A 144,179-nucleotide genomic window follows, 5' to 3' on the forward strand; every position below is an offset into this window, starting at 1 on the left:
CACTAATACAAGGAAAGAAGTAAAGATTTGTGGAAGTGTAAAACTTGGATCTTCACCATTTCAATTCTGATGCATGTGATAGTTGCGCTTTCGTGTGCCTGTGTGCACGCACGTGGAAGCATGCCCTTAATAGCTTTTTGTAATTGCTTTTTCATTCTGTTGCTTTTGTTTTTGTTTCAGTTTACTTCCCTCCTCTTTTTGTTGGGATTTTTTGGGTTTTGTTGTTTTGGCTTAGGTTGCTGTAGTGGCTTGCTGGTTGCTGGCTTGTTTATCCTTCTCTCTCCTGGCTCTACCAAGATTCTTCGGACGGTTTTGACCTCGAAGCTGTTTTCAAAGCCTCCTACATTGTCTTCCTGGAGTTCCCTCTTTAACCATCGTTTTCAGGAGCCACCTTTAGCAAGTGGACTGCGCTCTATTTTGGATGATATCTCCTCGCCAATTCAAGTGGAGTTCTTTGTTACCCACCTCGTGCTACGCTCTTGGAGTTTCTTGGTGATGTAGATTTTACCAATTGGTAGGCATTTGCCAGACACAGAGCTCTTGCAATTGGTCATTGTCATTTTCACTGCTGGTGGCTTTTGGTGGCTCAGGTTCTTGATTCGCAGTTGTTGATTGGACTTTCGGTGGAAGGGCCGGTTTTTTAGAGGTTGTTGTCATTCTCTCTCCGATTAACTTGTCAGGGCGTTTTTACTCTCTTTAGGAGAGGTTTTTTACCATGGCATCCTGTCTTTTCCGCTTGGCCATGTGCCTAATCGTATCTAGTTTTTCAGTCTTCTGTTTGATGCCTTCAGGTGTGCTATGTAAACACTCCCTCAGAATAGGCACCGTTCGGGCGATGGGAGGACTTTTAAGTAATAGAATTGGCCTCTTTTTTGCGTGTGTGTGTGTGTGTGTGTGTGAGAGAGAGAGAGAGAGAGAGAGAGAGAGAGAGAGAGAGAGAGAGAGAGAGAGAGAGAGAGAGATATGAAATGAAATGTTGTATTAACGTCTTCAAAAGGCCAAAATGACCTATGAGACCAATCTGTTACAAAATGGTGAATCTAATACCATTTCTAGGTACAAAAGAACTAGATACTACTACTAGAATCCATTCTCATCTGCACTCTGGATATCAAGAGAGTATGGCTCGAATCCTCTGTTGTAGTCTCCGTTGATGTTGTGTAGCCCCTCTTCTCAATCGTGGCCATCTGGATCTCCGTAGCTCGATGAGAGTGCCGGTAGTGGCCGAATGAGTGTGGGCCGAGCTCTGCAATGATGACTGCTCCTCTGGCTGTCCCATATCTAGTGAAAAGAAACCTGTAATCTGTCTCTGGGACTCTTCTCTCTATCTCTCCCCAGTAAAGTGTCTCTATATCTGTGTAACTCAAGTAGATATAGCCCAAGACATCTCTGATCCTCATAACTCGTGACCCTAGAGAAAGGACCGAAACCCTCTCTGAATAAGCAATGGAAACGGCCCCGTATCTCATAGTACACTGTGCAATGACATATGTAATGTAGCTCTGTCTCTGGCTCTAACTGGCATAAGCGGCATATCTTGCTGTCTGCTGGTATCCCTCTAAATCTACCAGTCTCAATCGCCAGCTGATGTGAGGATGTGCGTATCTGACCAATGGCACACTGCAAACCATGAGACATATGTGTGTCCATGTAGCTGGGTCGAATCACAAACCCATCTCCTTTGAGGTGGAGAAGATGCTCTCTATAGAAAGCCATCTTCGTGCCCAACTCCTGTGGCGGCTCTATCCATGTCTTCCTGGTATCCAGCTGGATCAGGTCCTGACGAATGAGTCTAGTAATTTCCACCCGTGTAAGAGACATCGAGGGTGTCTGAAGAGAGTACTGGAAAGGGGGCAACCTGTCCATGGTGAAACCATGCGTCTGAAACCATGATGTCATCTGTGCATACCAGCATGAAGTGTCCCCCTGAAGAGCTAACCGTCTGGAAGACTCAAGGGCCAGTCTAGCTATCTGTCTCTAGTAGTATCCCACACGCTGTGCACAAAGGAGACTGATCTGGTAAGCGCCTCAATCTCCATAGGAGGGGCAGCTAGCTCTGCTTGAATGATAGCGTGGGGTACGGAGGCCTTGGCTTTGATCAATCGAGAGATCATAGATACCAAGGGCCTCTCCATACGTCTCCAACCATCCTGGCCTACAGAAGGTCCCCATGTCTGCACCCCATACTAAGGTATCAAAGAGCCATAAGGTTCTTGGAATTGAACCTGCGAACACATCCTCTCCAAGCCTCCCAAGGCCGCAAAAGCTCTAGTCAGTCTAGTCTTTGCTGCTCTCCCCTCGGCCCAGTGAAGACAATCCCAAGGTAAGTGTATGCATCTGTATACTGTACAATCTCTTGACCATATGTGAAAGTCGGTGCTGATCTCCCGATCCACTATGGTGTGGTGTTAAACACCATAACCTTGGTTTTACCAAGGTTTATAGACAATCCACTATCCTTTGCAAATTTGTGTAATGCATCCAAGTGTCGCTGCATACCCTCTGGTGAGTCAGAGATCAACACAATATCATCAGCATATAACAACAATGGGATCCACGTCCCTGCCAGCTGGGCACCTCTATCACCCTCTCTGTCAATGTAATTAGACACCTCATCAACATACATACCAAATAGAGTAGGAGACAATGGGCAACCCTGTTTCACCCCAATGGTGGAGTGAACTAAAATCAGATATCCCCTCCGGAGCGTGTACATGTCCCATCACTGATCTGTATAGAGCCATAATCCCCCAAATCAACACTATGGGCACCTCCATCTCCTACAGTCTGCACATCAATCGAGCTCTCGGTACCATGTCAAATGCTTTGCGGAAATCCACAAAGCTACAATAAATCCGTCTTCCATGTGACCTGCCCTGGCTCTGAGCGTCAGAATATGATCAAGAGTGGAGAAACCCCTCCTGAAATTGGCCTGGCCCTTTGCTCGTATACCATCACCCTCCGGCCAATTACTCAACTGCTGCTCAAGAATGGATGCATACAACCGTGCCAATGTGTGCCCAACCATAATAGTGCGGTAATTCCCAGGCTCTGTAGGATCACCTGCTTTGAAGATGGGCACAATAGTAGACAATCTCCAAGTCTCAGGTAACCCCTCACACATGGCACGATTGAACAACATTGCAAGAATCTCTACCAACATATCTCTAGCATGTGTAAAGTGCTTTGCTACTAGACCATCAGTACATATGCCCTGCTGGTCCTCATCCTGTCAATGGCTCTCTTTACCATCTCAATGGTAAAGAAGGTGCTGGTGGGTGGGCGAAACCCTAAAAAACAGCAAAAAACATTGACGAAACCCTAAAAAATAGCAAAAAAACAGTTTCTAAACCCTAAAAACAACAAAAAATAGTGACGAAACCCTAAAAACAGCAAGAGACCCATGTGTGTGTGTGTGAGAGAGAGAGAGAGAGAGAGAGAGAGAGAGAGAGAGAGAGAGTTTTTTCAATTATTTTTGTAGGGAATTGAACATCGAGTATCCTTCTGAGTACATGGCAAATGTCGTTAAAACAGCCCTTGCAGTTGATGGAGAGGTATTCTTTATTTTCCATTTCAATACCTAAATCTACAGTTGTGTCGGTTTTGTAGGAATTTGGGGAAAAAACTTTAGAAGGTGTTTGTTTTTGCAATCTTGTACAAAGATGTACAATATTTGAAATTTAATAATGCTTATCACTCAGATGTTTCATAATATCAAGAGTCTCAATAGCTAGAATAATTCAAATTATCGTAGGTGTTCGAATGATGCAATGTTGCCATCGCTTATGGTGGTGGCAAAGCAACATTTTGTAACAAGAAGTTTGGTGTTCGAATTGCTGCATGGGCCCCTAGTTCTGCTACCTCGTTTTTTGGGCTTTGTATAATGATCCTAAACACTAGGTTGCTTACTGTTTTTTTTGCTTGTCGTAGTTAAGGCTCACATCCCTAGATCTGAGGGACTTTTGCATAGTATATGCAGCAGAGGTAGAGAGTGAGCCTCGAGGGATGTACAGTTTATGATTGCATACGGTGGCAATACATTGATTCGTTCACAGGCGAGCCTGCACAGAGGGCTGCTACTTGAGATGCAAAGACAGTCACTTCTCAAGTCACCCACCACTGTGAGTGGAAGATGACAGTCCCAGCTTACAGACTTCTTTCAAAGAGCTACTTTTGTAATCCGTGCCACCTATCAGAGAGGAGTCACTCTGCAGCAGGCAGAGACTATCCAGTCTCGCAGATGTTCCTGGCACCCAGGTTACCGAGCCACAAGGGTATACAAGAGGGAAGATCAGAGAGATCCAGAAGCGACATCAGCAGGCAGACATGAGAGGGTGGAGCATGTTTTTTCAGATCCTGCCGCTATTTTTCACCTCATACCCTCTTATGCATGATATCCTTCAGACTTCTCTTAGAGAGCCACTCTTGCAGCCCCTCCCACCCCAGACAGGGGTCAGCAGCAGGTGGGGACTTTTCAGTCTTGCAGACGACTCTGAGCACCTGCATAACCAGCCATTAGAATACACTGGAGGAAGATTAGAGAGATCTGGATGCGACATTGGCAGGCCAGACATGAGAGGGTGGAGCACCCTTTCTTTTTGTAGAAATTTATTTTTACTTGTCCTTTTTTCTTGATAGCTAGAAGTCACGCATGTACAGTCATTACTTTGTCTCTTGTAAGGGGTGTTTCCTCTTGTCCTATTTTCTCCCCCGTCAAACGCCAATGCCATCTGCAATGAGCATACTCCCAAAGGGGCAACTTTAACAAGTTTGGATTATTTCTATAACCTTAATTAATATTACAGTTGATGTAACTAAGAGGTCTGGAATTTTGAAGGCACAAGTTATCATGAGCATAGTGCCTATCATGAGCATAGTGCCCATTCTTGAATGGAATGCTGTATGAGTCAATCTAATATATCCTTACAATGTAGTAAGGCGGCAGCATCTTTATCTCTTTCCCATTCTTGTCTGATTATTTTTTGCGAGGCCATTTTCTTCTGAAAGAGTTCCCACATCGTCTATGTGTGTTAACTTTTTTTTGTGTTGTCTGCTATCGCAGCTTCAGCCTGACAAAGTGAAGAGGGAGATGTGTGTAGAAGGCAACTTCCTGAACATGTAAGTTGCTTGGTCCTGTGGTGCAGCTCCCCCTCACCCCCCCACCCCAAACCCAAAATAAATAAATAGACAAGTTTCTTTACTAAATGTCTGGTTGTATTTTGTCTTGGCAGTAAATTTGTGGCAAATGAAGCAAGGTATCTGCGAGCTTCATTTAGTGCTTTCATGGATGTGCTTGTTTTGGCAACTCGCACAATTGAGGAGTTTGGTCGTTAAAGCGTGGTATTCTGCCTCACAGAGGCATCAACCTGGAGTGCTTGACAAGATATCTGTCTCCCTCTTAGTGGCTGCATCAAGGTTTAAACACGTGGCTGGATAAACTCTGCGCTCGAAAGTGTAACAGTATCATATGCTGCTCTTTCTACTCAAGAAAGATGAGAAAGAAAAAGATTGTGCTGATGGGGAGGCTGAGTTGCTGCTTTATATTGGAACAAATCCTGCTCTCTTCTGAAAGTAAAGAAGATAATAGTTCTGAGAGGCTGATATGTTGTTCATTTATGGTTCACAAGTGATCAAGTTTTGGTAGTGGTGTTTGAGAACCCCTTTTCAATGAATTTGCGATCATTTTGGCTTCTCTCTTTCAACCCAATCTTCTTTCTCTCTTCTCTCTCACTCCGTTTTTTGTTGGATGCGGTTGAAGTTTGTGTGGAATCATAAACTGTGGTTGTGTTCAGTTATCTAGTATTGAAAGGCTCTGATTGCAAAGCAAGCTTTTGATGGTCCTAGGTAACACTTCGTGCTTTCGTCCAACTAAGCATTTTGTTAAAATATGCCCTTAAAAAGTTTCGACATTACCTGTTGAGTGTGCATTTCACAATGATCACCGATCATCATGCTCTTTGTTACTAAATTTATAGAGCTCACCATTGGCTGTCCGTGGCAAGGGCCCCCATTCCTATTTTTCAAAAGAGTTTGTTGCAATGATATGTTGCCCATGCATCAGTCAGCTCTTCAAAATTTCCTGGCAATTATTACGGTCACTACACCAATGTTGAGCATCAATATGCAAACTTCGCTTTACATAATTGGTTAACAATACTGTTCTTTCTGTCAATTCATGTACAAAATGACATCGATAAGTTTCTTCATGCATACCTCAAGCTGAATGTTATTTTGGTGGAGCGAGCACCCTTTGTACACTTGCTCTTTTGTTTACGGTAGATACAGAATAAGAATGTACTTGCCCGTTTGATTCGTTCTTGTTGCAATGATCAAATCAAAGACCACTTTGCCTTCGAAAATGTCCTATCTTACAAGGTGATATAGATGTGTATTTTCTTTTCATGGAATGTGATAAAGTTGTACTTTGAAAAGGTTTCCATTGGCTTTCCGTTGGATTTGATCTTTCATTTTTGCAGGCCAAATGCCTAAAATTTGCTTGACAATAAGGAGAGAAACCTCTTGTTAAATACCTTCAACCCACGAAGATGTCAGTGATACACTGCTTTCCTGTTTTTAATTTTATAATGCCTTCATCTTTCTAAACCAAGGCTGCAACCAAGGACGATAAGACCGATTTCTGCAAAAACATCACAAAAAGTTCAAATGATTCCACTCTAGTAATTCGTTTTCACCCAAGCATCTTGGCTTGCTTTTATTGACCTTCTTTGCTCGAACGTTAGGTGGTTAATGCACCCTCACATCAAGGTTTTCCGTTATTCCTCCTTTCATAATGCAAATTTAGGAATCTCAACCTACTAATTCCTTCTTTACTGATCTTCCTTTGATGTAGTAATCTAGCACTAGCAAAACATCATACTCCATGTCTGGCTGCTAAATATGTACTATTTGTTCTACTTTTGTAATATTCCTTCTAGTGCTAATTGTGCATACCAACTTCCTTTGCATTTGTAGAAAATGCTACAAACAGAAGTAATATCCTGAACCCTTCCTTACCACATTATGAGGAGCCACATATTATATGTCCGAATGGGAAGTCTTGCAAGTTGATGTGCTTTTGATTGATTCCTAGCTTTGCTTGTTCTTTCTCATCCATGCCCCTCCTTGTGTCTTCTTACGTCCTTTGTCTCATCCTCTTTTTATCTTGCTGGCCTTTAAGTCTTCTTGGTATACCTGAAATAGACTTACGGAGCATTTAGCAAAGAGAGGACCTCATTGGATGGTGGTGTATGTATGCATATTGTGATCACAGGTTGTGACGGATGCATGCAAGACCTTTTTTATATTTCCATATACCACATCCATGGAATCAAGTACTAGCATTCTTTCTAAGAACCACTTCAAACATTCTTTGCATATATGGATAATTGATTAACGTGCAAGGTCATGCTAGAATTGGAAAGAAACAACTTGACAACCCTCTCTAGGCTTACCATAAACAAGGGGTAGTCTACCATCTTCCTTTCATTATACATGATGATTTACAAGAGTTTGGCTCAAAAGATACAAGATGGGTATGTCATAACAACTTAGTAATCAAAGGTGGATGTGAGATCATTTCAACCTAATTTTTTGTCCCCTATTGACCAAGACTATCACGTTTCTATTAGAGGTGAAAATAAAAAGAGAGATGGTTGATGAGTGTTGGACATGATCGCAATTTCTTCAAAGTCAAAATGGAAGATGCTAACTTTCAACTCTTTAATAGTTTTGTTGTGCTCCACAATGATATCCATGGTAATGAATCTGAACCTTTTTCTAATTTTTAGTGCACACATTATTTGGATAAAAGAAATATCTTCAAGATCTCTGAACACTAGCAAGTAGCAATTATATGTGAACAAACGATGTTCCATCTTTAATCCACCTCAAGATGGAGAGATTGGTGCAACTAGAGCCAATGCTATTGCATTCAGTGAACACGCATTATGAATTTTCCTCACCTCTTTGGACAAAAATTGTATCCAACTCTACAAGCATGACACACATTGGAGAAGCTCAAGGCCAATAATTCCATGTAGCTTGGTGGACTCAGTATGAAAGACAAAGAGACTTTAGGAGGCTTCATCAATAGGCTCAAGATCCTATCCATACATATAGTGTACATTGAAGCCTTATTAAATGAAGATGACAAGGTGGCTAGACTTCTAAGAGCTTTGACATAGTTGTGCAAGGTATTGTCCTAAAAAGGGATTTCATACCAAGGCTTGAAGATGTTACAAACTCCTCAAAAGAGGAGGAGAAGACGATTTAAGGATCAAGGAGAAAGGACCATAGAGGTGGATTGGCAAGCCAAAAGTAGCAACAATAAGATGGGAGATCAAATCACCAAAGAAAAGTGTGTTTCAAGGTACCTTAAGGTCTATCCATGTCAAAATTGAATATTCTCAATTAGAGCTACCTCCATCACCCCACTTTTAACAAAAAGAACCTCACATTTAAGGTCATCATGATTCCTTAGGTGTCTTTCCTACATCTCATACCCACATTAATCAACTGGTTGTAATAAAAGAAACCAACACCAAGAGAGATCTAGAAACCTTTTTTTTGGGGTAAAGGTCTGTGGGTTTGCCCGCACCCACGACTAACACAATACAACTAAAGTAACTCACTAACCCTTCTTGGATATCCTCAATAAAGGAACTATACACATTCTCTTTCTCTTGACTATGGTTCCCCCCAAACTTATGCTTCTTCCCCTTTTTGTACGGCAAAATGCACGAGCACGCTACTTGTCCCTTCAAATGGAATCAAAGTATGGCGGTGGCATGGTTGTGGCTTCCTGACACCCTCCTCTCTCCTTGAGTGTGCAATGACTGTAGCTTTGGAGGAAATGAAGAAGCTCACAAAAACTAGATCTAGGCAAGGAACAAAAAATGGTAACTTGAAGCTTTGGGAAATCTTGAACCTTAGAGAAGCTAAGATGCATTGCTTTGGAAATAAGTACAGAGAAGCTTGGAAAGAATGTGAAGAAAATCAAATCTGCAAAAATTGAAATGCCTTCTTCAAGCTTTTGGAGCATAGGGAGATAAACTTTAGCAAAGTCTTGGAGGCGTTGGGCTTGCAAAAGTTGCAAAAAGCTTCAAACTCAGGAAAAATTTGCTGCAAGAAATCAAGGGTGAAGGGAACTCTAAAAGCCAACATGGAACTTTAGCACTAGTTCTGCAATTGGAAACTCAAGTGTGTTGAGACACTAAAGTACCTTGTGTTTTTGAGCAACTTGTCATAATTATATGGTGAAGCTAAAACAAGATTTATAGGTGATATTCATGCCTTAGGCCAGTCATGAGGTGAAAAACATAGCCAAATTTTTTATTTTTCCAAAATTAATACCATATTAAGATTATGGTGATAAGTTTTAAGATGAAAAAATCCATAAAAAGCTAGTATGGTTTTAACAAAATTTCCATAAGTTGAATATAACTTCTCATCAAAATAGAAATTTTCATAGATTTCAAGGTTTATGGATTGGAAAATATTTATTATAATAAGAAGTCGAGCTTTATAACTTAGTTCTTAGACCAAATTTGTATTATCTTAAAAAAATCCCAAATCTTGAAAACACTGACAAAGAGGAAAATTTTGATCAAAGCCTCTTTCATTAACGTGATGATGTTATGGGAAAACCTTAAGGTCTATAATGTATCTATAAGCCAACACCCATCAACTAAGCATTTTTCTAGGTTTCAAACTCACAGCTATCTTGTAATTTAAGCTCATTTAAGAAAGCTTATAGAGTATAATTTCTTGCAAAACAAACATTGCTATGAAAGCCCAATGAAATGTGCATGTAAATTCACCATTGTGTCCTTATGAGGTATTTGTATACAAATACATGAGATGAACGAACAAATCCAAACTTGGACTTTATTTTAAGGATAATCTTTGAGAAATTAAAAATAAGAATTTCAACATGCGCAATTTTTGGGATATGACATGAATCACCAAACAAGGCTTCCGTAACCATCAAATAGTAGCACCTCAAGTAATGGAGTGGTAGATCTAGTACCTATGGAGCACAAGACAATGAAAATTTAGACGAACTCAATGTTTTATGTGGTCATTAATTGAATTCACAAATGTTGCCTATTTGATGCACATGACTTTCTATATTTAATTTTAGTCACAAAGATTTTTTTTTTCACATGAGAGTTGAAAAAATGTCAAGCACATGAATAAGTAATTACCATGGATTATTGCATGCTGTTTAGTGAAACATCGATTGCTATTTTGTATAGGGGATCTTCACGAGTGAAGTTACTATTGAGGTTGTGTAAAAAAGTGAGGATTGTAATTTTTATGAGTATTTTGGATAACATTTTATATGTTTGAAAAATCATCTCCGGAGATGTTTTAAAGATTTCATGTATCATTTCATTTAAACTCATATAAAGGGACACTAAAGTGTCCTTTTTGGTACCAAACTAGGTCTAATCAGCAAAATCAAAAGGAAAGGGATCAAAAGACCTTGGAAAATTGCAAGGGAAGTTGGAGGGCAACTCATGGATCTTGAAGATCTCAAAGGGATAAGTTTTATTTCTTTATTACTATCCCTATCTATTTCTTAAAATTACATGCATATGATAACTAGTACCCACACAGAACGTACTCAACTAAGTATCCTCATAATCAATTCAGGAAAATCTAGCCAAACTGAATGCTCGGATTAGCACAATCCAGCAGTCAGCAAAGATACAAGATATCAACAACAAACTCGAAGATGGGCCACTTTAAGTACCTACTCAGGGAAACCCTACCCTTCAACTATACGCAACTTTTCGAAAGGATTTCAACCAACATATTTATATAAGCCTACCAATTTTTTTGCTAATAGAGTGTTACCCCATTGAAATGCAAAAAACCGTATAAGGAGAGTGAGGGGGTCTAGGGGCTATACCATTGCAATAACAAGCTAAATAGGCTGTTTGGATACGTGTTTTCCCATCAAAGGTAGTCCAAGTTCTAACTTGATATCTATGTTGGATGGTGGTAGGTATAGGTCTATTCTCTCATGGTCTAGGAGCTCCTACAGTTTCCTACAAGAACAATCATACCAAAAATTTAAATGAGAAATCTAATTCACGTGTCGTCCTTGGCAATAGAAATGTCCTTTTGTCTTACTGTCATGAGCAATAATCAATATGGTTCGTTATTGAAAGGATATTAAGCGCACGCGCGCGCGCACACACACACACACACACACACACACACACACACACACACACACACACACACACACACACACACACACACACACACACACACACATCGGGACTAGAGCGAGAGAGAGTGAGAGGGAGACTCTCTCGATGCACACGGTGAATGGGGTATTTTTGAATGTTGAGATACCTTCGATGATACAAAGTGCTGGAGTTCCCATTATGGTGTCCTCGCCATAGGTCATGTATCTTATGGGATACTTTGTTTGATGCTATGTATGGAAATTGTTTGCTAGTGACAGGTGACAATTTATGCTCAGTTTTACTCTCTTGAGTTAATTTTATGGTTTTTATGCATCATTTGGGTTGAGTACTTGCTCTCCGTACAAAGGAGACTCTGCTAGATTTTTTCCATGAGTCTACCTATGCAACTTTTTGACACTTTGAGCACCATTTCGGCTTGAGATATTTCTTGTGTTACAAAGGAGGTTCTACTTTGATGGCTTTTCCCATGTGGAAAGAGAAAATCCTGTATGTGTTAATCCAAAAGGGCCAATTGGAGCCAATGACTGAGTGTCAAGAAGGTGATGGCTATATAGATGCACAATGAAAGATGCTTGATGCCAAGGCCAAGTCCACTATATGCCTACATCTCACATGTCTGTGTATTTCAGTATAGTGGGTGAAGCTACTGTTGAAGTATATGGGACAAGCTGTGCAATACATATGAGAGAAAAAACACAAGTAACAAGGTGTACCTGATGAAAAATCTCTTCAAGCTTTGCATGAAAGAAGGTGACTCTATGCCTGAGGGAAAACTGGCCTATGATGTCATACTCAATGAAGAGATACACAAGAAGTCTATGGAGCCTACAAAGCAATGTGATGCATATATTTCTAGTGACAAGGTTCACAGAGGTCACACTCATAACCATGCCAAAAGCAAAGATTGCAAGAATTCTTGTAGAAAATCTAGAGGTTCCTTGTACAATGTCAAGTGCTATGAAAATAAATTTAAAGAAAGGCTATCGTGCATGGCAAAGAGACAAGAAAAATTCTCAATATAGCAAGAAGTATGACAATGACGACAAGGGAAAAGCTAAGATTGAGGAGCTCAATGAAGAGTCTCCTATGATTGCACATGTGCCTGAGGTCCAAACTTCTTCAGACGTTCTAGTTTTTAAATGGTCTTATTGCACAAGATGCTAGCTTTGATCAAAATTGGGTCATAGATTCTAGAGCCATTTTCCATGTGACACATCATAGAGAATGGTTCTCCATATGCACATACTTGTGGTAAAGTGATGCTCAGTGATGCCTATGAGCTTGAGATACATGGTGTTGAAGATTTCAAGCTAGTTATGCGTAATGGCATGGAATTCATAGTAAAGGATGTCAGACACATCTCCAAGTTAGCAAAGAGCTTGATATCTATTGATTTGGGTTATACGTTGGGAATGGTTCATGGTCAGTCAGGGAGGGAAAGCTTGTGATTCTTAGAGGTTAGAAGCATGGAACACTTTACTCCGGTTTGCTTATGCGTAAAAGAGGATTGCATATCCATAACTGAGCTACCATCTACTGAGTTGTGGCATAGTTGGCTAGGCCATATGAGCCAAAAGGAACGAAAAAATTTGCACATTATGGTTACGTGCTTGTGTGAAGTCATTTTTGATTTTTCTATGTGTGAGCCTTGCATCTACGATAAACAAACTAGGAAAACCTTATCACAGTTAAATAGGAAGCGTTTGCAACCACTATAACTTGTTTACAAGCAACGCTTGAAGTTCTATGCCGACCAAGTCTCTAGAGGGATCTAGCTGTTTTGTGACTTTCATAGATGATTCCTCTAGAAAAGTGTGGGTTTATCCTTTGCATCATCACGATCAAGTCTCCTCTACTTTTCAAAAATTCTTAGCATTGGTAGAAACTGGTATGGCAAGAAGATCAAAAGCTTGAGGATTGATAATGGCGGAGACTACATCTCCCAAGAGTTTGAGAATTTTTGTAGCAAGAGAGGCATTAAGAAGTAGCTTACTTTTTCTAGCACACCCAATCAAAATGGACTGTCAAAAAGGATGAATTGAATGATTCAAGAGCGATAGCCATGCGTTTTATGGCAAATCTCTCAAATTTTTTGGGCAAAGATAGTACTGCCAACAATACACATCATTTACAAGTCACTTAGTATGCCATTGAATTACCAAATTCTAGAGGGGTTGTGGTTTGGAAAGCCTGAAGCCACAGTACGATCATTTGCATGTCTTTGGATGCAACACAAACATGTTTATCCATCAATATAAGCTCACAAACGAGAACCTTGCACGAGTGATCAATGTTCATTGCATTTTTAAAAATTTTCCAAAATAATATCATTTCTTTGGATGGTAATGAATTAGATGGGAAAATCAGGCATTTTACATTGGTGATAATAGTTGTGGTTTTGGTAAAGTTATTGAAAGCAGTCAGTTATTTATAATAGTTGTTTGTGGTGTTGGTAAAGTTATTGAAAGTAATCAGTTATTTATAATAGTTGTGGTGTTGGTAAAATTATTGAAAGCAATTAGTTCTTTGCCATGTAGTCACATTACTGACATGATGATTATAGCAATGTCAAAAAAGTGTCGTTCCTTCTTACATTTGGATTATATGATGGAGTATAGTGCTATTGGACATATTCTTGTGCTTGGAAATGTTTTTGATAGTGGTCTATTCCCTACAATGCAATCATGTTCCTAATTTCTTACTTATATCAATGACAATATAATGTTCTACCTTGCAACCTTTAGAATATTTGATGGATTACAGATCTACAATAGCTGCTATGGTGATGGTAAATTTACTAAAATTTACCATTTAGTCATCTTGCTACTCTCTCGCTTATAAAAAATGTCAAGAAAATGGTATACCTTAAAACCTTTTAGAATATTTGAAGGGAAATATAGCTATGTGAAATGTCAATTCCTTACCATGTAGTCATTTCCTACTCTCATGTCAAGAAAAATCTATTCTCATGCTTATAGTAATGTCAAAACCAAAGGAGGAAGACTTTCAATATCATTAAGAAATTAGCAACACTTTCAGTCCAAAGGAATTGACATAGTAGGAAAAAGGGGAAAATGAAAAGGCTAAAGGGCAATGTCAGTAGCCAATATCTTGATCAAGGGCAACAAGGGAAGAAGGTATCCCAAACCTAGGTGAACCATCACTATCTACATCTCTATAATATGTAGCTATTATATGTTCACATTTTCCACAATGGATATAGGTAACATCAGGTCAATTTTTTGGGTAGTGGTGTCTTGTTGTCCTTGCTGAGTAGCTCCACCACCATGCAAAATTGCCAAATTGGTGTCCCTCGGAACAACCTCGGTTGAATCTCCATCTTGACGTTGCTAAGAAATCTAATGCAAAGTAGGTAGAAGATTCTCCCAAGTGGTAGCATGAGTAGAGGAAACAAGGGAATCTCAAAGAGAGTCATACTAACAGGGACGCTTGGTCAAATATCATACAGAAGGATCATCTCAAAGCTACCGCATGCAAGAAATAGGCACCTGAATGGAAGAAATTTGGAGGTTCAATAGAGATTTCTTGAAAGCACAGATTCAACCAAGATAACCACCTCAATCATATTGCAAAGGTAATCCCAAGCATGATGTGCCTATTGAAATGATGTAATAAGTGAAATGATAGAATTTTCACAATTGATGCAAAGGTAAGAAAACACCTTGCAATTGGTCTCATTCTAGATATCAACACCTTATAATCTGTCAGTAGAAGAGTTAAAAGTCACCGATCCAAAAGAAGCAGTTAAGGAAGCCAAAAGAGAAGGATAAATGGCATTGGATTTGTCCATAAGACAACCCCACAAGTTGCTCCCCATCTACCATGATATTTGTCTTCCCAACCATAAAGCTGGAATCGTCTAGCTTATCCAAGTGATGAATATCAACATCCCATTGTGAGAAGTTGACATATTTGCAAGCAAAATGTAAGTGCACCAAAAAGTCTCAAATTCTTGTGGTAGAAGCACAATAGCAAAGAATATCTAAAAGCTAGGCTTGATGAAGCAACAAATCTGATGCGAGGATGTAGAAAGTGATGAGAAGAAGTCAAGGAAATCAATAAAAAATTGATATAACAAAATGAAAAATCTGGGGGCTTGTAGCACGAGTATAATAAATGGTGTTAGAGCAATCAAACTAGGTTGGTGATGGGGCAAAGAAGAACATGGGTGAATTCTACAAACTTGGAGATATTTGATAATAAGGGGGCCACACGAGAGAGGAAACAACTTTGAGGGGAGAAAACACTGAAGCCTATACAAGAGAAGAGTTGACAAGGGGAGAAATACCCAACTCCAAAGTGGCAAAGATAGTAGGATAAAGGGAGTGATGCCATCAGCAAAGCAGATTGCTACCAACAAAGTATCGTAAAGATTTTTTTCTTTGCAATAAACGCTACCAATAGTTGAATGCTACTAGCACTTTTACACTTTTAACTAAACATTGATTGCATAATTTTTTTTAAAATGATGCTAGAAAATTGAAGAGTTGATGTAGAGAGAGCAAGTGCTAGCAAGAAGGAGGGATGGGTCGGTAAGGCAGATCACCCATGAACACCTAGCGATCTGATACCATGCTAGTGTGCAATGGAAGAGAACATGAACATGAGAGAGAGAGAGAGAGAGAGAGAGAGAGAGAGAGAGAGAGAGAGAGAGAGAGAGAGAGAGAGAGAGAGAGAGAGAGAGAGAGAGAAGTCAAGATAGTGGACATTGGCCACACTAACATAGTGTGCCAAGTCTTGATCGAGAATAACCTCTAAAATTATCCAACATAGAAAATCAATAAAGAATGGAAAAAAGCAACTAAGCTCAGGAGGACACAACTTGCTTTGGTACCAATTGTTGGAAATAGGGTTGCAGGGAAACACCCACAACTTCGAGAGATGAAGTAAGATCAAGGCACACAACAAAGAGTGTATTACTTAGTGTGCAACGGAAAGATAAGGTAGCCCTAGAGTGATGGGCGTATATACAATGCAGAAGAAAAAACTCATAGTGAGGAAAAGAATGCCCCAACGATCCTAAGTGTGTTCACACTTAGGACCGCATGTGGTAGTGATGTATCACTACCACATGTATATGGTAACAATTGGTATCAAAGTAGGTTCCACCCTCTCGAGCATAGTCACCCAGGATCTCTAGCACACACCTCCTCACTTTGCTAGATTTGGGTGAGGTTTGGTGAGCGCCAGTAGGTTGAAAAATACTTTGGGAGAACTCCAAGAGACCGGTCATCTCAAATTTTCCTTTCAGGATCATTTTGGCCTCCGTTTCCACTACAGGTAGTGCTGCATAGGTAATTTCATCCTTTTGTGCAAACTTCCTATCATGTCGTTTTTTGCATTACAGATCCCTTACAGTCTTCTTCACGTTGTGCTATATAGCACACATTAGTCTCGCTTCGTTTCTCCGGTTTTTGGGTAGTTTTCACATCAGGTGCAGGCATTCGCCATGGCTGACAACAACACATATGTGTTCAAGATGTTTGTTGGTCTAAGGATAAATTAGATAGGGATAATTGCCTAGTGTGGGCTTACATGATGCAAGGTGTTCTTGTGTCAAAGGGAATTTGGAATGTTGTGGAGGGCATTGATGTACGTCCTAGTTTTGTGGATACAGGTGATCTTGAGGATGTCCTAGGTTTTCGTGGCAGGATTGCTACTGCTAGATCTGTTTTGCCTATGGATGAGAAGGGTTTTTGGGATGTTAGAGATGCATAATCTCATGAATTGATTGCATTATATGAAAAGCGTACTATTACTCACATTCGCTCACTAAATCAGCTAAACACTCTTGGGACACTCTGGCTGGTCTTTATGCAAGGTGCAATGAGGCCAAAATTGCATTGCTTCGTAAAGAGCTGGAGTCAAAGATTATGCATGAGGAAGATGACATGGACACTTTCCTTGTGGCATCAAGGATATTAATGAGCAACTTATCTATGCAGGCAAAGTCATTATTGACAATTTCCTTGTGCAGACTATTCTTGATGCTTTGCCAGATTCTTACCAGAATTTTTCTAGTACTTACAGACTTATGATCCAAGGAAATCATGTTGTCGTCAAGTTTGATGCATTATGCACATTGTTGTTGCAAGAGTCACTTTAAAGAAAGAGTAGGGCTAAACAGCGTTCAGTTGAACAAGCTTTTGTTGCTATTCAAAGAAAAAGTGGTAACAACAATGTGGCCACTTCTCATGGTACTTCGGCGAGTGGAAAATCACATATTCTTAATGCTTCTACTGGCAGCACTTCGTCTGGGAATTTTGGTGAAAAGGAGAAAAAGAAGATGCTTTGCCATTATTGTAAAGCTAATGATCACTTGATCAAGAAGTGTCCAAAATTGAAGGCAAAAGAGGCTGGTTCCACAACAATTACAGCAATTGTAGAATCTTCTATGAAAGGAGATTGTGATGTTGATGTAGATACAAAATGGATTTAGTGCAGAGTGCACTTATGATCCTTCTGTCCATGACGCATGTATGTCAGTTTGCAACAAATTATCATGTGTGGTACTTTGGTAGTGGTGCTACAAAAGCACATTACCTCCCATCATGACTTGTTTAGCTGTCTTGAGGCTATACCTCATGGGAATAGAGTCACTTGTTCCAACAATGCCTCTTATCCGGTCAAGGGAGTTAAAAATCTTGCGCTGATTACTACAAATGGAAGTTCTTTCACACTTGTTGATGCACTTTATGTACCTGAGATAAAAAAGAATCTTTTGTATATATCTGCACTTGTTAGACTTGATCTTGTTATCAAATTCGTGGATGATAGATGTACAATTCAAGATCTCAATTTTGGTGATAAAATTTTTGCATCTTGCATTTTATGCCGTGCGTTGTATAAGCTCACTTTGTATGACAAGTGTGGGTAGAATTTTGCAAATACAGTTGTGGATTCAAAGGCTGTTTCAAATGCAAAACTCTGGCATGCATGTTTTGAGCATCTGAATTTTTCCAGTTTGTCGTTCAGTTAAGGCTACATGTAGATTGCAACTTGTGCACATTGATGTTTGTGGGCCCATGCAAACTTTGTCCTTGGGTAATTACCTTTACTTCATAAATTTCATTGATGATTACTCCAAGCATGCATGGTGTATCCACTTAAAGCTAAGTCCAAAGTGTTTATGTATTTTTGGCTATGGCTAAAAATGTCTCTAGATGTACTATGGGCACCCTCCGTTCAAATGAAGGGGAGGAGTATATGTTTCATGAGTTTAATGCAATTTTTGGCTAGTCGTGGGATCAAACACCAATGTATAGTGCCGTATACACCTCAACAAAATGGTATTGCCGAGAGGAAAAACATGTCACTTATGAAAATGGTATGATGTATGGTCAAAAGTCAAGCTTTGCCACATTTGTTTTGGCTTGAGGCTATCATGTGTGCCACTTATGTACTTAACAGATCTCCTACAAAGCTTTGCATTCTATGACTCCTTATGAAGCATGGCATGATAAAAAGCCATCTATTAATCACATGCGTATTTTTGGCTATTTGGCTTATGCTTTGGTGCCACAAACGTAGTGTAAAAAGTTGGATGGTAAGGCTATTAAATGCATTTTTGTTGGTTATAGTACTAAAATCAAAGGTTATAGGTTGTACCGCCTGCAAACAAATTGTATCTTGGTTTCACGAGATGTTGTGTTTGTGGAAGATTCTGTTCAACCCTTGTTGTCATGTACTAATGAGACAATTTAATGTAAGCTCACAAGACATTTATGAAAGTTTCTTGCCTCTTTTTAGTGGTGGAAATTTGAATGCAAATTTGAATGAGGCAAATGTACAGCCTATGGGGGTTCTAAACATGTTATAGATCAGCTTATTATTGATGTAGATGTACATGATATACTTGATGCTGAAAGGGATGAGAATGAATAGGCTAGAGGTATGACAAAATAAGTGGTGCATACTTTGCGTGAAAATAAATTGGATGCACCTTTGTCTAGTCGTACTTGGTCAGGTTCTCACCATGCATCTTATGCATTAGATTGTTATGATTTGGTTGTTTCTAGCTTATGTGACGTTGAGGAGCCTTTGTCTTTTGATGAAGCAAAAAATTTAGAAAATTGGATGGCTGCCATGCAATCAGAATATGATGCACTTATAGAAAATGACACGTGGAATTTATGTGATTTGCCTCCTGGCAAAAAGGCCATTGGTAGGAAGTGGGTTTACAAGTTGAAACACAAGCCGGATGGTGAGATTGATTGCTATAAGGCTCCACTTTTGCAAAAGGTTATGCACAACAAAAAGGCATATATTATGTAGAGACTTTTGCTCCCACTTGTTGTATGACTATTGTGTGTTTTCTATACGCATTGGTAGTTCATTTTGGATGGGATGTACACCAATCATACATTCTTACTGCTTTCTCGAATGGTGACATATCTAAGGAAGTTTATTTAACGCAGCCTCGCGGTTTTGGCATTAAAGGGATTTTGTAACAGTCCAACAGAAAGCACTTTGTATGTAAAGCATGAGGCTACATTCAAGATGAAAGATTTGGGATGTTGTATCATTACTTGGGCATACAGTTTAACCATTGAATGGTGGTTCAAACAAGTTACATAAAATCATTACTATGTAAGTTTGGACTTGAGGATTGCAAACCTATTGCCACTCCCATGGAAATAGGTTTGAAATTGAGTCTTCATGATGCTGGTGATCCTACTGATGTTACTCTTGACCAAACCGTTGTTGGATGCCTTATTTATGTATACAATATGAGGCCGAATATTCAGTTCGCAGTCTCGTACGTTAGCAGATTTATGCATAGCCCAGGGTTTAAGCATTGGCAAGTTGTCAAGAGGAATTTTCACTAATTGAGTGACACTTACATCTTGGCTTGTTTTATCCCAAGGGGCGATCATTGCCACCAGATTTACATGCTTTTTGGGACTCATATTGGGTTGGTTGTTTTGACACACGAGTGTCCACAAGTGGTTTCTGTTTCATGCTCGACAGTTCATGCATATCACGGTTGAGCAAGAAGCAACCTAGTTGGGCCACTTCCAGTTGTGAGGCTAAGTACATGGCAATCTTCACAACTATGATTGAGTGTGTATGGCTCAGACGCCTTATGGATGATTTGGGTGTTGGACATGACACTGCCAACATCATCTACACTGACAGTCAGAGCACATTGACAGTTGCAAGGAACCTAGTTTTTCATGCTCGCAAAAAGCATATTGAGGTGCATTATGACTGTTAGGGAGAGACTCTTAGCAAGAGGGATCATCTTGACTTATGTGCCAACACAAGACAACCTTGCATAGATTTTCACAAAGGCATTGTCTCGTGAGAAGTTTGAAGCTTTCCAGGAAGACTTGGACTGACTCCCCTTTGTGGATTGAACAGATCCTCGGAATGCCTAGTCAACGTGACGTGATAGACCAGGTGATCTAGCCTATGTGGAATCCTAGTGTGTAGCCTACTTGGCAATCCCAGTGACATCATCACTTATGTGTACATATATGCCTAGCTCTAGGCTATAAATTGAGCTTGTATGTAATTTTCTATCAATCCAATAATCATTGTGCTCCTATGCTATACCCTTGTGTGTATTGTTTGTCTAAGTGTGATTACAAACTTCTTAATGTCTTGATTATGTTATTGGCATGAACGCCACATTGGATTATTCATTGTAATTCGACATCACTCTCCCCCCGCAAATGTATACTCGTCTCTCTTCATTTCTTCATGGTATCAAAGCTAGAAGCTCAGAACTGATTGAAATATTGAAAACATGCTTCATGTGGCTTCTACAAGAGACGTCTTTCTAGTAACTTGTACTACTTTGCTGCATTTTTTCTTCAACCCTCATGTTTAATCATTAAAAAAATCCATTTTTCTTGCATCCGCCTACACTGGATTTGGACTCTTGCTTACACCCCTTTTCATTGAATTGTATTTTGTGGACTTGTATCACAAAAAATTGCATCAAATCAGAGCATTTTTTGCTATTGCACCATGCAACTATGTATGTGCGCGTGCGCGTGCACCCGTGTGTGTTTATTGCACATGTGATTGTGACCTTGCATTCATTTGGAGACAATTTATTGCAAAAATGTATGGGATAGTGACTATATTTAACCCTCCTCTGTGAAACTGACCCCCTGCAAGTGGTACAAATCCAGTCCAAATCTAGTATTGCTTTAGCATTCTTTCAGAATCTCCTTGCACTTTTATAAAACAACATTGAATTACGCATAAGGACTTCAAAAGCCACTCCCTAGCACGTATTTTCATCAATGATTTACTTTTGTGCAGTGGTCCCTACCCCAAACCAATAACTAATGCCTATAGTTAAAAGTCGCTCCTATCCTTCTTTTGTTATGCATTGGGTACACTTCCTTCTTCATACCTACACCTTTCACTTGGCAATGGATCTCATTGGATCTATCTATGATGACTCATTCTACTTTAGATCGCTACAGGAAAATGTGGTGATGCTTCTTTGCTTCATTGGAAGAGCAGACACATGTGTTCCATTGATTGCATTATGTGTGAACTATCTATGTCCATATATTTTGTAATGTATTTACTGAAGTGGAAGTATCACAAATGGGTGACTTGGTGAAACTGGAAAGTCTCTTGACAAGCCAACACCACCACAAATTGATCCCTCTTTCCATTGTGAGTTTGCAAAATTGGCTCTCTAGACTAACTTTGGTTTTTTTTGGCTCTATCTCTAAAGTTATTCTCTAAGACTACCCACGCATCATGAGAACTAATGCACTTAGTCAATTTGACCCAAAGTTATATCAAGCTCAGTATTGTCAAGAATAGTAGCTTTTGTTCTTGAACAACCTAAAAGGAGATATAAATTTCCTAGATGTTACGCTAGTAGATAGCTAAAATAATGACACACGTGGGATTTGTCACATTACGTAGGCAAGACGTGATGCCAAATGTGGCTATAAGATTTGATCACGCATGAGGTGGTGATTTGGGGAGTGGCATGACAAGTGGGTCAAAGTGTATCACGGAGGGAGAGAGAGAGAGAGAGAGAGATTTTGTGCTTGCAAGATTGCTACACGGAGCAGAATGCTCCATAATTGATGAGACTACAAGCTTATTGATAGCAACAAGACTATTAATTGCAAGCATACAAGCTTTATGATTATTGAGCAGATTTTGGGTTGTCTTGTGGATCTGAAGAAAACAAAGAGAATTAGAGAAAACAAATAATAGAAACAAGGGCTAGAGAAAGACCTAGCATCACTAGTGGCATATTTAAAAAAAAAGAAGGATTCTATGCAATTGAAACTCTTACCTTTCCTCTTTGTCTTTTTAGGCCTCAAATTAGAATCAATCAATGCCAAAAAACCTCTAATGGCAAGTACACTACTCTAATGACGAACAATTTCTATGCGGCTTCTTATTTTAGAAATGTGGTTACAAGAAGTTCCACTGTGAATGTTACTACGTGTAACCACACCATTTTTGCCCACAGCAAATTACTCTATTGTTCCTAAAAACCTCAAAAATTTCAAGAAAAGGGTCTCTTTGTAGGATGCCCTTAATGATCAAAATTCAAGTTCATGAATATTGACTGGATGGTCAAAATGAATGACATGCAAAAGTGGAAGAGACAAGCATGTCCGTAGTGAACGACTTCAAGTAGTCTTAGTACACATGACTTTGGTTGTAGTTGGGTAGGCCTTGAGTCTACACTCACATAAGTACTTAAACTTTAGGCTGAAACCTCCTTCCCGTACACGAATTTTAATATAAATGACTAAATATACATGTATATAGCTACTAAATACACATTGTTGGTGTTGCATATGTATCATGGTTATTGACGGGCTAGAGGATATTCGATTTATAAACATCTATGACATGAAATAATGCTCTTTTTATCTTCATAATTTGGTTAAGGTTTTAGTGATCAATAGCTTCAACATTGTAGCTCAGATACTTCGATGCAATCTTGTTGAATAGATTGATTCACCACCAATCTTGCAAGTCTACATCATATCTCATTAGCTTACCCCGACTACCTTTAGAGGACATCTATAACACTATATCCATTGCAACTATGCTCCCACAAGCTTTCAAAGTATAAACATAATTGAAAGTGTCGGTGACAAGATTCGTGCAGGCAATATTTCCTTGATAAGGGTATGTTAAGGTACAACCATGCAAATCTAGAAATATCATGAGGAACCAACCACAAATCTGGCTGGAGTCACTCCAAACTTACCATGACAAGACCTGATGAAAACGAGATACAAGGGCACCGAACGTAGCATATGTTGACATATGTTACAAGAGCCACCTTTAACTTGTGTGATAATTTAGCATTTTGGTTAAATGGCATCTCTTCTATGGTTGTGACACAGGTTCAATTCTTACATTTTACACTCTGGAATTCCTGAGTGATTTGCCTAATTTGGCAACTTTGCAAGAATTTTCTGCCTCTTTTTATGCTCAATTGAGAAAATCAATTTTTTTTTTTTGGTTTTCTGAGCCCGAAGTACGATTAACAAGGTCTCTATAAGAGGTAGGGTATAAAGATCATATCATTTGGCTTCAGAAGTCCAAAGGAGAACAATATCTTGATGGGTTTTAAAATATGTTGTCTGCTGAACTCTAGGTCTATTAGTGTGAGAATGTCTCAGCCAATGTAAACCACTATAAGCATGTGTCTTTTGCTGTCATCTAGAAAACTCTCTTTCTTAACAGGTATCAATGAGGTAGCCTTCTTGGTGAAATTACATCAAATCAGGAGACCATGTTGAGTTACAAAACCATTGTACCAGTCTTGACGTTTGCATGGCGATGGCATCACATAATTGATTCAAAACTCATCCTGGGAGAAAATCAACTCATTTATGCACTTCTTCAGCACTTCAAAGAGCCCCATACAGATCTTCCCCCTTTATTTTGTTTGTGCGTCGTCCAAAGTACCATATGCCCTCACAACGGTGAATGCCCACACACGACTTGACTATCTCTGATTTTCCAATGTATGAAGGTTGGTTTGATGATTCTTGATTTTTTTTCTTCAAAAGAAACCAATACTCCTTGAGTAGCTCCTAAATTTCATCTTCCTCATCGAATGGGTCAAGCTCGGGATAGTCTCCAACCTGAGAGTAAAAAAACACTAGAGATTACTGCAATGCAAACCTCCAAAAGCATGTGAAGCTGCTACTCTGCACTTCATCTATAGCAGTTGTGTGTGCAGATGAAGAAAATTAGAGAACACAGTGTGCATAACAGTCTACAGTTCAAAGTAAGAAATTGAAGCAACAAGCCCCCACAAAAAGTGGAGACCCATAAAAAAAGCAAAACATATACACTGTAGAACAAAGACCAAATTCTCATCACAATATATAATTATGCTCTTTATTATTAAAAATTAAACCTTGTTGATGCAAGGGGAGAGAAAGAAGAAGAAGGAGAAGAAGAAGCAGAAGAGTATTTTAACGTCGTAGGAAACTATCCAAGAGACCATAAAGATCTATCCGACGAGAGAGAGAAATGAAATGAAGAGAGAGAGAGAGAGAGAGAGAGAGAGAGAGATGAAATGTAATATTAACGTCTTCAAAAGGCCAAAATGACCTATGAGACCAAAAGGTTACATCTAATACCAGGTCTGGGTACAAAAAGTGCAAAGAACTGAAAAGAAAATAGTGGGTAGGGGTGGGGTGAAAGCTGATACAAAGGGAATACAAAGGGTGAGCTGATACAATGGAGCTCTCTGACAGTCGAGGCATCATATACATATACATATACATCAGTATCTGGGACGGCTACTATGTCGCGCCAGTATGGTATGGATTCTCTTTCGCAATCTGCGTCAATATCGAGAGAGCCCTCTCATCCGTGGGCGACCGGACCGCCCAACTCTATCGCCCGATCAAGCAATATGCCTCTGGTGCCTCTGGTGTTGTTATGCTATGGGGGCTGCTCAAACTCCTCTGTCCGGGACGGCTCCTATGTCGTGCCAGTATGGTATGGATTCTCTGTCGCAATCTGCGTCGATATCGAGAGAGCCCTCTCGTCCGTGGGTGACGGGCGCCCAACTCTATCTCCCGATCAAGCAGTGCCTCTGGTGTTGTTATGCTGTGGGGGCTGCTCGAACTCCTCTGTCCATGACTGAAAGAAATCTGTAATCTTCTGCTGTCATTGGATCTCTCTCACTGTGCCCCTCTTCAAGATGTCCTCTCTTTGTTTGCGAATCTCCAGTAAGTATAATCCGAGGCATCTCTGATCCTGGTATCTCATGACTCTAGAAAGTGGCCCAAAACCCTCTCTGAATAGACAGTGAAAGCAGCCTTGTATCTCATAGTATACTGGTCAGTGACATATGTAGTGTAGCTCCGTCTCTGGCTCTATTTGGCACACCTGACAAATCCTGGACTCAGCAGGTACTCCTCTAAATCTGCCTGTCTCGATCTCTAGCTGATGTGAGGATGTGCATATTTGACCAATAGCACATCGTATCCCGTGGGATAGATGAGTATTTCTGTATCCTGGTCTGATCACAAAACCATCCTCCGTGAGTTGAAGAAGATAATCTCTATAGAAAGTTATCTGCGTACCTAGCTCATGTGTAGGTTATATCCATGTCCACTTTGTATCCAACTGAATCAAGTCCTGCCTGATGAGCCTGTAATCTCTGCCCTTGTGAGGGGGATGGAGGGTGCATCCAGAGAGTACTGAAATGGGGGTAGCCGGTCCATACTAAAGCCATGTAATTGAAACCAAGATGCCATCTCTGTATACCAACATGATCTATCTCCCTGCAATGCCAGCTGTCGCGAAGACTTGAAGATAGGCACAATAGTGGACATACTCCAAGTCTCAGGGAAACCCTCATACATGGCTCTATTAAACATTATAGCAAGAGGCTCTGCAAGCATATCTCTGGCATGGATAAAGTGCTCGGCTACCAGACCATCATGATCCTGTGCTCTTTCTGTCTTCATCTTGCCAATGGCTTTCCTTACCCTCTCAACAGTAAAGAAAGTACATGTTTCTGGGCATGCCTCTGGAGGGTCAGGCAAAGGTGGCTGCCCCGATGCTGTATAGAGAGATGTAGCATACTCCCCCAACGTCTTTGTGGAAGTGATGGCTGGCAGTGGAGAGTGCTCATTGAAAAGCCTCCATGCCTCACTAGATCCCGACTCATAAACAACTGATACAGATCACGCTCTAGTTGAGATAGGTAAGCCCTCTTCTTTCGTCGCACTAGGCGGCGGAAGATAATACGTGACTGTCTATGTGTAGTGGTACCCATGACTACCTCTCTCTGTAATCCGATCCTCGTCTCTCTACATTCCTCATCATACCAACTGTTCTGAGGCATGCTCCCAGATCGTCTGTGGGGATATGCCTCTGATGCTGCATCATGTAGCGTCTTTGTCAGAATCTGGGTGAGCTCATCTAGTGGTCGTCCTAGCTCCTGAGTGCATAGCTGCCTGTATATCTCATCAATGTACACGTGATCCGTCTCCCTCGTGAAGGTATACCGAGTATGTGTGGAGGCCTCTCCTAATGGAACTGTGTTAAACTGGAACGATAGAGTGAAAGACAAGACTGCTACCCCAACCTGCCTAGTTCCCACCACAAAATCCTGAAAGGAAGGAATGAGTCCTGGCGGAGCCTTAACATAATCCACTATACTAGCGCCATGCCGATGTGGAAAGCATGTAAAACCACCAGCTGCTGCAGGGAATCTCTGTAGGCCATTCAAAATGGCCAATCCATGTGCAGTCCCCATATCAGTCAAGTATCTGCCATACTCAGTGTGCTTCTCATCCTGTGATAATCTAGATAGGCCCATTTCCGTAATATCAAGCTCCCGCATCAACTTCTCTAAGGTATCATAGAATACTGTCTGGTGATGGGCAGTCCTAGCATTGAAATCCCCCGAGATAATAATGCCGTCGTCTCTGGAAAACTCCCAGATATCATCATCTAAAATAGAGAAGGGGAACTGTCCTGTAGGTGATGCATATACTGACGTACTAGGAGGAAAATAGTAAATAGCGATGTAGAGATATCTGTCTGTCTCTGCCTTCAGTCTCACCCACATGTACCTAGCATGCTCATCCCTCCGAGCTATATGTATCAGAGACTGTAGCTCCTCCCTGAATAAGGCTGCCACTCCTCTTGAACCTCGTCCTTTGCGCTCTGATCGAGTCTCCTGTCTGCAAGTTGTCTCCCAACTGTATCCGCTTACATGGGGCATGGACTGCCCCGGGGCTTAATGCGTCTTAGAGTAGAAAATGATCTCTCCCCCTGTGAAACTATCCTCAAAGGCCCCTACATCAAGGCGCAAAGATCCATTACAAATCCATGTAGCCACTCTGAGTGTGGTCCCACAGGTCTCGCGTCGTCATGCGGGGCGCTTCTCCATAATAACCACTCGTCCATCCCGTAGACGACCACTTTCCCCTTCTCTCGAGCTGTCATTATCTCTGAGTGTGAGGTCATCTCCAAGAAATATGCCCGTTTTCTTTAGTGTAGGATGCTTCTTCAAGAAGTCCTCCTTTGCCTCCATGGATAGGAAGCGCATGATTAGAGCTCTTTCGTTTGAAGTCTCCCCATTTCTTTGTGTCTTCTTTCCTATCTTCCATGCCTTTGTGGGATGCGAGGTTTTGTTGCATCTTTTGTGTGAACAAACTCTTCCACCTCATGTGTCAAGCCATGTGAAGAACTTCTTACAACCTTTGTGTAAAGAACAACCACTTGTATTTGTGCATAGGCAGCCACATCTTGTGCTCATGTGTCAAACGGCTATTTGTATAAGCCTATATAGAGACACATTCTGCTGATTAATTGTAAGCTTTATCATTTGCAATTATACTCTATATTGTATTGTGCAATAGTTTCTCTCAAACTCTAAACTAGCCTCTCTAAGCATGCTTATGCCATAAATGGAAAACTAACACATCCACCTTAACCTTAAAAAAATTGTGTGAGTGATATGCAACCAAAACCCACATGAGGGAGGATTGTTGAGATGCGAGGTTTTGTTGCATCTCTTGTGTGAACAAACTCTTCCACTTCATGTGTCAAGCCTTGTGAAAAACCTCTTACAACCTTCGTGTAAAGAACAACCACTTGTATTTGTGCATAGGCAACCACATCTTGTGCTCATGTGTCAAAAGGCTGTCTATTTGTATAAGCCTATATAGAGAAACATTCTGCTAAATAATTGAACCTTTATCATTTGCAATATACCCTATTGTATTGTGCAATAGTCTCTCTCTCTCTCTCTCTCTCTCTCTCTCCAAAGCATGCCATTAGCATGAATGGCACACTAAGCTATCTACCTTAACCTAACAATTGGTATCAGAGCATGGCTTAGATTAGCATTTTCTAATCTAATTAGATCCTAGGCATTACCTTCTATGCTAGATTTTGTGGGTCTCCTTCTTGCTCACAAAATTGAATCAATTGTTTTGCATTTGCATGTCGATCAGCTCTAATCTATTCGCTAATTGCTTTTGTCTTGGGCAAGTTCATGGCTAAATGCCTAGATCTACTACCCTTACATGAGTTATTGCAATAGGGTTTGGAGCCTGGGCTCAATAAGTACGCATTATAACCTAGCCTTGCTTTATGCACTAATTGATTGCCGTAATTGAGCTCCTACCGGTTCATTTCTTGGTTAATACTGAATAATTAGTGTAAATTAAGCTTTACTTTGCACTAGTTTTATATGGTTTTGCTTGATTTTATTGTATAAACCGAGAGCCGTATTTCGATTTTCAATTGTATGCTTTGATTGTGCTTTGCGAGAGCTTTCAACAGACTGCTCAACTTCTGAATTTGGCTGAGATTTGAAGTACTAACCATATTTGTCAATCATGTGTGTGTGTGTGGCCATGAATACAAAATTTGTGGGATCCACCGCTAATCGACACATTCATAAAAGGAGCCATTTTTGGATGCTTTGTAGTGGGTCCAGCTTGCATCGTGCCAAGCCCTCCTAGCTCGCATTGAGCCAAGTCTACGGCCTGCTGACAAGACTCACCATAGCTCTGTGACTCCCATCTCCAAGCCTGCCCAAACAACGGCACACCCGGTGCCTCTTGCTGCATTCAACACGCGCTGCTCATAGAAAACTTCCCACGCTACACCTCTTTGAAGTGCTTCACCCTCAACAACCTGCACTCAGAAACAAATCAATCCCAACAGAGGCCCCTAAGATTCTTCACCCACTCGTCGCCATTGCCCTATTCAATCGGCCACTTTTGCTTCTACATTTTGCAGCAACTTCATTAACTACCCTCGCTAGGCCCTCACGTTACTCACCAGCTCGAGCACCTGTGCTGACAAGCTAGTCTCGACACCTGAATCTGCTGCACGCGTAAGCCTATCGTGACCACTACCAACGAACGTCACTACGCACGTTGATTACTTTGCCAATTCATCATCTTGCACCATCGATAAACCTACAAGGCAAACTGTGGCGACCTTTGGTCTGCTTTGCTTCCCCGTCAGCTTTCCACGTCAGCATTGCAACCTTATAAAGTTTCAATCAAACTTGCAATCTCTTTAGCTTGAGAGCCATTTCCCGCGGACGGCAGAACTCAAAAGTTAAGCTTTAGCGCGTCATCTTGCAACCCTTTCACCCGAAGGCTTTTAGGACTAGGCCCTCCAACTCCATCTCGGCCTTGTCCCACGAGCTTCATGCTCCTCCAAAGCTACAAGCCGATGGCACACTAGAGACACTACACGCTATGTATGAAATATTTGTACACAAGCACCAAGCACACGGATTCTAGAAACTGCATATACATCACGTGTACAGTAAGACCACCCGTCACCTGCACATGCACACGCACAAGCATCATACAAATGATGAGCACCACTATTGTAATGTCTGTGTATTTTACTCCATTCACCACAAAGATTTCATCTTTGTCAGTACGGACCAACAACAAGAATGAAGAAAATCAACATCAACAAGCAGATAATGAAGAAAGAACCACACAGACGAAGCTCGAAACATCAAGACGAACGCACATATATTGGGGGACACTCTTCAACATATTCCAAATAATTTAAAAATCTAAGTGCACATCATAAACAATTTGAGGGTTTTTTCTCACGTGGTTCTTCCCTGTATTGTACATATATGTGCATTGTGTCTTCCTTTGCAGTCTGCATTGGATCAAAATATCGACAACAATAACATCACGATGTGGCAGAACAACGACGACATTACAACAAGGTCTACAGTATGTGGGGGCAAAAATCCTCCAACAAACAAACAACGATATGTGCCGAGCATTCTCTCAATTGTACCTTACCCTCTATTTGTGCCAGGGGAGGCTTGTGTATGCTTACACCCTCAAGTTTTGTATGCCTACACCCTTTGTGTCTAAGGGTGGCAACTTTGTGTTCAAGGGGAGGCCTCACCCTAGTTTGTTTTAAGGGAAGGATTGTGTGAGTGATATGTAACCAAAACCCACATGGGAGACAATTGTTGGGATGCATGGTTTTGTTGCATCTCTTGTGTGAACAAACTCTTCCATCTCATGTGTCAAGCCATGTGAAGAACCTCTTACCACGGGAAGGCTCTCTTGGTAGTGCCACGTTATGGATACACCTCAAACCCTTGGTTGTGAGAAAACCTAAAACTCAAGGTTTACGCCTAAAACTATGTGTGTCACGAGAGTGAGAATCTAGTTTGAAGGAGGCGTTGTGATGACAATTATGCCAAGTTTGGCTGAAGGAGGCGTTGTGATGACAATTATGCCAAGTTTGGCTGAAGGCGGCGATTGTCGGGGTCATGCCAACTTGGGCGGCCTTCTATGTATGAAGCTCTTTGTAAAGCGGCATCAAAGTCTAATTGAAAACTCTCTTTACATTGTACAGTTTTTGTGTGTTTTCTTCTCCATCTCTCCTCTCTTATCTGCTCTCTTCTCTCGCTAGCTATGTCCATCCGGGACTCCGTTCGCTTGCGCACCAAACTCTACAAGTGGTATCAGAGCACATGCTTCATTGTTGTTAGGTCAAGGTGGATAGATTAGTGTGCCGCTCATGCTCATAGCATGCTTTGGAAAGGTTAGTGTAGAGCTTGAGAGAGAGAGATTATTGCACAATACAATAGGGTGACAATCCTCCCCTCAAAACACACTAGGGTGAGGCACACAATTCACAAGCCTCCCCTTGAACACAAAGTTGCCTCCCCTAGACACAAAGGGTGTAAGCATACAAAACATCAAGGTGTAGGCATACACAAGCCTCCCTGGCACAAATAGAGGGCAAGGTACAATTGAGAGAATGCTAGGCACATATCGTTGGTTGTTTGTTGGAGGATTTTTTCCCCCACATACTGTAGACCTTGTTGTAATGTTGTCGTTGTTCTGCCACATTGTGATGCTATTGTTGTCGATATTTTGATCCAATGCAGAATGCAAAGGAAGACACAATGCACATATATGTACAATAGAGGGAAAAACCACATGGGGAAAAACTCTCAAATTATTTACGATGTGCACATGGATTTTTAATTTATTTGGAATATGTTGGAGAATGTCCCCCAATATATGTCCATTCGTCTTGATGTTTCGAGCTTCGTCGGTGTCGTTCTTTCTTCATCATCTACTTGTTGATGTTGATTTTCTTCATTCTTGTTGTTGGTCCGTTCTGACAAGGATGAAATCTCCGTGGTGAATATAGTAAACAAACGGACATTGCGATAGTGGTTCTCATCATTTGTATGATGCTTGTGCGTATGCATGTGCAGGTGACGGGAGATCTTACCGTATACGTGATGTATACGCAATGTCTAGAACCCGTGTGCTTGGTGCTTGTGTACACAAATATTTTATACATAGCGTGTAGTGCCTCTAGTGTGCCATCTGCTTGTAGCTTTGAAGGAGCATGAAGCTCGTGGGACAAGGCTGAGATGGAGTTGGAGGGCCTAGTCCTAAAAGCCTTCCGGTGAAAGCGTTGCAAGATGACGCGCTAAAGCTTAACTTTTGAGTTCTGCCGTCTGCGGGAAATGGCTCTCACGCTAAAGAGCTTGCAAGTTTGATTGAAACTTTATAAGGCTGCAATGCTGACGTGGAAAGCTGACGGGGAAGCAAAGCAGACCAAAGGTCGCCACAGTTTGCCTTGCAGGTTTATCGATGGTGCAAGATGATGAACTCGCAGAGTAATCACCGTGCGTAGTGACGTTCGTCGATAGTGGTCACGATACGCTTGCGCGTGCAGCAGATTCAGGTCTCGAGACTAGCTTGTCAGCACGGGTGCTCGAGCTGGTGAGTGACGTGAGGGCCTGGCGAGGGTACTTAATGAAGTTGCTGCAAAATGTGGAAGCGAAAGTGGTTGATTGAATATGGCAATGGTGACAAGCAGGTGAAGAAGCTTAGGGGCCTCAAAAGAGGTGCAGCGTGGGAAGTTTTTGATGAGCAGCATGTATTGAATACAGCAAGAGGCACCAGGTGTGCCGTTGTTTGGGCAGGCTTGGAGACGGGAGTCAAAGAGCTATGGCGAAGCTTGTCAGCAAGCCGTAGACTTGGCTCAATGCGAGCTAGGATGGCTTGGCACGATGTGAGCTGGACCCACTACAAAGCAACCAAAAATGGCTCCTTTTATGAATGTGTCGATTAGGGGTGGATCCCACAAATTTTATATACATAGCCACACACACACGTACATGATTGACAAATATGGTTAGCACACACGATTGACAAATATGGTTAGTACTTCAAATCTCAGCCAAATTCAGAAGTTGAGCAGTCGGGTTAGTGTGCCATTCACGCTAATGGCATGTTTTGGAGAGGTTAGCGTAGAGCTTGAGAGAGAGAGAGAGAGAGAGTATTGCACAATACACTAGGGTATATTGCAAATGATAAAGGCTACAATTATTCAGTAAAATGTGCCTCTATATAGGCTTATACAAATAGATAGCCTTTTGACACATGAGCACAAGATGTGGCTGCCTATGCACAAATACAAGTGGTTGTTCTTTACACAGGTTGTAAGAGGTTCTTCACATGACTTGACACATGAGGTGGAAGAGTTTGTTCACACAAGAGATGCAACAAAACCTAGCATCCAAACATAGGTGGGCCCCAGTTTCAGCGCCAGAGGGGCTGATTACATCAAGAGCTTCAACGATGCCTTGTGGGAGGAGAGATTGATCTTCTTATGCTATAAGAGCATCATTTGTGTGAGATCTGCATTAGACGATGTGGTCACCTTTCGCGTGAGCGATATGAGACATTTTGGTCAGCTGCATTTGGACCTGGTGGTATCCAAGGAGAGGTATGTATGACTATTGCGGACTTCTGGCAGCATGCCATTGTGAACAGTGGTATTATTGTGCCTGGCAGGGCTTAGTAAATTACTATGCACGTTCAGGGTTGCCTCTTGGGCTTTCTGAACATCTATGCGCCCAATGTGGCGAGTGCACGTGCATGTGCAAAGTTTTGGCCTCACTTTGTAGAGTCTCTGCCGGAGGTAGAGCAATGGTGCATTGGGGGTGACTTCAACATGCTGGAGGACCCCTCTGATAGGATTGGAGGTAGCCATGCTACTGTGCATGGAGCTGAGTTGACAGCTTGGGAGAGGCTATGTATGACTTTGAGGGTTTCAGACGTTTGGCAACACTCTGGACTTGCTTAGCTTAGTCGGTTCTTTCTTCAGGAGTCTACGGCCCGCCTGGCTGCAACGAGAGAGGAGCAGCAGCGTCTTCTCACTTACCCTTATGCAGCCATTCGTCTTAAGGGAGAGAGTAGAAGATAATACTCGTCCGTATGTACACATGAAGAGACACTAATAATTTTGTTAACAAAGAATGAATAATAAAGTCGTTTCAAGTCTTCATGAACGTGCCTCTGTGTGCTGCCCACCAATTATGGTCGCTTTCCACGTGCTGACGTGGCAATACGGACACGTGCATGCTTTTTTGCCACACTTATCGAAGGTGTTAACCTTTGGGTGTTAGAGCTTTTAAGATCAGCTTTTCCTTATCAATTGCTTTTGGACCTGCGTGCATTTATAAGGAGGCCTCTTGCAGATAATTGCATAGTTACAAGTTTGCAGAGCGACTCCCCTGCAATTCTATCTGTGATAATCAGTAAACAAAGAACTAAGAAGTACCATGTGGGGCGCGGCGCCTCAATGCGTCTCGGCGGGGGTGAAGAACACTGCTCCACCATACCTTGTTTTCAGTGCTCTTTCAAAGTGTTTGTTGTTCTCAAGTTCAGTCGTGGGTCTACTGCTGATTCACTGCCTTGCCAGTGGCTTGCCGGTTACAACTGAACCCTAAGTATGCACAACGGCAGTGAACCAGGAGTAAGAGAAGCTGCAAAAGGAAGGAATCACAAACCACAATTGAGCACTCTGAGTAGCTATTCAAGGTCACAAGATGTTGCAGACCATGCATGCTCTCCATACTTTCATAGATGGGTTTGGTGGCTACAACCAAGTGGCTATCCTAAGATGATCTTTGGCCTAAAAAAGTTCCACTATCATAGAGCTGTCCACATCATCGTCATCCCATTGCTCACTCAGTTTCAAGAAATTTTATGCACCACCTTCAATTGTTCACGTCTCTACCCTCGTCAAAAGTTGTGAGAAGCATCTGCCACAGCTATCAGCTATTTTTGAGTTTTGAGAAGTGTAGGGAAGCACGTCTAAAGCTCAATCCCAACAAGTGTTTTTGGGGACTCAAGGTATGCTTAGAGGATTTATTATATCTGCTAAAATTTTTTAACTTTTGAAATGACTCCTTAGTAATATTTTGTGGAAACAAGTATGAATTTTTATAAAGTTGTGTTTCAACTAAAATATAGAATACCTGTACTTTGTCAGGTCGTACCATCACTCCATGGCCAGGAAGGCAACAAAAGTACCTTGTCCCCTTCACCCTTCACACACAATTGTCTTGAGCTTCTTCAACTGAAACAAATTATTGCATGCTTTGGAAAAATAAGGCTAGAGCTCTTACATGCCATCATGCTTGCCTACTGGCTCATCATACTGCACTCCAATCCAGTGACCCGATCCTAAGTTTTCAGCCAATCCAACAAACATTACTATGCCTCTCTTTCCTCCTGGGTTGACCTCGCAGCGATCTCCGACCTATTGTTGGATCAGTGTAACAATTGACAAGCCGTAAAGAAAAGCATCAAAAAATATAAAAGCTGAGCCCCACCTATATGAGGCACGGTTACAGTTACTGTTATAATTTCTTTTTTCTACTGAAAAATTCACAACTGCAGAGTCAAAGCTGAGCAGGACCTACATGGACGTGGTCGTAGTCTCTGTGATAATTTCCTTTTCTCTATCTAGAACCATCTATATGCGTAAGTGTGCATGTGCTGCCTATTTTTTTTAAGGATGTTCAACTGCTAACAGTTATGTCTGGATAACAGTAATAGAAGCAAGGTATAGATGTTATACTGGGCACAATTGCACGTCCTATGCCTCCGGGCACTTGCAGTTGCTTAGATCTAAATGTTTTTCCAAACAGCCCTCAAAAGGAAAGCTGAGATCTTGAGAACTCACATGAATTGACCGTGCCATCTCTTCAAAAGCACCTTCCTCTGTCTGTAAAAAAAGCATTAATCAGTACTTCATGTACTTCTATTCGGTCCACATTGCAGAAACTAAGAAGGTATAGAAATAAGAACTTCAAACTGAAATGTGTCTGTCAGACTTTGTGAATTTCAGAATTATCCTGAAGAGGCAAATTTAGATTGAAGTCGAAACTCAAACAAATGCAACATGAACTACGTTCAATCTTCCTAAATAAGATCAACCAAGTCAGGGTAGCAAGATTGTTCAATACCTTCATAAGTTTGACGAACTGAACTACCTGCTGTTGACATTGAGCGAGCCCCCCCAAAGATTTACTATGGAGGACATTGAGGCCATACTACGGAGACCCATGAGAGAGTTCATGGGATGTCCATTGTACACCTATTGGCTCTCATGTGATTCTACCCCTCCCCATATGTTTTGAAATGATGTATTATGTGATGCTGATGATGATGATGTTGATGAGAATGAGGATGTTAGGTTAACATACCTACTTACTCTAGGTACCCTCGTTTATGTTTATTTTTATGCTCCCCGGACATGGTACTAGAGTCACACATGGATGTAAACCTTTTGGTCTCCCAGAGGTGATTTTGCCTTTTGAAGACGTTAATATAACATTTCATCTCTCTCTCTCTCTCTCTCTCTCTCTCTCTCTCTCTCTCTCTCTCTCTCTCTCTCTCTCTCTCTCTCTTCAGGCGCATGGGTTCAGCATAGACAGATTGCCTCCCTTCCAGTACTCACTGGATGCACCCTCTCTGACTCTTACACAGTCCAAGATCACCAGGCTCATCCGTCAGGACTTGACTCAGCTAGACACCAAGAGGACATGGATACAGCCAGCACAGGAGCTGGGCACGAAGATGGCTTTCTACAGAGAGCATCTCCTCCAGCTTACGGTTGATGGTTTTGTGACAAGGCCCAGATACATGGTCACCCACTTGTCTCATGGGATACGATGTGCTATCAGCCAGATACACACATCTTCACACCAGCAACGGATCGAGATTGGGAGATACAGTGGAGTACCAGCAGAGGCCAGGACATGCCCCCTGTGTGACATCGAGCCTGAGACAGAGTTGCACTACACATGCCACTGCCCCGTCTACTAGGAGATACGAGGCCACTTCCATTGCTTGTTCAGAGAGGGCTTTAGACCATTCTCCAGAGTCATGCAATACGAGGATCAGAGATGCTTGGGTTTGTATTTGCTCGAGCTACGCAGACACAGAGAGAGCCTGATGAGAGGAGAGGCTAGCCAGTCTCAGAGACAGATCACAGATTTCTTTAGAACTGCCACTGGACACCCGGAGGAGTTACTACCACAGCAGAGCTCGTCGTCTCACACCAGAGGCACACTGATCGACCGAGCGACTGAGCTTGGGAGATCCAGACGCCCACGACTGCGGAGGACTACACAGCATCGGCGGAGGCTGCATCAGAGGATTCGGATCACTTTGGCTCGACATGCACAACGCCCGGTCAGACTACTGACCATGGAGGAGATTGATGAGATCCGCCAGCGACCGATGCTGGATCTCTTGTGATCTAGCTATCCCAGCTAGCTGCTTAGTTCGCACCTAGTAGTTTAGGATTCCATAGTATTTTATTGTGACATTTGTCATTTCATTTTTGTCATCTTGTTACTCTGACTCTGACTTTGTATCAGATCCACCACATTGTAACTTTCTGGTCTCATAGGTCACTTTGGCCTTTTGAAGACGTTAATATAACATTTCATTTTTTTTCCTCTCTCTCTCTCTCTCTCAAACAGTCACGGATTGACTTCCGATGCCTAGTGCGGCGGAAGAAGAGGGATTTTTGGCTCGACTAGAGCAGGATCTATACCAGCTAATCTTGAGTCAGGACTCGTGTGAGGCATGGCGGCTCTTTCATGAGCAGCGCCCCCCCCCCCCCCTCTGCCTTTACCTCTACAGAGACCTGGGGTCAGTATGTGCCATCTTTGCACACAGTTCCTGGACAGCCGCCCCTTCCCGACCCCCCCGAAACATGCCACACATGTGCTTTTTTTTACTGTTGAGATGGTGAAGAAGGCCATTGACAGGATGAGGACTGGGAGAGCATATGATCATGATGGCTTAGTGGCTGAGCATTTCATGCATGCCAAAGATCTACTAGCAGAGCTTCTAGCAGTTATGTTTAACCGTGCCATGGTTTGGGCTTGCCTGATACTTGGAGCCTATCTACGATTGTACCGATCTTCAAGTAAGGATACCCTATGGAGCCTGGGAATTATTGCACTATCATGATTGGACACACATTGGCACGGTTGTACGCATCCATTCTTAAGCAGCAGCTAAGTAGATGGGCAGATAGGGAGGAAATGCGTGCAGCTCGGCAGACAGGGTTCATGAGAGGTTTTTCTACTCTTAGCCATACCTTGACACTCAGGGCCATCATTGAGGAGGGCAGATCCCATGGGAGATGGATCTATTGTAGCTTTGTGGACTTTCGCAAAGCCTTTGACACAGTTCCCAGAGCTAGATTGATGCGCAGATTACAGGTGATGGGAGTACCCACAGAGTTCATTTGGGGGATCATGGCATTGTACATATCAGTAGTAGTGCATGTACGCACCTCTGAGGGTCTATCTACAGCGGTTCACTCTATTATTGGGGTGAAGCAAGGTTGCCCGCTCACTCCTACTCTGTTTGGTATGTATGTGGATGAGGTTTCTGACTACATTGAGAGAGACGGTGATAGAGGTACACCGTTGCAGGGACATGGATTCCGCTATTGTTATATGTTGATGATATTGTGTTGATCTCCGACTCTCCGGAGGGGATGCAACTGTGAGGGCCATGCCAAGGATCATCGGCTGCACCATCTCCAAATGGATACACCACGATTCATGACATCCCTCCCGCTTAAGGCCGACACCAAGACAGGACTCCTCCCGCTCTTCGATGCCAACTCAAGGAGGTAATAACACATTCACTTTTTCTCTTACAAAACCCTTAACCTCAAAATATATTTCCTTATTGCTTTGAAATTTCCAATCGAAGTCATCATACTAAATGTGAACTCAACGAGAGTCCTCTAATTCATCCTTGGTTCAAGGTTACTGACGCTTTTTTTCCGGCTATGATCGAGCATAGTCGTCAATACGTTTCCCTAAGATGAGTATATTACTAAGTACACGAATCCCTCGTTCCTAAGTTTGATCCCCACTCCGTAGATCGGAATCCTTTTCCCCGTTCTTGTCTTAATAGACAACATAAAAATGGTTCAACTTTTCGACCAACAATTAATCCTCCGGAATCCACCCACCCACCGAACCGTTTGATAAATGCACCTTCCCAAGGTAGTACTATGATACTAGAAAACAATATTCCAATCATGTCAAACCAAGAATACATGTAACAGACTTGGACACTCCAAGTCGAGAATCTACCACGACACCACAAATAATCTCTTCAAACAATTCACAGTTCACAATTGATTCGACACTGGCCCGGCGGAGTTCCGTGCCTAGAGATATTGGCTCCAAAGACTGGCGTCCCTGTCACCAGCGTGTGACTACTATCTATCCTTTTTGTTGATTTCTTTCTTATTATCTATTTACTTTCACTTTTTGGAAACACCCCTCGGGAAATCTAACTGCCCTGCATTGCATAGCTAGTGTGGAACTGTCCAGAGGGAGTCCAGGCCTAAGGGCAAGAGAGCACTAAGGTTGGACAAAGACTATGGTTAGCCAAAGTGGGGTCATTGACTAGCCAAAGTGGAATCCTTTGCTACAGAGGCTACATTTCAGTTCTGGATGTGGCCGCAGTGTACAAAGAGGGTCAGATGACCTAGAAAGATACAATGGCAGCATCTCCTAAAATTTAGGGAACTGCTATTTTGGGACCTGACAATGTGTTGTCGTCATTACCTCCGGAATGACAAAGGGAACATTTTCTTACTCTGCCGTGAAGTCAACTGGGCAACCGGTTGGGAGATTTTTAGGCGGCAACCCCGAAACGGGAAAATGCTTGTAAATGTGCCAAGTGGCACCTTTTGGTGCACTTTCCTCATGCAACAAGAAGTGGCGCTGAATTTTAAGTTGGGAGAGGCTCATTTTCAGATTTTGTCACAGGTTAAGAGCTATGGAGTGCTTGCTTTCCCTCTTATGCACAGTGCGGTGCCAGGAGTGATGCCCTGCACGCTACGCACTGCCCTCTCTCTCCCCTTTGGCAGTATGTTATGCCCCACTAGTGGGCTCTTCATTTGACCAATGTACAGTTGTGTGGGTTCATGCGCGATTGCCGAGGCAAGAGTCTCTTGCACAGGTACTGGATTAGCTAGCGGCTAATCCCCCGCAGGTACACGTGAATTCGGAGAGGTTTCACGCCAGAAATCTCGTCCGATTCAAAGGGCAAGTAGCCCTACAGGTGCGGGAGCTCGAGGACTTGCTAAGGATGCGACCGGCACGCGAAACAGAGCCCGAAACAGTAAATTACAGCCTGCTGTGTATTTTTGCAGGTTTAGGGTTTTGGCCCTAAACGGACCCTAATACCCCCAGGAGGTTCGGGGACACAAGGGGACCGCTGTACAGCTGATCTGGCGCATTTTCGGGGCTGAAAACAGAGAATTCAGCGTGCTGCAGATTCTCGCCAGGTTTTGCAAAGTGCCCGTATGCGACGGGAAAGTCAGTCAATGCGTGGGAATACTGACTGTGAGGGGTCCTAGTACAGTTATGCTGCCGAAATCGGGCCGAAACAGTTGAAATTCAGCCAAGTTTGTGCGGGGCACTTGTAGGGATCCACAACGTTTATTCCCTCTTTTGAACAATAAAGAAATACCGAAAGGGGCGCCTAAGTTAGGGGCCAATCTGGTGTCCGTCTACTCATACAGGTGCAATCTAGCAGCCTGTATCCCTCTCCCCTTTGTTGTGTCTTGAAAGTACAGGTAAAATAGACGACTAATAATGGGTGAAAGCTAAATCAAGGTTTAAAGTAAAGTCTACCGCCCTTTTTGGATTGAACAGGCCGGTTTCATGGTTCCATTGCCAGGATTAAATCACTTTTTCCCATAGAAGTGAGCCTTTGTCAGATTGGGCTTGAAGACACAAGGGATCATAGACCAGACACAGGGAATTGTAATTATGGCTGACAAACCAGATGATGTGACTGAAGAGGTTTCCTCTTCACAGGGTCAACAAACACATGAAGTGGGTGAGTCCTCAAGACCACCACAGACGGATGATGAGATATTCACGACCCACTTGGCTACTGCTGTGGCTATGTTCACACAAGTAATGCAGAATCCGAGGTTTTTAGCCTTTCTGCAACCTCCTGTTCCGTCTCAGCAAGTTGGGTCACTGGATCATATTCAAAAGCCTGTTAAGGCTCGAGCACAAGTGATTCATACTGCACAGTCAATGGAAACACCTGTACACTTGACGGAGAACATGCACTCTCCACAACCTGTGCCTAAGGTGCAAGAACAAGTGGCTGAGATGCCAGTCTTTCAAGCTGTACCAGTTCAGCCCGCCACCTTTCAGCAGCCTATAGCTGGTTCTAACGAGCAGGGAAGCAACCTACAGGCTATGCAACAGGTCTTCCCACCACCTTCAGTACACCCTAGCTATTTTGGAGGTGGATCGGTATTCCAGAGCATGGCTGATCATGCACCTGGAAATCAGTTTTACACGCCAGGAACAGTGTTCGGGGGTGCTCAAACGATGATGCCCAACCCCATGTATGGTGTCACGAGCATGCTACCAGGGTTTCAGAGCACTCAAGGCCAATTTGGGATGCCACAGGCAAATTTTGGTATGGCTGGAATTACAAATCAGCAGCCAAATATGGCATTTCCAGGTCAAGTTAATAGCGGCCAAGGAACACAGATGAACCCTAACAGTGTTCCCATGTTTCAGTCACTTCCATATGACAATTTAACACCACTGGAGAGGCCAACTCCATACAAAGAAGGTGGCAAAGGTGTGACTTTCACGACCTTTACAGGGTTTGATGACAGGAAGAAGGCTCTCTCATTCCTCCAGCAGTTTGACAAGGCCTATGCAGGGGGAAACTTTACAGAGGCTTCAAAGGTCTGCAAGGCAGCCACTTTCTTGACAGGGAATGCGGGACAATGGTGGACAACTTTATTGCTGCAAGGGCAAGCTCCGTCCACATGGATTTACTTCAAGCAGATTTTTGCAGCAGCATGGTTATCTGATGATTTCGAAGCAGATGTCATGACAGAATGGCACCAGCTTAATGCTGCCACTTGCAAGAATCTGGATGATTACAATCGGAAGTTTTGGAAAGCTCTACTTCCAGTAACTTCCTACAGGTTTGTGCCATTGACAGAACAGATTGAAAAATACTGTTGTGGCCTATCCAAAGGATTGAGGAAATACTGCACGAAGAACAAAGTCACTACTTTGACGCAGCTCATCGAGGTAGCAAACACTGGCAATGGTTTGCTCAAGGGAGAAGATTGTGAATTCAATACTCGCGTCAAGGAAGGATCAGCCAAGAAAAATTCAGCGAAGAAGTATGTTTCCAAGGAGGTTCCTAAAGTGACTTAGGAGCCCGCCAACGCAGGGAAAGGCAAAGCTTCGGCTGAATCAGAAAAGGGACCAGCGAAGAAATGGAAAAGACGTTTTCCTCGCAAGTCGGAAGAGCAAAAGAAGGTCCTGAGGTCAGAGAACAAATGCTTCATTTGTGAGCAGCCTGGCCACATTGCTTACAATTGTCCTACAAAGAAAAGGCCAGCTGATTCTGATGACAAGGAAGACAAGAAAGGAAAGAAGCCCATGGCTGGTCTAGTGCCAGATATGGTGGGCGACAAGCCAAATTCAGATGCAAGTGAGCTTTGCAGAGCATGGGGAAAGGTCAGGGATCAAACAGTGCTTATCTTCTTTGATCCAGGTGCCAAAGCCAACTTCATTTCCCCAGAATTGGCTTCAAAGTTGGGAATCAGACCTGAAGAGATGGGGTATACAGCAGAGGCAGGTTTGGCATGTCCTAGCCATACAGAGGCTGTGACACCCATCATTGGAAAATTGCGCCTACATATTCAGTCCTATGTAGATGCTGAAGAATTTTACATCATGCCACTGGACGGATGTGATGTGTTGTTAGGTATTCCTTGGTTGTTTCGTGTACAGGGAATCATGGATGCCTACAACAAAAAGATCACTGTACAGAGCAGGGGAAAGACTCACATTCTGGATGTAAAGCTTATAGGGGAGTCTATTCCCACTGTATCAGCTTCTGCTATTATTTCTGTAATGAAAAAGCATCTTTCTGCGTACTTGGTTTTTGCACGTGAAGTGTCAGATTGTGATGAATCAAATTTATCTGTGCTAGATAAAGAAAGGTCAATGTTTTTACAACAGTATAGTGACTGTTTTTCCGATTCATTACTGTCTCAATTACCGCCAGAGAGACCCGAGGACCATGCGATAGATTTGGCGCCAGGTAGTAGCCCACCAAATAAGCCTCCGTACAGGGTTAGTGCGGCTCAACAAAAAGAGATATGGGCCAAGTACAGGAGCTGTTAGAAAAGGGGCTGATTCAGCCCAGTTCATCTCCATTCTGTTCTCCAGTGTTGTTGGTGCAAAAAAAGGATGGCTCGTGGCGTATGTGCATCAACTACCGGGCACTGAACAAGAATACCATTAAGAATAGGTTCCCTATACCTAGAATTGATGATATTATGGACAAATTAGAAGGAGCAGCTATGTTTAGCAAGATAGATCTAAAGAGTGGGTACCATCAGATTCGCATTAGATCAGAGGATGTGCCCAAGACTGCTTTTAGAACAACGTTTGGCCTTTACGAATTTTTAGTGATGCCCTTCGGTCTCACAAATGCTCCTGCTACGTTCAATAGGATGATGGACAAAATTTTCCGTCCACACCACCAGTTTGTTGGTACATTCTTTGATGACATGATAGTCTACTCAAAGAATGAAGAGGAGCATAGGTATCACTTGGCCATTGTGTTCAAAGAGCTACGCAGTCATAGGTTGCTCATCAATGCAAAGAAAAGTGAGTTTTTTCTGGAAGAGATTCACTTTCTGGGACACATTGTCTCAAAGGATGGTGTCAGAATGGATCCTGCAAAAGTTGAAGCGATCAAGTCATGGCCAGATTTGAAGACGGTGCATGATGTCCGAAGCTTCTTGGGACTATGCTCCTATTACAGAAGGTTTATCGGAAATTTCGCTGAGATTGCTTCACCTTTACATGCTCTTCAAAAGAAGGCAGTCACCTTTAGATGGACACAGAAAGAGATTTCAGCTTTTAATCTCTTAAAGGAAAAGATGACTTCGGATCCAGTCATTGTGTTGCCAGATCTTAGGAAGTCATTTGTGGTCCAGTGTGATGCCTGCGGTAGTAGCATTGGTGCAGAGCTAATGCAAGATGGCAGGGTAGTAGCCTATGAGAGCAGAATTTTGCAAGGGCCAGAGATGACCATGCAGGTCTATGAGAAAGAGTTACTGGCTGTGATTCATGCGCTCTTAAGTTGGAAACACTACCTGCTAGGTGCAGACTTTGTTGTCCAAACGGACCATCAGACCTTGCGGTACTTCTTGACACAGACAAAGTTATCTGAGAAGCATATGCGATGGGCAAATATCTTGTCCATGTTCCATTTTCAGATTGTGCATGTGGAAGGCAAGAAGAACGTTGTGGCTGATGCCTTGTCAAGGAAGCCACAAATTTCAGCTGTGTCAATTCCTTATCATCATGAACTTGATGACATGAGAGAAGAGTATGCAAATGATGAAGATTTTGCAAGGGTCTTCGAGCAGCTAATGGATGGACAACGTCATGAACACTATCTTCTCAAAGATGGGTTCATGATGATGCATGGAAGATTGTGTGTCACAAAGCCATTGCGACGCAAAGTTATGGAAGAGAGTCATGTCCCACCGTATGCAGGGCATCGTGGTATTGATGCTACAGTTAAAGCGATTGAGACATTCTTCTATTGGCCTACATTGAAAAGAGATGTGGATGCCTTTGTGCGAGAATGCCTAATTTGCCAGAAGGTCAAGTTTGACAGGCAAAAGGCACCAGGGTTATTGCAACCACTACCTATTCCAGATAAACCATGGGAAAGTATTGCTATGGATTTTATCTTTGATCTTCCGAGAACGCAGACAGGAAACGATGGTATTTGGACCATTATTTGCAGATTCAGCAAGCAGGCTCATTTTATTCCTGTCAGGAAGAAGATAAAGCCAGATCAGATGGCACGATTGTTTATGAGCAATATTTTCAAGTATCATGGCATGCCACAGTCGATTGTTAGCGACCGTGATCCACGCATGACAAGTTTGTTCTGGAGAGGCTTGTTTGAGAATATGGGCACAACACTCAAATTCTCTTCGTCATTTCATCCTCAAACAGATGGGCAGTCAGAAGAGGCAAATTCTACTGTCCTAGATCTGTTGAAGTGTTATGTGTCAGAGCATAAAGGAAAGTGGGAGCAGTATTTGCCATTGGTGGAGTATGTATACAATAATACAGTGCATTCATCAACTGGCAAGGCACCTTTTGAGATAGTTGAAGGTGACAAGAAAGTTCCTCCCATACTGCATACGAAGGACAAGATATTTGAAGCAGATAAGTATGTTCAGGACATGGATGAAATGTACCAGAGGGTCAAAGTGGCCTTAGAAAAGACTCAGGCAAAGCAAAAGAAAGCAGCTGATCGTCACCGTCGTGAAGTGGTATATTCACTTGGTGATTGGGTGCTTTTACGCTTTGAAAAGGCAAGGTTAAAGAAGATGAAGGGCAAGGAAAGACTGTTTCCAAAGCTCAGCATGCGTTACTATGGGCCTTTTCAAGTATGCGACATAATCAGTGATGTTGCATATAGGCTGAAATTGCCTGACAGTTGGAAGATTCACAATGCGTTTCATGTGAGTCTTCTCAGACCCTATGTGGGTGATGTGCCAGAAGATATGCCAGCTGAAGATCAGCCGGAAGTCGAGGAACTTGACGAGATCTTGGTCCCTGAACAGATTTTGGCAAGGTTGCTAGGCGTTACTTGGTAAAGTTCAGAAACTATCCACCAATGGATGCTAAGTGGATGGAAGAAGGTGAACTTGCAGAGCCACCAACTGTGTTATCACTTTACCTTGAAGCCCTCGGTTTGCAACCTACCTTGACCCCTTGAGTTTCAAAGCTACATGGATTGTCAGTGTGACAATGGCTTCTGAAACAAATGATGTATATGGTATTTAAAGTGAGCTCAAATGAAATACCTGTTACATGAATGTTAGAGCTGTACAGATTGTCAGTTTGGCAATTGCTCTTATGGAATGTCCAAAAGTGTGCTTAGTGCTATAGAAGTGAGTATTTCTTGTCAGTTTGTCAAGGATACAGTAATTGCTTCTATTAAAGAGTACATGTGTAACTGCATTCTTAAACTGTCGGTTTGGGTATGCTCGAAAGTGTTACGGGATCCAACGTGTACTATAAGACAGTGGCAAAATGTACAGCTACCATTTTGTCATTGGAAAGTTAGTGACTCAAAGCAATGGCAGAGTGAGAAGCTACCACTATGTCATTGGGACAGGGTTCACACGCAGGCAATACATGAGTCGACGAGGTGTTGAATACACCAGGGTTCACAATGAGCATGTATGTGTCGTACATGTGTCGACAGGTGTTGAATACATCAGTGTTGACAAGGAGCCTGTACGACATAGATGCAAACGAGGACGTTTGAGATTTCAAGAGGGGGGTATATCACCACCGTGTGACTACTATCTATCCTTTTTGTTGATTTCTTTCTTATTATCTATTTACTTTCACTTTTTGGAAACACCCCTCGGGAAATCTAACTGCCCTGCATTGCATAGCTAGTGTGGAGCTGTCCAGAGGGAGTCCAGGCCTGCCTGAGGGCAAGAGAGCACTAAGGTTGGACAAAGACTATGGTTAGCCAAAGTGGGGTCATTGACTAGCCAAAGTGGAATCCTTTGCTACAGAGGCTACATTTCAGTTCTGGATGTGGCCGCAGTGTACAAAGAGGGTCAGATGACCTAGAAAGATACAATGGCAGCATCTCCTAAAATTTAGGGAACTGCTATTTTGGGACCTGACAATGTGTTGTCGTCATTACCTCCGGAATGACAAAGGGAACATTTTCTTACTCTGCCGTGAAGTCAACTGGGCAACCGGTTGGGAGATTTTTAGGCGGCAACCCCGAAACGGGAAAATGCTTGTAAATGTGCCAAGTGGCACCTTTTGGTGCACTTTCCTCATGCAACAAGAAGTGGCGCTGAATTTTAAGTTGGGAGAGGCTCATTTTCAGATTTTGTCACAGGTTAAGAGCTATGGAGTGCTTGCTTTCCCTCTTATGCACAGTGCGGTGCCAGGAGTGATGCCCTGCACGCTACGCACTGCCCTCTCTCTCCCCTTTGGCAGTATGTTATGCCCCACTAGTGGGCTCTTCATTTGACCAATGTACAGTTGTGTGGGTTCATGCGCGATTGCCGAGGCAAGAGTCTCTTGCACAGGTACTGGATTAGCTAGCGGCTAATCCCCCGCAGGTACACGTGAATTCGGAGAGGTTTCACGCCAGAAATCTCGTCCGATTCAAAGGGCAAGTAGCCCTACAGGTGCGGGAGCTCGAGGACTTGCTAAGGATGCGACCGGCACGCGAAACAGAGCCCGAAACAGTAAATTACAGCCTGCTGTGTATTTTTGCAGGTTTAGGGTTTTGGCCCTAAACGGACCCTAATACCCCCAGGAGGTTCGGGGACACAAGGGGACCGCTGTACAGGTGATCTGGCGCATTTTCGGGGCTGAAAACAGAGAATTCAACGTGCTGCAGATTCTCGCCAGGTTTTGCAAAGTGCCCGTATGCGACGGGAAAGTCAGTCAATGCGTGGGAATACTGACTGTGAGGGGTCCTAGTACAGTTATGCTGCCGAAATCGGGCCGAAACAATTGAAATTCAGCCAAGTTTGTGCGGGGCAGCTTGTAGGGATCCACAACATTTATTCCCTCTTTTGAACAATAAAGAAATACGGAAAGGGGCGCCTAAGTTAGGGGCCAATCTGGTGTCCGTCTACTCATACAGGTGCAATCTAGCAGCCTGTATCCCTCTCCCCTTTGTTGTGTCTTGAAAGTATAGGTGAAATAGACGACTAATAATGGGTGAAAGCTAAATCAAGGTTTAAAGTAAAGTCTACCGCCCTTCTTGGATTGAACAGGCCAGTTTCAGTCCGTTTCGGTATTTCTTTTTGTATCAATCTGTGTTCAAAGTACAAGAGTGCGGACAGATGCTCACACTCAGACTCTGCGTCCAGATCCTCCGAGTTGTGAGGCCCTGCCCACGTATTTAAAGAGTACAAGGGATGCCAAAAGAAGAGTCCCAAAAGCTGGTAAACTCAAAAGCTTTTAAAAATAAAGCAAAAAGAGTTTCTCTCTCTCAATCTCTCTTGAGCCCCTAAATAAAGCAAAAGAAAGAGTTTCTCTCTCTCTCTCTCTCTCTCTCTCTCTCTCTCTCTCATCTTTGAGATTGCATAGAGCAGAAAAACTGACGTAAAACACTGTCACGTTAGCAGTACGGACCTCCGCAATCTGCGTCACAATTTGCGGCCTGACCGTACAGTGCAGCCATGTCATCGCTTCAGCTTGCTTTTCGGGTTTTCTGTAACTAGTCAGCCACGCCACCATTTCTGTCCGGAAAGTGTATGTGTGTGTTTTGTGGCACGCCATGTCACCAGTTTGTGACAATACATTTCAAGCATTTGAAAACAGCATGTTGCATATCCTTGCAAGTGTGCATTTATCAGGTCGTTCTTACCTTTTTCTTTTGTAGAATATTTTACTTCCTTTTTTTTTTAGTATCAGTAAAATTATCTAGTTATCTTTCAAGAAATCACATATATTCCTCCAGGCATATCTCTATCATCGTCCCAGGACTTGGGTATCCTGTCTCCTTCGCCACGTGTGGAGACGACGCCTATACACAATTTTCCAATTCGTACTTTTCTTTATATCTTGTGTGGGAAAGGCTTACAAAAATAATTTACTGTAGATTCATTTTAAATCAATAATCTGAGAACCAGAGCAAAGGTCCGACTGATTAGGACAATTGCGGAATAGCCCATTTAGGTTTCTAGCCTTTCCAAGATTCCTTTTTACCAAACAATTAGAAGAGTTCCTTAATTAAACCACATCCTCCTCCCTTATCCTAATCCCTTCATGGATCCCTTTTCCTTCCTTCTTTTCCCGTCGGCATTAGGCCTACCCGGACTAGGCCAATTTCTAGATGCATCCATGGATCCCTATCACTCGACGGAGACACACTTCCATTCATCCCATTTCTAGGACAGTGAATAAACTTGAGCTCAAAACTTTGACCAACGGTTATCAGTCCTAGCCGAAAAGAACCATCCCCCGTTGTATCTCTCAGGTGAACACTGAATCGGTCTTTTCCAAGCATGTAAGACAAAGTTCCCACTTAAATCTTCTATGTTATGCCAGAGCTATCCACATCAAATCTTCTCGGTAAAGTTTTAATTCTAATTTAAATTTAGATTAATACAGTTATAATCTCTTAGTTCGATTACCTTAAGAAATACAACGAGTCTATTGGGAGTTTAAGGTTTTGTCTCGACGTAAGTTTCAAGTTAACCATGACTTTGACGAATCCCATTTTAGTCTTTTTGCATCATTTGTCATCCATGGACATCTCCATAGAAGCGATGAGAATTTTATGTTCAAGCAACACGATCACGACATCTGTGAAGCTATCTGTCACCAGCGTGTGACTACTATCTATCCTTTTTGTTGATTTCTTTCTTATTATCTATTTACTTTCACTTTTTGGAAACACCCCTCGGGAAATCTAACTGCCCTGCATTGCATAGCTAGTGTGGAACTGTCCAGAGGGAGTCCAGGCCTGAGGGCAAGAGAGCACTAAGGTTGGACAAGGACTATGGTTAGCCAAGTGGGGTCATTGACTAGCCAAAGTGGAATCCTTTGCTACAGAGGCTACATTTCAGTTTTGGATGTGGCCGCAGTGTACAAAGAGGGTCGGATGACCTAGAAAGATACAATGGCAGCATCTCCTAAAATTTAGGGAACTGCTATTTTGGGACCTGAAAATGTGTTGGCGTCATTACCTCTGGAATGACAAAGGGAACGTTTTCTTACTCTGCCGTGAAGTCAACTGGGCAACCGGTTGGGATATTTTTAGGCGGCAACCCCGAAACGGAAAAATGCTTGTAAATGTGCCAAGTGGCACATTCTGGTGCAGTTTCCAATGCAAGAAGGAGTTGGCGCTGAATTTGAAGGGAAGAAGGCCTCATTTTCAGATTGGTCACAGGTTAAGAGCTATGGAGTGCTTGCTTTCCCTCTTATGCACAGTGCGGTGTCAGGAGTGATGCCCTGCACACTACGCACTGCCCTCTCTCTCCCCTTTGGCAGTATGTTATGCCCCTCTAGTGGGCTTTTCATTTGACCAATGTACAGTTGTGTGGGTTCATGCGCGATTGCCGAGGCAAGAGCCTCTTGCACAGGTACTGGATTAGCTAGCGGCTAATCCCCCCGCAGGTACAGGTGAATTCGGAGAGGTTTCACGCCAGAAATCTCGTCCGATTCAAAGGGCAAGTAGCCCTACAGGTGCGGGAGCTCGAGGACTTGCTAGGGATGCGACCGGCACGCGGAACGGAGCCCGAAACAGTGAATTACAGCCTGCTGTGTATTTTTGCAGGTCTAGGGTTTTGACCCTAAACGGACCCTAATACCCCCAGGAGGTTCGGGGACGCAAGGGGACCGCTGTACAGGCGATCTGGCGTATTTTCAGGGCTGAAAACAGAGAATTCAGCGTGCTGCAGATTCTCGCCAGGTTTTGCAAAGTGCCCGTATGCGTCGGGAAAGTCAGTCAATGCGTGGGAATACTGACCGTGAAGGGTTCTAGTACAGTTATGCTGCCGAAATCGGGCTGGAACAGTGGAAATTCAGCCGAGTTTGTGCGGGGCAGCTTGTAGGAACCACAGCGTTTATTCCCTCTTTTGAACAATAAAGAAATACCGAAAGGGGCGCCTAAGTTAGGGGCCAATCTGGTGTCCGTCTACTCATACAGGTGCAATCTAGCAGCCTGTATCCCTCTCCCCTTTGATGTGTCTTGAAAGTACAGGTAAAATAGACGATTAATAATGGGTGAAAGCTAAATCAAGGTTTAAAGTAAAGTCTACCGCCCTTTTTGGATTGAACAGGCCGGTTTCATGGTTCCATCGACGGGATTAAATCACTTTTTTCCATAGAAGTGAGCCTTGGTCAGTTTTGGGCTTGAAGACACAGGGGATCATAGACCAGACACAGGGAATTGCAATTATGGCTGACAGACCAGATGATGTGACTGAAGAGGTTTCCTCTTCACAGGGTCAACAGACACATGAAGTGGGTGAGTCCTCAAGACCACCACAGACTGATGATGATATATTCAGGACCCAGTTGGCTACTGCTGTGGCTATGTTTACACAAGTAATGCAGAATCCGAGGTTTTTAGCCTTTCTGCAACCTCCGGTTCCGTCTCAGCAAGTTGGGTCACTGGATCATATTCAAAAGCCTGTTAAGGCTCGAACACAGGTGATTCATACTGCAGAGTCAATGGAAACACCTGTACACTTGACGGAGAACATGCAGTCTCCACAACCTATGCCTAAGGTGCAAGAACAGGTGGCTCAAATGCCAGTCTTTCAAGCTGTACCAGTTCAGCCCGCCACCTTTCAGCAGCCTATAGCTGGTTCTAATGGGCAGGGAAGCAACTTACAAGCTATGCAACAGGTCTTCCCACCACCTTCAGTACACCCTGGCTATTTTGGAGGTGGATCCGTATTCCAGAGCATGGCTGGTCATGCACCTGGAAATCAGTTTTATACGCCAGGAACAGTGTTTGCGGGTGCTCAAACGATGATGCCTAACCCCATGTACAGTGTCATGGGTATGCAACCAGGGTTTCAAAGCACTCAGGGACAATTTGGCATGCCACAAGCAAATTTTGGTATGGCTGGAATTACAAATCAGCAGCCAAATATGGCATTTCCAGGTCAAGTTAATAGCGGCCAAGGAACACAGATGAACCCTATTAGTGTTCCCATGTTTCAGTCACTTCCATATGACAATTTAACGCCGCTGGAGAGGCCAACTCCGTACAAAGAAGGTGGCAAAGGTGTGTCATTCACGACCTTTACAGGGTTTGATGACAGGAAGAAGGCTCTTTCATTCCTCCAGCAGTTTGACAAGGCCTATGCAGGGGGAAACTTTACAGAGGCTTCAAAGGTCCGCAAGGCAGCCACTTTCTTGACAGGGAATGCGGGACAATGGTGGACAACTTTATTGCTTCAAGGGCAAGCTCCGTCCACATGGATTTACTTCAAGCAGATTTTTGCAGCAGCATGGTTATCTGATGATTTCGAAGCAGATGTCATGACAGAATGGCACCAGCTTAATGCTGCCACTTGCAGAAATCTGGATGATTACAATCGGAAGTTTTGGAAAGCTCTACTTCCAGTAACTTCCTATAGGTTTGTGCCATTGACAGAACAGATAGAAAAATACTGTTGTGGCCTACCCAAAGGATTGAGAAAATACTGCACAAAGACCAAAGTCACTACTTTGACGCAGCTCATCGAGGTAGCAAACACTGGCAATGGTTTGCTCAAGGGAGAAGATTGTGAATTTAACACTGGCGTCAAGGCAGGATCAGGCAAGAAAAATTCAGCCAAGAAGCACGTTCCCAATGAGGCTCCTAAAGGGACTCAGGAGTCGGCCAACACAGGGAAAGACAAAGCTACGGCTGAATCAGAAAAAGGACCAGCAAAGAAATGGAAAAGACGTTTTCCTCGCAAGTCAGAAGAGCAAAAGAAGGTCCTGAGGACAGAGAACAAATGCTTTATATGTGAGCAGCCTGGCCACATTGCTTACAACTGTCCTACAAAGAAAAGGCCAGCTGATTCTGAAGACAAGGAAGACAAGAAAGGAAAGAAGCCCATGGCTGGTCTAGTGCCAGATATGGTGGGCGACAAGCCAAATTCAGATGCAAGTGAGCTTTGCAGAGCATGGGGAAAGGTTAGGGATCAAACAGTGCTTATCTTCTTTGATCCAGGTGCCAAAGCCAACTTTATTTCCCCAGAATTGGCTTCAAAGTTGGGAATCAGACCTGAAGAGATGGGGTATACAGCAGAGGCAGGTTTGGCATGTCCTGGCCATACAGAGGCTGTGACACCCATCATTGGAAAGTTGCGTCTACATATCCAGTCCTATGTAGATGCTGAAGAATTTTACATCATGCCACTGGACGGATGTGATGTGTTGTTAGGTATTCCTTGGTTATTTCGTGTACAGGGAATCATGGATGCCTACAACAAAAAGATCACTGTACAGAGCAGGGGAAAGACTCACATTTTGGATGTAAAGCTTAAAGGGGAGTCTATTCCTACTGTATCAGCTTCTGCTATTACTTCTGTAATGAAAAAGCATCTTTCTGCGTACTTGGTTTTTGCACGTGAAGTGTCAGATTGTGATGAATCAAATTTATCTGTGCTAGATAAAGAAAGGTCAATGTTTTTACAACAGTATAGTGACTGTTTTTCCGATTCATTACCGTCTCAATTACCGCCAGAGAGACCCGAGGACCATGCGATAGATTTGGTGCCAGGCTGTAGCCCACCAAATAAGCCTCCGTACAGGGTTAGTGCGGCTCAGCAGAAAGAGATAATGGGCCAAGTACAGGAGCTGTTAGAAAAAGGGCTGATTCAGCCCAGTTCATCTCCATTCTGTTCTCCAGTGTTGTTGGTGCAGAAAAAGGATGGCTCATGGCGTATGTGCATCGACTACCGTGCACTGAACAAGAATACCATCAAGAATAGGTTCCCTATACCTAGAATTGATGATATTATGGACAAATTAGAAGGAGCAGCTATGTTTAGCAGGATAGATCTAAAGAGTGGGTATCATCAGATCCGCATTAGATCAGAGGATGTGCACAAGACTGCTTTTAGAACGACGTTTGGCCTTTACGAATTTTTAGTGATGCCCTTTGGTCTCACAAATGCTCCTGCTACGTTCAATAGGATGATGGACAGAATTTTCCGTCCACACCAGCAGTTTGTTGGTACATTCTTTGATGACATGATAGTCTACTCAAAGAATGAAGAGGAGCATAGGCATCACTTGGCCATTGTGTTCAAAGAGCTACGCAGTCATAGGTTGCTCATCAATGCAAAGAAAAGTGAGTTTTTTCTGGAAGAGATTCACTTTCTGGGACACATTGTCTCAAAGGACGGTGTCAGAATGGATCCTGCAAAAGTCGAAGCGATCAAGTCATGGCCAAATTTGAAGACGGTGCATGATGTCCGAAGCTTTTTGGGACTATGCTCCTATTACAGAAGGTTTATCCGAAATTTCGCTGAGATTGCTTCACCTTTACATGCTCTTCAAAAGAAGGCAGTCACCTTTAGATGGACACAAAAAGAGATTTCAGCTTTTAATCTCTTAAAGGAAAAGATGACTTCGGATCCAGTCATTGTGTTGCCAGATCTTAGGAAGTCATTTGTGGTCCAGTGTGATGCCTGCGGTAGTAGCATTGGTGCTGTGCTAATGCAAGATGGCAGGGTAGTAGCCTATGAGAGCAGAATTTTGCAAGGGCCAGAGATGACCATGCAGGTCTATGAGAAAGAGTTACTGGCTGTGATTCATGCGCTCTTAAGTTGGAAACACTACCTGCTAGGTGCAGATTTCGTTGTCCAAACGGACCATCAGACCTTGCGATACTTCTTGACACAGACAAAGTTATCTGAGAAGCATATGCGATGGGCAAATATCTTGTCCATGTTCCATTTTCAGATTGTGCATGTGGAAGGCAAGAAGAACGTTGTGGCTGATGCCTTGTCAAGGAAGCCACAAATTTCAGCTGTGTCGATTCCTTATCATCATGAACTTGATGATATGAGAGAACAGTATGCAAATGATGAAGATTTTGCAAGGGTCTTCGAGCAACTAATGGATGGACAACGTCATGAACACTATCTTCTTAAAGACGGGTTCATGATGATGCATGGCAGATTGTGTGTCACAAAGCCATTGCGACGCAAAGTTATGGAAGAGAGTCATGTCCCACCGTATGCAGGGCATCGTGGTATCGGTGCTACAGTTAAAGCGGTTGAGACATTCTTCTATTGGCCTACATTGAGAAGGGATGTGGATGCCTTTGTGCGAGAATGCCTAATATGCCAAAAGGTCAAGTTTGACAGGCAAAAGGCACCAGGGTTATTGCAACCACTACCTATTCCAGATAAACCATGGGAAAGTATTGCTATGGATTTTATCTTTGATCTTCCGAGAACGCAGACAGGAAACGATGGTATTTGGACCATTATTTGCAGATTCAGCAAACAGGCTCATTTTATTCCTGTCAGGAAGAAGATAAAGCCAGATCAGATGGCACGCTTGTTTATGAGCAATATTTTCAAGTATCATGGCATGCCACAATCGATTGTTAGCGACCGTGATCCACGCATGACAAGTTTGTTCTGGAGAGGCTTGTTTGAGAATATGGGTACCACGCTCAAATTCTCTTCGTCATTTCATCCTCAAACAGATGGGCAGTCAGAAGAGGCAAATTCTACTGTCCTAGATCTGCTGAAGTGCTATGTGTCAGAGCATAAAGGAAAGTGGGAGCAGTATTTGCCATTGGTGGAGTATGCATACAATAATACAGTGCATTCATCAACTGGCAAGGCACCTTTTGAGATAGTTGAAGGTGGCAAGAAAGTTCCTCCCATACTGCATACAAAGGACAAGATATTTGAAGCAGATAAATATGTTCAAGACATGGATGAAATGTACAAGAAGGTCAAAGTGGCCTTAGAAAGGACTCAGGCAAAGCAAAAGAAAGCAGCTGATCGTCACCGTCGTGAAGTGGTATATTCACTTGGTGATTGGGTGCTTCTACGGTTTGAAAAGGCAAGGTTAAAGAAGATGAAGGGCAAGGAAAGACTCTTTCCAAAGCTCAGCATGCGTTACTATGGGCCTTTTCAAGTATGCGACATAATCAGTGATGTTGCATATAGGCTGAAATTGCCTGACAGTTGGAAGATTCACAATGCGTTTCATGTGAGTCTTCTCAGACCCTATGTGGGTGATGTGCCAGAAGATATACCAGCTGAAGATCAGCCGGAAGTCGAGGAACTTGACGAGATCTTGGTCCCTGAACAGATTTTGGCACACAAAGAAAGGAAAGTGAAAGGCAAGGTTGCTAGGCGTTACTTGGTAAAGTTCAGAAACTATCCACCAATGGATGCTAAGTGGATGGAAGAAGGTGAACTTGCAGAGTCACCAACTGTGTTATCACTTTACCTAGAAGCCTTCGATTTGCAACCTACCTTGACCCCTTGAGTTTCAAAGCTACATGGATTGTCAGTGTGACAATGGCTTCTGAAACAAATGATGTACATGGTATTTAAAGTGAGCTCAAATGAAATACCTGTTACATGAATGTTAGAGCTGTACAGATTGTCAGTTTGGCAATTGCTCTTATGGAATGTCCAAAAGTTTGGTTAGTGCTATAGAAGTGAGTATTTCTTGTCAGTTTGTCAAGGATACAATGGTTGCTTCTATTCAGGAGTACATGTGTAACTGCATTCTTAAACTGTCGGTTTGGGTATGCTCGAAAGTGTTACGGGATCCAATGTGTACTATAAGACAGTGGCAAAATGTGCAGCTACCATTTTGTCATTGGAAAGTTAGTGACTCAAAACAATGGCAGAGTGCGAAGCTACCACTATGTCATTGGGACAGGGTTCACACGCAGGCAATACATGAGTCGACGAGGTGTTGAATACACCAGGGTTGACAATGAGCATGTATGTGTCGTATATGTGTCGACAGGTGTTGAATACATCAGTGTTGACAGTAAGCATGTACGACATAGATGCAAACGAGGACGTTTGAGATTTCAAGAGGGGGGTATGTCACCAGCGTGTGACTACTATCTATCCTTTTTGTTGATTTCTTTCTTATTATCTATTTACTTTCACTTTTTGGAAACACCCCTCGGGAAATCTAACTGCCCTGCATTGCATAGCTAGTGTGGAACTGTCCAGAGGGAGTCCAGGCCTGAGGGCAAGAGAGCACTAAGGTTGGACAAGGACTATGGTTAGCCAAGTGGGGTCATTGACTAGCCAAAGTGGAATCCTTTGCTACAGAGGCTACATTTCAGTTTTGGATGTGGCCGCAGTGTACAAAGAGGGTCGGATGACCTAGAAAGATACAATGGCAGCATCTCCTAAAATTTAGGGAACTGCTATTTTGGGACCTGAAAATGTGTTGGCGTCATTACCTCTGGAATGACAAAGGGAACGTTTTCTTACTCTGCCGTGAAGTCAACTGGGCAACCGGTTGGGATATTTTTAGGCGGCAACCCCGAAACGGAAAAATGCTTGTAAATGTGCCAAGTGGCACATTCTGGTGCAGTTTCCAATGCAAGAAGGAGTTGGCGCTGAATTTGAAGGGAAGAAGGCCTCATTTTCAGATTGGTCACAGGTTAAGAGCTATGGAGTGCTTGCTTTCCCTCTTATGCACAGTGCGGTGTCAGGAGTGATGCCCTGCACACTACGCACTGCCCTCTCTCTCCCCTTTGGCAGTATGTTATGCCCCTCTAGTGGGCTTTTCATTTGACCAATGTACAGTTGTGTGGGTTCATGCGCGATTGCCGAGGCAAGAGCCTCTTGCACAGGTACTGGATTAGCTAGCGGCTAATCCCCCCGCAGGTACAGGTGAATTCGGAGAGGTTTCACGCCAGAAATCTCGTCCGATTCAAAGGGCAAGTAGCCCTACAGGTGCGGGAGCTCGAGGACTTGCTAGGGATGCGACCGGCACGCGGAACGGAGCCCGAAACAGTGAATTACAGCCTGCTGTGTATTTTTGCAGGTCTAGGGTTTTGACCCTAAACGGACCCTAATACCCCCAGGAGGTTCGGGGACGCAAGGGGACCGCTGTACAGGCGATCTGGCGTATTTTCAGGGCTGAAAACAGAGAATTCAGCGTGCTGCAGATTCTCGCCAGGTTTTGCAAAGTGCCCGTATGCGTCGGGAAAGTCAGTCAATGCGTGGGAATACTGACCGTGAAGGGTTCTAGTACAGTTATGCTGCCGAAATCGGGCTGGAACAGTGGAAATTCAGCCGAGTTTGTGCGGGGCAGCTTGTAGGAACCACAGCGTTTATTCCCTCTTTTGAACAATAAAGAAATACCGAAAGGGGCGCCTAAGTTAGGGGCCAATCTGGTGTCCGTCTACTCATACAGGTGCAATCTAGCAGCCTGTATCCCTCTCCCCTTTGATGTGTCTTGAAAGTACAGGTAAAATAGACGATTAATAATGGGTGAAAGCTAAATCAAGGTTTAAAGTAAAGTCTACCGCCCTTTTTGGATTGAACAGGCCGGTTTCACTATCCCCTTACTTCCCCCTTCAAAATTGCAAACAAACTTGAAATGAACAATGCATATGCTTTCTACAATTAGTTTTGCTTTGGTATGATCTATGCGTGGTAAACACAAAACGTCGAAATACACTAACTTGCAATCTTGAGACAAATAATCATGGAACTTCCTTTGAGTGCTTATACAAGAGAGAAACCCTTCCATGCATGGTAGTGTAAGAGTGAAAATGCAACATTCTTAAGAGTGGACATACTAGTGTAATGAAAAATGCTCATGTGATAGCGTATGCATGAATAACAAATTCTTCTTTAAGAAGGGATTTAGGCATACCTTTGCTACCGTGGAGAGGATTAATTAAGTAGCTAGAAGAGGCTTATGGTTTCGGGACTTTCCAATTGATAAGAGGCGAAGGGAAAAACCTTAATTGGAAGGAAATTTTTACTACCATGGAAAAATCCTTTGATTAAGATAGAGCTACTCTTTAAAATTTAACTCTCCTTGAGAGAATTAGTATTAACTTTATTGGTATCACTAGATAAATCTTACACACATGCTCTTTTTCTCTTTGAAAGAAGAAAATCCTATTTCTTAAATTTAAAGAAAACTTGTGAACCTTTCATAAGAGCATTCCTTTTAGAGTAAATTATAATGCCACTTTAAATAGAATGGTTAATTCCAAAAAATTCAAATACTTAATTGCCTGTGATTATGTGGCAATTATCTCGTGCATCTTAAAAATTAGAAAAAGATATTTTTGGCCCGTACGTATAGATCTTAATCATCATCCAACATGCATGCTATTTTAGTACGATCTCCAGTTACCTATGGTTAAAGAGAGTGCTTTCTACTCTCTATGCTATCTTAGTCTGGTAATCTAGATAACGGAGCTTGAAATATAAGTATGATCTCCAGTCACCTATGGTTAAAAAGAGTGCTTTCTACTCTCTCTATGCCATATTAGTCTTGTAATCTAGAGAACTTGAAATAACATCGGTGTTAGTTGTTAGCAACATGGTCGATTATGATTAGTAATGCATCATAATTAGAGGAAAACAACAAAATTAAGTCTTCTTCCCAAGCAAAAGGCTTTCTTATGGAAAAATGAGAGCTTAAGCATAAATTTATGTAAGCATGAAAGTAAATCACTTTCAAGCAGGTGCAAAAAGAACAAGAAAACATTACTTTAGTGTGTGTATGGTCTAGTCTTCTCTTTGCTTTGGATGTAGTCGGCTCTTCACTTTGCTTGAAAACCACCAATTTGGCTACTTGGAATGAGAGAATTGTAAGAGGCAAAAGAAATTCAAGCTATGGAAAGCTTGGGAATTAGGAGAGAGGAGAGGGAGAGTATAGTGTGAAGAAGAAGATCAAGTTTTGACAAACTTGATTAGGATTTTGGCCATGGCTTCTCTTGGAGAGATGTGTGTGTGTGTGTGTGTGTGTGTGTGTGTGTGTGTGTGTAGGAGGGGAGTATGTGAAAGAGGTTTGGCTATGGATTTCTCAAGCTTACTCTCAAGTTTGCACCTTGAGAAAATGAAGGAGAGAAGTGAAAAATGAGAAGAGAAGCCCTCTTTTCATGCACATTTTTTATAAGTGCTTTCACTTATCTTGATAGCTTATCTTCCTTATCTTGATAATTTATCTTACTTATCAGAACTTTCTCAACAAGTTACTTACTTCTCTTATCCTTATCTTCTCCTTTTCTCCTTTTATCTTTTTCTTTTTCCTTTTTCCTTATCTTATCTTTTTCTTTATGCTAATTTTTCTCAAAATGAAAAGCTAATTTTCTATGCATTGGTTATGTCCATGTTCCCATGGCATAAGCCGGAAGTGTCTCGTGAGTATACTCTGGTGCTTCAATTGAACCCGAATTTTCTCAAACATTTTTTTTTCTTTTAAGTCGGTGGCTTAGATGTGTTGGCCTTGCGTAAGGGCTAGGAGAAGGCCCTTACAACAACGACACTTGGATGCTTTGCTTAGGTTTTCCCATGAAAGTGGTTTGTCTGTCAATCTTGGTAAAACCAAGGTCATGGTATTTAATACCACCCCACAGTGGATCAAGAGGTCAATGCCCGCATTCACATACGGCCGCAAGACAGTGGAGTATACAGATGCTTATACTCACCTTGGAGTGGTCTTTAGTGGACCAGCATTTTCATTGAGGAGAGCAGCAGAGACTAGATTGACTAAGGCCCATGCGGCATTGGGTAGATTGGAGAGAACGTGTTCACAGAGGAGAGAGCCCAACCACGTCCAAAACTCTGATACCAATGTAATGTGCAATGGAAGTGATTTATGGTGATAACTTAGGATGAGTGCTCAATGCGTACTCAAGGTTTCTTTTATTTCATGGGAGAGATGTATAAAGACCACGGTCCATAAGCCACAAGATGTTGTGGGACTTCTGCTTCAGACTGTAACAGGCTTGGACACTCCACGCGAGAAATCAATAGCAACACATGAACCGAAACTTCATAATCATTAAACTTTAATAGAGAGAGAGTTGACACAGCCCGGCGTAGTTCCGTGCCCAGAGAGATTGGTTCCAAAGACTGACGCCCCTTTCGGTATTTCTTTTCCATTAATCATTGCAAAGTACAACTCCCATGGGTGACGGGTCCTCGGCTCTCAGGCTCTGCGTCCAGATACCCTAAAGAGTGAGGCCCTTGGGTTCCTTTCATTCTTACAAAGGGATGCCAAAAGCAGAGCCCCAAAAGCAATTAAAACTCAAAAGCAAGGGATCCCAAAAGCAACTAGCTCCAAAACCTGCCAAACAGTAGCCAACGCAAAATACGGAATTTCGTACAACCCTACCACGTCAGCAGCCAACGTGAAATACGGAAATCCGTACAATTCCCACGTCAGCCTGCCAGCGCTTTTTGCGGGATTCCGTATTGCTGTTGTGTGGCATGCTGTCCGTACGGGTTGCCATGTTCCACATCATCAGTTTGTGACATAGGCCCTTCTTGAAAGAATTGTAATCGCCCTCAATTATGCCTGCAAAACGGACAAAGACCATAAACCAATTCAGTAGACACTGCCTCTAAGTATCGAAGCACTAGACACGACACTACACATATAGCACTTGTACAAAGACGACAGTCACATCATTTCACATGATATCACATGACAGATCAAATAAATCACAAAAAAATCATTCCAAATCTCAGACCACGACTGCCAGCAACGTATTTAGTAATCGTATCTAGATCCATCTCGGACCTCCCTAATGTCGGATAAACTAATCCTTATTGCGAGCATGTCTATAGAGATTTTCAAGACCGAACTGTAGCAGTCGTTTCGCCTTTTAGTCTTGCACTCAAACACAACCACATGTTAGCGTGTTCATCAATCAGAATTAGTTCTGGGAATTCCCATGTCGAAGTACTTCTTTCATAAAGTCATCCAACAGAATACTGTTAGCCCATCAATATCCCTGAAATCCATAGGAAAATCAGTGACTTCATTCTTTCTAGGTAACCTGTGACAAAGGAGCGGAGTAACTCCTCTCTTGTGCAGTCCCGCTTGCACCAGATTCAACTTGTTGATCTCGGGGAACTCTTGGAATAGCCAAAGCTAGACCAAAAGCGTCAAGGTAACGTTCCAAATCTGATAAGGTATCTCCTAGGTCCTCCTCCTCCATCCACTTCGCATTCAATGCCGGATAGTTCTTGACTAAGAACTGCCATTCACTCTACCTTTCTCTTTCCTTTCCTGGTGAGCCTGTATCTGTTCCAGAACGAGTATCTCCTCGCTCTCTTCCCCATCAGGTTGCTCCTCAGGCTCCTTGTCGACTGGCACCCCACCTTTGAAATTTTTCAACAGACTCACATGAAAAGCATTGTGAATCTTCCAAGTTTTTGGCAACTTTAGTCTGAAGGATACATCATTATCTTCTCTTTAATCTTTTTGTTTCCTTAGGCGTGCCTTCTCAAACCGTAAGAGCACCCAATCATCTTCCTTCAGCTGCAAGTCACGTCGAATCTTGTCCGCTGCCCTCTTATGCCGTGCTTGAAACTTCTCAACTTCATTCATCAGCCAAGTCTGTATGTGCTCGACATAGAGAGAATCCTATGTAAAACCAAGAAGTTGATCCATGTAAAACTGCACCTCCAACTGTCCCCGTCGATCAGCAAGAGCTGGATCTATCTCTGGGTTAGGTTCCACAACAGGAACGCCCTCCCCTGCAGGTGCCTCCGGCCGAGCTTCCTCTCGCTAAACCTCCTCATCCTGCACTTTTTCATGATCTTCTTCTTCATCTTCGGCTTCCTTTGCTACTCTACCTTCAGATTCTCTCTCTTCAGACTCGTACTCCCTCTCAGATTTTCTGTCGGAATCCATGGCGTGTGCTTCAAAAACTCGGATCAGATCCTCCGTAGAAAAAGAACCGCTTGGAGCTCTGATAACACTGTAAACGGCAAGCCACTAGCGAGGACTGGGGGTGGAGGATGTCATACATAGGTGGTAGGCAGTGAGGAGTTCTCACAGAATGGTCGCACGGTCTGAAAAGGCCTGCTGTATCTCCCTCTATATGCTAATCCACATGCCTTTGATGGAATTGATGTTAAGGAGGAAACACTAAGGCACCATCAAAATATTAAGTTGTGGACCTACTACAAAAAGACAACTTGAACACATTTCTGCACGAGCAGGCAAACCCATGGAGCAGAGTCCAAAAACATTAGCCTCCTTTCTTTAGGAAACAGCTAATCGAACTAGCACCAGAATGCAGCCTTTACAGCAAACTTCCAGGAGTTTGCATCAGATCTTTAATCACTGAAATAGCACCATCAAAGAAGACCAAGAATGCATCACAGTTTTGCATGAAAATAAACTGGCCACATGATGAAGACACCAACCTTGACGGAATCAACGGGGCTGAGATCACACAAACCACCAGTGACACAGAATTACCAAACCAATAAGGTAACAACCACAAATCCAGCCACATCATGAAAGATGGAGAAGCCATGTTGTGGAGATACTCTGAAAAGGCAAAGCCCCAAGCAGCCGAATCAATGCCTCACCGTTCATCTGCCCCCTCCTTTCTTGCTGTCCTTTCTGTAGCAAAAGGCTAACAAAACCAGCACCAGACTGTAACTACTACAACAAACCTCCAGGGGATCAGAGCTTGAAACACCAAAAGAAGACCAAGTACACCTCACAGCTTTGCATGACCATAAACAACCGCAAGACTTAGCTGGGAAGCAAGACACCATAAGAAAACACAACCCCCACAGGATTCACTGAGCCTGCGGTGACGAGGATGAACCAGCAGCAAGACATAGTTGAAGAAGAGTATTCTCCACCTTGCAAAGTAACTGGAAAACTGGTCATTGCAGCACAAGGGGAAGGAAAAAAAAAGAAAGGAAAAGGCCAGCAGCCCCGAGCAAACAATGTCTGTCGACCCTGTAACCCCAAAGCCAAGGCAGGTCCAATGGGCATGGTAGTGGAGACAGGACGAGCAGGGTCCAGATCGATGCGACACTAAGGGAAGGACATGGGGTATGGTGTCAAACAATCACCTCTTGGTCCAGAGCTTTCTGAACTATGTTTTACATAGCTTTGACATTGAGCAGTCCATCTATCTTGTCAAAAGAGTGAGCACATTCCAAAAACACAGAAAAGTATATAATGAGCACTTTCAGCTCCATAGACACACGACGGACAACTCTGTCAGCATGCCTCATATAGATACCTTGTGTTGACTCCAGATCTGACCATCTGCAATCTTCTTTTCCTTGAATTTTCTGAAAGTGTCTGGTATAGCACCAGAAGAACATTATGTCAGTTTTATCAATAGCAAAATGTGCACAAGCCATGCAAACACTTTAGCTATTAACACAGATATCAGGTAGCATACATGCATACCTTCTCGTTTATTGTAGTCTTCATCAGTTATGGTGTACTTCTCCACCAAGGAGGTATCCTCTAGCCACCCGTTTGCAGTACATGAAGCAGGGTCAAGATCAACAATATGGATCCGGTACCTAAAATTCAAACCATCCCCTTTTACCAAATCAAATGGCATACAAGGTATCTAGTAGTCCTGCTAATTTGTAGGAAAAAACCAATGAACTTACCCATCCATAGGAGAATAAAACCCTAATACTCTTGTGTCATCCACCATATCACAAATTTTGTGATCACTTTCATCATAGAGCTGGAGGAGCATACTACTGACAGTAGTGCCTGAGTTTTGGTTAAGCCTCTCTTTAACCGCTTCTAATGAAGTCTGTCATTAAGATTTAGAAAAACTCTATTTGTGACACATGACCAGTATAAGTACTGCATAGAAATAACAAGTTGCTCCAATGACAGCAGCTCTCAACGAGATGTCCAATCTAAATTCAAATACTAAAAATGCAACCTTACTCATGCAGACAAGTTCTATGCATTCACACGTAGAAATTTTGTCGTTTAATTTTGTAGAAAAAATAGGTCACTATAGGTGTAAGGTTCAAGAAGACAATGCTTCTGTGCACATAAGTAAATAAATTAAAAGCAAAAAGTTTCATATCACAATATTAGGATTGTTCTCATCACGCTGTAAATAACGGCTCAAGTATACACCATGTCCTTGTTGTTCAAGAGCTATACTGATGCCAAAACCAATTGTATCACAAGGATCGGCCAGTTATGACTTTGAGCTTGAGAATCTGGAAACTAACATACGGAAACTGTGCACTTCTGGGCGCATTACTTGCATCTTGAGGGTGCCAATCTGTGCAGCAACAGAGCCTGGTATCATAATTCCCCAGCAGGGCACTATGCTGGGGATGACGTCACTCATGTAACCACAAAGCCCCAGGGAAAGACAGTGACTGAGAAGAGGGGCACAGTCTGCTGATGCTTGAACTTTGGAACATACACAAGTTGTACCTAAGACTCTCCTGAGACGGGTTGCATACCTCTTCTGGAGGTTCTTGTAATAACGTACAGACGGTGTTTTGATTACCGCCAAGGGTGCCAGTTTTGGAGCCAATACTGGAGGGACTCCGCTTCCCTGCATCTATTGCTGGTGTTTTGTGACGCGTTGGAAAGTTTTGTGATTGGAGTCCCTTACAGTCTCCTATTGCCTATCAAGAGTGTTGATGCAGAGTGTAAACTTGGAGGGATGTCTTTGTTATGCAAGTGATGTTTTTAGCAGCAGCCTCCGCTTTACTATGCTTGTCATCATGCTATAGATAACGACATTGTTAATGCTCATGATGTATTAGCTTTCAGCCCATTCAAGTCTTAGTATCAGAGTCATCAATGTAACAACTTAGTCTTCTTGTGAAGAATTGTCTTTGCAAATCGGTCTCACTTTAAGATCCTACTGACGTATTGTACTCAAACAAACGTTTGGACTCACTTCTCCAATCATGTCCATTCTTCACGTTCAACATTTCAGTTCTACTGTACATTTTCACTAGAGATTAACTTTTCCAACACAAAAGATGAGATCTGAAATTATGCCCCGGATCCCTGTAATATGTCAACAAACACTTCTTTTATACATACTCAATGGACAACTTAGGAGATTGCTGCAGTTAAAATGTAAATCAATTATTCAATCCTTTATTCACTTTCAGAGGCAAAGAAGTCCTAAGTTTCTAGACTGAGCTTTTATAATTCTAAACTGTTTGTGCCAAGAACCAATGAGGAGATGAGTGCTTACTAGCTTAAGAAGATTTCTTCTTGGAAGAAAATTCAGCTGAAAGTCCATCCTTAACATTTCCAAGAAAGCAAAAAATACAACAATCCCACCGACACTCAAAACGCTCCAGCTGAAGAGCTTACCTCCACAATATGTACATTGGGTTTTAAAAAAACAATCACAAAGACCCGCCATTAAAAGGAGCCTGATGCATGCAGTGCTCTTGGAATCTAAACGAGCAGATACAATTTCCAATCACGAGATGAGAATCGCCTTACCCACAGGCGAATTTACAATCGAAGAAGCAAGATGAGGCGAGTAGTCTTACACGAAGAGAGAAGCGCAGTTGGCCCGAATGGCTTTTTAAGTTGGAATGAGAGACATGCAACCATACCATTCCTTCACCTCCCACATCCTGCAACCCTGAGTGCCTCACTGCCATTTGTTGAGAACCTGGAACACAACAAATTTCTTAAGATATCCTTGTCATAAAAAATGTTATAAAAAATGAGATGTTGAAATTTCATGGACTAACTTGGCTTCTGCATTTAAATCCGAATGCTTTAGCATAAAGTCTCATATAACAAGCGAAACTGATAACTTTTCTCATAGATATTTGAAGATTTGAATATTATTGTAAATAGACTTTTGGTTGATGTTCAAAAAGTCTCAAGTTTCTTTTCAGCGAAGTTTTGAACATTGTACATAACTAGCTCGCGCAAACCGCCTACTATTAAAGTTATGGCATCAAGCAAACTGCTCAATGTGATCCTAACATTTATTTTGGCTTTTAGGTATTTATTTCACTTCTTTTGTCAAAGTAGGGAAATTTACTGAGGTGGGTACATATACAACCCATTGCACCCATTGTATTTATATCAGTTATTCATTGCTAAGATTGGTTGGTTCAGGAGACTCTCTCTCTCTCTCTCTCTCTCTCTCTCTCTCTCTCTCTCTCTCTCTCTCTCTCTAGATAGTTTCCGACGACTTTCAAATTCTCTTCTTCTCTCTCACATGCCACTGCCCAGTCTACTATGAGATACAAGGACACTTCCATTGCCTATTCAAAGAGGGCTTTGGACCACTCTCTAGAGTCTTGGGGCATGAGGACTAGAGATGCCTGGGATTGTTTTTGCTAGAGTTGCGCAGACACAGAGAGAGCCTGAGGAGAGGAGAGGCAAGCCAATCTCAGAGACGGATCACAGACTTCTTTAGAGCAAACACTGGACATCCGGAGGAGCTACTACCACAATCGAGCCTACATTCTCGTTCGCACCAAAAGGCACACTGATCGACCGAGCGACCAAGCTAGGGAGGTCCAGATGCCCACGACTGCGGAGGACTATACAACACTGACGGAGGCTGCACTAGAGGATTCGGATCACTTTGGCCCGACACGCACGACGCCCGGTCAGACTAATAACCATGTTGGAGATTGATGAGATCCGCAAGCAACGATGCTGGATTTCCTGTGATCTAGGTCTTTCTGAGGATGCACCCACATTGTGTTGTCTTAGCCCCCCACTCACTTCACCCCCTAACCCCTGCTCTTATCCTACACAAGCCCAGCTAGTTGCTTAGCTCACATCTAGCACCTTAGGATTCTATAGTTTTTATTTTTGTTACTCAGACTTTGTCAGATCCACCGCATTGTAACTTTCTGGTCTCATAGGTCACTTTGGCCTTTTGAAGTCGTTAATATAACATTTCATTTCATTTCCTCTCTCTCTCTCTCTCTCTCTCTCTCTCTCTCTCTCTCTCTCTCTCTCTCTCTCTCTCTCTCGCATTCTCCCCATGGTCTCTACGCTTCCGTACCATCGACTTTGACATGGTATCAGAGCTTTGCGCTCGGTGATCACAAGGCGCGAGAGGATCGGCAAGAAGAAGGAGAAGCTTGCAAAGAAGAGGAGGATCTGCGCCTAGCATTTTTGGAGAACATTGGCGACATTGTCTACTTGATTGGCATTTATAGGCGGTTGTTGCACCTCTCTCTCTCTCTCTCTCTCTCTCTCTCTCTCTCTCTCTCTCTCACCATTGCTCTCTCGCCCTGTTGCACCCTCGCCATGACCTGCTGTCACAAAGTGGGACAACAGAAACCCTAATTTCTGCCAGAAACCCTAAAATTCTTGCAAACCTTAATTTCTGCCAGAAACCCTAATTTCCGGAAATTGCGGAGGCTGAAAAAAAAAAATTATTTTATTTTTTTTGGAAAATGATGAGCGACGTGAATTTTGCTGTTTTTTAATAAAAAAAGAGAAAAGACTCTCTAAGAGAGAGAGAGAGAACTCATGCTTTTTATTTTAAAAGCTTTTGGGGCTCTGCTTTTGGGCATCCCTTGTAACCTTTAAATTAGTGGTGAGGGCCTCACTTCTTAGAGCATCTGGACGCAGAGTCTGAGAGTGAAACCCTAACCGCTCTCTTGTACTTTGATCTGATTAATACAAAAAGAAATACCGAAAGGGGCGCCAGTCTTTGGGGCCAATATCTCTAGGCACGGAACGCCGGGCCAGTGCAAATCTATTGTGATCTGTGAATTGTTTTGAAGTGGTGCTGTCGTGGTTGATTCTTGACTTGGAGTGTCCAAGTCTGTTACAGTGGTATCAGAGCACGGCCGATTTCTCTTCTGTGGGAAATCCGATCCCCGAATTTTTTTCCGCGGCACCTATGGCTTCAAGCAATGATCAATCGACTCCCTTTGCATCTGGAGATGCGGACAGGGATCAAAACGAAGATTCCGGCACGGAGTATGGCCCGCCTAGGCCTACTCCAGCGGAGCAGCAAGAGATGGAGCGTCGAAAATTGATTGATGATGCAACAAAGATGATGCTCAATTTTGCCAAGGACCCGAAGATGGCAAAATGTATGAACCAGACCTCTTTGGAAGAGGTACAGATGGAGTGGCAAAGAACCACAACACCACTCCCGAAACCCGCTCTCAAGAAATCTTATGTCTCCAAGAAATATACGGAGAAGGAACTGGAGAACATGGTTGATGCACGGATTGCTCAGCTTTTCGACGTGCAAAAGAAGGACAAAAAGCACGGCAAAAAGCAGAAGAAGGGCACTGACTTCCCGGGATATTTGGGTGGTCGGTCGACATTCGACAAGGCAAAGAAACTCAAGAAGCGCGTCAAGTTTGAAGGCCTACCCAGTTCTTCTTCTTCTTCTTCTTCTGACAGTTCTTCTAGCTCTTTAGACTCGAGCGAAGAAGACAAGAAAAGCAAAAAGCGAAGCAAGACACAACGCTTCGGAAAGGGCAAGAAAAAGGCAAGGAAGTCTAAGTCTCGCCCAATGAGTGACACTTCTACAGAGGACTCGTCTATGGACAGTTCAGACTCTGACAATGGGAACTTGTATGCGAACAAGAAGAATCTTTACAAAGCCAACCAGTATGACTTTCTCGAAGATAAAAGCAAGAAAGTCCGAGAGTTTAAGAAAGGTGGCCAAGCACTTAAGTTTGATACTTTTTCGGGATACTCCGATGCTTCGAAGGCTTTATCTTTTATACAGCAGTTTGACATCACTTTCGCGGGAGGACGCTATTCGGAGCACTCCAAGATTCGGAGAGCTACCTCTTACCTTAAGGGGAATGCTCGTACTTTGTGGTCCACGCTTCTTTTAACAAGAGTGCGCCAGTTAAATGGCTGAAATTTAAGAAGCTTTTTATTTCTTCTTGGTTGACGCAAGAATATGAACGAGATGTACGAGCTGCTTGGAACCATCTTCGGATGACCAAGAAAGATACAATCAATGCTTATTGTGAAAGATTCTGGAGCTCTTTTCTACCCGCCTCTTCATTCAAGAGGACTTCTTGGAGGGCACTCTACGCAGGATGGGCTTCTCAGATGCTTGGATCAGAGAGTCTCCCAAAAGGAGAGGAAGAACTCCACAGTAAGCCCATCCCAACCAGGAGATCACCAACAGCCTAATGCAAGCAACACAAAATCCGTGAAAGATTCCTCAAGGCATTGTGCATCCTGAGAAGAAATGATTGGTTGGACATGAGAGAGTAACAACAGTCGTGCTTGACAAACTGTTGTAGATTGCTGAAGAGGAGCAGCAAACACCCAACTATAATGCAAGACCATGGCACCACCAAGTTCCTCTTTGAATGATGTCCAAGCGCCTGAAGGAAGCTTTACCCGCTTAATATCCTTGGAAGCCCTCGTGTGATGCAAATGTTTAAAAAATTGTTTCGAAGCACAGCCTTTATTCACAAAAGCCCATTGACAAGCACACGTCTCCCATTTGTCAAGCTTCCGCTTGTCTTTAAGTTGTATACAAACCCGAGCTTCACACAACTCCAACAATTCAGTGTCCGATAACGGCCGAGAGTCGGCCAATTCATGCAATTGTTGACAAAGTTGCTTCGCATCATTAGCATTGCCTCAAATTCGATCCATGTACTGTTTACCATAATCCTGAATAGCACATTGCACTCGCATAACAAAGCGAAACCAAGCATCAAAAAGATCAAGATGCATGTGAGCAAGCAAGGGGGGAATAAGTCCAAAAATCATATCTCGAAAGGCCTCATGAGTAAAATAAGCATTGTTAATATGCAGCAGACGCTTTCGAGAAAGAGGTCTATCGCAAAGAGATTGCCGTAAGTCCAAATTCAATAAAACAGGGTGATGATTTGATAGCTACAAAGTGGAATCCATTCTCATATCACAAAAAAAATCATCGTACTGCTCCAAGTTAAGTAATACCATCTATCCAGCTGTGTGCGATATGAGTAATGAGCAGCTTGTTGAAAAGTAAATCCTGAGACATCAGGATACAAATAATGCCATAAATCAAGCATATGTGCAGAAGCGAGGAGATGATCCCACGCTTGTCTCTCCACGGGCAACATGTGTAAATTGTCTGTGGTGCTATCATACATATCATGAGTATTGTTAAAATCACCACAAAGGAGTGCATTGAGGTCTATCGATAAGAAGAGATGTCTCGCCGTAAGGCGGCCCTTTGCCTAGAGGCTATATATGCATAGATGCCTCCAATTTCATAAATCTGACCATTCAAAAAACATTGCACAATCATGTAGGGTGCTGCGGAAGTGAATGTTGAACTGTGCTCAAGGGTTCCTTTTACTTACGGAATGGAGAGCCTTTTGTTCCTTTAGTGAGAGAGTGCAAATGATCACAAACAAAGTGAATGACATTGTGAATGAAGGTGCTGAGACACACACACAGAGAGAGAGAGAGAGAGAGAGAGAGAAGAATACGACACCAGACGGTTGTCAAACCCTCCTCCAAGGGCCCCCCTCTCTATGGCGAGAGAGGTCTATGCTATTGATTGCACAAATCTGGTACAATGGTCTAGATACAATGGACTTGCCGACGATGTCGACGACAATGAGACGGGCTGAAATCTGAAAACGCTAGGGGCTGAAATCTGCTAACTGCTGAATTCTGACACTGTGTCAGCGAGGACAACGATGCAACAACGATGCACTGAAAACGCAGATGCTAAAATCTGCGGACAGCGGGCTGAAACTGAAAACGCTAGCTGATCTGACCATGAGGCAAGGATCTGTTGCGGGTAGGTGAGATCTGCGAGGTTTGGGGCTGATCTTGTGGAGATTTAAGTGCTGAAAACTGAAAACGCTGATGCTAGGGGCTGATCTGTTGTCGGAATCTGCAAAACACTAGAGCAATCTACAGTCTGCAAAAACATTGGAGCAATCTGCAAAAACACTAGGCCTGAATCTGGAATTTGCTAACGCCAGAGCTGATCTGGTGGTGTTGCTGAAAACGCTAGGCTGAAACTGTAGCCAAAACGCTGGCTTGATCTGTTGTTGGCTGGAAACACTAGGTCACCTGCCGGTCTTGCTGAGAAGGTGCACTGTAAGTTGGTGGACTTCTGCTGCCTCTTCTGCCAAAAAGTGCTAGCACTAGGTTTTCTTATATAGTGTCTTGGAAAAATTGCCCTATCCAGTTTCCCAACAGTCACTTATTAATAATAAGTGAAAAATGGATAAAATAGGGAAAATGGGTTCTGTGCACTATAAAATGCTCATGATGGTTACTGAATATCATGTTGTGTGCAACCAGAGGATATGCAACTACTCTAAGTGCCTGGACATGCACAGCCTGAGCACGGGCTCACAAAGGTTCCAGAACACTTCCTAAGCTGACCCAAACCCTAGACCTAAGATAGCTTGTCCACATGCACATAGGGTTAGATGTGCACGTGAAAAATCATCCAGCTACCATATGGGTCATTGCTCACAAGAACTGGCTGAAGCTCATGCTGAACCATCATCAAAACTCTAGAGTAGCCATGCAAGCCAACATATCCAATAACCTGCAAAACTCTAACACTAACCAGCAAACTCCTATCGATGTGTTTTTGCAAAACCACTATATCTGCCCTATATATATTTACATAGTACCAAGTTAGCTGCCATTAATCAAGGTTGCATAATGTAACAAACTTGGACACTCCAAGTCAAGAATCAACCGCGACAGCACCAAATGACCACTTCAAAACAATTCACAGATCACAATAGATTTGCACTGGCCCGGCGGAGTTCCGTGCCTAGAGATATTGGCCCCAAAGACTGGCGCCCCTTTCGGTATTTCTTTTTGTATTAATCAATCATCAAAGTACAAGAGAGCGGTTAGGGTTTCACTCTCAGACTCTGCGTCCAGATGCTCTGAGAAGTGAGGCCCTCACCACTAATTTAAAGGTTACAAGGGATGCCCAAAAGCAGAGCCCCAAAAGCTTTTAAAATCAAAAGCATCAGTTCTCTCTCTCTTGAGAGTCTTTTCTCTTTTTTTTTTTTTTAAAAGCAAAAGCAAAATTCGCGTCCCTCATCATTTTCCAAAAAAAATAAAAATTCTTTTTTTAATAATCCGCCTCCGCGATTTCCGGAATTTAGGGTTTTTGGCAAAAATTAGGGTTTGCAAGAATTTTAGGGTTTTTGGCAGAAATTAGGGTTTCTGCTGTCCGCCACGTCATCACTTTGTGACATACCCCCCTCTTGAAAGCATTGTAATCGACCGCGATTACGCCTACAAAACCGACAAAAGCCATAAACCGTCTTAGGAGACACTGACTGTTAGTACCTACGTACTAGGAACACACATCTAGCACATGTACAAAATCGACAGTCACATCACAGGACATCACCAGACATCACAGGACATCACATGACATTCAACATTCATTCGGATCTTAGACCATGATTTATCGGCAATGTAGCTAGCAATCACATCTAGGTCCAATCGGGACCTCAACGATGTCCGATTGACTAACCCCTATTGCAACCATGTCTATTCGAGATCAATCAGACCAAAATGCTGCAGTCATTTCGGCTATCAGTTTCTGCACTCACAAGAAGTCAAGAACAAATCAGTATCATAATCAGGAATTCCATTTCATAAAGTCATCCAGCAGAATACTGTCAGCTCTCAGTATCCCTGAAGCTCAAAGAGACATCAGTGACTTTAGTATCAAAATCGAGGCATCTGTTGACAAAGGAGTGGAGTGACTCCCCTCTTGTGCATCCCACTGCACCAGATCTCCGGCCAAGCTGAATTCTGAGTTCCGTTTGGAGTAGACTATGCTAAACCAAAACATCGAGGTAAAGTTTCACAATCCGAGGAGTATCTGCTAGGTCCTCCTCCTCCATCCACTTCGCATCAAATGCAGGAAAGTTCTTGAACTTAACCAAGAACCGCCTTCGGACTTTACCTTTCTTCGTATCATTATGTGCCAAAATCTGTTCAGGAACAAGGATCTCCTCGTTTTCTTCCACTTTGGGTTGCTCATCAGGCTCCCCGTCATCAGGCACATCACCCTTAACAGGGTTCAAGAGACTCACATGCAATGCATTATGAATCCTCCAAGTATCTGGCAGTTTCAATCGGAAGGAGACATCATTTATCTTGTCAGTAATCTGGAAAGGTCCGTAGTATCACATACTAAGCTTTGGAAAAAGCCTCTCCTTTCCCTTTTTCTTTCTTAGGCGTGCCTTCTCAAAAGTAAAAGCACCCAATCATCCTCCTTCAGTTTCCAGTCGCGACGATGGCGATCCGCTGCCTTTTTCTGTCGTTCTTGAGACTTCTGTAAAGTCTCGCGAACCTTGGCAAAAGCCGTATCCAAATCTCGTGAATATCAATCCGCTTCAAATTTCTAATCTTTCGTGCTCAGGAAGGATGGAACCTTCGCAGCAGTTTCAACAATCTCTCATGGCGTCTTCCCCGTCGAAGAGTGTATCGTGTTATTGTAGGCAAATTCCACCAAAGGTAAGTTCTTTTCCCATTGAGTCTTCTGATGCGAGATACAAGACTTCAATAAATCTAAAATCACTGAATTGGCAATCTCAGATTGCCCGTCAGTCTGCAAGTGGAACGATGACGATAACTGCAACCGCGTGCCAATGTTCTCCCAAATTGCCTTCCAAAACAAACTCATAAATCTGGGGTCTCTGTCGGAGACAATCGTCTCAGGCGTGCCATGTAATCGGAAAATCATCGTGATCATTCTGTATTCTCGGGAGATCAAAAAAAATGAAATCCATTTCAATACTTTCCCAGGGGCGGGTGGGTATGGGTAAAGGCTGTAACAATCCCTGTGCTTTATGCCTGTCAAACTTGACCTTCTGGCATACCAAGCAACTGCGCACAAACTCTTCCACATCCTTCTTCAGTCTCCGCCAAAAGAAATCTCTCTCTACCCCTTTCATGGTGGTAGCAATGCCGCGGTGACCCGTAAAAGGTGGACAGTGGCAATCAGTCATAACCTTTTCCCTCAACGGCTGTGTAACGCACAACATAGTCTTTTTCATCAAGTAGCCTTCCCGAAGGGTGTATCCAGCTACTGTCTCCCCATCCCGTATCCGTGTGAAAATATCTGCAAAACCTGTATCTGTGGCATACTGATCGACCATATCCTCGAAGCTCCTATGATGTATCGCGGAAATAGCCAGAACCAACGATTTCCGAGACAAAGCATTTGCCACCACATTCTTCTGTCCCTGCACATGGACAATCTGGAAGTGGAACTGTGACAAGATGTTCACCCACCGCATCTGCTTTTCCGAAAGCTGCTTCTGTGACAAGAAGTAGCGCAAACTCTGATGGTTTGTAAAGACAGTAAAATCCGCTCCGAGTAGGTAATGCCGCCACTGAGTAAGAGCATGGATAACCGCCAAAAGCTCTTTCCCATAGATCTGTGCTGTCATCTCCGACCTAGAGAACAAACGGCTCTCGTAAGCTATGACATGGCCTTCTTGCATCAAGACCGTACCCAGACTACGACCACAAGTATCACAAAATACTTCAAATGACTTCTGCAAGTCCGGCAAAGTCAAAATAGGTCCCGTAGTCAATTTCTCTTTCAATGTCCGAAAGGCAGTCACCTCTGTGGGTCCCCACGAAAAAGGTACTCCTTTCTGTGTCAAGGTATGCAAAGGGGAAGCAACCTCTGCAAAGTTTCGTATGAACCGCCTGTAGTACGAACACAGTCCCAAGAAGCTTCTAACTTCATGGACATTCCTCAAATCGGGCCAATCACGGATAGTCTCTATCTTGGCCGGGTCCATTCGCACTCCTGCTGCTGACACAATGTGTCCCAAAAAGTGTATCTCTGGTAGGAAAAATTCACTTTTCTTTGCATTAATCACTAACTTGTGATCTCGTAATGCCTGAAAGACCTGAAACAGATGATCTCTGTGTTCTGCCTCATTCTTGGAGAAAACAATGATGTCGTCAAAGAAAGTGCCAACAAATAGCCTGTACTCTCGAAAAATCCTATCCATCATCCGGTTAAATGTCGCAGGAGCATTGGTTAAGCCAAAAGGCATCACCAAAAACTCAAATAACCCAAAAGTCGTCCGAAAAGTTGTCTTGTAGACATCTCCTGGTGCTATCCTGATCTGATGATATCCACTCTTCAAGTCAATCCTGCTAAAGCACGAGGATCCCTGTAACCTGTCGAGTATATCATCGATCCTAGGAATCGGAAATCTGTTCTTGATGGTGATTTCGTTGAGAGTGCTATAATCGATGCACATTCTCCAAGATCCGTCTTTCTTCAAAACCAACAACACTGGAGAGCAATACGGTGAAGTACTAGGCTGGACAAGACCCTTTTCCAAGAGGTCTTTCACTGAGTTCATAATCTTTTCATTCTGTACTCGGCTCACACGATAAGGTGGCCGATTCGGTGGCGTGCTTCCAGATATCAGATCAATGGTATGATCTTCAGGCCCTCTCAAAAGCAATCGGCATGAGCGTGGAGAAAAAAATCTTGGCGTCCTTTTCTTCAGGTCAAAACATATTCAACCTTTATCCATCGTTCAATTCTCCCAAAAGAATGAGTAAGAAAACTGAAGTTCATCAAGTACAATCTCTAAGCCCTTCATTTATTAAATTCGCTTTCTCGGCCCGGTAGTCAACCACGGCGTAGTTCTTGTGGTACCAAGGGATCCCGAGTAGAACGTCACTCACGTGCCCTGAACACCCCTGTCATTGCAAACGAAGTTTACCAATGCTCGGTGTAATGGCAACATCCCATCCGGGTGCCAGTCGAACTACCTCCGCCTGTGGCGTCAGTCTGTCTGGCGCAGTTCCAAATCGAGCCGCCAATTCCAAGTGAAAAGAAGTTGGCCTTGGCTCCTTCAAAAGAGCTTCCTGATCCTTCACTTTGCCCCAAAAAAAAACGGCAAAGTTTGTACTTTCATTCATTTGATTCGGTGCAAGTCCCACGCCATGTGGTACCAGTTCTGCTTTTCTATCTGCCTTTTCTGCCACATTCCTCAGCTGCTCTCGAACTCTCAGACCTGTCGTCGTCTTTATCATTCTGTTCTTTCTGTGCCTTATCAGGGCACTTCGCGGAAATATGTCCATGTTCCCCGCATCCAAAGCACTTCCCCTCTCTGATGAAGCGAGCTCTCTCCTCAGGAGTAAGCTTGGGTCGTGCATCCTTTTTTTTTCTCTGGGTTGCTCTTTTTCATTCTACTTTCATTCCCAGAAGTCTGTTCGGCTCGTTGTGTCATGGTCTCATCTGTGGGGTAGGTCAGACTGCCAGAGTGAATGGCAAAGCCCCGCTTCGCATGACTCATCAACTCCTGAATAGAAGCTGACTTCTGTTCCAAGCAGTGATCTCGGATCTCTGTAGGTAGACCCAAGGTAAACCGCTCAATCTGTTCTCTGAATGAAGAGGCGGGTAGAAAAGAGCTCCAGAATCTTTCACAATAAGAATTCACTGTATCGCTCTTGGTCATCCGGAGATGGTTCCAAGCAGCTCGTATATCTCGCTCAAACTCTTGAGTCAACCAAGAAGAAATAAAAAGCCTCTTGAATTTCAGCCATGTAACTGGCACAGTCTTGCTTAATAGAAGCGTGGACCACCAAGTACGAGCATTCCCCTTAAAGTAAGAGGCAGCTCTCCGAATCTTGGAGTGCTCTGAATAGCGTCCTCCCGCGAAAGCGATGTCAAACTGCTGTATAAAAGACAAAGCCTTCGAAGCATCTGAGTATCCTGAAAAGTATCAAACTTGATCGAGTGGCCACCTTCCTTAAACTCTCGGACTTTCTTGCTTTTATCTTCGAGAAAGTCATACTGGTTGGCTTTGTAAAAATTCTTCTTGTTCGCATAAAACTTTCCGTCATCGGAATCTGAGCTGTCTGTAGACGAGTCCTCAGTAGAACTGTCAGTCTCTGGGCGAGATGTAGCCTTCTTTGCCTTTTTCTTGCCCGTTCCGAAGCTTTGTGTCTTGCTTCGCTTTTTGCTTTTTTCTGTCTTCTTCGCTCTAATCCGAGGAGCTAGAAGAACTGTCACAAGAAGAAGAAGAAGAACTGGGTACTCCTTCAAATCGAACACGCTTCTTCCGTTTCTTTGCTTTGTCGAATGTCGACTGACGACCCAAATATCCCGGGAAGTCAGTACCTTTGTTCTGCTTTTTGCCGTGCTTTTTGCCTTTCTTTTGCACGTCGAAAAGCTGAGCAATCCGTGCATCAACCACGTTCTCCAGTTCCTTCTCCGTATATTTCTTGGAGGCACAAGGTTTCTTGAGAGCGGGTTTCGGGAGTGGTGTTGTGGTTCTCTGCCACTCCATCTGTAGCTCTTTCAAAGAGGTCTGGTTCATATATTTTGCCATCTTCGGGTCCTTGGCAAAATTGAGCATCATCATTGTTGCATCGCTGATGAACTGGCGACGCTCTATCTCTCGCCGCTCCGCCTAAGTAGGCCAAGGCGGGCCATACTCTCTGTCTGAATCTTCGTTGTGATCCCAGCCCGCATCTCCAGATGCAGAGGGAGTCGACTGATCATTGCCTGAAGCCATAGGTGCCGCGGAAAAAAAAATTCGGGGATCGGATTTCCCGTAGAAGAGAAATCGGCCGTGCTCTGATACCACTGTAACAAACTTGGACACTCCAAGTCAAGAATCAACCGCGACAGCACCAAATAACCACTTCAAAACAATTCACAGATCACAATAGATTTGCACTGGCCCGGCGGAGTTCCGTGCCTAGAGATATTGGCCCCAAAGACTGGCGCCCCTTTCGGTATTTCTTTTTGTATTAATCAATCATCAAAGTACAAGAGAGCGGTTAGGGTTTCACTCTCAGACTCTGCGTCCAGATGCTCTGAGAAGTGAGGCCCTCACCACTAATTTAAAGGTTACAAGGGATGCCCAAAAGCAGAGCCCCAAAAGCTTTTAAAATCAAAAGCATCAGTTCTCTCTCTCTTGAGAGTCTTTTCTCTTTTTTTTTTTTTTAAAAGCAAAAGCAAAATTCGCGTCCCTCATCATTTTCCAAAAAAAATAAAAATTCTTTTTTTAATAATCCGCCTCCGCGATTTCCGGAATTTAGGGTTTTTGGCAAAAATTAGGGTTTGCAGGAATTTTAGGGTTTCTGGCAGAAATTAGGGTTTCTGCTGTCCGCCACGTCATCACTTTGTGACACATAACCTACACACACTGTATGAGATGCATCTAATGTGATTATGCATGGGAAATCATATGTGCACGTGGCAAAAGAACATAAGAAATCAGGTAGACATGCCCATGTGCACGTCTTCTTCCACCACATCTGTGCTAGAGACGATTCATTGATTCAATGCAGATAAAGTTTCCACCGAATTTACATGCAAGTGGAAGCCTCACCAATGACATCATCTTCATCTTGCCCCCCCCCCCCCCCTCCCCCCCGCCCTGAAGAAGATTCTCATTAATTTCTGAATTGTTACAAGCATGTGAACCTGAAACAGAATTCACTTCATGTCCCAATCCTTTTCTGATGCAAAAAGATGCATGGTTTCATAAGCCTATTGGCTGAAATTCATCATACATGTAACCGAGAACGGCTATATCTGTTTCGTACTGGGATTTTCAACACGGGACAAGCTTCCACTGATAGCTGCTCACGTAGGAGATGTCGAAACGAGTTCTTCTTGGCTGAAATCTACTTCTAGAACACGTCAGAGTACTTAAATTTTTGTGGGCAATCGGTTCTGCACTTGGTTGAGTGCGACTATTCCTAGCAAGGACGCACACAAGCTCCTATGGCCGCACTCTGCTTCAATCGCAGGTTTCACAACCTCTGCACGGCCTTCACGACACCAGAGCAAGAGAATCGTAGAGAGAGAGAGAGAGAGAGAGAGAGAGAGAGAGAGAGAGAGAGCGAGAGAGAGAGAGAGAGAGAGAGAGAGAGAGAGAGAGAGAGAGAGAGAATTGGCTGAATTGAGGGCTGAGAGAGGGGACTCTCTGTGTGAATGGAAACTACTACAGAGTAGCCCTAAAAGGTAGCGCTAGCTGTTCTTTATAGCCTTGCGGGAGAGTTCAGTCATCTGGTGCTGCATGAGAGAGAGAGAGAGAGAGAGAGAGAGAGTAAACTTTCTATACTACTCTTGCAAATTTTCCAACGCTATAGCTGAGTTTTTTAATGTTTATTAGTTCTGGCCACGTTCAAACTGGCTGGCCACTAAGTTTATAAGGTTTTTAACCTTTACACCTAAAAACACATTCATATATTCATTCTCTATGCACAAAAATCAATTTCATTTATCTGTAGACGTAACTAAAAATATTACATCCCTCTTGGCTTCTAAACAGTTGTAGTTGTTGTCAACTGTAAGGCTTCATGATACTGATGCAGGATGTCTGCAAAATCTTGCAATTTTGATTCCATCATCCACTGAGCATACTTATGTAGGATGTCTGCGAGATCTTGCAATTTGATTCCATCATCCAGTGAGCATCTAGAGGGGAGTAATTCTGATACTTTACTAAGTACTTGTACGATGAGTTCTTCCAGGCTTTAGTTGGCATTCCTGATGAAAATGATTTGTTCTGGAAGAAGTATTTCTTCAGTTTCATCGACCTCAGGGGGATCTTCTACAACTAATCCTGCAGGAGGTTCGCCAACGAAAGGTCGTAGAAGGCTCATGTGAAAAGCATTATGGATTTTCCAAGTCTCCAAAAGATCCAATCTAAGTGCTACATCATTGATTTCTTATGTAATCTTAAACGGGTCATAATATCTGTTGGAAAGTTTTACAACATTCCCTTTCTAATTGGCATGTTTCCTAAGTCGCGATTTATCTAACTTGAGAAGGACAAATTGCATTTATTGAGCTTGAGATCACGACGATGTTTGTCAGCTGCATGTGAGAGAGAGAGAGAGAGAGAGAGAGAGAGAGAGAGAGATCGTAAACTTTCTACGTTAGATTTTCCAACGAGACAGTATGGCTGAGTTTTTTAATGTTTATTAATTCTGGCCACGTTCAAACTGGCCGGCCACTGAGTTTATAAGGTATTTTAACCTTTACACTTAAAAATAGGCATTAAATCCCAGTTTTTTGGCCAATCTGGGATATTATTAACCCGGCCGATTTTATCTCTTTTCCGATTTAGTCTACCAGCTCCCGTTGGGTCGTATTTCCTCTATGTCCGGCCGGCCATTTTGTGGACAGCCACCGCAAAACTATTAAATTACAGCTTTTATGAGCAAATTGAGGGCACCATCTTATTTATGTGCTTGTTCTGAACTATTATGCACTACGTCCTACTATTGTTCTACTTATCATACTATCCGTACACGGATAATTTTCCAAATGGCACATTGCACTGAAAAATTACCCGTTCATAACTAATTGGTACCAAAAAATTAATATATTCATTCTGTGTGCACAAAAATCATTTTTATTTATCTCTAGCTATAGCTAATCATTTTCATTTATCTGTAGCTATAGCTAAAAATATTACAACAACATTGACATTACAAGGAACTGTAGATTGGGAAGGCTTGGCTTTCCCTTTTTGCACATTGGGAGCTACATTAACAATTGAGCCTCCATTTTGTTTAGCATCACCAATAGGTTTTCCCGTAGAGACGGAACTGTTGAAGGAGGTGGGTACAAAACAGGTTCAGAGCATTCAAATTGCATGTGCCCAAATTTGTCACATCGGAAACATGAGTTTGCAAACTTGCCCCATTTGAATTTGAATGGGCGCTTGCCCACCCACAGGTCCCTTGAATCAACCACAATGCCTTTTGGTGTAGGTTTGTTCGTCTCCCATAGAATGCAAAACCTATTGGTGTTCGCATCCAGCTTCAAGGGACAAATCACCTTTCCAAGTTGTGCAACCAACAACGGTGAAAAGTGTCTCCACGTGCAAGGAAAGTCCACTATTTCCACCCACACCGGGTATTTATGGCGAACAAAATTTTGATAATCCTTTGTCAGTGCCCACGGCGTTAATGGGTCATTTGCGTGCTAAAGGAGAGTGGAGATGTCTCCAACAACACCTCTCTCTCTCTCTCTCTCTCTCTCTCTCTCTCTCTCTCTCTCTCTCTCTCTCACACACACACACGCGCGCGCGCGTGTAAAGGTTCTCCCTTTGCCATTTCATGATATACAATATGATATAAGTATATGATAAGTACAAATTTTTGTGTTGTACCAAGAACCTGCATTCACCAATCTTAACAGGGTTTGTAAAATGCATGCTTTTATTAGTGTACCATCTTTCTTTTCTTTTTTTTGCGAGAGAAAAATCTTTCCATTAGTTAAGAAAAACTGCCATGGGACTACAAACCACCTCTACTAGAGGGCTACATCAAAAGCATGGGGACACTCTCCTAGTGAGTAACCAAAATATATACAATGAGGCTAAATCACAAAATGGGAGGAGGAAAGAGCCACAGAGGTGGCCGGTTGTTAGGTGCAGCGGAATGAATGTTGTATTTTCTCAAGATTAGTGATCTTTATTGCTCAAGGTTCCTTTTAGTTCTTAGGAAAGGAGAGAGCCTTCCGTCGTATGGAGAGTGCTATGATCACGAACAAAGTGGGTGGATATTGTGCGTGCAAGTGAATGAGACTGAGAGAAGGAGAGAGAAGAGATACGACACCCAAGAGGTTGTAAAACCCTCCTCCGAAGGCCCCACTCTAGTCGGTGAGAGTGGTCTACTTGATTGCACACAGGTGTACAATGCGCATGCAATGGACTGATGCAATGGGACTATGCCGATGACGACGACGGCGATGACGACGACGACTTGATGGCTGAAATCTGAGTTCTTCTAATCGCTGAATTCGGGGACTATTGCGGTGGCTGAAAATGACTGTTTTGGCTGCGTTTTATGGCTGAAAATGAGGGAGCATCTGCAACCAACTTGGGGACTGATCTGCTGCTATTCCATAGGCTGAAAATCTGCGTTTCTCACTGCTGCAGATCTGCGTTTTAGGGCTGATAACTGAGGTTCTTCATGGCTGAAAACTGATGATCTTTACGGGGCTGAATCTGCTACTTCTTGTGGTCTCAATCTGCTACTTTTTCTATTGCTGAAATCCAAAACGCTAGAGACTGAGGCTGACCAAAAACACTAGCTGATCTTGCATTTCCAAAAACGCTGGGCATGTGAAAAACGCCAGGCATGTGATGGTCTTTCCGGCGACGATCTGATGCAAAACCACCAAGGGCTTAGCTTTCCGGCGATGAATGATGTTGAAAGCGCTAGGGATAGGAATCTGCTGCTTGGAGAAAAACGCCAAGGCTTGGGATCTTGCTTGGAGGGAAACCACCAAGGTTCTGCTGAGAAGTTGCCTGTTGAGCAAGGTGCTCCTGCTGCCTCTTCTGCCAGAAAGTGTGAACTTTGGTTTGCTTATTTATTAACTTAGCAAAATTGCCCTACCTACTTTTGTTGGAAAGTCACTTAAAAATAATAAGTGAAAATACCAATAAATAGGAAAATAGGCTAAATGCACTGGAAAATTCCCCTAACTGATGCTAATGGATTCTGATGGGAATTCCGATGATCATGCTGTGTGCAACCGGAGGATATGCATCTATGCTAAGTGATTGGGCATGCACGGTCTACGAATAGACTCACAAAAGTGCCAGATCACTGCTAATCTAAACTTAATTGAACTGACTGAACCTTGCTGTGGTGTAGCTTGTCCACGGACACATAGGGTTGGGATGTGTCACGTGACACCGGTAGTGCCATTTGGGCACACCCTGGACCATGGTGAAGAAAGGCCCTGGACGCCACAGTCGCTGGAAAGCCTCTTTGCGCCGATCGGAACTGCCATGAAGTCTCTCGAACTGACCCCTATGGATCAACTCCAACCAAAAGTCACGAGCAAACTCTGCCGATGGGACAGGACGAGCCTCGAAGATGCGAAGCAACGGGCCTGCCAAATCAACCAGAGTGTCAAGCAACAGACGAGCACCCAACACACCTCTCTCTCACTGCACCACTCCTAGGAGCAGGCTGAAGTGTAGGTCGACCCCCCTGGATTAGTATCATCCTGTTGGTGGAAGATAGCTCAAACTGGAGCGCAAGGCTCGTGAATGTACTATCTTGTTTGGATGGTCACTGTAATGTTTGAACTCTAAGAAAGGATATAAATTTGATAGTGACAAGAGTTAGTCAATCAAGACATCCGCGAAAAGATCAGCACGGTCTACATGTGATTGCTAACTATGTTACAATGACCGTGATTTTGTATCAAGGAACCTCAACGGAAATGTGATTGATCAATGATGAGGGGGGTATGTCACAAGTTGCAGCACCCGAGACAATTCATATGCTTTGCTTATTCCTACTAAAACCCTTGGCTTGGCTTGGCTTGGCACCCTTGTGCTATCAACTAGAGCATCGGGACTAATGAAGGATTGATCGTTATTGGCAAGAAGGGGGCTCCGAAGCATTTATAACTGTTGGGCGTTCAAATTCACACCACCAGCATTCCCTGCTCCATATGCAGCTGGTGAAGAGCAACGCTGCAGTATATTGTTGTTGATAATCTCAACTGTACCCGCATTGGTTGTCCCCCTGCATGCGGTTTAGCAAGAGAAGCTCTTTACAGGCCACTATATTGGCCATATTGTCTGTAAAGTTTCTGCTATCTTACCCAGCTGTTGAATGGCCAGCAATGAATTGTTGCTGGAGGCTAATAGGTGCTGACATATTGGTATGCCTGTCTCCAGAAATGCCATTACTCCGCAGTCCGTGTTCTTCGGCTTCTCCAGCACCAAATCTCTTTGTGTGAAAAAAAGAATTAGCTTCCACTTCTGCTCTTTGACTATTCTTCTGATCCTGGTCGGCAACGTAGGCACTACATGATTGACCACTTGACCTTCGTTGCAATGCTGCTCCATCTCCTTAAAGCTACACATTAAGCAACTCCCGCGGACACTATATTCTGCATTGAATTGGTAATGAGAGATGTTTCTATTGTCTACAGATCGTTCCGAAATGCTTGCCTCATCAAATTTTTAGATAGGCTATCAACAGAGCTGGACGAGGAGTATGATTGAAGCCAACGGCTCATCAAACCATGACTTGCACTAGTGGAAATATTCCCCAATGCCTTTCCCTCGACATTGAGCTGTCTGCCACTAATCCCCTCACACTCTCTGCTAAACCGCAAGCAGCGAGCACTGAAGCCGTTGGCTTAATTACCTGAGGATAACCATAATAAGCTTCAGTGTGATCAATCCTGCTAAGTTTTTCTGCACTCACGTCCACTTCGACATTTACTCTTTCCATTTCTTCGGCCTCTGCCGTCTACATCGCCAAGCCTGATAGCATCAGCAGAAAAATGTGCTGAACAGGTCTGCGAAGGCAATGAGTTTTGGTGATTCGACTCCAGATTAGGCCAACTGATCATCGATTGAAATCTAATATCTCTGTTTCAGTAGCACTAGAACAGACCTCTGCCAAGGTTGATCGCACGAAATATATGATCTTTGAGAGTGCTCATCACGTCGGCAAGCATCCGAAGTACCTTCCAGCTTGATGATCTGCAAAATATAACCGGGGGTTTGAAAGGTCTCCGGTACTCCTTTCCGATTCTGCCGGGCTTGCTGTTGCATGGGCAAACAGTGCAGACAAGAATTTGTGTGAATCTTGAGAATTAGGCATGGGGACCTGCTGCATATCATTCCCATGAACATTGAAGGATGGCCGAGGGCACAGGGTTGTTGAATCTGCATAAGCTATACTTGGAGCGGTATAATGCTGGCCATAACTAGTTGCGCTTGCAGAAACGAGCTGAGTAAGGTAGTTGAAGCTGGACATACTGTTCAGCTGGCCACTGGGTCTTGTTCAAAGCTGCTGTGATTGCTACGTGGGGAAGGCGCTGGTAGGCTTGAAATTAGGTATTAAGGCTTCACTGCAAAAGAAGGACGATTCCAATATGCCGATGGGGCAAACAATGACTTGTACTGCTGGAATGAATAGGAACTTGGCCTACAGACTCTATAAATGTTACTAAAGAATGCTCTCGTAATGTCGACGAGGTAGGCTTTTCTTCATGGCTCTTCGCTTTCATGTGAACAGGTAGGTTTGCATTTGATGGTTCCAGCGAGCAAAACCATCAACGCCTACTAGCGTCATAGCCTACTCTCTCTCTCTCTCTCTCTCTCTCTCTCAGAGTGGAAAGAGACGAACCTGCAGACAAAGCTCCGAGCTGCTTCTGGGGAACCTGCGAACTACTTGAGGAGAAGATCGAACTGCAATTGAGCAACGCGCAGTGCTTCTTCTACTTGGTAGCTTTTCACACGGAGTTTTTTTTAGGGAAAATTACCAAAATACCCCTCTAATTTGGGAAATTCCCAAAATACCCTTCAAATTTCAAAAATTCCCAATATACTCCTCATAGTTTGTCAAAATTCCCAAAATACCCCTGGTTGTGAGAGTAAATTTATCCAAAAATTAAAAAAATTGTAGCTTTTCGTAAGAAGACTGATTGTCTATGAATATAAGATACTAAACCTAGAATTTGAGCTGGTTATGTAGGTGCTTCATTATTTTTAGACATAATTGTCTTTTATTGGGAGGTAATTTGTGACAAATTACATGCTAAGCACTAAAAAACGGATATACATTGTCAAAAAAGAATAAAGATTAGGAAATCGTGAACAATCCAGCTAAAATAGATACAAGGGTATTTTGGGAATTTTTGAAATTTGAGGGGTATTTTGGGAATTTCCACAAATTAGAGGGGTATTTTGGTAATTTTCTCTTTTGTTTATTTAGAGCTTTTCATGGCAGCGATGTTTTTTTAAAATTTAAATCCAATGCCACGTGGTGGCTTCTACTGAAAAAAGAGTCTTTGGCTCCTACCCATCCCAATATAATAAAACTAGCTCAAGCTTGGAGTGCTCCTCCTCCAAGACACTAGAGGATTCTAAATGCACATCAAAACAAGTCGAACCTTTCTCCACTTGTGCTCCTAGCTCTGCTAAATTGCCTCTTCTATCTAGTCCATCACTGACAAGCATTTCAGCCTAGTCATCCACTTTTGACTTGCTCGTGTGTGTGGTTTTCCGCCTTGCCAAAGGTCTCACTTTTGGACTTTGCAAAGGTTATAGCAGATAGTGGATTTCAAGCTAGATGTTGCGGTTGTGAATAATTGCCGATGTCATTGCTCGAAGGTGAGCCATAGATAGAACATAAAAGGTGTGTCGAATCGATTTGTCACAACGTTAAGACATTGTAGATGCCCACACAAAGAAGCATTATGACCAACATGTTGTGGAAGAATTTAAATCTAGGTGAAGCATTTTGTCGATACCAAAACATAGCTCCATTGCTTTACACAAGCTACAACGACTTCTAAAAGGTTTTATGTTGAAAAGGTTTATCCTTTCATCTCACATTGCTCAAATCCATAAGAGCAAAAGTCTATATGGCTCACCTATCTTTAATGACTTTGATTGCATTGCTCGTCTATTATAGCAGAGCATCATGCACATGGATCTCAATTCTTTAACTTGAGCACATGTAAAGTATCTACGAGCTTAGTATAGAGGGTATCAATCTTTAAGGTTTTGGAATAATGTTTCACTCATTTGGTGACTCAACACCCCCTCTCTTGAGTATGCCAAGTTTTTCTTATACTCTTTTATGTTTGACATTGGTGTCTCGATTTTGATTGAGGCAGCTCTTATAATGTAGTAGATCTTGGAGAAACCTTGCTCTCCCTTACATGGTGAGATCTGAAGATTGGTTGGCCATCTATTCTTGTAAGTGGTGCCTTAGGTTGATGTACTTAGCATGTATTGAAGGATTGAAATGCAATCCATTGAAATCTACTGTTTCAATGGGGTTGTATTTTTTAACATATGAAATTCCATTGTAGAAACAATCTTTGAGCGCTTTTTCCCCTATTTATAATTGGCATTGGAGCTTCGGGTTGCACATGCAAAAAGTAGCAAGTTGTGGCTTTTGTAGCTCCTCACTCGTATGCTTGTCTAGGAGTTGTCTGGCTCAGTCATATGCTTGTGCATCCAAGGTTTATTGAGTGTTGAGCCAACTGTGTCATATGATGATACATGTCTTTTGGCTTTTTGGCATGTGGACTTGGAATGTTTTGATCCTCTATTGTGCTCTCAAAGATGGTTATAGATGTTTGGCCGTTAACACTTGTTGACATCTTGCTCATGATGAGACAAGGTCAAAGGGCCCTTTGATGAATTGTCATTGATGCATATGAGCTTGGTTGCATCTTCTTGCCATGATCTTTGGTGATGGACACATTTGTGATTTCTTAAAGAGTAAAGAAATCTTCAATTGCATGGAGTTCCCCTTTTCCACAAGCTCGACCACTCACCAAAAGTTCCTTACATAATGTGCATCAAAAAAAACATTATTAGTCCCCTGCATACATCCTATACTTACACTACAGGTTTCTTTTTAAAACCCTCACCCCCCTCTAATGTATACAAAGACTATACAATTTTCGAAAATAAACAACATGGCCTCCAATTAACTCAAGTGATATGTGCATGTTTTAGCGAGTGATCATCTGAAGCCTTTTGCTTCTGGTCAAACTGAGCTGGCTCTCCAATCTATTACAGCTTTTCATGTGTACCTATCAAGCTAACACTTAGGTTCAATGAGGAACTTATACCCACCAAGCTTGTATAGTTATCTCTTAGAGCATTAAAGATCCATTGAACTCAATTGTATGCGCTGCTTCCACATCCCCTAGGTTCTTTTGTGGAATTTCTTGGTTTGTGGACATAGGAAAGTTTGATCCTCGTGTACACATATTGGTTCGAGTATTCCAAAGTCACCTTCTGTTTTTCAATGTTTTGGGTATTTAGCTCCTTGACTTCCAATTTTGAAAAGATAAGAATGTGCATCATGTATTGAGGCAATATTTTCATTTGGGTTGGATATTTAGAGCTGATCTTGAAGATGAGTATGGATGTAGGCTTTAACTTTAGGCCTAGGGCTTGGCAATAATAAACCTCTGATATATAGGTACTCAAGTTCTTAACTTCAACAAGGCATCCCTTACCAAATTGGGCCATAGTAATCAATATGTGTCCTACTTTTTCTCTAGTTCAAGATCAAGAGTGGATTGCATGGTCCATGATATGGCTCGTATTCATTACCCCAAGCATGTTGGTATGTATATAGTCGTTGAGATGCACCCTGAGAGTTCTTGTCTAGAATTGAGGGTGGTTCAAAGATCATCTCTCATAACACCATCTTTTTCAGTAACTCTCACTTGAGAATGCTTTTTTGGAGACAAGATTGGTTTAGAGATTGGCATTCACTCATATCACTACACAATGGAAAGCTTGCGAATATCCTCTCTATCAACTAATGTTAATCTCGATACAAATGCAAAAATTGGCTTTTGCAACAAGGCGACCGTAATGACAATGGGTGTCCCTCTGAATGATTTGTTTCTATCTTGGAAATCAGACATAACCTACATGTATTTAGAAACTCTATATTAAGAGTCATATCCTCTATCAACTAGAGAAAGAAAAGTTGTTACTCTTTGTCCTTACACTTGTCTTTGCTTTGGAATCTATGTGAAAAGTGTCCCATCTAACAAAAAATGTGTCACCACAAGTTCTCTTTTCCGAATGTGTGTGACAAGCACATGTTTTGGAAGCTATGTGACAAGGGCCATGTGCCATTTTTTTGGAACCCTTGCAAGCAACAAGTGTTTTATGGATTTTTTTCAATTATATTCTTATAGAGCCTTCTCTCTCTCTCTCTCTCTCTCTCTCTCTCTCTCTCTCTCTCTCTCTCTCTCTCTCTCTCTCTCTCTCTCTCTCTCTCTCTCTCTCTCTCTCTCGCTCGCTCGCTTCCTCTTCATCTTCATCTTCATCTAGCCTATACACACCCACAAAGACACACACAAGTACATGGATACATCATACACACATTGTCAAGGTGGGATGCAATTATAAAAAAATGGAACACTCTCTCTCATATTCTAATCTTTTGAAACTTGGAGTAGTGCAATTAATGTTGCTCTCCCTTTATCTCTATATTACACTGTGCTTATCATGGTAGGATTGACCTCTTAATACAACTTAGCTTAATATGATGGAATGCTCTCCTTTGGGTACCTTGGGGACTAAAGGGGCATTCATTGCGTGTTTTCACTCTTGGTATCTCTTCACCCAATAATACTCGTCGTGATGTTTGCTTAAGGGTTTCTTCTTTTGTTGCCTTTTTCTATTGCTTATGCAACGTGGTAACTCGAGTGCCTCTAGGTGTTGACAACTCATGGGTCGGCATTGCTACACCTCACAAGTTCCTTCCTAGGGTTTTGACTTTGCATGTGTACCTAGTTCTGTACCCAATATGTACAACATGTCTACATTGCCATATCCTCCTCTACATACCTAGACAAATTCCTCCTCATAGGATCTGTTGATCGTTGGCACTAATTTTGAATGCCAGCTTTACATTAAGAGAATTTGGTGGCCTGCTAGTGAAAACTCTCAAATACTATGATGGTGAGAGACCTGTGTCCCTCACTTAGCCTTTGGTTACTTTCTCATCTGTCTTGCTTAAAAAGGAGAGAATGAGTGATTGTGAGGGATAAACAAAGTATGGTGATGTTATATGGATGAATGTTCGCCACATTTGACTTTAACTCTCTGTTTTTCTCCTCTTCTTCATAGTTTTTCTCTCTAGAAATTGATACACACTTGAATATTTTCTGGTTCTTTTGGTCCTTACTCTAGCTTACTATGAAGTAACTGATGTCTATGGTTGTTTTGGAAGATAATTTTCACTATATTGTCATAAATCTAATATCTAACTATACCCAAATTATTTTCTCATATTAAACTGAGCACTTAATGTGAGAGAATAAACGGGAACAAGAGTTACAATAAAGATAAATCTCAGCACGGGGCCAAAGGTAATGGGTCCAAACGGGAGATGGTCTATCAAAGAGCAATGCTACTGGAGCTTAAAAGACCTTAGGGTTAGCTTCGTTAAAGAAATCCAATAGTTAGTGTGAAAAGCCTTGGACCTTAGGTAAGCTAGGGCTGTACTTGAGGTGTGCTTGTCATGCTTGATGACTGAGATGCTTGTCGTGCTTGATGACTGAGATGCTAGGGTTGTACTTGAGGTGGGAACCCGGCCCAAGCTTGAGGGGCTTAAGGGCCGAGCTTGTGGTGGGAACCGAGACCAAGGCTGAGGGGCTTGAGGTGTCACAAAGTCAACAAGGATCCCTACAAGTAGAGGCATGAGAGAGAACACACACACCCTCACACAAGGCAAGCCTAGACCAAGGAGGCAACAAGGACACATGTCAAGCTCTTCTCCATGTTGCACTCATAAGGTGCCTAGAGCCTATTGGTTGGCCTCTCAAGGGGTCCAATGAGAAATTAGATTATTTAAATAATTTTTAGAGCATTATTCAAGCCCTCTCTCTCTCTCTCTCTCTCTCTCTCTCTCTCTCTCTCTCTCTCTCTCTCTCTCTCTCTCAAAAGGGATAAGAAGGACACTTGTCCTAATACCCTTGTTGCTTGATACGCACTAAGCATGTGATTGGCCACGCTTGAGGAGGTCCAATTAGGTGCAAGCTAGTGCTAGAAGAGGGGTCAACCAAAGCAAAGAGGGGGCTAGCTTGGGGGGTATACTCCCCCCCCCCCACACACACACTCTCATTGCATGAAGTGCAAAGTGCAAGAGCTCCATCTCCTTCTCCAAGCTTGTAGAGAAGTTGAGAGCCTACACCAACACTCTTGGCTATGTAATGCAAATCCAACCAAGAGCCATGCTACAATGCTTAAGCTTTCCATCTTCATTACTATGTTATTACGTATGCTAAGCAACAAGAGTGATGATAAGTGAAGAACTATTTCTTTCTCCTATGAATGTTTCTCCTTCCTCTTCCCTATCCTCATTCCTCGCTATCTCTCTCTCCACCTTTGAAGGTGTTTGAGGCCTTGGGACTGAGGCTGGGGATGGTTAATACTTTTTACAAAGTCTATGTTATGCTCGTGATGCACGAAGCTTTCTATCTTTATTGCATCACCTAGGTCACAAGGAACACAAAGATTGTAATGTACCAAGTCTCTCTTGATGGGAGAATCTATACTACAAAAGCCTATTGGAGGGGGGAGCGGTTCCACATAAATCCGGTCCTCAAGTGTTGTCAAGTTCTCTAAACTCTCTCTCTTGCAAAAGTATTATTCATGACAAGTTAATTAAGTATTAAGGTTACATTGGTACCGCTAATAAAGTTTACCCTCTATGTTCTCAGAGTAGTCTCAGAAAAATGCTCTTTCTAATTCTCCTAATTACGCTATCCTCATTGTTGATAGGCCATTTCCATTACTTGGTATCAGTTTCTTGCTTAAGAAGAGAGGTCCTTAAGTTTTCCATGAAAGGTTGGGCATGTTCATTGCAATAGGGTAAGTGGGACAAGGATCTATTATCTTGGTTGAGAAGGACTTAGTTCGAGGTACACCATTGGGAACTATAGTTTTAATAATGGAGCCTCTCGAGGCTTGCCTTTGGCTTTAACCATTGAGCTACGAGCAAGCTCAACAGGAACCATAATCAATCGACCAATGTTAGACCCTCTCCACTAGTCTTTGCAATCAACAATGTCTAAACAACGGGTGTGGTTGCTTGAGGACTGATTTTCAAAGGTAAAGAAGACTAGCGACTAATGTCTTTTAGGGTACCAAAGCACAAACTAATATATACATAAGTTTATTTAGCATGGCTGACAATAACTAAGAGAGTAGAATGAACATTGATAACTTTGATTTTGCACATGAAGGTGATAATGATGATGCCCCCATGTTTGTCAATTGTCTTGTTACTAGGTTGCAAGAAGCTATGGATAACTCTACTTTGCAAGCCAAAGTTACTCAACAACTTTGTGCTTCTGGGATTTCCTTTCCTCTCCAAGAGGAGAGAGAGCTTAGGAGGCCTCTTGATGAGACCCCCAAAAGAAGACTCTCTCCCATAATAGAGGAGGAATCCAAACAACAAGAAAGGTGTGAATCCTTAAGTTCCTCTGAAGATATGGCTCCACAAAGATGGCGGTCTAGACGATCGCCAACTCCTCCCAAGAGAAAACGGTCAAAAACCATAGTCCTTCTCCCCGTCACTCCGAAAGGGAAGAGAGGAAACAAAGGAAGAAAAGGGTAAGAAAGTGGTCATCCTCTTCTCCTTCTTCTTCACCTTCCTCCTCTTTCGACAAAAGCAATAGCTATTCTCCTAAAGGATATGTAACATTTAATGGCCTAGTAACTTGTGTGTAGCGGAAAATAGCATGAACATAGTGAGCATTTCATTAGGATAGATTCCTATTGAGAATAACAAGAGTGCTTGGGTGGAGAGAACAACAAAAAGTATAACACCTAGTTAGATAGCATGATCAATACTTCCAAAGAGAGAGAAATTAAGCTATTGGCAATAGTTGAGGACCGGATTTACATGGAGACGGTCCCCCTCCAAAAGGCTTTGTATTATGGTTTCTCCCATCAAGAGAGACATTTTACAATACAATCCTTTGTGTTCCTTCAATACTAGCTAGTGCAATGAAGATGGAAACTTCATGCACTAAGCAAAACACTTATCAAACACAACATCAATTCCCTCACGGTCTCAAACCCAAGACCTCACACACCTTCAAAGATGGCGAGAGCTAGCGAGGTATGAGAGTAGATTGAGAGGAAGAAGGAGTATTCTTACGAGAAAGATGTACATCTCCTCACATAATCACTCATATTAGCATAGCTTAGCTTAGTAATTAGCATGGTAGAGGAGATGAGAATGCATTGAAGCTTGGCTCTTGGTTGGATTTGCATCACAAAGCCAAGAGTTGTTGGTGTAGGCCTCCCTTCTCACAAGCTTGGAGTAGGTGGTAAGCTTTCCATTAAAGCTTGAGAAGGAGAGAGAGAGAGAGTCTTCTTGCTTCACACATATATTGTGTGAGTGTGTAAGTGAATAATGCCTTTGAAAAATCAGCCCCCTCTCTCTCTTGGTCGACCCCTCTTGCTATTTGCTCATGCAGACACCCCATTGGACCTCCCCGGGCTAGCCAATCGGATTTCAGGAGCATAAGTGATAGACTTCTGACATGTGTCCCTCTTTTCCCTTTTGTGAGAGCTTTTGCTAATTAATTAATGCAACTAAACTCTCATTGGACCCCTTTGCCTCCTGGCCAATAGGAATCAGGCAAGCCATTGGGCTGTTGAATTCTCATTGGACCCCTAGGGAGACTGTCCAATAGTCTTCTCGAGAGCTTAATTCTTATTGGTTCTTTTATTAAGTGTTTTTAAATTAATTAAACTAGATTTACTCTAGCCTAATTCTCATTGGTCCATCTCCAAGGCCATCCAATAGGATTTGAGTACACCTTGTGGGCATTTGGGCTAGGGAGCTGACATGTGTCCCTCATTCCCTTTGTGTAAAGGGAGCTTATGTGTGTGTTTGTGTATGTGTGTGAGTTTCTCTCTCATCCCCTACTTGCAAGGCTCACCCCCTCCTATGTAGGTGTAGGGATTATGAAGACTTTTTGGGACACACACAAAGCATCCAATTTTCCCTAGTATTTGGCCTTTGGACACAACCTTTGAGTTTTGGAACCTTAGCATTTTGGAAGTCTTAATGGGTTGAACCTTAGGGTCCTTTTAAGCCCATTTTTGCACATTGCTCTTTTGCATATGGCCCCCCCTTTGGATCCCTACTGTGGCCGGTCTGCTAGCTTAACCAATATTACAGCTTTTTCTCCCCTGGCACTTCCCCATATTAAATGATCAGCTTAACATGAGAAAATCATTTAGGAGAATTAGATCTTGATTAATATGACATTACCTCTCTCTTGAAATCATAGTTGTCCTCGACTATGGGGTAGAGAAGATAAAGCATATTCATTGGTCCTTTTTCCTAGCGGGTAGAGGATCCCTATGTTACCCTACGACATCGTTCCAGAATGGATGACTAGTCCATTTGGCACTTGAGAGCCTAAGCTACCGCAAGCATGTCTGCACATTAGTCCTATCAATCTTCCATAGTCTAGTGACAAGTTCTACTTGGTGTTTGGGAGACGTCATCTTCGCAAACTTGATCTAATCATGCATACTACTTCATTTTTGTGCACAATAAAGAAAAAGAGAGACTTATAAGACAAAAACTTTGTTCATTTTTAACATCTGTACATTTGCTTACTCTAGGGAAGCATTGTAAGCATTGACAAGGTTTAGGTTATCCTTTAATTGTATGCCTTGCATCCATCTAGCATCTTCAAAAGGATAATTCTTAAACTTAATAAGATATGATCGGATAGTCTTACCGCCTCTTAGTACCTTGTCTTCATGTTGGAGAATGGACTCGGGCTTCAACACCTCTTCTTGGTCCTCGATCTCTGGTGGGTCTTCAATAGTTGGTTCTTGAGGTGGCTCTCCTTTGTAAGGCTTTAATAGGATCACATGGAAATCATTGTGTATGAGACAATGGTTGGGCAACTTGAGTTGATAGGCCACCTCATTGATTGGCCTAAGAATCTGGAAGGGACCATAGTACCTTTTTGCTGACTTAGCATAGTACTTTTGGTGTCCCGTAGGATTCTTGCCTGTCGTGTGCCTTAATCGAGCCTTGGGAAATTTTAATAAGACCCAATCGTTTTCTTTAAAGGCTTGGGCTCTTCTGTGCTTGTCAGCAGAAGCCTTTTGCTTTTGCTGTGAGATAGAGATATCATCCTTAATGTTTTGGAAAGATTCTTGTAGGTCTCGGCTATACTCATCTGCAACGAAGATCTTCCCGTGTACGTTAAGTAGCAAGTGACTTTTTGATATTCCCTCAATTACGTCAAAAGGTGCTTTTCCCATGGAAGTATGTACAATGTTATTGTAGGCATACTCCACTAAGGGTAAGTACTTCTCCCATTGGGATCTTTGATCTACTTCTGTTGCATAGGCTTTTAGTAGATCAAGAATTGTTAGTTTAGCTATTTCACTTTGGCCATCCGTTTGTGGGTGATAGGCCGAAGAGAAGTTTAGCCTTGTCCCTAAATTCTCAAAGAGACTCTTCCACAAATTACTGGTCATTCTAGGATCTCTATCCGACACTATGGACATTGCCATGGTACTTGAAGATTTGTGAAATGAAGAGGGTTGCCATTTGATGGGCTTTGATAGTCTTTTTGACAGGTATAAAATGAGCTTGTATAATGAACCTGTCTACTATCGTCCATATTCCAACATTCCCATGGATAGACTTATGCAATCCAAAGATAAAATCCATGGATATGCTCTCCCATGGTGAATTAGGGATTGGCAAAGGTTGAAGCAATCCAGGTTGCTTCCCTCTATCAAACTTCGTCTTTTGGCATATCACACATTTAGAAACATACTCTTGTATGTTTGCTTTCATGGTAGGCCAATAGAAATATGTTTCAATCCCCTTTAAGGTAGACTGAATCCCTCTATGCCCCGCATAAGGAGGAGCATGAGATTCATATATTACTTTCTCACGTAGTGAGTTAGTAACACATAGTCTATTACCATCTTGTAGAGTAAATGGTTCCTCTTTCTTCCCTAATGCAAGGGCTGAAATCACATCTCTAAAATCGAGATCAATAGCATACTCATCTATCATAGAACATAGATCATTGTGAGTTGCTATGGAAACCGCATTCACTCTCGGCAGTCTTGAGAGAGCATTGACTACTTGATTATGCTTGCCAGCAATGTGAGCAATATGAAAATGGAACTGCAAAAGGAAATTTTCCCACCTCATTTGTTTCTCGGAGAGCTTGGTCTGCGTCATGAAGTACTTAAGACTTTGGTGATCCGTTTGCAGAATGAATGGAGTCCCTAATAAATAGTGCTTCCATGAGTCTAAGGCATGTAGAACTGCGAGGAGTTCCTTTTCATATATGCCTAGAGCTTGCTCAACAGAGTCGAGCCTTCGAATTTCATAGCCTATGGCGTGCCCTTCTTGGAGCAAAACAACTCCAAGGCAATCACCACAAGCATCACATTGGACCTCAAATGGCTTTGAGAGATCCGATAGTGTAATCACAGGTTGAGAGATAAGCTTTTTGAAAGCATTGTTCTCCTTGTCAGACCATGTATACCTAACATTTTTCTTTGTTAGGTCATGTAATGGTCCTGCTATTAGTGAGAACTTTTCTATGAAACACCTATAGTATGCACACATACCTATAAAGCTTCTTAGTTCATGAAGATTCCTTGGTTTAGGCCATCCTTTTATTACCTCTAACTTTGATGGATCCATTTGGATGCCATCTTGAGAGATAATGTGACCTAAATACTGAATCTCTTGTTAGAAGAATTTACTTTTCTTTCAATTAACATAAAGTTTATTCTCTCTTAGAACTTGAAATATTAGCTGGAGTTGTTGCTTGTGTTCGTCTAATGAATTAGAGTAGATGATGATATAATCAAAGAACACTCCAGTAAAGGTTCGGTGAGGCCTGAATAGCTTCTCCATCAAGCGGTTGAATGTGGCTAGTGCATTGGTCAAGCCAAAAGGCATGACAATATATGCGTAAAGACCAAATGTAGTGCGAAAGCGGTCTTTACAATGTCTTGATCAACTATCCTTATTTGATGATAGCCACTTTTTAGGTCAATCCTACTGAAGTAGGTCGATCCTTGTAGCTTATCAAATAGGTCTTCTACCCGTGGAATAGGAAACCTATTTTTGATAGTGATCCTATTTAGTGCTCTATAGCCGACACACATATGATATGTGCCGTCTTTCTTTTGCACTAATAGCATAGGTGAGCAAAATGGAGATGAGCTAGGCCTAACCATGCCCTTCTCAACTAACTCATGCACTTGATGCATAATCTTCTCTTGTTGAGCTTGAGAAACTCTATAAGGAGGTTTGTTAGGCGGTGAACTTCCTCGAAGAAGTTCAATTGTATGGTCATCATTACCTTGTTTAGGAGGTAGTTCACTTGGGATGTCGTCAATAAAGACATCTTGAAACCCCTTGAGAAAATTGGATAACTCTAATTCCTTTTGATTGTGTATATTTTCTTTTGCTAAAACATTAGGTTCATTTTGAGAATCTAAAACAAAAATCATGTACACGGAATAGTGCTCTTTATTGACTAAAGCTTGTGTATGTACAATGGGTATGGTGTTACCCATTTCCTTAGCATCTATGTACAGTTCTTTTTTCTTGAACTTAAAGGAGATTCTCCTTTCAGGGAATTTAACATTGGCAGCCATGCGATCAAACCATGGTGCCCCTAGGATTACATCCTCTTGCTTGAGAGGAGAGATAAAGAAGAAGTCCTCTTTGTCCACATAGCTTTGGACATGGAGCCTCAACTTCCCGATTAAGGGGGTGACTGAAGCTTCTTGCCCCTTGAAAGCACCGTCTGCGGGTAGGACATCTCCCATCTCGTAGACTTGTATGCCTAGCTTGGTGGTCAACTCTGTGGATATGAAATTGTGAGTAGAACCAGGGTCAAAGAGAATAAAAGCAGCATGTTCTCTTACCTTTCCCCAAGCATGGCATATAGGAGATCCTTTGTGGTGAATTTCCTCCTCTTGGATTTCAACCAAGGTAGCTCTAGGAGGTGTTGGGGTATAAAGCCCAATGTGGTCGCCCAGGTAAGTGGGCAGGCCGCCAGGTATGTACACACATTATTTTGTTAAAACCTAATAAGAACTTACTATGCTCTACACATTACAGTAGAGCGAGTTCACCATATCGTCGTGCTCTTCTTCTCGCACTCTCTCTCGCGTCGCACTTTCGCTCGTACTCCAGATGCACCTCCAGATGGTTTGAACATAGCAGGTGTAGAAGGAAGTCTGCTTACTGAAGAAACCAATAGAAAGACAATGGACAAAGGCAAAGGAACAGCCTTAGTTTTCAGGGGAAGGACCAAAGAAAAGTACAAAGGTGGAAAGAGGAATCAGTCTCGTAGCAAGTTCCGCAGTGCTAAAGGCAAGAGTGACATAGAATGCTACCATTGTGGCAAGAAGGGTCACATGAAAAGAGACTGCAGAGAATGGAAAGCAGAAAAAGGCAAAGAGAAAGCTGAAGACCATGGTGAGAAGAACAAGTCCTCAGTGAAGATTCAAGAAATAAATGTGACAAACACTGTTGCAGAGGATGACAGTCTAGTGTCAGGAGACATCTACTTCTTGAAGAATACAATGGACTCAGCTCTTCTTACAGCATCTGATGGAAATGCACTAAGTGACTGGATTATAGACTCAGGGGCATCACTTCATGTGTCTCCAAACAAGGAGTGGTTTACTTCTTATGTGACCACTAAAGATCATGTTCGGCTAGGCAATGGGCAGACATGTGAGATCTTAGGTGTTGGAGATGTTCAATTGAAGTTTCAGAATGGTCTTTCACGCTGAAGAATGTGAGACATGTTCCCGCAATTATAAAGAGCTTGATCAGCACAGGTTTACTTGATGATGCTGGCTACGTCACCACTTTTGGACAGAACATGTGGAAGATATCCAAGGGTTCTATGACAGTAGCACATGGAGTAAAGTCTGGAGGACTTTACATGATTTATGTATCAAATGTCTCTAAAAATGTAATCAATGTAACCGAGCAGCCGAACGTTTCTTTGTGGCATAACCGGTTAGGACATATGTCCAAGAAGGGAATGGAAATCTTGTCTCGTTCTGGTTATTTGCATTGCTTTTCATTTAATGATTTTGAATTCTGTGAACATTGTCTGTATGGTAAGCAAACACAGCAGCCACATAAGCATAGAAGCAGTAGAAGAGATACACAGTTGGCACTTGTTCATAGTGATTTGTGTGGACCTATGCCTAACCTATCTCTAGGGGGAGCTTCTTACTTTATGACATTTATAGATGATTACTCGAGGAAAGTATGGGTTTACTTTCTCAAGCACAAGGATGAAGTGTTTAGTGTTTTCAAAACGTTTGTGACACTTCTGGAGAATCAGAGTGGCGAGAAGCTTAAATGCTTACGCACTGACAATGGTGGAGAGTATGTTTCAAAGGCCTTTCAGGACTTTTGTGAGTCAAAAGGTATAAAACGTGAACTTACTGCTCCTTAAAATCCTCCTCAAAATGGTGTTGCTGAGAGGATGAATAGGACCATACAAGAGAAGGTCAGAAGTATGTTGTCTAATGCACAACTGCCAAATGGGTTTTGGGTTGAAGCTGTATAAACAGCTGTTCATCTTGTAAATAGATCTCCTAGCAAGGTTTTGCAGAAGGATTCAGTGCCAGAGATGGTATGGTCAGGCAAAATGCCCTCATACAAGCATCTCAGAGTCTTTGGCTGTGAGGCATATACTCAAGTTCCAAAGGAATTTAGGAACAAACTCGAGCCAAAGAGTAGAAAGTGCATCTTTCTAGGCTATGGTAATTCTCGTGAGATGGGGTACAGACTTTGGGATCCCGAATCCAGAAAGGTTGTCCGCAGCAATGATGTTCACTTTAATGAATCCAAATATCATTCTAAACCAGAGAGGGTTGAGGAGATTAGAAGAGTTGTCTTCCAAGAAGATGGACCTGCACATGCAAGACAAAATGTCAGGGCTCAAGAGGAGCAAGGACAGGATAGAGTGGAACCACAGGTTGTGGCTGAGCCTGAGCCACCTATTGTGCGTAGATCTGGACGTGTCACGCGACCTCCTGATAGGTTTGTTCCATCTATGAACTATGTCATGTTGACTGATTGCAATGAGCCTTCATGTTACAAGGAAGCAGTGCAAATGAAGGACTCCGGGAATTGGCAATTGGCCATGCAGTCAGAGATGACAACTCTGCATAAAAACCAAACATGGAAGCTAGTTAAATTACCATGGGGCAAAAAGGCTCTACCCTGTAAATGGGTTTACAGGTATAAGATCACCGCTCATGATAGTCAGCCAAAGTACAAAGCAAGGCTTGTTGCCAAGGGCTTTAAGCAAGAACAAGGCATTGACTTTGATGAAGTCTTCTCTCCGGTGGTCAAGATGACTACATTGAGATGCTTTCTTGCATTGGTTGCCAGATTAGACTTGGTGTTGCACCAAATGGATGTCAAGACAGCGTTCTTGCATGGTGATTTAGATGTGGAAATTTACATGCAGCAGCCAGAAGGGTTTGTTGAGAAAGGCAAGGAAGATTGGGCATGCCAGTTGTTAAAGAGTCTTTATGGCTTAAAACAATCACCAAGGGCATGGTACCATAAATTCCACAAGTTTATGCTTTCTCAAGGCTACAAACGTAGTGAGTTCGATCACTGTCTATATACAAAGAAGGCTAAGGATGACAGTTGGCTGATCCTTATTTTGTATGTAGATGACATGTTGATTGCTGGCAAGCACTTAGAAGAAATTTCAGCTTTGAAGTCAAAGATGGCAAAATCGTTTGACATGAAAGACATGGGTGAGGCAAGTCATATACTTGGTATGGGCATTGAGAGAGACAGATCAAAGAAGTTGATTTGGTTATCTCAAACAGAGTATATTGACAAGGTTTTGCAACGTTTCAATATGGAGAAGGGAAAGGTATTGAGTGTTCCATTGCCACCATATGTGAAACTTAGCAAACAAGATTGTCCTGTGTCTGAGAAAGAACAAGCTGAAATGGATAAGATTCCATATGCGTCTGCAGTGGGTAGTTTGATGTATGCAATGATTGCTACTCGCCCAGACATTGCATTTGCAGTGGGAGTAGTAAGTCGATACATGTCAAACCCAGGCAAGAAACATTGGGAGGCAGTGAAAGGAATATTGAGATACCTGAAAGCTACAAAGAGTATGCGTATATGCTATGGGAGTCAGGAGCTAAGTGTAAAGGGTTTTACAGACTCAGATTATGCAGGTGACTTAGACAACCGAAGGTCTACGTCAGGGTATGTCTTTCCATTGGCTGGTGGAGCAGTATCATGGCGTTCTAGATTACAAGATTGTGTTACTCAGTCTACTACAGAGGCTGAATATGTTGCAGCATCAGAGGCATGCAAAGAATCAATTTGGCTTAATCGACTAGTAACAGATTTGGGAATCAAAGAAGAGATGCCTGTGTTATATTGTGATAGTCAAAGTGCTATACAATTGGCTCGCAATCCAGTTTATCACTCAAAGACAAAGCATGTGGATGTGAAGTATCATTTCATCAGGGAAATGCTCGAGGATAAGCAACTTCAGCTTGTCAAAGTTCACACCACAGAAAATCCTGCTAATCTACTTACAAAAGGACTTCCCTCAGAGAGCTTTGCGCATTTTCGCAAGCAGTTAGGTGTAGGGTAGTACATCACTTCTCTACATCTCTTGTATATTAGCTTGTATAGTAGCTTCTCTCACACTTAAAGTACCACATTGGACTTTAAGTGGGAGGTTGTTGGGGTATAAAGCCCAATGTGGTCGCCCAGGTAAGTGGGCGGGCCGCCAGGTATGTACACATATTCTTTTGTAAAAACCTAATAAGAACTCACTATGCTCTACACATTACAGTAGAGCGAGTTCACCATATCGTCGTGCTCCTCTTCTCGCACTTTCTCTCGCGTCGCACTTCCACTCGTACTCCTTGAACAAGGTATAAAACATGAACTTACTGCTCCTTACAATCCTCCTCAAAATGGTGTTGCTGAGAGGATGAATAGGACCATACAAGAGAAGGTGAGAAGTATGTTGTCTAATGCACAACTGCCAAATGGGTTTTGGGCTGAAGGTGTATCAACAGCTGTTCATCTCATAAATAGATCTCCTAGCAAGGTTTTGCAGAAGGATTCAGTGGCAGAGATGGTATGGTCAGGCAAAATGCCCTCATACAAGCATCTCAGAGTCTTTGGTTGTGAGGCATATACTCATGTTCCAAAGGAATTTAGGAACAAACTTGAGCCAAAGAGTAGAAAGTGCATCTTTCTAGGCTATGGTAATTCTCGTGAGATGGGGTACAGACTTTGGGATCCCGAATCCAGAAAGGTTATCCGCAACAATGATGTTCACTTTAATGAAGCCAAATATCATTCTAAACGAGAGAGGGTTGAGGAGATTAGAAGAGTTATCTTCCAAGAAGATGGACCTGCACGTGCAAGACAAAATGTCAGGGCTCAAGAGGAGCAAGGATAGGATAGAGTGGAACCACAGGTTGTGGCTGAGCCTGAGCCACCTATTGTGCGTAGATCTGGACGTATCATGCGACCTCCTGATAGGTTTGTTCCATCTATGAACTATGTCATGTTGACTGATTGCAATGAGCCTTCATGTTACAAGGAAGCAGTGCAAATGAAGGACTCCGAGAATTGGCAATTGGCCATGCAGTTAGAGATCACAGCTCTGCATAAGAACCAGACATGGAAGCTAGTTAAATTACCACAGGGCAAAAAGGCTCTACCTTGTAAATGGGTTTACAGGTATAAGATCACTGCTCATGATAGTCAGCCAAAGTACAAAGCAAGGCTTGTTGCCAAGGGCTTTAAGCAAGAACAAGGCATTGACTTTGATGAAGTCTTCTCTCTGATGATCAAGATGACTACATTGAGATGCTTTCTTGCATTGGTTTCCATATTAGATTTGGTGTTGCACCAAATGGATGTCAAGACAGCGTTCTTGCATGGTGATTTAGATGTGGAAATTTACATGCAGTAGCCAGAAGGGTTTGTTGAGAAAGGCAAGGAAGATTTGGTATGCCAGTTGTTAAGGAGTCTTTATGGCTTAAAACAATCACCGAGGGCATGGTACCATAAATTCCACAAGTTTATGCTTTCTCAAGGCTACAAACGTAGTTCACTGTCTATATACAAAGAAGGCTTAGGATGGTAGTTGGCTGATCCTTATTTTGTATGTGGATGACATGTTGATTGCTGGCAAGCACTTGGAAGAAATTTCAGCTTTGAAGTCAAAGATGGCAAAATCGTTTGACATGAAAGACATGGGTGAGGCAAGTCATATACTTGGTATGCGCATTGAGAGAGACAGATCAAAGAAGTTGATTTGGTTATCTCAAACAGAGTATATTGACAAGGTTTTGCAACGTTTCAATATGGAGAAGGGAAAGGCATTGAGTGTTCCATTGCCACCATATGTGAAACTTAGCAAACAAGATTGTCCTGTGTCTGAGGAAGAACAGGCTGAAATGGATAAGATTCCATATGCTTTTGCAGTGGGTAGTTTGATGTATGCAATGATTGCTACTTGCCCAGACATTGCATTTGTAGTGGGAGTAGTAAGTCGATACATGTCAAACCCAGGCAAGAAACATTGGGAGGCAGTGAAAGGAATATTGAGATACTTGAAAGCTACAAAGAGTATGCGTATATGCTATGGGAGTCAGGAGCTAAGTGTAAAGGGTTTTACAGACTCAGATTATGCAGGTGACTTAGACAACCGAAGGTCTACGTCAGGGTATGTCTTTACATTGGCTGGTGGAGCAGTATCATGGCGTTCTAGATTATAAGATTGTGTTACTCAGTCTACTGTAGAGGCTGAATATGTTGCAGCATCATAGGCATGCAAAGAATCAATTTAGCTTAATTGACTAGTAACAGATTTGGGAATCAAAGAAGAGATTCCTATGTTATATTGTGATAGTCAAAGTGCTATACAATTGGCTCGCAATCCAATTTATCACTCAAAGACAAAGCATGTGGATGTGAAGTATCATTTCATCAGGGAAATACTCGAGGATAAGCAACTTCAGCTTGTCAAAGTTCACACCACAAAAAATCCAGCTGATCTACTTACAAAAGGACTTCCCTCAGAGAGCTTTGCGCATTTTCGCAAGCAGTTAGGTGTAGGGTAGTACATCACTTCTCTACATCTCTTGTATATTAGCTTGTATAGTAGCTTTTCTCACACTTAAAGTACCACATTGGACTTTAAGTGGGAGGTTGTTGGGGTATAAAGCCCAATGTGGTCGCCCAGGTAAGTGGGCGGGCCGCCAGGTATGTACACACATTCTTTTGTTAAAACCTAATAAGAACTCACTATGCTCTACAAATTACAGTAGAGTGAGTTCACCATATCGTCGTGCTCTTCTTCTCGCACTCTCTCTCGCATCACACTTCCACTCGTACTCCTTCAGGAGGGTCATGGCGGGTGTTCTTTTAGGGACAAGCATGGTACGCATGCCCTCTCGCCACACTTGAAACAGTGGTTATCCTTGCGATAACGCTCAAGCTCTTCATGAGAGAGTTTATTTTTGCCTTTGTAAACTCGCTTCTCTTTAGCTTTATAGGAATTGCCCTTAGGAGACTTTTGGACATTGTCCTTCCCCTTAGGCTCATTGGAACCCTTGTTTTCCGTGGGCTTAGAATTTCTCTTAGCCCCTGTTTGGAAACTGATTCAAGAAGCCTGTTGTGGTTCATCAACACAGAAAAATGCTAGTTCATCACAATTCTCTCAGCATCTCATAACTCAGAAATAATACACAGAGATACTAACAACCATACTGAAGATAAGAGATAGAAGGAATTGATAACTCAGAATTAAGAACAAGAGTACTTCATTGATCAAGAAGAGCTACAACATCTCTGAATACAACTGCGCCATCACAACTCACAGAACCGACTTATAACCTCCATACAAATAGACTGGTAATAACAACCTCAGTCTTGATATATCATAACTGTTAAATATCTGATTAAACAACATCCGACTAACTATGATCCAACTGATTATGATCCGACTGACTACATCCGATGAAGCACTTCCGACTAACTACTAAATTGACACTATGATATGCCTGTCAACACATGGCACAGCCCGGTGGTGGATTTCTCAAAAATTCGACTCGAATCCACATATCCCTTGATCAGCAAGAGATAGACAAAATGAGTCCTGACCACCCTAAACTTCAAACATATCTTTGAGAACCGTTTCAGCATCAGCTTCTTGGATTGTAGTCACCACAGTCTCCTCATTCTTTGCTGCACTCAGTTCTGGAACTTCAACATTTGCAACATCTGTAATCTCCTTCTGATTTTCAACCTCCATTGGCAAAGCTTCTCCACTTGACTTCTGAATTTCCTCAGCAGCTTGCAGTGTTTGATTAGAAACATGCACTAGTTTTTTAAGTGCAGAACCACCTTGTATCATGAATTCTTCATCCACCCGCAACTGTTTATCCTTGAACTCCTGGAGCTGCTCCTGATAAACATCTTTTTCCTTCTTCAGAGATTCCACTATCTCTAATAAGGCAGCTTCATGAGAACTGATGAAGCCTGATCTCACAGCCTCATAGGGATACTTGATAACTGATGTCAGCCTTTCTCTCATTGCTTTCCAAACATCCTGCATCCCCTCAACCAACTGTTGCCTTACCAGATTGAGATCCCCTTCATCCATGAGCACTCTAGAAACATTGATATCTTATTGGGCTAATACTTGCTTTTCCAGAGCTTCCAAAGGTTTCAACCTTTGTTGTAACATTTCATTCTCCACCTGCAACTCTGTATTTCTGTCTGACATCTTATCCAGCTCAGAATTGACTCTACCTTCCAATTCCTTAGTCCATTCTTGAAACATTCCCAAGGAGAGATTAACCTTTGCTACCTCTTGTTGATGTAGTTGCAGTTGAACCTGCATCTCTTGTTGATGCTTCTCCTTTAGCTCTACCAATTCCTGCTTCAAAGATTCCACCAACTCCGTTGCTGGTACAACATTACTTTAGATAGACCAGATTTAGCTATATTTTGTAATTGTTCCTCCATATTGTGTTGCTGATACCTTACAAATCCCTGTAATTCCTGCAACATCTTCAGAGCTATTGGTACATCAGTAATAAGCAAATCAGATTTAGCAGAAGTGCTAGGACCAGCTGGAGAGAAATCTAATGATTTGGCCACCTCATGAAAAGCACTATCTAGCTTCCTCTTTTTGGGCATGTTAAAAGTTTTGCCTATAACCCTACTAGGAGTTTGTGCCTCAACATCCAAACTCTTGAGCAAATTCTCCATAAGCAGTTTATGCTCATGACTAGCCAACCCCATCTTGGCCTCATCCTCAGTGTATCCTGCTTCAATAAAATCCTGTATGGTCCTCAGCTTTTCATCTATGCTTTTACTAATCTCTGCTTTGTCATATATTCTCTCCTGTTCTGGACCAGGACTAACCTCATTGATAGGAGTAATGAGAGAAACTGTGACCTCCCCTACATCAACTTTCCGGGCAAAAGCAAACAAAGCAGACAAAAATGCTGCTAACCTGCTACTCAAATGGGTCTTTCTTTTATCCGAGGTAAAGATTTCTGCATGAATCCTATCATACACCCAATGTGCCCAACTGACCTTCCCCCCATTTTCAGCAAAATACAGTGGTGGCCAGTTTTCCTTAGACATGTAGTCATATTTAGCTAGAAAACAAACTCTTTCCAAAAACCATTTCAATTGTTCTCTCCTCCAATACTCGACATTCTTCAACATAAAGTACTGCCTACCTCCTTCTCTTGGTCCAAATTCTTTTTTCAGATCTTCATCTGAACATTTTGGTAATGCAGTCAGAGGTAAAGGAAAGCTGAAATACCTGAGCTATCACACCAGGACTAAGATGTACCTTCTCAGAAATGGCACCTTTGGATTTTCGTAATAGCTCCATTTGAGTTTTTGCATAAATGTTCCCTTTCCATTGGCCCAGGGTAGAGTAGCAAAATCATATAAACCTGTTGCCTTCAACCACCTCTCATTTCGTTCTGCCTGACAGTCAATTTCCACCCTGAAATCAGTGAAAGGCTCCATTAAACTTTGCAGCATCTTGCTTGATGACATTGGTGCTGATTCTTCCTTAGGCAGCACTTCGACCTCGTCTTCTAGGTCAGATACATCAACTCTGAGCACTACTCCTTTTTTGCGAGGGCGCAACTTACCAACCTCCCCTTGCTCATCTTCTGGCGATGGTCTCATGACAGAAATAGGTTTAGGCTTAGGTATAGCGGAAGTAGAAGTAGTAGAAAGCTTAGCAAGTTGTGGAGTATGCATGCGCGCGCTACTTACGTGAATCGCACAAGCGCGAAGGCCTCTAAAAGTGTGTGAGGTAATGATGTCGTCCCTAACTCGTATGATGGAGTTTTGTGGAAGGGACTTTGCACCCTTTTCGACGCAAATTTTGAAATTTAAACATTGTTTAAGTAATCGGATTAGGTGAACTCCGACCCAGTAGACTCCAAGCCAACAAACTCTGATGTAGTACAATCCGATCCCCGACCTGAATGCAAAGCCTATGCACTCTGATGATAAATCAACAGTGACCTGGTCCATAGTACCTGAAGAGAACTCCACCATTTCACAAAATGCAACCTCTGGTATAGCAGGTTTGAGCCAATCCAAATGGGGTGGCTTGCCCTGAATTTTTTTTAACCTGAATCCATTAACAGGTTTCTCTACCCTTGTGCCAAAAACATCTGCTACAATAAAAGTTCCTTGACCTAGGTCTGTCATAATCTGATATGGCCCCTTGTACCTTAAATTGAGCTTCCCAGGATGTGGACCTAACCTGGAGTTGTAAAGCATTACCCAGTCACCTACCTGGAAAACCTTAAACTTGACATTCATGCTGACCCAGGCTTTCCTTCTTCTCTGAATGACTTCTGTTATATAGGAGCTGATCAACCTGTCTTCTTCCAGCTGCATTAAATACTTGCTTCTATGCTGAACTGACAGCTTTGGAGTCATCTTCTCAGCAGTAATCCTCAGACTAGGTACCACAAACTCCATTGGTACTACAGCTTCCAAGCCATACACCAATCGGAATGGGGTCATACCTGTTGTCACCTTGAAAGCTGTTCTAAATGACCACATAGCAGAATCCAGCTTTGCATCCCTATCCCTCTTATTCTCCTGTACAATATTTTTCAAAATCTTTATAAGAGTCTTATTAGTACTCTCAGCCTGTCCATTAGCTTGGGGATGGTAAGCGGTAGATTTCTTGTGCATTATCATGTGGGTTTTTGTTAACTCAGAAATCACTTCATTAAAAAAATGTGTACCTCTATCACTGACCAACTCTACTGGACATCCAAACCTGGTCATGATGTTGTGATACAAGAACTTTGCCACACTTTGAGCTTTGTTATCTTTCGATGCCACAGCTTCCACCCACTTGGTATAGTAGTCAGTAGCTACTAGAATGTACTTGCATCCCTTACTTGTTGTAGGCTTGACTGGTCCTACAAAATCCATACCCCATTTTTGAAATGGCTCTAATGGCAGTATAGGATGATATGTCATTCTGTCTCTAGAATCAGGTTGACCAAACTGTTGACACACCACACAGCTTTTTGCATAGGAATGAGCATCCTTCAACACAGTTGGCCACCACATACTAGCTTGGAGTATCTTTTTTCCTGTAATGTCCCCTGAGACATGTCCTCCTGCTGCTCCATAATGGGCTTCTTGCAACACAGCTGATTGTTCAAAATCTGGTACACACCTTCTAATGACCTGGTCAATCCCTTTTCTGTATAATGCTCCAGCAATCACTAAAAAGGGTCTGCTTGTTAGGGAAAATTTCCTCCTTTGGTCTGTTGTAAACCCTGTTGGCATAACACCATCAGTCAGGAACACCAGCATTTGGTCATACCATGAATCAGAAATGGAACTCTGAACTTCAAATAAATCTGCATCTGGCAACTGATCCGGAATCCCTGTCGGTTGTTCCCCTGTCTCAATCCGACTTAGGTAATCAGCTATTGCATGTTCCTTGCGAGGTGTATGAACAATAATGAAGTCAAAATCCTGCAACAATAGCATCCACCTTGCCAATCTACCTGTAAGTAAAGGCTTTTTAATAAGATAAAGCAATGCTTGATGATCCACATGGAATATGACCCTATTGCACAAGAGGTAATGTCTGAATTTGTTTAAAGCATAAAGCATCCCTAATGCCTCCCTCTCAGTCACTGCATAGTTCTTCTCAGCAGATGTAAGCACCCTACTAGCATAGTACACAGGTCTAAACCACCCTTGGGTCTTCTCCTGCATTAAAACAGCTCCAATGGCTATATCCGAGGCATCAACAAACACATGAAATGGCAATACCCAATCTGGAGGTTGTAATATGGGAGCAACTGAGAGAATTTTCTTGAGAATCTGAAATGATTTTTCCTGTGGTTTAGACCAAACAAACTCTACATGCTTCTTGGTTAAATGGGTAAGAGGCATACATACATTAGCCAGATATCTGATGTACCTGCTGTGCCACTTAACTTGTCCCACAAACCTGCTCAATTCCTTGATATTGCCAGGTGCTCGTGCTGATTGTATTACCTCAATCTTCTTCACATCTATTGACATCCCTTCCTGAGAGACCACATTACCCAATAGCACACCACTCCTGACAGCCATCACACTTTTGTAGGGATTAAGGGACAATTTGAACATCCTACACCTTTCAAAACATAATTTCAGATGCTCAAGGTGTAAATCCCTTTGACCAAAAACTGAAAAGTCATCTACAAACACTCTCATGAAATCCTGCAAATAAGGTTCAAATGTCTTATAAGCTGTAAAATTGAAGGACGGTGGTCCATTCTTAAGGCCAAAGTTCATGACAGTAGATGCAAAGGCTCCCCAATCTTTAATAAAGGCTGTTTTATGTTGGTCCTCCTCTGCAACCTTAATCTGATTATACCCTGAGAAACCATCAAGGAAACTATACATCTCTTTCGCTGCCTACTACATCTAAGATAGCATCACAAAAGGGCATTGCGAAAGGATCTGTAATAGTTGCAGCATTTAACTTCTTGTAATCCACACAGACCCTAATCTTCCCTTTCTTCTTTGGTACCACAATGATTGGAGATAACCAAGTAACTTCATGAATAGGCTTGATGAACCCAACTGCCAGTAATTTATCAATTTCCAGCTTAACCTGCTGTGCAAAGGTGGGATTCATCCTATATCTCTGCTGGATAATCGGAATGGTATCTTCTCTCAGATTAATGTGATGCTGATGCAGTAATGGATCAATACCTTTTACTTCTGCATAATCCCATGCAAAAACATCTTTATATTCCAACAATAACTGCCATAACTCTTGTAGGAATTCCCCATCCACATAAATGCTAACCTTGACCATCCTTGGTTCCTCCTCAGTCCCTAAATTCAATTCTTTCAGTTCATCCTGCTGAACCCTTTTAGATCCTCCAAATCTTTTGTTGTAAATCTTTTCCACCATATCTCTGGCATCCCTCTCCTCCTGCTGAACTTCCTCTTTGACACTAGTTGATACACTCTGATCCATCAACTTTAGTATATCAGAACCCTGAATTTCCTGTCCCATGACAGGTTCATCAAAAAGCTCCTCTGTTTCGTGATCTTTCTGCAAAATTCCCTCAATATCAACTTCAAAAATGGGTATGACAGTCAGATTAGCCTGCAAAAAGGCTTCCTCCTCATCATCCTCTACTTCCTCAGCAAGACTGATTGATTGAGCAAACAAGGGTCTTTCTTTACCAGGAATGTGCTTTCTTCCCAACATAGGTATGCTGATTATCTGTTTCCCTTTGGTAAGCACCACCTGATTCTCACCCCAATTCTGTTTCACCTTGGCTAACCTAAACCAAGGTCTTCCCAACAACATCTCATAGGAAGCATCACCTTCCTTCATTCTGAGAACAACAAAATTAACTTGAAATTGCATCCCTGCAATCTGAATAGAAGAGTTTCTTAAAATGCCTATTGGCTGAACCCTCCTTTGATCAGCCATTTTAACTTGGAAAGGTGCTGGTTCCAATCTCCCTAAGCCCATTGTGAGATAAACTGACTCAGGTAAGATATTGACACCAGATCCTGCATCCAGCAATACCTCCTGAAATATCCTGTCCTGTAAAGTCACCTTGATAACTGGAACCATGAAATCCACATCAGAAGGATGAATGCTATTCACCCCAGGCTCCTCTTTCTGCTGCATCGAACTTTCATAGTGCTTTCCCAGTAACTTATGTAGCAATCTCTCTTTAAATGCTGGTACTATAGAAAGCATTTGGTCTAAAGACAAGTGTAAAGGAGAGTTAATTAGTACCTCAAACCAATCTGGTTCAGGTACTTCAACCTGCTTTTTCTGTTGTACTGGTGCATCATAAGATTCTGCATGATCCTCCAAGTGTTGACCTTGCTGCTCCTTCTGAACCTGCTTTTGCACCTGATCTCTAACCCCTTTTTGCTGTTCCCAATCAATAGCACCGTTAGCCTTAGATCTTGTCACAGCCAACACATCAATTTCATCTTCCATATTATCTGGATATTGACAATCATTCTCCACATTGTCATACTCTTCAGTCGGAAGTACTATTGCTGTTTCATTAGGGGTACCCTGATAAATCGGAATGTCGATAATGATCACATTTGCTTGTGCCTGTGGTTGATTTTGAGGTGGTTGTGGAGGACCTGCTTGCTGGTTCTCCTGATTAAATGGAACAACAGGAACACCTCTCTCCTCACGATGTTTTACCCATAAGGCACAACAAAGGCCAACCCAATGTGTAGGGTCACCCCACAGTATACACAAGGCATAACTCCTTGGGGCCTTCTTTGGTTATTATCCTGGTTTCTTCCAGGTCCCCTCTGAAATCCCTGTCCAGGAGGTCTTCCTCTGAATGGAGCCACCTGATTTGCCTCTGCTAAAGCAGTACCCCGCCTAGCACCTGTACCTGTTTTACCCCTTTGCTTAGGGTTGTACCAGCATTGAGCAGTGGTATGTCCATCTCTTTCACAAATCTCACAGTACCTTTTTTCTTTAGGTGCTATGACTGAATAGCCAATATTCTTTAATTGCTGAACTAAATCAACTTCACCCCCTGTTTTGTCCGTCTTCTTCTTCTTCTTAGGACTATTCTTTTTCTTCGTTTCCTCCTCATCAGATGAACTGCCAGTATCCGATTTTTAAGAAGAAGATGTCTCTAACTCTGAACCCGTTTCAGATTCCTTGTCTCCTCTCTTACTAGACTTTGTCATTCCAAGCCTCTTCTCAACTCTAGAAGCAGCCTGTACCAAATTATCAAAACCTCCTTCAATGTCAATGCTGGCCACTGCATTTTTAATACCACTCCTCAATCCTTTGAGAAAGTAGCCAGCCAACATTTCATTAGTTGGCCTTTCATTTCCTTGCAATCTCTCAACAAATATTCTAAATCTCTGAGCAAAATCTTCTACCAACATTGTCCCGTGTTTGATGTGTCGTAACTTCCTTAAAATATCTGTAGGAGTTTTCTCCTTCCGGAATCTTTGTAGAAAAGCCAAACTAAGTGCAGCATAAGTAGGAAAGTGAGCCATACCATATTGGATGAACCAGCTCATGGCCTTTCCTTCCAAGGTAGCTGCAAATTGCTATAGGATCTGGAAACATCACTTGGTATCCACTTGCTTGCCACCGGGTTTCAAATTGTGCTACATGACAATCTGCATCCTCTTTGGGCTTCCCTCTGAACTTGGCTGATTTGACCTGCGGGTTAGGAGGTGGTTGAGCCATGGGGATGGGCTTTGGGAGTCTTATAGGTCTTTGCCTGCTAGAACCTCTCAATGGGTCAAATTGGAGTCGCCTTCTACTTGGTGCAGGTCCTCCTGTCAAGAGTAGTGCCCCCACAAGTTGCCTCACTGCCCTCTCCTCTGCTGCTCCAGAACCCTCCTCACCAGAATTTCCCAGCCGTTCTTGAGGTTGTGGATCAGTTTCTTCATCTACAATCACATCCTCATAGTGGAATGGATCTATATTGCCTGCTCTGACTTGAGCCCGTGTGTAATATATACGAGAGAGTCTTCTACCTCGCTCGGACATGCATTATCACCAGAATGAGATTCATGAACCAAAGAATAATACCTGATAACTGCATACGTCCTCAGCCACGAGAACTGAACTAGCAGGATCGCCAAATGTGTTGTGGTTCATCAACACAGAAAAATGCTAGTTCATCACAATTCTCTCAGCATCTCATAACTCAGAAATAATACACAGAGATACTAACAATCATACTGAAGATAAGAGATAGAAGGAATTGATAACTTACAATTAAGAAACAAGAGTACTTCATTGATCAAGAAGAGCTACAACATCTCTGAATACAACTGTGCCATCACAACTCACAGAACCGACTTATAACCTCCATACAAACAGATTGGTAATAACAACCTCACTCTTGATATATCATAACTGTTAAATATCCGATTAAACAACATTCGACTAACTATGATCCGACTGATTATGATCCGACTGACTACATTCGATGAAGCACTTCCGACTAACTACTAAATTGACACTCAAATATGCCTGTCACAACAAAGCCACCATAGTATGGTGTATAACCGCCAATAGAGTGCGTGTCCTTTGGGAGTTGACATACTCCACCATTTCTTCGGTTACGCCCGCACAAAATTGTTGCTTTTTCTCTCCAAAATCCAACTTTTTGAAGAGAGTGGCTTTGAGTTGTAGGTCCCAAGACTTGTCTACATATTTGTGAATGGATTCATAGGGAGAGAGCTTTAAGATTTGCCATTCGGTGAGTACTTTGTCTTTGGCATCGGTGGCCAAAAACTGCTTCATAATGGAAGCTCTTAAAGCTTTCCATGTTTGTGGAGCTTCACCATTGGCCCGTAGGCTAGACCACCATTGCCTGGTGGACTTTTGAAAGTGCATAGCTACATGGTGTAGCTTAGAGGACTCCGTGAAGCCCTCATCTCCAAATGTCGCATTGAATTGTTGGATAAAATCCAAGACTTTGTCCGTAGCACCAAAGGTGCCCTCATAGGTAACAAAAGAGATGCTCTTCCCTTCCTCTTTGAATTTCTTGAGCTTGGATGACCTCTTCCTCGCGGCATAGGATTTCCTATGGCGTCTTCTTTTTGATGGTTCAAAGGTTGCACCATCACTTTCTTCAGAAGATGAAAAATTTGAGGAAGATGGAGAAGAGGGTGACCTCTTTCTAGCCTTTTTCTTGCCTTGATCTTCTTTGTCTTCACCATCACTTTCATAAGAGGAAGAGGATGAAGAAGTTGGAGAAGAGGGTGTCCTCTTTCTCGCCTTTTTCTTCTCTTGCTTTTTGTCATCCCTCTTTGAATTTTGGTGTGGAGAAGTGTGTGATGGTCTTCTCCGTTTTGGAGGTGATGGAGAGTGTTTGGCCCGCGTCTTCATGGAGCCACCTCCGGCGAGGTGGCGGGAGACTCACTTCTTTCTCGTTCCTTCGGTGGAGGCTCTTGATTTCTCCTTTTAGAAGGAGATGCGTCATCAAGGAGAAAATTTTTGAGCCCTTCGTATGGATCCTCTTCTTCTTCCCGAATCGGAGAGAGGCCTCTTCTGGAAGTCTCACAAGGAGGCTTCCTAGGTGCTCTCTCGTCATGGTGGGGAGTTTGGAGAATCCCATGAGCACGAAGCTGCCATTGCACTTCACTTTGGAGGGATGGATTACCCATAGCTTATTGAAGCCTAGAAACAAGGTAGTTAACAAACATAGGGGCATCATTAGTAGCCTGCTCATTAGCAAAATCAAAGTTATCAACATTAATTTCACTCTCTTTACTATTGTCAGCCATTCTAACAACTTTTAGGTGTAAACTTTTTAGGTGTACTTTGGCACTGCAAGCCCTAGTTGCTACTCCTCTTTACCCTTTTAGAGAAAGCACTCAAGCTACTGTACCTGTGGCTCAGATACCATTAATTGCAAGGAATAGAAGAGAGGGTCGTTGAACACCAAAACAACACCGGCTCCTGTAAAGCTTCTAATAGCTCAATAGTGGTTAAGCCGTAGGCAAGCCCCATAGGATTCCACTATTAAGACCATAGCTCTCGATGGTGATGCCCCGTAATCTGCACGAAGGTAGGTGCACTCCAAGGCTGAAAAATCCCTATTCTACTTACTCACATGCAATTAATAATACCAACCATTTATAGTTAGCTTGAGGACCTCCCTTCTTGAGCAAGAAAAGAGAAACCTTGTGCTCTGATACCACTGTAACATTTAATGGCCTAGTAACTTGTGTGTAGCGGAAAATAGCATGAACATAGTAAGCATTTCATTAGAATAGATTCCTAATGAGAATAACAAGAGTGCTTGGGTGGAGAGAACAACAAAAAGTATAACACCTAGTTAGATAGCATGATCAATACTTCAAAAGAGAGAAAAATTAAGCTATTGACAACAGATGAGGACCGGATTTACATGGAGCCAGTCCCCCCTCCAAAAGGCGTTGTATTATGGTTTCTCCCATCAAGAGAGACATTTTACAATACAATTCTTTGTGTTTCTTCAATACTAGCTAGTGCAATGAAGATGGAAACTTCATGCACTAAGCAAAACACTTATCAAACACAACATCAATTCCCTCACGGTCTCAGACCGAAGACCTCACACACCTTCAAAGATGGCGAGAGCTAGCGAGGTATGAGAGTAGATTGAGAGGAAGAAGGAGTATTCTTACGAGAAAGATGTACATCTCCTCACATAATCACTCGTATTAGCATAGCTTAGCTTAGTAATTAGCATGGTAGAGGAGATGAGAATGCATTGAAGCTTGGCTCTTGGTTGGATTTGCATCACAAAGCCAAGAGTTGTTGGTGTAGGCCTCCCTTCTCACAAGCTTGGAGTAGGTGGTAAGCTTTCCATTAAAGCTTGAGAAGGAGAGAGAGAATCTTCTTGCTTCACACATAAATTGTGTGAGTGTGTAAGTGAATAATGCCTTGGCCCCCTCTCTCTCTTGGTCGACCCCTCTTGCTATTTGCTCATGCAGACACCCCAATTGGACCTCCCCAGGCTTAGCCAATCGGATTTGCCCCAAAGACATGGAAAACTTTACGAGTTTCCATCATGAAGCGATTCCTTGCAAGTGACGAAAAGGACAAAGTGCTTATCAAATGGCGGAGTTTGAAGCTTCTCTCCCATGAGTCTATCCACAAATATGTGGACAAGTTTTGGGATTTACATCTCAAGGCTACTGTCTTTCAAAAGATAGACTTCACCAAGCAAAAGCAACAATTTTATGCGGGAGTACCTGAAGAGATGCCCGAGTACGTCAACTCCCAAGTGTCTGATTCTATCACTGAAGTAATGCACCACACTATGGTTGCTTTGCACATCAATTTCCAACAAGGGGCTAGAACGAATGTCAAGCCCATGGAAAGCAAAGACAAAAGTGATGCAAAGACAACAATCGGTCCAAGGAGAAGGGAGTTTACAAAGGTAAAAATAAACTCTCCTGAAGAGCTTGAAGGTTTTTGCAAGGACCACAAATGTTTAAGTGTGGGGATCAAGGACATGGCTATCGTTCTTGCCCCAAGAGAAATGCCCGCATTGAGACTCCTAGAGCTTCCACTATTGAAGCTCCAAAAGAGGATGCTCATTGCGAAGGATCACCTCTCTCCTCTGCTTGGGGAAAGGTAAGCGAGCATGATGCTTTCATCTTGTTTGACCCTGGCTCTACTCACCACTTCATATCAACAGAGTTGGCCACTAAGTTGGGCATTCAAGCTTTTGAGATGGGAGGTACTGTAACTTTCAGTGGATGCAGCTTTCAAGGGACTGCAAGCCTCCATTAGTCCCTTGATTGGGAAGTTGAGGCTTCATGTCCTCCAAAGCTACATCGACAAAGGAGAATTTTTCATCTCTCCTCTCCAACATGAGGATGTTATCCTAGGGTCACCATGGTTCAACCGCATGGCTGCCAACATGAAGTTCCCTGAAAGGAGAATCTACTTCAGCTACCAAGAAAAGAGCATGTATATAGATGCTAGTGAGTATGGTCGTACTATACCACTCGTAAATCCTCCTGCTTTTGATAAATGAAAAGCTCAGTTTCTGCGTACATGATTTTTGTCAAAGAGTCCTTGAAAGGTCCTAATGTTTCATCAAATGTAAATGTAGGAATCAAGAATAGTTAGACTTGTCTAATTTTCTAAATGGATTCCAAGATGTGTTCATGGATGATATCCCTATGTTCAATGCTTTTAGTGCAAAAGAAAGATGATACATACCGCATGTGTGTGGACTATCGACGAGCACTAAACCATATCACTATCAAAAATAGATTTCCCGTACCTCGGGTAGAAGATCTGTTTGATAAGCTACGACTCTGCCTACTTCAATAGAATTGACCTTAAAAGTGGCTATCATCAAATAATAAAGATATCCTAAAGACCACGTTTTGTACAAAGTTTGGTCTTTATGAATATCTAGCCATGCCTTTTGGCTTGACTAATGCACCCGCCATGTTCAATCGTTTAATGGAGAAACTTTTTAGACTCTATTGCAAATTCACTGGAGTGTTCTTTGATGATATTATCATCCACTCCGAGTCCTTGGAGGAACACAAGCAACATCTCCAAGTGATTTTTCAAGCATTAAGATAGAACAAGCTTTTTATCAATAAAAAGAAGAGCAAATTTTTCCTTCAAGAGATTCAATACTTAGGTCATATCATCTCTCAACATGGTATCAGTATGGATCCATCAAAGTTGGAGGTAATAAAAGCATGGCCTAATCCAAGGAATCTACATGAGCTAAGAATCTTTATTGGTATGTGTGCATATTATAGATGCTTCATAGAAAAATTCTCTCAAATAGCAGGACCATTACATGACTTAACAAAGAAGAACAATAAGTACTCATGAATTGTGAAGCTTACCTCCCAACCAGTCCTTATGCTTCCGGATCGCCCAAAGCCATTTGAGGTCCAATGTGATGCTTGTGGTGATTGCCTTGGAGCAGTCTTGCTTCAAGAAGGGCATGCCATAGCATATGAGAGCCGAAGGCACAATGCCGATGAACAGGTCTTGGGCATATACAAAAAAAGAGCTTTTATCTATTCTACATGTCCTAGACAGATGGAAGCACTATCTATTGGGGACTCCATTTATTTTACAATCAGAACACCAAAGTCTCAAGTAATTCATGATGCAAACCAAGCTTTCCAACAAACAAATGAGGTGGGAAAATTTTCTTTCGCAATTTTATTTTCATGTTTCTCACATTTTTGGTAAGCACTATCAAGTGGCCTTTGCACTTTCACAACGACTAAGAGTTAATGCGGTGTCTACAGCAACTCACAATGGTCTATCTTCTATGATAAATGAGTATGCTATTGACTCTGTTAAAGACATAATGTCAGTCCTTGCTTTGGGGAAGAAAGAGGAACCATTCACCTTGCAAGATGGTCATCTTCTCCATGGAAATAGGATATGTGTTACCCACTCCCTTCATGAGAAAGTTATGTATGAATCCCATGCTCCTCCCTATGCATGGCATAGAGGCATTCAACCAACTCTTTGAGGAGTAGAGACGTACTTCTATTGGCCCACCATGAAAGTAGACATACAAGAGTATGTTTCAAAATGTGTGGTATGCCAAAGGACTAAGTATGATAGAGGGAAGCAACCTGGATTACTCTAGCCATTGCCAATCCCTAATTCACCATGGGAGAGTATATCCATGGATTTTATCTTTGGAGGGAATGTCATAAAATCTAATATCTAACTATACCCAAATGTTTTTCTCATATTAAAATGATCACTTAATGTGAGAGAATAAATGGGAGCAAGAGTTAGAATAAAGATATGTGCTTTAGATACATCTCAGCATGGGACCAAAGGTAATGGGTCCAAACGGGAGATGGTCTATCAAGAGCAATGCTACTGGAGCTTAAAAGACCTTAGGGTTAGCTTCATTAAAGACCTCCAATACTTAGTGTGAAAAGCCTTGGAGCTTAGGTAAGCTAAGGCTGTACTTGAGGTGGGAACCCGGCCCAAGGTTGAGGTGCTTGCTGTGCTTGATGACTGAGATGCTTGTCATGCTTGATGACTGAGATGCTTGAGGTGCTTGATGATTGAGATGCTTGTCATGCTTGAGATGCTAGGGTTGTACTTGAGGTGGGAACTGGCCCAAGCTTGAGGGGCTTAAGGGCCGAGCTTGTGGTGGGAACCGGGCCCAAGGTTGAGGGGCTTGAGGTGTCACAAAGTTAACAAGTATTTCTACAAGGAGGGGGCGAGCCCTACAAGTAGGGACATGAGAGAGAACACACACACACCCTCACACAAGGCAAGCCTAGACCAAGAAGGCAACAAGGACACATGTCAAGCTCTTCTCCATGTTGCCCTCATAAGGTGCCTAGAGCCTATCGGTTGGCCTCTCAAGGGGTCCAATGAGAAATTAGTTTATTTAATTAATTCTTAAAGCATTATTCAAGCCCTCTCTCTCTCAAAGGGGTAAGAAGGACACTTGTCCTAATGCTACCCTTGTTGCTTGATATACACTAAGCATGTGATTGGCCAGGCTTGAGGAGGTCCAATGAGGTGCAGGCTAGTGCTAGAAGAGGGGGTCGACCAAAGCAAGCAAGGGGCTAGCTTGGGGGGTATACTCTCCTCCCCCCCCCTAGGATCGCCAAATGTGTTGGGGTTCATCAACACAAGAATCTCTCTCAATAAACATGCTCTCAAACAGAGAATAAACACTCACTCCATGATCTAACTCAGCAAAAGACACTTCACATAACTTCAGAGTCAGCAAATAGAACATAGAGAAAAGATCAGATAGAGCAAAGAACACCATGGCTAAAGCTTCCCTCGCATACATGGGTATTCAAAGCCAACACATTTAGCGATCCCACTGGGGGCTTACGGGCTCCATGGATCTTCCACTTCCACTCCATCGGTATTCAAAGCCAACACATTTGGCGATCCCGCTAGGCCGTTGAAGGTTTCACCAACACATTTGGTGAACCTACTGCAATTGTGTGTGGGTTGTGTCTGACATTCTTGTCTTGTTGAATACCTAATGTAATGGTATGTTTGTTGGGTCTGATTATCTTCTGTGTTAGCATTCGAGGTCGGTATTTGTGTTTCACGAGAGTAATGATGCTATGAAAGAACCTATCCTGAAGGAGAAATTGTTAGACCGAGGAGCAAAAATTCAGGAGCAGTAGACCATGTTTGATTAGAATCGTTGCTGCAGATCCAAAATTCAGATTTTGCTACTATAAGTGCTGAGATTCAAGCTGCACAGATTCAGCAAGGTGCTAAAGATTCAAACTATGCAAAATGGGAGAAATTTGGATGATTTGCCAGAGACAAAAGAACAATCTCTTGGAATCAAACAGAGAAATCTTATGATGAATCTGATGTTGATAATTAGATCTGTCAAAGCAAACAAACTCAAGAATGGTGTCTTTTACTGAATTTTTCCAAACATATAAATACATCACTAAACTAAAATATCCCAATCATTTAAGCAACCAATCGAATGGACTATGCGGATCCCAATACAACATCCGTGGCTCTTCATTTAGCGAATTAAATGGGTCTCGAATCGGTGTGGTGCACCGATCTTGAGGGTTGAACATGATTGTCGTATTTTAATGAAGTGAATGTTATGGGGGGTAGAAAGAACAAAGATAAATGTGAGGTTTGCATGAGTAAAAAGCATGAGGTGGATGATTGTCCGTGTGTAGTTGATGAGTGCTCAAAAAGAGATGCTTGTAGAAAGTGGTGCATGGTGGATTTATGCATAAAACTTCATAACACTAGCCGCAAATTGCAAAAGGCAACTTCCTATAAAAAAATGGAAAGAGCCTTAGAGAAGTTAGATGATTTTGAAGATGACTTGGAGAATGCATATGAATGGCTAGATGATCATAAAGGGGATAGACAAAAATCATGTTCTAGTAGAAAGAAGGTTTTCAAGTTTCAAAAAGCATGTGAGAAGCTGAGGGATGCATATGAGAATGAGTTTGAAGGGGATTTGAGTGATGATGATGATGATGATGATGGATGGAGCATGTAGCCCGTAATCCACCAAGTAGGGATACCAAAGATGGAGGAGAAGGAGGTGCAAAAGGAGGTTGGCCAAAAGAGCCTAGAAGAGCCCCTAGATACCCCTTACCTATCACTAGAGTATACCCATGGAGTGGAAGAGGAAGATCCATTGCTTAAACTTATGTTGTTTGCATATGGAAAATGTTGTTACCCTATTTGTGAGCAGAAGCAGGTCATACATAACCATGATGTTGTTCATGTTATTCAAAGCCCACTTGAAGAGGTGGATAGTGAGATGAATGCAAAGGAGGAATTGCTAGAAATCGGATTTTTATGAAATCGGATTTGCTGAGGAGGAATTTTTGAAAAACATATGAGTTCAGGAGGAGTCTCCATCAAAAAGATCCCTATATGTGAAAATGGTTCCAAAAGGTGCTGAAGGAACATTGAAGGAATTTACAGATGCTGATTTTGATGATCGACAGATTCAGACAAAAAATTAGACCATTGTGCCAGATGTTGCGTATGATCAAGCAAATGAGAATTTTGGTTTTGAATGTTTTGAAGGACAGATGTTGATGTCACAGGTCGATATCAAGCAAGGATATGCTTCAATTGCAGAGAATTGGAAGGAGCAAATTGATTGTTGTTCCAATCTAAATAGGGACGAATCTGGAAAAGGTCTCACATATCAGATTGAGCATGAGGAATGCAAACAAGAGCAAGCTGAGATGCAAGGTGTTGATTTAGAATTTTTTGAAGTGTTTATGGAGTTCCTTGCAGAGCTGAAAATGATCTTGAAAGTGCTCATATTGAGGATGAGTTTATTGATTTATTTGTTTTACAGCCAAACTCAGATTTTTATGATGTTTTTGAGGAGGAACTTGAGCAAACTAATGTAGGCTGCAAAATTTGTGTGAAGATGATGCTAATACTCTGTTTTATAGCTATAAATCAATTCAAATTGAACCAAAGGAAGATCAAATTGATTGTTTCTTGAATATGCAAAATCAAGAAAGTGGGTTTTTGGAGCCTAAATCAGATTTTGAAGCAAAGTATCCGTGTCCTAAGATGTTGCAGATGCTGAAGAAGCATTGCTTGATGGTTTCAAAGAGGTTTTTTCATCCTGAACCAATTCTAGGTCATTATCAGGTGAAATCTGATTTGTTGGTAGTGTTATTTGCTGCAAATTGGTGGCTAAAGTTGGTCATGAAGATGCATACCAGTTGTATGAGCTTATTCTCAAACTCAAAAGTTGCAAATATTTAATTGGAGTTTTTTGAGATCAGATTTCTATGTGTGAAGTGCATATTGCTGATTTTCTCAATGCACAAGTGGCAAATCAGATTTTGCAGATGCAAGATGTTTGCATTTGATGACTCAGTGATCCATATTTTATATTTTTTAAATCAAATTTTGCAAATTGATGATCAGGCAAAGAGGGTTTTTTCCTTGATTTTGCAAAAGTCAAGTGGAAATCAAAGGGATATGATATTTTGGATGTTTTTCATGACAAAATTATAGAGTTTATTGAGTGGAATGATTGTTTCATATGTTCCAGTTGTTTTGTCTCAGATTTACCTAAACTGTTTGATTTTGAAGAACAAATATTTATGGATCATCTTTTATTTGGATGTTGGGAGCATTATGTCTTTATGCACATGTTGTTGAAGGATGAATATGTAGATTTTCAAATTCAAGGAGGTTTGAAGATATAAGAGGATATTCAGGGTTTGGTGTCAGGATTGCAAAAATCCGATTTTCAGATTCTCATGTTTCAGAGGTTGCAGCGGCTCATTCTGCTAATGTTTACTTCATGCTCTTGAAGAATGGACATACTTAATCAGTTTTTGTTTCATAAGTTCATTTTCTATTAGCTCTCATGTGATATAATCCTTTGGGGAATGTTTGGGCGATGTTTAGTTTCTATCTATGATGTATTTTGTGTATTACATACCAAGCACTACACTTTACTTCATATGAAGATCCTAGCATTGAGTTTGTCATAGTGCTATATGGTGTACTTGTATATCTTGGATTAGGTTCTAGGAACTATACTTTATGCTATATAGTAGCTAGGGATTTTTGGGAAAATAGGATAAGGCATTTGACTTTGATCAAGGGATGTGTGGATCCGAGTCGGATTTCTACAAAATCCACCACCGGGACATGCCATGTGTTGACTGGATATTATATGTTGAGTCTGAAATTGGGATGCTGCTCTGAATATTGATGACTCTAAATATTACTGAGTCTGATATTTGGTCAATTAGATATTTACTGACTCTGATTATTGTTGAGTTGGATTATTTGTTGGGTCGGAATATTGCTAGGTCGGATTTTGGTTAGGTCGGTTTTTGCCGAGTCTGATATTTTATGCCAAGTACATTTTTGGGTTGGACAATTATAACCATCAATTGATACTTGTATTGGGATAAGTTCTGATTAGGGGAATGCAAGAGAAGCTATAGCCATGGTGTCCTTTGCTCTATCTGATCTTTTCTCTATGTTTTGTTTGCTGACTCTAAAGTTATCTGAAAATGTCCTTTGCTGAGTCTGATCATGGAGTGAGTGTTTAGTCTCTGTCTGAGAGCATGTTCGTTGAGAGAGATTCTTGTGTTAATGAACCCCAACAATAAATCCAGTCCTCAATTGCTGTCAAGTTCTCTAAACTCTCTCTCTTGAAAAAGTATTGTTAATGCCAAGTTAATTAAGTATTATGGTTATGTTGCTACCGCTAATTAAGTTCACCCTCTATGTTCTCAAAGTAGCCTCACAAAAATGCTCTCTCTAATTCTCCTAATTCAACTATTCTCATTGTTTATAGGCCATTTCCATTACAATATAATTAATGGGTTTTAGATTAAGTTCTTTATTTTAATGAATCCTATCTCTGACTATGATATGACAGATTTTTTTTGAAGTAGTTTCAATATTTTTAAAAGCTCTTTGGTTGTAGTTTTGTAAAAATTGGTTGTCTATACCTACTGATTTTACCTCTATTTTTTGATTGTGCTGCTCAATACTCAGATGAAATTTGATTTTCTTACTACTGTGTATTTTATGGAAGGTGCTTTCCTACATGTTTACACCTACTACAATTGTCTAGCTCTACAAATGATTGAGGTTTTGGTACGAGATTTTACCTCTTTGGTTTATGTGTTTTGGAACTGATTGTCATTCATTTGGAAATATAGTTAATACTGGCTGGATTCTTATTTTAGATCCGGACTTTGGCTTAAAGTAGTCTTTAGTTGTAATGGAAAAGGCCTAGGAACATTGAGAATAGCGGAATTAAGAGAATTGTAGTGAACATTTTTTTGAGACTACTTTGAGAAAATAGAGGGTGAAGTTGATTAGAGGTAGCAACATAACGAATATACTTAATCAACTTGGCATGAGAAAATACTTTGTAAGAGAGAGAATTAGAGAACTTTACAATAGTTGAGGACCGGATTTATGTGGAGCCGGTCCCCCCTCCAAAAGGCTTTTGTGTTATAATTTCTCCCATAAAAAGAGACTTGGTACAATCCAAGCTTTGTGTTCCTTGAGACCTTGATGGTGCAATGAAGATAGAGAACTTCATGCACCACCATTATGCCCATATCTTAGCTAAATGAAAGCATTAACTTGTCCCCGGCCTCAGTCCTAAGACCTCAAACACCTTCAAACATGGAGAGAGTTAGTAACATGAACACCTTACAAGAGTGAAACAGTTCCTTACTTATCATTACTCTTCTTGGTTAGGATAGCATGATAGCATAGTAATGAAGATGGAGAAGATGGAAAGCTTTAGCACTGAAGCATGGATCTTGGTTGTATTTGCATTTTTATAGCCAAGAGTGTTGGTGTAGGCTCTCAACTTCTCACCAAGCTTGGAGAAGGAGATGTTCTTGCACTTGACACTTCACACAATGAGTGTGTGTGCATGTGTGTGTGTGTGTGGAGAGAGTATATGTAGCAAGCTAGCCCCCTACATGCTTGGGTTGACCCCCTCTTGTAGCTCATGCCTTATGCTCATTGGATCCTTCAAGCCTAGCCAATCACAAGCCTGGGTCAATTCAAGCAATAGAGGTAGTCTTTGGCAAGTGTCCTCCTTGCCCTTTGAGAGAGAGGGATTGAATAATGCATAAACAATTAACTAAACTATCATTGGACCCCTCTCATGGCCATCCAATAGGCTTTAGGCACACTATGGCGGCAACTTTTGTTAGAACCTTGACATGTGTCCTACATGCCTCTTTGAGCAAGGGATGCCCCTTAGATGAGGGAGGGCCATCAACCTAATCCCCTACTTATAGGGCTCGATCCCTCCTTTGTAGATATGCCTTTGACTTTCTACCCCCGGGCACCTTGGCCCCCAACTAGCTTAGTCACCTTAGTCATCAAGCATGGGTATAGCAAGTTCATGGCCTCACACACGTGCCCCTACCTTCTAGGGCTCACCCCCTTCTTGTAGGGATTAGACTTTGACTTCAAGAAAAAGCCTAGCTTAACCATGCACCTTAGTTACCAAGTGCCTCATGCACTTTAATCATCAAGTATCTCAAGCATAGACCTAGCGAGGAATCCCAATCCTTGAGCGTGTACTTTCGAGCGGACAAGAAACTGAGCGAGCGTAAGCAATGAAAAAGGTTAGATTAAGATCTCAATAGTTACTCTATAGAGTATAGTGTAGCAAAGTAACTATCAAATAGATACTCTTCCTTTAATGTGTTCACACACATTAAAATAGTGTCAAAAAAAAGAGCCATAATCTTCCTTTAATGTGTTCACACACACATTGATACACAGTCATATCCTTGCTTCTGAACCATTTTGCTGAGCATATTCCAAAACTCTACATTAGGAAGAGGATGGGGTCTAGGAGGGCCTCCTTACTTTCCATGAGCTTATGGAAGTGATTAACATTTTGACAAATAGGTGTAGGTCATGTGTGCAAGAATGGTGGGTGTGTAAGAGTAGTCAAAGGATGCACTTTCCCCCCCAAAAAGGAGGTGGACGATTTTATGATTTTTGGCCTTCCATAACTCCCACATATGATCTCCGATTTGAGTGAAGATTATAGGTCTGCAATCTATGCGCTGAGTTCTTTCCATAGATATGCTACATCATATGGTTTTACCCCTAGATTTTGAATTCCATTTTGGGGAGAAATTTTGAATTTATACAAACTAGCCGTTTGGCTTGTTTGAATTCAAAAGCTGTCCTTTGATTACTTTCTTAATACTAAAGGTTTGAATTCCTTAAACTGCCAAATAAAGAGGCCCTCCTAGACCCCATTCCCTTCCTAATGATTTGTGCCATGTAAATTCACATGTTGCAATTGTCATAAGTTCGTGCACAAATAGATCAAAAGATGGTAACTCAAATGCCACATGCCCATCATAATGCATAGGTAGCTCTTGAACTTGAATGATATCCTTTTCTTGCTTGAGTACCATGTGTAGGCTGCTTTGTGAAGGCTTGCATTTAGTATACCAACTACTATGGAGGGACCATTGGACTATTACTAGTGTGTTCTTCATTCCAATGCCTTGTGTGCTTTCAATAGCAATGTGAACCTTCTAGAATTGACATTGGCCATGATTGAGAAGGAAGATTTGTTCACCACTAGAAAGTTCAGTAGCCTTTATCTTCACCTACTCTCCCATTAGAGTTAATGGATGCAAATTGAATGCATTAGTTATTTCATAATGTTGTATCACAAAAGAGATAGAAAGTGCATAGATGCTATCATCAAACATAAGAGAAATCTTGTGGCCAGATTGTCGTCCATAAATGGTTATGTGCCTAGCCATGGTGACTGTAGGATGAAGAATTTTAAACTCCAAGCAAACCTTTTCAAGCAATCATAAAAAAGAGCATTCCTTATGGAGACTTCAACAATTTCGAGATCATAGCCAAGGAATCTTTTCTCAAAAACCAGCCTTTCTGGTCGCACATCAAAAATGACTTTGATGCATCGATGCCCTTGTTCAACAATCCCTACCTCCACCTTCTTCTAGAGTTCCACAAAAGTGGGCCTGACTCCGCCACTAGGCAGCGAGCTCTACATGGAAGGGGTGTGCATGCTCTCAACCAATCTAGCCAATTACGCTCTGTGTGTGTGTGTGTGTGTCTCAGCGCCGCCTCTATAAGTCACTCACAGTGCTAAAAAAAAACCTAGGTTTAGTGTAACCCACCTCCAAATTTTGAGATTTACCTCTAAATTGTATAGTTGAAGGTGAGAAAACCTCCAAAATTTGAAAAAAAAAGAAGTGTAAATTGGTATAAAAACCTTCAGATTTAGTGAGGCTACCTCTATTGTTTCTAACATATAGGTTTGACAAGTTTTTGGAATTTTTTTTTTTTTGAGCACTGGTCACTCACTCTCAGCGGTCGAGTTTAGTGAATTTTCAGTGTCGTGTCTCTTGTTCACTTGCATGGCTTCTCTCTGTCACGCACTCTTTGAGTCTCAAAAGCAAGTCAGACTCTCTCTCTCTCTCTCTCTCTCTCTCTCTGGAAAAAACTTTAGAAAGACATTTCCAAAACATCAGATACAAGCCCGTCCAAAAACTCAAAAGTCCCTCAACGTCCATCTTATTGATGGCTTCAACCACAGTGGCAATGCTTGTAGCATGCGTCTTTTAAGAGTTCTATGTAGAAGTCAAAATTCATGAGCTTTCTTCCTCTCCTAGCTTATATACTAATTAGACACCTTTTCACTTCCTAACAACAAGAACATTGGTACGCTGATTCTGATTCTGCATATCCTCCTTGCGTCTAAACCTTTGTGGTGGCTCCCAAACTCTTCTTGTTGTGCAGGATCTGATACGGACAATGTGAGAGTGAATGGCGCATGAAATGCAGTATTGATTTTTGGCGTAAAGATTAGGAAGTGCGTACCCATCATAAATGGAAGCATCCTGTACATCTCACACAGCAGCTTGTTCAACAATGTTCCCTACAAGAAACCGCTTGACAGCCTTGTCCTTGGGCACACATCGCCCACAGTTGGAGCAACTGATGGGGTTTGTGTGGCCTCTTCTATGCTTGTTACGTCCACCGTTGTGGCGCTCAATCGTCGGCTTTGGTTAACTTCCGTGGTGCTTGCAAGAAGCTCCCCGCCACCTTAGCAAGCCCTCGAAGAGGGCCTTGACCAACGTGACTTTTTCAGGCCCCCCCCGTAGTTCAGCTTGTGTGTGTGTGTGTGTGTGTGTGTGTGTGAGAGAGAGAGAGAGAGAGAGAGAGAGAGAGAGAGAGAGAGAGAGAGAGAGAGAGAGAGAGAGAGAGAGAGAGAGAGAGAGAGAGAGAGAGAGAGAGAGAGAGAGAGAGAGAAACAATTGATATTGCAGTGCGAGCCCCTCTACCTGTGTTAACTATGGAGCCTGATTTACCCATTGTAATTTTTTGTGGTAAAAGCGCACATTTGTAAAGCCCCCATTATGAGGAGAAGCCATTGTGCGTGAAGGAAAATCGCTCGCCGGAAACCAAAATTTTCACGGCCAAAAATGAGGGGCAAATGTCAGCTTGTTATACTTCGCGTGGAGAGAGAGAGAGAGAGAGAAAGAGAGAGAGAGAGAGAGAGAGAGAGAGAGAGAGAGAGAGAGAGAGAGAGAGAGAGAGAGAGAGAGAGAGAGAGAGAGAGAGAGAGAGAGAGAGAGAGAGAAGATCCTACCAAGTAGTTTGGTTGTTCTCACACGTTGGCTTGGTTTTCATAAGGACTAAAACTTAAGTGGGAGAATGCGCAAGGTGAAGTGAAAGAACATATTTGACCTAGCAATGGTGACATATATAAGGATGACTAGATTGATCTATATTTAAGTTTCCAAAAAAACATATTTTTTCTAGCAATGGTCACATGTATAAGGACGACTAGATTTGTATAATCATGATTGGGGAGCAATGGTGGTGACACTTTTTGTTTGGGTTTAGAGAAGTCTTTCTTTCTCTCTCTCTCTCTCTCTCTCTCTCTCTCTGTGATATCTCTTTTTAGAAAAGAAGTATATATATACTTGAGAAACTCACTTGGTAACTTTTCTTGGTTTTGAGCTTGCACTGATAAGTTTGCTCGATGTTTGGTAGAACTTAGACCTAGCTTAACCTAAGGTCTAAGGACTTTTAACACTAACCATTTGAGGTCTTTAATGAAGTTAACCCTAAGGTATTTCAAGCTCCATTAGCTAGCATTGCTCTTTGACTGACCATCTCCCATTTGGACCCATTGACTTTGGTCCCGTGCTAAGATAGATCCATAAGCACATGTCTATACTCTAACTCTTGTTCCCATTTATTCTCCCACATTAAATGACCAGTTCAATATGAGAAAATTATTTGGGTTGGTTAGATATTATATTTTATGACATTGCCTCTCTCTTGAAATCATAGTCGTCCTGTAACATTTAATGGCCTAATAACTTGTGTGTAGCGGAAATTAGCATGAACATAGTGGGCATTTCATTAGAATAGATTCCTAATGAGAATTACAAGAGTGCTTGGGTGGAGAGAGCAACAAAAAGCATAACACCTAGTTAGATAACATCGACAATACTTTCAAAAGAGAGAGAAATTAAGCTATTGACAACAGTTGAGGACCGGATTTTCATGGAGCCGGTCCCCCCTCCAAAAGGCTTTGTATTATGGTTTCTCCCATCAAGAGAGACATTGTACAATACAATTCTTTGTGTTCCTTCAAGACTAGCTAGTGCAATGAAGATGGAAACTTCATGCACTAAGAAAAACACTTAACAAACACAACTTGAATTATCCCCGTTCTCAGACCCAAGACCTCACACACCTTCGAAGATGGTGAGAGCTAGCAGGGTATGAGAGTAGATTGAGAGGAAGAAGGAGTATCTTACGAGAAAGATGTACATCTCCTCACATAATCACTCATATGTAGCATAGCTTAGCTTAGTAATTAGCTTGGTAGAGGAGATGAGCATGCATTGAAGCTTGGCTCTTGGTTGGATTTGCATCCACATGCCAAGAGAGTGTTGATGTAGGCTTCTATCTCACAAGCTTGGAGTAGGTGATGAGTTCTCCATTAAAGCTTGGGAAGAGATAGTCTTCTCTTTCTTCACACATGAGCTTGTGTGAGTGTGTGTGTGATAATGCCTTGCAAAAATCAGCCCCCCCTCTCTCTTGGGCGAGCCCTCTTGCTAATTGCTCTTGCTGAAGCCTCATTGGCCCTCCCCAAGTCAAGCCAATTACAATTAAGCAGCATAAGTGATAGCCTTCTGACATGTGTCCCCCTTTCCCCTTTTGTGAGAGCTTTAGGTAAATAAATAATTAAACTAAACTCTCATTGGACCCCTTTGCCTCCTGGCCAATAGGAATCAGGCAAGCCATGGGGCTCCTGAATGCTCATTGGACCCCTTGGGAGACTGCCCAATAGTCTTCTAGGAGACTTAATTCTCATTGATTTCTTTTATTAAATGTTTTTAAATTAATTAAACTAGATTTACTCTAGCTTAATTCTCATTGGTCCACTTCAAGGGTCATCCAATAGAAATTGGGCACACCTTGTGGGCATCTGGCCTAGGGAGCTGACATGTGTCCCTCATTCCCTTTGTGTAAAGGGAGCCTGTGTGTGTGTGTGTGTCTTTCTCTCTCATCCCCTACCTTTAGGGCTCACCCCCTCCCATGTAGGGATGTGCAAAGACTTTTAGGGCACACACAAAGCATCCAATTTTCCCTAGGGTTGACCTTTTGGACACAACCTTTGAATTTTGGAACCTTAGCATTTTGGAAGTCTTAATGGGCTGAACCTTAGGGTCTTTTTAGCCCATTGTTGCACATGGCTCTTTTGCAGATGACCCCCCCTTTGGATCCCTATTTTCTCTCCTTTGGATCCCTACTGTGGCCGGTCTGCTAGCTTAACCAATATTCTAGCTTTTTCTCCCCTGGCCTTCCCCACATTAAATGATCAGTTTAATATGAGAAAATCATTTAGGAGAATTAGATATTGATTATTATGACATTACCTCTCTCTTGAAATCATTGTCGTCCTCGACTATGGTGTAGAGAAGATAAAGCATGTTCATGAGTCCTTTTCTTAGCGGGTAGAGGATCCCTATGTTACCCTACGACATCATTCCACAATGGATGACTAGTCCATTTGGCGCTTGAGAGCCTGAGACTGCCGCAAGCATGTCTGCACATTAGTCCGCTTCCATAGTAGAGTGACAAGCTCTACTTGGTGTTTGGGAGACGTCGTCTCCGCAAACTTGATCTAAGCATGCATACTACTTCATTTTTGTGCACAAATAAAGAAAAAGAGAGTCTTATAAGACAAAAATTTTGTTCATTTTTAACATTTTGTACATTTGCTTACTCTTGGGAAGCATTGTAAGCATTGACAAGGTTTAGGTTATCCTTTAATTGTATGCCTTGCATCAATCTAGCATCTTCAAAAGGATAATTCTTAAACTTAATAAGATATCGTCGGATAGTCTTACCGCCTCTTAGTACCTTGTCTTCATGTCGGAGAATGGACTCGGGCTGCAGCACCTCTTCTTGGTCCTCGATCTCCGGTGGGTCTTCAATAGTTGGTTCTTGAGGTGGGTCTCCTTTGTAAGGCTTTAATAGGTTCACATGAAAAGCATTGTGTATGAGCCAATGATTGGGCAACTTGAGTTGATAGGCCATCTCATTGATTGGCCTAAGAATATGAAAGGGACCATAGTACCTTTTTGCTAGTTTAGCATAGTACTTTTGGTGACCCGTAGGACTCTTGCCTGTTGTGTGCCTTAATCGAGCCTTGGGAAACTTTAACAAGACCCAATCGTTTTCTTTAAAGGCTTGGGCTCTTCTGTGCTTGTCAGCAGAAGCCTTTTGCCTTTGCTGTGAGATAGAGATAGCATCCTTAATCTTTTGGAAAGATCCTTGTAGGTCTCGGCTATACTCATCTACAGTGAAGATCTTCCCATGTACCTTAAGTAGCAAGGGACTTTTTGATCTTCCCTCAATTACCTCAAAAGGTGCTTTTCCCGTGGAAGTATGTACAGTGTTATTGTAAGCATACTCCACTAAGGGTAAGTACTTCTCCCATTGGGATCTTTGATCTACTTCCGTTACATAGGCTTTTAGTAGATCGAGAATGGTTAGGTTAGCTATTTCACTTTGGCCATCATTTTGTGGATGATAGGCCGAAGAGAAGTTTAGCTTTGTTCCTAAATTCTCAAAGAGACCCTTTTAGAAATTACTGGTCATTCTAGGATCTCTATCCGACACTATGGACATGGGCAAGCCATTGTACTTGAAAATTTGTGAAATAAAGAGGGTTGCTATTTGATGGGCTTTGATAGTCTTTTTGACAGGTATAAAATGAGCTTGTTTACTAAACCTGTCTACTATCGTCCATATTCCCGTATTCCCATGGATAGACTTAGGCAATCCAAAGATAAAATCCATTGATATGCTCTCCCATGGTGAATTAGGGATTGGCAAGGGTTGAAGCAATCCAAGTTGCTTCCCTCTATCAAATTTTGTCTTTTGGCATACCACACATTTGGAAACATACTCTTGTATGTTCACTTTCATGGTAGGCCAATAGAAATATGTTTCAATTCCCTTTAAGGTAGACTGAATCCCTCTATGCCCCGCATAAGGTGGAGCATGAGATTCATACATTACTTTCTCACATAGTGAGTTAGTAACGCATAGTCTATTGCCATAGAGAAGATAACCATCTTGTAAAGTAAATGGTTCTTCTTTCTTCCCTAATGCAAGGGCTGAAATCACATCTCTAAAATCGGGATCAATAGCATGCTCATCTATCATTGAAGATAGATCATTGTGAGTTGCTATGGAAACCGCATTCACTCTCGGCCGTCTTGAGAGTGCATCAGCTACTTGATTATGCTTGCTAGCAATGTGAGTAATATGAAAATGAAATTGCGAAAGGAAATTTGCCCACCTCTTTTGTTTGTCGGAGAGCTTGGTCTGCGTCATAAAGTACTTAAGACTTTGGTGATCCGTTCGCAGAATGAAAGGAGTCCCCAATAAATAGTGCTTCCATGAGTCTAAGGCATGTAGAACTGCAAGGAGTTCCTTTTCGTATATGCCTAGAGCTTGCTCAACAGGGTCGAGCCTTCGGCTCTCATAGCCTATGGCGTGCCCTTCTTGGAGCAAAACAGCTCCAAGGCAATCACCACAAGCATCACATTGGACCTCAAATGGTTTTGAGAGATCCGGTAGTGTAAGCACAGGTTGAGAGATAAGCTTTTCTTTAAGCTTTTTGAAAGCATTGTTCTCCTTAGCAGACCATGTATACCTAACGCTTTTCTTTGTTAGGTCATGTAATGGTCCCACAATTTGTGAGAACTTTTCTATGAAGCGTCTATAGTATGCACACATACCTATAAAGCTTCTTAGTTCATGAAGATTCCTTGGTTTAGGCCATCCTTTTATTACCTCTAACTTGGATGGATCCATTTGGATGCCATCTTGAGAGATAATGTGACCTAAATACTGAATCTCTTGCAAGAAAAATTCACTTTTCTTTCGATTAACATAAAGTTTATTCTCTCTTAAAACTTGAAATATTACCTGGAGGTGTTGCTTGTGTTCCTCCAATGAATTAGAGTAGATGAGAATATCATCAAAGAACACTCCAGTGAAGGTTCGATGAGGCCTGAACAGCTTCTCCAGCAAGTAGTTGAATGTGGCTGGTGCATTGGTCAAGCCAAAAGGCATGACAATGTATTCGTAAAGACCAAATGTAGTACGAAATGCGGTCTTTACAATGTCTTGACCAACTATCCTTATTTGATGATAGCCACTTTTTAGGTCAATCCTACTGAAGTAGGTCGATCCTTGTAGCTTATCAAATAGGTCTTCTACCCGTGGAACGGGAAACCTATTCTTGATAGTGATCCTATTTAGTGCTCTATAGTCGACACACATACGATATGTGCCGTCTTTCTTTTGCACTAATAGCACAGGTGAGCAAAATGGAGATGAGCTTGGCCTAACCATACCCTTCTCAACTAACTCATGCACTTGCCGCATAATCTCCTCTTATTGAGCTTGAGAAACTCTATAAGGAGGTTTATTAGGCGGTGAACTTCCTGGAAGAAGTTCAATTGCATGGTCATCATTACCTCGTTTAGGAGGTAGCGCACAAGGGATGTTGTCAATAAAAACATCTTGAAACCCCTTGAGAAAATTGGATAACTCTAATTCCTTTTGGTTGCTTTTATTTTCTTTTGCTAAAGCATTAGGTTCATTTTGAGAGTGTTTAACAAAAATCATGTACACGGAAATAGAGCTCTTTATTGACTTGTTGAAAGCTGGTGTATGTACAATGGGGATGGTGTTACCCATTTCCTTAGCATCTATATACATGTCTTTTTCCCTGAACTTAAAGGAGATTCTCCTTTCAGAAAATTTAACATCGGCAGCCATGCGGTCAAACCATGGTGCCCCTAGGATTACATCCACATGCTTGAGAGGAGAGATAAAGAAGTCCTCTTTGTCCACATAGCCTTGGACATGAAGCCTCAATTTCCCGATTAAGGGAGTGACTGAAGCTTCTTGCCCCTTGAAGGCATTGTCTACGGGTAGGACATCTCCCATCTCGTAGGATTGTATTCCTAGCTTGGTGGCCAACTCTATAGATATAAAATTGTGAGTAGAACTAGGGTCAAGGAGAATAAAAGCATCATGTTCTCTTACCTTTCCCCAAGCATGGCAAAGAGGAGATCCTTTGTGGTGCGTTTGGTGAGTCTCCTCCTCTTGGATTTCAACCAAGGAAGCTCTAGGAGGATCTTGGCGGTTGTTCTTTTGGGGACAAGCGCGGTATGCATGCCCTTGTTCGCCGCACTTGAAACATCGGTTATCCTTACGATAACGCTCAAGCTCTTCAGGAGAGAGTTTATTCTTACCTTTGTAAACTCCCTTCTCTTTAGCTTTGTTGGAGTTGCCCTTAGGAGACTTTTGGACATTGTCCTTCCCCTTAGGCTTATTGGAACCCTTGTTTTCCGGGGGCTTATTATTTCTTTTTGCCCCCGTTTGGAAATTGATTCGAGAGGCGACCATAGTGTGGTGTATTACGGCCGATATGGTACGTGGTCTTTGGGAGTTGACATACTCCGCCATTTCTTCGGTTAAGCCCGCACAAAATTGTTGCTTTTGCTCTCCAAAATCCAATTTTTTGAAGACAGTGGCTTTGAGTTGTAGGTCCCAAAACTTGATAGATTCACTGGGAGAGAGCTTTAAGCTTCGCCATTCGGTGAGTACTTTGTCTTTGGCATCGGTGGCCAAAAACTGCTTCATAATGGAAGCTCTTAAAGCTTTCCATGTTCATGGATCTTCACCGTTGGCTCGTAGGCTAGACCACCATTGTCTGGCGGACTTTTGAAAGTGCATAGCTACATGGCGTAGCTTAGAGGACTCCGTGAAGCCCTCATCTCCAAACGCCGCATCGAATTGTTGGATAAAGGCCAAGAATTTGTCCGTAGCACCAAAGGTACCATCATAGGTAAGGAAAGAGATGCTCTTCCCTCCCTCTTTGAATTTCTTCAACTTGGACGACCTCTTCCATGCGGCATAGGATTTCCTATGGCCTCTTCTTTTTGATGGTTCAAAGGTTGCACCATCACTTTCTTCAGAAGGTGAAGAATTTGAAGAAGGTGGAGAAGAGGGTGACCTCTTTCTCGCCTTTTTCTTGTCTTGATCTTTGTCGTCTTCACCATAGCTTTCATAAGAGGAAGAGGATGAAGAAGATGGAGAAGAGGGTGTCCTCTTTCTCGCCTTTTTCTTCTCTTGCTTTTTATCATCCCTCTTTGAATTATGGCGTGGAGAAGAGTGTGATGGTCTTCTCCGCTTTGGTGGCGATGGAGAGCGTTTAGCCCGCCGTCTTCGTGGAGCCATCTCCGCCGAGGTGGCGGGAGACTCGCTTCTTTCTCGTTCCTTTGGTGGAGGCTCTTGAGTTCTCCTTTGGGAAGGAGATGCATCATCAAGAAGTAAATTCTTGAGGCCTTCATATGGATTCTCTTCTTCTTCCCGAATCGGAGAGAGACCTCTTTTGGTAGTCTCACAAGGAGGCTTCCTAGGTGTTCTCTCGTCATGGTGATGAGCTTGGAGAATCCCGTGAGCACGGAGCTGCTGTTGCACTTCACTTTGGAGAGATGGATTGCCCATGGCTTGTTGAAGCCTAGAAACAAGATAGTTAACAAGCATTGAAGCATCATTAGTAGCTTGCTCATGAGCAAAATCAAAGTTATCAACATTAATTTCACTCTCTTTACTATTGTCAGCCATTCTAACAACTTTTAGGTGTAAACTTTTTAGGTGTACTTTGGCACTTCAAGCCCTAGTTGCTACTCCTCTTTACCCCTTTAGAAAAAGCACTCAAGCTACTGTACCCGCGGCTCGAATACCATTAATTGCAAGGAATAGAAGAGAGGGTCTTTCGACACCAAAACAACACCGGCTCTTGTCAAGCTTCTAATAGCTCAATAGTGGTTAAGCCATAGGCAAGCCCCGTAGGACTCCACTATTAAGACCATAGCTCTCGATGCTGATGCCCCGTTAACTGCACGAAGGCAGGCGCACTGCAAGGCTGAAAAATCCGTATTCTACTTACTCACATGCAATTAATAATACCAACCTTTTGTAGCTAGCTTGAGGACCTCCCTTCTTGAGCAAGAAAAGAGAAACCTTGATCTCTGATACGAATGTAACATTTAATGGCCTAATAACTTGTGTGTAGCGGAAATTAGCATGAACATAGTGGGCATTTCATTAGAATAGATTCCTAATGAGAATTACAAGAGTGCTTGGGTGGAGAGAGCAACAAAAAGCATAACACCTAGTTAGATAACATCGACAATACTTTCAAAAGAGAGAGAAATTAAGCTATTGACAACAGTTGAGGACCGGATTTTCATGGAGCCGGTCCCCCCTCCAAAAGGCTTTGTATTATGGTTTCTCCCATCAAGAGAGACATTGTACAATACAATTCTTTGTGTTCCTTCAAGACTAGCTAGTGCAATGAAGATGGAAACTTCATGCACTAAGCAAAACACTTAACAAACACAACTTAAATTATCCCCGTTCTCAGACCCAAGACCTCACACGCCTTCGAAGATGGTGAGAGCTAGCAGGGTATGAGAGTAGATTGAGAGGAAGAAGGAGTATCTTACGAGAAAGATGTACATCTCCTCACATAATCACTCATATGTAGCATAGCGTAGCTTAGTAATTAGCTTGGTAAAGGAGATGAGCATGCATTGAAGCTTGGCTCTTGGTTGGATTTGCATCCACATGCCAAGAGAGTGTTGATGTAGGCTTCTATCTCACAAGCTTGGAGTAGGTGATGAGTTCTCCATTAAAGCTTGGGAAGAGATAGTCTTCTCTTTCTTCACACATGAGCTTGTGTGAGTGTGTGTGTGATAATGCCTTGCAAAAATCAGCCCCCTCTCTCTCTTGGGCGAGCCCTCTTGCTAATTGCTCTTGCTGAAGCCTCATTGGCCCTCCCCAAGTCAAGCCAATTACAATTAAGCAGCATAAGTGATAGCCTTCTGACATGTGTCCCCCTTTCCCCTTTTGTGAGAGCTTTAGGTAATTAAATAATTAAACTAAACTCTCATTGGACCCCTTTGCCTCCTGGCCAACAGGAATCAGGCAAGCCATGGGGCTCCTGAATGCTCATTGGACCCCTTGGGAGACTGCCCAATAGTCTTCTAGGAGACTTAATTCTCATTGGTTTCTTTTATTAAATGTTTTTAAATTAATTAAACTAGATTTACTCTAGCTTAATTCTCATTGGTCCACTTCAAGGGTCATCCAATAGAAATTGGGCACACCTTGTGGGCATCTGGCCTAGGGAGCTGACATGTGTCCCTCATTCCCTTTGTGTAAAGGGAGCCTGTGTGTGTGTGTGTGTGTGTGTGTGTGTGTGTGTCTGTGTGTGTGTGGCTTTCTCTCTCATCCCCTACCTTTAGGGCACACACAAAGCATCCAATTTTCCCTAGGGTTGACCTTTTGGACACAACCTTTGAATTTTGGAACCTTAGCATTTTTGAAGTCTTAATGGGCTGAACCTTAGGGTCTTTTTAGCCCATTGTTGCACATGGCTCTTTTGCAGATGGCCCCCCCTTTGGATCCCTATTTTCCCTCCTTTGGATCCCTACTGTGGCCGGTCTGCTAGCTTAACCAATATTCTAGCTTTTTCTCCCCTGGCCTTCCCCACATTAAATGATCAGTTTAATATGAGAAAATCATTTAGGAGAATTAAATATTGATTATTATGACATGTCCTCGACTATGAGGCAGAGAAGATAAAGTCTTAGTCATTAGTCAGAGTTTCTTAGTGGGTAGAGGATCCCTTTGTACCCTACGACATCATTCCAAGATGATGACTAATCCATTTGCGGCTTGGGAGGCTTAGTTGCCGCAAGCATGTATGGTCTTTAGTCCATATCATAGTTCCAAGTAGTAGAGTGACAATTTCTACTTGGTGTTTGAGAGACGTCGGGAACACAAACATGATTCTAGGCATGCATACTACTTAAATTTGTGCACAATAAAAAGAGAATTAGTCTTATAAGACAAAAACAGTGTTCATTTAAAAGGAACATTTACATTTGATTACTCTAATGTAGCATTGTAAGCTTTGACAAGGTTCATAATATCCTTAACCTGTATTCCTTGCATCCATCTAGCATCTTCAAAAGGATAATTTTTGAACTTAATAAGACATGGTCAGATAATCTTACTATGCCATAGCATCTTGTCCTCTTGTCGAAGGATAGCTTCGAGTTGCAGCACCTTTTCTTGGTCTTTTATCTTTGGGGGGTCTTCAATAATTCGGTTTGATAGTGGCTCTCCTTTGTAAGGCTTGAGTAGGCTCACATGAAAAGCATTGTGCATTGCTCTTTCATTGACCATCTCCCATTTGGACCCATTGACTTTGGTCCAGTGCTAGGATAGATCTATAAGCACATGCCTATATTCTAACTCTTGTTCCCATTTATTCTCCCACAATAAATGATAAGTTCAATATGAGAAAATCATTTAAGTTAGTTAGATATTAGATTTTATGATGTTAGCCTTAGTATGGTGCTGTCATGTTGAGAGTTACTTGAACCTCACTTAGTATTGGACTATAGTTTGGTTTTTTCTTTCCAGCTAGAGAGAGTGAATGTGCTATGTGGGAATGTTACATTTTTGGGCTTTACTTCCCCTTGCAACACATGATGACTTTTTGAGGTTGCACCTTCATCATTGTTTTGATACTAAATTCTTGATGTTTCCTTGGGTATATATGATCATGATTGTGCTATCACTTTGAAAGTATCTTTGGACTAATCTCTTTTCCTTTAAACAAATGGAATATGCTAGGTCTCTTAATCTTGATTAGAATATTGTACCTAAATGTTTGACTTGAAGCATACATTTGGTTTACTATGTCTGTCTTTTTCGCAAATATGTATGGAAAGGATGTCACCTGGTGACAAGTATCTGTGCATGGATTTGATCTCACTAATCCATTGTTATTGGTTTGTCTCACTAATTGAAGACATGATTTGTTGATCTCACTAATCAATTGTTACTGGTTTGTCTCACTAATCGAAGACATGATTTATTGAGCTAAATCCTATTTCTAATGAATGGAGTACCTGGTTGAGCTCCTTGGATGGTTTTTTATGGATATTCTCTCTCCATAGGAGGCCAACACTATATTGACGGTTTGTGAGTGGTAAAGGACATTCGATATTGTTAAAGATGGATGTGAATGGTAAAAGATACCTGGTTTGGCTAAGAATGATGTGATCCTTGTTGGTTTTCTGATCTTTAATGACTTGGTACATCCTTTTTAACCTTAGTCTGATGCTCTAGAGTATGCTGTGAAAGTTGATGAATCTACTTCAATCCCTAGATTGGCTATGGAGGTTGATTTTTACTTAGCTTCACTCTTGTACTTTCCCTTTTTGATGTTTTCATGCAGGTTACTAGGATCTGTTTACTTATTGACTTAATGCCTAGATTGGCTATAGATATTGATTTTTACTTAGCTTCACTCTTGTACTTTCCCTTTCTGATGTTTTCATGCAGGTTACTGGGATTTGTTTACTTATTGACTAATCTAGCATAAAATAAGATAATGTAACTTGTAGCTGCTTTTGCTGGGTATTAAGTGCAAGCTTATCTTCTTACTTTTGGATGACACTAAAACTCATACTGGTTTGAGGCTTACAATTTTAACGTTGACTGGTTGTACATGTAGGTGAAATCCTCCTTACTGGGTTGGAAGATTCTAAGTAAGGTAAATTTTTGTCATAACTGGTCTATGCCATTTTACTTATGCTAGTAGCTACTTCAGATTTCTAACCTTGAGTTGTGCTTGGATTTGATTTTTTCTCTCTCTAAATATGTACCTTGACTTGTGATCACTCCTTTTTATGAGGAAATATATGTACTTCATCTAAGTGGCATTGTCAAGGTGGGATGCATTTCTAAGTAGATGGAATACTCTCTCTCATATCCTGATCTTTTAAAACTTGAGGTAGTGCAATAAATGTTGCTCTCCCTCTATCTCTCTATCACACTGTGCTTATCATGGTAGGATTTCCCTCTTAATACAACTTAGTTTATTATGATGGGATGCTCCCCTCTGGGTACCTTGGGGACTAAAGAAGCATTCATTGCTTGTTTTGACTCCTTGTCTCTCTTCATCCGATTATACTCGTTATGATGTCTGCTGAAGTTGTTTCCTCTTTCATTGCCTTTTTCTATTGCTCTTGCAACATGGTAACTCGAGTAACTCTACGTGTTGACAACTCATGGGTTGGCATCGCTACACCTCATAGGTTCCCTCCCAGGGTCTTGACTTTGCATGTGCACCTAGTTCTCTACCCACTATGTACTACTACATGTCTGCACTACCATATCCTCCTCTACATACCTAGAAAATTCCCTCACCATAGGATCTACTGATTGTCAGCACCAGCTCTGAATGCCAGCTTTACATTAAGAGAAGATGGTGGCATGCTAGTGAAAACTCTCAGATAGTATAAATGGTGAGAGATATGTGTCCCTCACTTAGCCTTTGGTTACTTTCTCTTCTTGTCTTGCTTAAAAAGGAGAGAATGAGTGATAAACAAAGTATGGTGATGTTATATCAATGAATGTTGGACACATTTGAATTTACCTCTCTGCATTCAACGTCAATTTTGTGGAGGATTCCTCATCTTCATAGTTTTTCTTTCTGTGCGCTCCTTGCCGCACTGTCGAAGCAAGGGACTTGCCAATACACCGTGTGCGAGCCACAAACGGCTCCAAGCACACAACAAGCCTAAACTAGCAAGCTCAAGAGAACAAAGGGTGTGTCACTCACCGCTCTACGCTCGCCTTTGTGGTGGATTCCTTGCCGCGATGAAGAAGAAGCTGCAGTCGTGCCGCGCTCAACCGCTTCGCCGCCGTCGTGCCTTCGTAATGCTCGATCGCACACACACTCTCCCTCTCTCTCTCTCTCTCACACACACACACACACACACACAAGGAGGTGAAGAAGAAGAAGATGGAGATGGAGATGGAGCAAGAGCACTCTTCTATTGCACAAATGAGAGAATGAGTAAAAATTAGGTTTAGTTGGCTTTTATAGGAGCTCACCCCATTCACACTTGGGCGCCCATGCTTAGCCAACTAACCCTAGCATGTTCGTGTTAGAGTGCGCCTCTCATCGGCGATCACTCTTACCCTTTTCCTATTGGTCCGACAAGCCCGGTACCTGACTCTAAATAATACATAATATGGTTACAGTGTCCGTCGTAGGTGATAGGGTGTCCGTGAGCCACGAGGGTTAACATGCCCCCCTTCCTGATGTAGATTCCGTCCTCGGAAGCTATTGAGCTGAAGCTTGGTATGTCCATGTTGTAGAGCATCTAGATTTGAATCTGCAAGGCAAAGTCACTGTTTTAGCAAGCGGAATTATATTGCCATAAATCATGAGGGGAATGTAAAGTACATGTGGAAATGAGTAATTGCAAGACTTATGAAATGTTAGACTGCCATTAAGGACAAATAAATTGCACTTTGAGTAGATTAATTAATCAAGAGTTTTGAGCTTATGGGTGAGTCTATCAATTAGTTAGCTATGACTAAGGTTAAAACAACTACTCTAGTACTAGCTAAGCTAAGAAGATTATCTAAATGCAAGATTTCCTAATTATGCTTTTCAGCTTTGATTAGCCAACTCGCTCTCACAACTGCAAACAAAAGCTTGAAATGTTAACTGTAAGCTCAATGGAAGTCTTTTAATTTTTCTTTATCTTTTTTTAATACTTTTTCACTTTGGGTCACAATCATGTGACGTGTGTGCTTATTTTGTATGTCCGGGGTTTTTTGCTTCTCAAGGAAAAGCGCCCACACTGGGAACCTCTAGGGCTCTAGTACCATAGACAATACATGTGAGTGAAGTACCAAATCAAGATGAGATTTCTCTTCCAGCTTAAAATTTTACATTGTGGCACTTTGACTTTTTGTTTGTTCATTTTCAGCATTTTAATTTTGTAACTTTGGGGGGTCATATAACACTGTCACCCTCCCCAGGCTCATCACATTAGTAAACTCCCTTTATAATACTTAAGCTAAAGGTCACTAGGGTTAAGCCCACTAGAAAGCCCTAGTACATTTCATACAATGCTGCCTAAATCGGATTAAGAACCTAAGTAACCATTGATTATTAGGAAGGCATTCCCCATGGTATTAAGAGAAGATTTCTAATATCTAGCTTGGTCAAACTAGCTTAGTCGGACTGCTTGATTTTTACACCTAGACAAGTGATTATGACAAAACATTACATTGAATTAAATGTTTGATACTAAGCCAATGCGCTAAATATTATGCTACCAATCACAATCAAAGCAAACAAACATGGATGCAAAAAGATAAGGGCAATGCTAATGGACAAGAAACACCTGTTTGTGTCGATGGTCGCGCTTGATTTGAAGTGTGAACGAGAGAAAGGTTCCATGAAGGTCCAAATCCTATCAATAGCAACACGCTCCTGTACACACTATGAAATACAAACAATACCTCTAGGAGGAACATTAGTGGGAAAAGAGAACTTTGCTAATCTCTCGATTCTAAAACAGAAACACTCCTATCGTACTAATCTTACTTACCCTCCATCACTCAAGTGATGAGGATCGAAGGTGTTTTATGGCATAGGTTTCTGTTTCACTGTACCAGATGTGACATGTGTAGGTCTGAGTCAATGTTTTGACTTTTATTGTGCATACTCATTTGCTAATTGCTCTTGCTCTTTTTTTTTTTTTTTTTGTGAGTATAAAGCTTTATATGTACATTCCCTAAGATTAGAATTGAGAGGTCAGGGAAAAAGGTTGAGAGGGAAACAAATGAATGATGACTGTCAGCAAACACTCCCCCCTTCCTTGGGTAGATCATACCGTTTGAAATGAGCTTGTCACCCTTTGAAACCAATTGTTCCAGTTGGTAATAGGTGAGGATTTTAACCAATAGTTTTCGACCGCCCTATGCGTTTCATCTAGTTGCAAGGGTGGTAAGGTACTCTCCCATGATTTTATTTGCAACGTTGTTGTAGGTGGTGAACTTACCCCGGAAGGTGCAAACTCTTTCGTGCTTGTATGGATATGTACAGTGGTAGGTGGAGGTTGTGTCGAAGCTTCTATTTGCGTATAGGAACTACATGACGAGCAAGAAGCTTCATTTGATTTCCCTGTTCCTGACCTAGGTGGAACAAATCGTTCTTTCTTTGGTACCCAAACTAGCTCTAGAACGGGTGTGTAACATTCCATGATTTTTTCCTTTCCGCGATTTTCAATTTGTTTTGGAGCCACAGGATTGGGTTTACATGGGCCGGGTGACAGGTAAGAGTACACTTTACGTTTGGGCACCCAGATTTGATCATTTCCTTCATAGTATCCTTGGGCTTCCAATAGTCGTTTAGGAATCCAACGCAACGTTTCTTTAC

At 42.2% G+C, this 144,179-nt stretch overlaps 2 protein-coding genes and 1 pseudogene across 3 annotated transcripts in view; 2 read left to right on the forward strand and 1 right to left on the reverse strand.

The window, feature by feature from the left end:
- LOC147424512 (transcription factor) overlaps positions 1-5,692 on the forward strand; it is a 24,613-nt gene extending 18,921 nt beyond the window's left edge. Inside the window, exons 2-5 of one of the 2 annotated variants that reach the window (XM_086500847.1) lie at positions 3,482-3,554; positions 5,063-5,118; positions 5,232-5,255; positions 5,357-5,692. In XM_086500847.1, coding sequence (XP_086356973.1) covers positions 3,482-3,554; positions 5,063-5,118; positions 5,232-5,255; positions 5,357-5,402 — 199 coding nt within the window. In that variant the 3' untranslated portion in view covers positions 5,403-5,692. Of the gene's footprint in view, positions 1-3,481; positions 3,555-5,062; positions 5,119-5,231 lie in introns of both variants that reach the window. The other variant, XM_086500846.1, reaches the window with a different exon arrangement.
- Positions 5,693-23,692: 18,000 nt separating this feature from the next.
- Positions 23,693-85,889, reverse strand: EMB2804 (tubulin folding cofactor B). The gene is made up of 9 exons (XM_086499422.1): positions 85,759-85,889; positions 66,168-66,292; positions 64,281-64,432; positions 64,069-64,187; positions 63,896-63,957; positions 35,742-35,783; positions 35,182-35,315; positions 35,032-35,101; positions 23,693-24,343 (listed from the first exon to the last, which is right to left on the reverse strand). Exons 2-9 carry the CDS (start codon positions 66,279-66,281, stop codon positions 24,293-24,295), a joined length of 744 nt encoding a protein of 247 aa, XP_086355548.1. The 5' UTR covers positions 66,282-66,292; positions 85,759-85,889; the 3' UTR covers positions 23,693-24,292.
- Positions 85,890-121,289: 35,400 nt separating this feature from the next.
- Positions 121,290-122,607, forward strand: LOC147424514 (uncharacterized; annotated as a pseudogene).
- Positions 122,608-144,179: the final 21,572 nt, after the last annotated feature.

Source organism: Adiantum capillus-veneris, chromosome 25 (genome assembly GCF_014529385.1).
Source record: "Adiantum capillus-veneris isolate H3 chromosome 25, ASM1452938v2, whole genome shotgun sequence".
Classification (NCBI taxonomy): domain Eukaryota; kingdom Viridiplantae; phylum Streptophyta; class Polypodiopsida; order Polypodiales; family Pteridaceae; genus Adiantum; species Adiantum capillus-veneris.

Excerpts from the sequence above, each read along its gene's own strand:
- EMB2804 (XM_086499422.1), bottom strand. The coding sequence starts at position 66,281 with ATGGCAGTGAGGCACTCAGGGTTGCAGGATGTGGGAGGTGAAGGAATG. Across the intron at positions 64,188-64,280 it reads TTTTATTCTCCTATGGATGG|GTACCGGATCCATATTGTTG; the intron begins GTAAGTTCATTG and ends TTTGAATTTTAG. Across the intron at positions 35,784-63,895 it reads AGATCTGGAGTCAACACAAG|ACAGAGGAAGGTGCTTTTGA; the intron begins GTATCTATATGA and ends CTTTTTTTACAG.